A 104,240-nucleotide genomic window follows, 5' to 3' on the forward strand; every position below is an offset into this window, starting at 1 on the left:
GTTTTATTTCTCGTTTCAGTTCAGAACACTCGTTAAAAGTTCGTCCTGCTTGAATACCTACAACATAGACTTTATGCTGCTGAAAGCAGTTGACCCGGTATGGTTTTATGATTTATCTTTTTATAGTTCCGGATAGGCTGTTATCGTTGTTGTATGAGTTTTCCCCCTGACCTGGTCCCTTTCTTGCTTCCGACTTTTGTTCTATAGATGTTATCTGAAGTAGATATATCACAGATTAATTTGTAGGGTCATAGCTAGTAATCATACTGTCATAATAAAAGTAGTATTTCTTTTTGAAAGAATAATGGTGATCGTGCTCAAAGAACTCACTGTTGCTCCAACCCTCTCAATTTCAATATAATATCAACCAATCACAGGGTTAAACATCTACTTGAGCGTAGGTAAATTCATACTCTGGCGTTGTTTCAAAAACTAAAAAAAACCGCCATCTTACTTTTTCTTGTCGGTACAAAATTTGGTTGTTGAAAAAAAAATGTAGAACGAGCGAAAGCCGATTGAAAAAGTATTGCATTCGCTACGCGGACTGCCCATAGTGCCCATCCGGGATTGGATGGGGCACATTTTTGTGTAGCTCTCTGCAGCCAAAGCTTAGCTCTTTACAAACTGAGAAACAAGGTGAGCTGGATTCCTAGTTATTTGATGCACGTATCTGATATGAGAGTACGAGGGAAAATAGAAGTTACAATATTTCATTTTATTTTAACACTGACGAGACTTTTTTACGGAAATGATCTCCGTAAAAATTGCAGCATTGAATTGCATATCAACATAACCTTTATGAAAATATATAAGTAATGTCAAATAAAATAACTTTATCAACATTACGCTGCGCTGTTATATTGATAATGGGGTTAAATGTAATAGAAAAACAGCAAATTCAATATGAAAAAATAATTTATTAATTGATTAAGGTATAAAAAAATATTAGGTACTTTATACTCAAGTGACAACTTAGAAAAACTATAACATACCATTGTACATAATAATTATGCGTAATATAACTGACAAGGTACACAGGTTCACCATTATACTGTGGATATGTTGCATGATATAAGTTATACATTATACATACATGATATAGCACTCCTTGCCGTACCTCGATTTATTATCACATTTATTAGCCTTCAGAAAGCCTTTAGCAACCTTTTTATCTTCACATTTTCACTCATAGTAGAAAGAACAATAACTGAACATATAATTTTGACTTAAACATTACAAAGTAGAATAATCTTTCCCGAAAACAGAGGTTTTTCAGAAAGTGCTTATTTACTTTTACAATCAAAGTGTACTTCGTCCATTTGCGATGACAGTGTGACATCTCGAACTATGAACTCATCGAAAAGAGACGATTTATAGAAAAGTTATGCCTTGTATCGGAGTCAACTTTAGTGTCAACTACTCAAGTCATTTAGTCTCCAAATGAGATGCCAACGTATTTATTTTTTTAACACGAGGAAACTCTTGCCTTCATCTCACCTGATAGAAAGTGATGAGATGACAATGATGTCTTAAAAGTAGCTCAATCAGGTTCAACTTTTAATTTATTTTTATTTAATTTTGGCTTACGGTCCAGTTTTTCTTTTTTTTTTTATTTGCGATCAAGCATGGACTGACAACTAAAATAAATTGAAATTTTTGCAAAGCTAGTTATTGTTATTTCTACTACGCTACACTCTATCACAATCATAGCTTGCAATAAAATATTAATTTATATGATCACAGATCAGCCCTGGTTCACTGTTAACCGGAACTAGAGGATATTGTTACACAATATTATTGACTTTAGTAAATATTAATTTTTACAATATAAATAAATATATTTTTGTGAACTTATACACAATACTCATTCAACTTTCTTTGCGTGTTTTTTAACAATTAGCATACAATAAAATAATTAAATTGTGATGCCAAGACGTTATTATGTAAACTTATAAGTTTTATACATAATTTTATTATTTCTAAACAACTTTATACTACCAAAATGTTTTCAAAGAACCTGTTTGACGAGCTTGTATATGTATTTTACAAGTAAATATTATGTATATCTCAGAAAATAATTGTGCTAGACATTGACAAGAAAATAATATAAAAACCAAGTAGTGCCTTGATACAGAGTTATTTCATAAATCTATATTTGTAACAAAGCAGTGCATTTATTACTAGAAAATACTGTTTTACTTGGAGACAAAATGGGAGCAACGAACAACAATCTACATTCACATCGAGTGCTAGAAAGATTTTCTTACAAAATGAGACAATACATATTTTTTTCATCTACTGAAAAATGTGTAAAAAATACATACAACTGTATTTCTTTTATGAACATTATATTATTATTATTACCGTAGAAAAAGACCACCAATAAAATAAAATTGACTCATCTCAGATGAGTAGGTATAAAACGTCAAAATAATTTCCCGCCAAAAAGTCAGAATAGCCAAACATCAGAGTCCGAATAGAAAAGTATCTTGTACTTCTATTTAAAACTATGCAAGCCCTAACAAGCCCAAACTCCGTAGCAACCACCTTATGGGAGATCGAACTATCTAGCATACACTACTTAGCTACCCATAAAATCTCCATAATAAATATTATAAATGATTTGACCGCGCTAGTATTGCACCAAAAATTTCCATAGACATTTAAAAGATAATCTTTTTGTCAACCTTCGATATTTAAACTTTCAAACCGTCAACATTAGTTTGAATTTAACTTGTTTCGACCTTCAAACAAGGCTATAAGATACAAAATATTATTATGCTAGCTGCTATTTTCCCTCTAACAAATTTTTTATCGTCTAAAATCCAGCAGCATCAAAATTTGCTGCCAGCATACCTTGAATTTGTTCAAAAAAGGTTTTAGCTGAACCAAAACATCTTATAAACTGCCTAAAGATTACCAAACTACCTGTAACTGATACCGTATCTGGCAGCAACTTGCGGCGTGTGTGTCGTAGCGATAGCCAATAGTAGAGGTACATCATTGACGTCAATGCTCAGAGACTTAGTTAGCGTGGCTATATCGCAGAAGTCTGTCGTCATGAGCATATCGGCTAACGTCTTCGAAAGCACGCAGAACTCGCGTAGTTTGCCCTCCAAGAATGATATGCACTGGAAACAAAACAAACACATTGTTATTCATGAAGATTTTGGCAAGGATTGGGCACTGAGTCATTAGTGGAACTCACGTGAGCGTGTAACAATGTAATGTTAAAATAAACTTTATAGTTACTTTTTAATTTGATTGCGATATAAATAAGTCTAAATCCTGGTTCAGACACAGTGATAATCGCGCAGTTCCCGTACATTTGTATCAAACCATAGCCTCGCCAATGAGAAACATCCAGAAACCGCGCAGTTATCGCGCGTGTCTGAACTAGGCTTAATTTTTCTTTTGAAACAAGTGCGAGACAGAAGTTGACCTTAGGTAAATCAAAGTTAAATGAACTTCTGGGTAGATCTTATAGGTAATTATTATAAGATTTATTTTTCTTTGCAGATCCGATCTCCTAAGTCAAGTGCACTTTAAATAGTGCTAGAGCAATAACAGGGACACGTACATACAAATTACGAGCACAACATTGTATCTATATATATAAAAGAAAGTCGTGTTAGTTACACCACTTATAACTCAAGAACGGCTGAACCGATTTAGCTGAAAATTGTCAGGGAGGTAGTTTAGAGCCAGGAGAAGGACATAGGATACTTTTTATCCCGTTCGAAATTAAAAAATAAGTCTGCTTATTTATTGCCATTAAGGCGGAACAAAGTTCGCCGGGTCAGCTAGTGTGTTTATAAATAGTCGTCCGTGATATTAATATAATTGAATCGCACCATTTCCTCCCCTCGGCCGACGGATCTGACCTTGCGCGCCTGATAGCGACGGGTCATGTGCTGAATGCAAATTGTCGACTTCAATCGATGTTCTACTTTTGGTGTAAAGTAGAAAGACACAGCCTTAGCAGTTAGGCAGTCTTAGCGCGACATTTATTAATGAGTTACATTATGTACTTACGGCTTGACGTTATTTTTTCAATTTTAAAAATTTTCAAGCCCGCCCGTTCGGACGACGCTGCGAGCCGCCAGTCTGATTGTGACCACGGCTGCAGCATAGCAGCCGAAACGTCAATGAGTACATAATGTAACTCATAAATAAATGTCGCGTTAAGACCCGTGTCTATCTATTTTAGTCGAAATGGAACGCGAAAGTTTAAAATCTTATACTTTTGGTGTTTTTTGCAGACATATTTTTTAAAATTACTACTATACGTTTGACATTCAAAGACAATCATGCTGTTCCAATATTTTGCTATGAGACCGACAATTTTAGAGGGAGGGAATTTATTATTGTGTTACTCTTGGTCAAAGCAGTACAGTGCTTTGGTTCAATTTTAAATTATGCTAGGTAGTCAGCAGGGTACTGTCTGAATGCTTATACACCGCATGCTCTCCACCAAGGCACTATTTGAATGCCTTCCGAAACTCGGAATCGTTTTTATCAAAGGTCAATCACATAAAAGGACATCAGATTTGTATTGAATGGATAATGATGTCAGTTCTACCACTTCTACAAAAAATCGTAAGTGATAAGGGGCTTCAAGTTCAAAGCTTGTATAATATTCCAGAAAATGCAATGGCAATGACCTATTGACATTCTTGGTGACATTGAACGGGCGCAAAGCGAATAAACAACATGGCGCCCGCAATGTTTATGCGCTCGCCCGCTTGACAGGAGATTAAGATACGGTGATTGTTGTATTTTGCTTAAATATCCTGTTTTGTACTGGTTTCTATACTCATATTGTTTTATTTGTAAACAAGTGTATGTAAATGAGTCAACAAAAATGGAAGGTTATCTAAATCCATGTAGAAACTTCAAGTTTTTAAAAGCCAAAAAGGAATATTTACGGCTCAAATAGTTTTGATAATATGCCCTAACATTCAGGCAGCAAACTAAGGTTCTTTTACTTTTTACTTTTGTTGGCATACCCATCATGCTCACTAATAGTCAATCCAGTTGGGCATAAAATATGGAGCACTAGCTTTTACCCGCGGCTTCACCCGCGTGAAATTTAGTTTGTCACAGATCGTCATAAATTATGGCCTATATGTTATTCTGGGTTATATAATAAAATTTTACAATAATAATAGGTAATTTGTTACATAATAAAAAATAAAAAAAAAGAATAATACTGTTAAGTTTCATCAAAATCCGTTCAGTAGTTTTTGCGTGAAAGAGTAACAAACATCCAGACATCCAAACATCATCCATACAAACTTTCGTATTTATAATATTAAGTAGGATAAGCCCTCCTTGACTCTCCAGGTTACCCTCGTGGAATTGCGGCTGACACAATTACCCGTAAGGGGCACCAATCTAACCTACTCTCATAGTAATGGGCTCCAACCTACCCTCATGGGACAGTAGCGATACGTACCTGATGAGCGGGCACGCGCGCGCGGCGCATAGCAGGCAGCGCATCCAACATGGCCGCCACCAGCGATGACATGCCGCCCGCGCCTGCTTCGCGACCCACCACACGCACGCACCTGATACAAAATAGACCTTATTGTTATAGTCATAAGGTTATAAAGACTGACACCTCGTAAGAGTGGGCTAAGTATTCACACACACGTAAAAAATAGATCTTAAAGTTATGGGCATAGAGTTGTCTGGGCCAAAAATGCTACACCACCATGCTTGGGATCCAAAGTATAAGTACTACCTGCGGCCTGCGGGCCACAGTGATGCCCAAATAGAAATAAAATTATAGGTATTCAAGACTGACACCTTATGCCCTCGGGTCACAGTATTTGCGAGCGCAAGTCAGTTAAAGAACGAATATTATTTCATAGCTTAAATACGTAATCATTTGGCGTTCCTTGCCATACAACAGGATCTCTCGGTTTCGGATCTTCTTGAGATAATCAGTTCATCCTACGTTAGCACTTTTGTCAAAATTAGTAAAATTAAGTCTAGTATCAGACTGTTTAATATACAGACTGTAGTCAAGGCGTATATACAGTTCTTTAGGTCAGTTTCATGCCCGGTTTTCCTACTCTTAAATTTTCAGGTAAAAATACTAAAATGCCATACGTAAGCTGTAAATAAAATACTTACCAGTTGTTAGTGTCCCCTATGAGGGCCACGGCCTGTACCGGCGAGTCTAGCGCCTTATTGAGGTAGGCCGTGAGGTCCAAATCTCGCCGCAACTTTGATATTGTTTGTTTGCAAAACAGTACTTATCACAACTACGATAGATCCCACAGTGGGTTTACGTGCTATCGTTTGTACTTACCAGTTATTAGTGTCTCCTATGATGGCCACGGCCTGTACCGGCGAGTCCAGCGCCTTATTGAGGTAGGCCGTGAGGTCCAAATCTCGCCGCAACTCGCCCTCCCACACGTCAGACTTTGATATTGTTCCTGGAAATATTAAATTGAACTTTAAAGACGTTTTACTTAATAGATTCGTTCATGCTTCTAAGAAAATTAGGTAGGTGACATTTCTCTTATCATTCCAAGGCACCATTTTTATAACGCTTCATGTAACCTTGAAAACTCAATTATGTTTGAATTAACTGTAAAATTAGGTATTTCAATTGCTTACAAATGAATATACATAGTTAATCAACTGTGTAGATGACTAAGAGACATCACGGATTCTACATACCTAAAATCTAATCGAATCGGAATAGCTTTTTAACAGCCACAAAAAGTACTTCTACGACAGATAAGATCTATCCCTTCATAGTAAGTATACAAAGCATGCATCAAACCAAAATCAATTAATGCTCACCTTGTAATATTAAATCAGGTACATAATGGTCGGTGACTCCCCCCAGTAAGGAGGCGTCGAACCCTGCCGGCGTTTGTTCCGGCTCTGCTCGCAAACACAGCGGCGGTACCGGGAATTCCACCACTTTCTTCACACCCATTCTTTTCTTCTCATCATCATCTTTATACGGCTCAACCACCTCATTCGCATTCGACACACCAGCATTCGTCACGTTAACAACCACAGTATTCTCCTGACGTTTCCTCACGAACGTTTTTGGAACCGTATCCACATTGGGAACTATAGTTTCTTTCGCGTACTGAGGCTCCGCTCTTTGAGGCATATCATTCATATACTCCATCTCAGAAGCGTTAGTAGGAGTCTGCAGCATAGATTCCAACAGCTGACACTTGTAGCAAGCCTCACACCTCTCTTCCTGGATCGGAGGAACGATCGTCGGATCGAACTGGTAGTTGTCCAACTTCAAATTCCCCGGTTTACCGATATAGTGCCTATCTAGTATCTCTAAGTTTTTGCTCTTCATATAATTAGTGACTATCTGAGGGTACTTATCGAATTCGAACTTAAAACCGGAATGTTTTATGGGTTTGGAATGTTGAAGTGTCTGGCCGCAGCATTTCGAGGGGCTCTCGGAGCTGCGATCACAGTTCTCTATGGCGCACGCCTCGGGGGCGTCGGCCGGGTCGGTGGGAGGCTTGCTCGACTTCTTGACGCTCTTCCCGCCGTTGGATTTGTTCTTCAGGCCGACCAGCTTCTCGTCGTCTCCCAGAACGAATACGACTTTCTGCTCGGGCTCCGACTCGTCTGACACAGACGAATAAAGACTAGAGTCCGAGGACGACTTGAGAGACAGCATCACCGTGGGGTTCCTTCTCAGCTGGCTCGTCATCGGCTTGTCGCACCGAGCGGCGTCCTCCTCTTCGGCACTTTTCGTCGCCAATTCCGAACCGGTAGAGAGCTTTTGACTAAGGTTCGCGAGCGTCGCCGACCGCTTGATGCTGACGTCGCTGGCGGCTAACGTACTCACACTACTATCACTATTTTGAGTATTCACTTGTGGCACTTTCAAACTGTCTTTGGAGTCGAACTGTTCGAGTCCCAACTTGTTCACGCGGGTGGCGCTTTTCTTGAGGCCCGTTTCTTTGACGTCGACGACTTTTGTTTCGGTGATGAGACATTCTTGGAACTGGAAGTTGTTTCGTTTGACGTCGCCGCATCTTAAGAAGTATGTTAGAACGAGGAGGAGCCTGTTGATGAACTGTGTGTTGGTGTTTCCGCTGATGACTGTTCTGGCGGCGCGTGGAGGGAAGCCGATGCTTCCGCAGAGGTCGCCCAGCTGGGCCCAAAGCGCGTTGTAGGGCCTCTGGGCCACGAAGACCACTTCCGACCGCTTCTGTGGGTCGACCGTGTCGTACGGGCTGACGGTGGTCACCCATCCCAGGTGGTACGTGAGCACATGCGTCAGAAGAGTGCTCATGAAACTGTAAAAAGTTTTTAATTTTACATTACGTTAAACCAGACACCTCACGTGAAGTTTTGTTATTTTATCAAGCCTAATATTAGCGGCTGACGTTTCTAATTTGGTATCTGATAAACGGTGATAAAATCCCCAGACAACAGTTGTTTGACTGTTCCTTGTGTCTATTATAAATTGTCTAAAAATCCATCAATGTCCGCGGCCAGTTTGAGAATCTTAATTAATAGTACTTTTAAACATTTGTTCTTTGAAATAACAAATTAAATTCAGATTTGCTTCGCCCACGAGTTCAGTTATACAACACAACTAGTGGCAATTTGTAAACGTCAGTTCATTCAAATATAGAAAAATCACGTGAAGCAAACGTAAACAACGCGGAATAAAAATAGCTCCAATAAATATACAGATTACTGACGCGGCACCACGCGATCGGTACCGTTACACGACAAAGCTGTCGTCAACTATTTAAAACGGTTCTCATTATAACAAAAGGCAATATAATATTCCTGTAAACAGTATTTTATTAATGAGTTTCAATCAAGGGATCTAAAAGAGATACTCATTTACTATGGACAACTGTACCGACCTTAATATTTTCACGTCCCGATAAAAATGCCTTTATTTGATTATGTTATCTTTATTAATTAAACAAACATAATTTTTACTCTAAAAGTGACATTTGAAAGTTCGGAACGTTGTTTATACCGTCGTGCCTTCGTTCGATTGTACCAATATTATAATACTTTTAATTAAACCTAAATCGACACAAATAAACCAAATACAATCTCATAATCTAACCGGTAAAGTGCTTCCTATCTGACAAGGAGGTATCACTTCATCGATATAAGCATTTGAAATCACGAGCACCCTTCATGCGAAATAAATTTTAATGAGCAGTACAAAGTCACGGCTATAAATATTTAACCTGCACGCGGGAGACAGCGAATCCATTCACACTTACTTAAAAATCGCCGTTCACGAAACGAGCCAAAACGTAACAATGTTTTTCCAAATCTGACGTAAACACATCTCAACTGCTTAATGAGGCGCTTTCAGTGGTCGTTCTTTTAGTGTCTTTGTTAATTGACAAAATGTTATTTAACTTAACCCTTTGAAATAAAGGGACTTCTTTTATAATCACTTAAAATTAACTTTTTAAAAAAATAAAACCGACTTCAAATGCGTGAACACAAAAAAAAACTAAAAATTAAAAATATTGCGTATAAAAAAGTTCAACCCCAATTTTCCACCCTTGGGGGTGAAATATTTTCTTCAAATTCGCATGAAACCACCCTTTTGATAATACCTATTCAACAAAAAAATAATCGTTCAAATTGATTTATAATCGGCGGAGATATTGCGTATAAAAAAGTTCATCCCCAATTTTCCACCCTTGGGGGTTGTTTTTTCTATTATTAAATTTAAATGGGACCACCCTTGAGGTATTACCTATACGCCAAAAAAAGATTTGTTCAAATCGGTTCATAATTGGCGGAGTTATCGCGTAACAAACATAGAAAAAAAAAACATACGGGTCGAATTGATAACCTTCCTTCTTTTTTGAAGTCGGTTGAAAATTATAGGCCCAAATAAAAGATAACAACCGCGCGATATGGCGTCAAAGCTTTTTCGAATTTTTTTTAGCTATACGAAACATTAAAATTAATGTATGGCCATTAGCTAGTAAAGCAACGAATACTAAACACAGCATACTAATTATAATAATAGGTAAAAATAAACTAATCTTTCGATTAACATAAGGCGGCGATTAAAATAAACGGAAGCTCGTTTTAAAGTTTTCGACGGTACCAAAAATACATTCGAATTTATCAACCTAATTAAACATTCAGAGTATCGTTTTCATCAAATCAATGTATTGTCACACATTTTTCTCAAAGGTTCTCTACTCTAATAAATTACATAATCTAAATCATACAAAATTATAATTATCTTATCTTTTATTGAAATTAGGTAAACCATTACTACGGTTATCAATCGTATTCCAAAATTTATCGGCCGAATTACAAACAACACGCTAACAAACTCACCCTTAAAATCACATGACTTAAGCCGGTTATCTAACTGTCCATAAAACACTTCATAAATAGACGCAATCGGCCGGTGTTTTTCAAGCAATTCCGAACTTTATTACTATACATTTAACGATGACTAACACTTTAATGGCACACACATAAAACACACACCATTGTAAAACATTTTATCACTCATCACGTGCTCCTGGTTCGGACCAATTCACACATTCTATTGTATTTATTAAATTAACACATATAGATTGCCTAATTAGCAAAATGTTGATTGCTTTTCAAATAACTGAAGAGCGAAAACAATATTTATCAATTCATTAACTACGTTCATTTTATTTTAATGTGGTAAATTAGTGCCAAGATCACATGAGTATTTTTATTTCGTATCATTTTTAAAGGAAATTGTTATCATGAAAGACTAACGTATGTACTTTATTATAATACCTTTGGCCTTCCTGTCCTATAAGGGACAATCTTATGCCACGAAATTAATTCAAATGACGAATAAATTTTTGTAAACCTATACTCTTGATTGCGTACTAATTTACATAGAAAGCATAGAAAAAGCCCATCACTGCCGTGGCACTTGTTGGGTTTTTATGGACGGTCAAGCTATAGATCCTGGCTACAGAGGAGTTGCAGCGGTGGGAACGAGAGGTTGGAATAATCCCGTATTTGCTAATGATAATTAGAAAAAGCGAGTTGTCGGACAAAAACGTAATGATAAGTTGGGAACAAATATCTAAATGCGAAGAAAAACCGAGTATAGTTCGCGTGAGCTTTACTTGTCTCTGTACGTGCAAAGGCACATAACGATACTGTAATGACTATCAAAACTTTTGAAAAACGAACAGTAGCGAGCCACCACACATGTAAAGCTCACTCGCCTTCGTGAATTGCAACAACTATAATAGATTAAAAAATACTCACAAGTTAGTACTCTTGGTGTCCCCCACAGATAACACAGAGCACAGATCCGCTACCAGGTTTTCGGCGGCGGCGCTGGCGGCGCGGCGGTCGCCCGTGACTAGACTCAGCCACATCGGCTGCAGGCGAGGCCCGTACATTAGGTCTGACATCCTGGACAACAAACGGCGTCTTTTAATATACAGGGTGTTTGGCGCATCGTGTGCCAAAATGATTTGGCAGATAGAATGGGTCATTTCCTATATTTTCAGCCCCCATAACACGTTCCATGCCAGGCGGCTACTTTTATATTAATTTTTTTAGTAATTTCACCAAAATACCCAAATCGCATCATTTAATTTCGATTAAAAAAAAACTACTAGGCGTAGCCTCAAAGTAAATATTTTGTTTTGACGTGCATTGATGTAGGGTTGCATCAAATCTAAATTTACTGGCAAATATCATCTAGTTTTTTTTAAATTCAGCTTTGAAGTTTTCCGAAAAGTTAAAAATGGACTGAACATTTAAGTTTACATGGCTATAAAAAAATAAATAAAAGAGATAGCGATCTTCGGATTTTATCAAAACTTCTCTAATCTATCCCCATTCAAACGGTATACTAATCCTATTTAAATAATAACAATAACTTCACAAATTCCTTAAATTAGTGCATTGACTCTACTCGGACTGATTTGCGAAATGTGTGTTTATAGCCCCTTTTTGTGTGAATAGCACGTTATTAAACACCTAACAGGTAAAAATTATTTATCTTATGCAATGTAAAAACCTTTTCCTTATCGTTTTTCAATGTGGATTTCTTGAATTTAAAGACGAAAATAATTATTTTGATCGTTTATTAATTATTACAAATTTAGTTCAAAATGACCGCCTCGGCAACGTATACACTCACGACATCTTCTTCTAATTTTGACTATTGTCGTATGCAGCCACATTTCTCTTTTTATTACTACAAAGACGTTTTCTACTCGTGGATTAGAAGAGATGGCCCTATACAGTGGCCTGCACATTACCCAGACCTAATTCCGTTAGATTTTTACATCTGGGGACGAGCTAAAGAACTGGTGTACGTAACGGATTCAAACAATAGAAGAACTACAACAATGAATAAAAAACGCCTTTGTAGTAATAAAAAGAGAAATGTGGCTGCATACGACAACAGTCGAAATTAGAAGAAGATGTCGTGAGTGTTTACGTTGCCGAGGCGGTCATTTTGAACTAAATTTGTAATAATTAATAAACGATCAAAATAATTATTTTCGTCTTTAAATTCAAGATATCCACATTGAAAAACGATAGGGAAAAGGTTTTTACATTGCATAAGATAAATAATTTTTACCTGTTAGGTGTTTAATAACGTGCTATTACACAAAAAGGGACTATAAACACAAATTTCGCAAATCAGTCCGAGTAGAGTCAATGCACTAATTTAAGGAATTTGTGAAGTTATTGTTATTATTTAAATAAGATTAGTATACCGTTTGAATGGGGATAGACTAGAGAAGTTTTGATAAAATCCGAAGATCGCTATCTCTTTTATTTATTTTTTTATAGCCATGTAAACTTAAATGTTCAGTCCATTTTTAACTTTTCGGAAAACTTCAAAGCTGAATTAAAAAAAAACTAGATGATATTTGCCCGTAAATTTAGATTTGATGCAACCCTACATCAATGCACGTCAAAACAAAATATTTACTTTGAGGCTACGCCTAGTAGTTTTTTTTTAAATCGAAATTAAATGATGCGATTTGGGTATTTTGGTGAAATTACTAAAAAAATTAATATAAAAGTAGCCGCCTGGCATGGAACGTGTTATGGGGGCTGAAAATATAGGAAATGACCCATTCTATCCGCCAAATCATTTTGGCACACGATGCGCCAAACACCCTGTATTTTTTTGTCATTACAACTTTTTTTCTGTGGCAAACCGCGAAAGATAAGAAAAAAAATTTTGGACTAAAACTACGATAGGCTGCATGGTTTATAACCCCAGCCTATAGCTTTAAAGCTTCAACCACACCAACGCGTGCAGATCGCCATCGCCGCATCAAAGACCAATGACAGGTCGCGCGACCCATGACAGTTCACGCGACCTGTCAATCCTGTCATTGGCCTATGATCGCGTCGGCGATAGCGATCTGCACGCGTTGGTGTGGTTGAAGCATAAAAGGAACACACTGATGATAGGGTAAACTGCCAGTCATTGGACAGTTAAGAAAGTTATTGGACAGTTATTTACTGAATTAAAAATAGCATTTCTATTTCAACAACTGAGAGATTCCGACTGATGGAGATAAAAGGGCGTATTTTTGAAGGAATATTCATTGTATTTGAAGGAATATTCATTTTAAGAAAATTCAAGGGTTGTTTTGCCCAATGACTGGCAGCGTCCAATGACTGGCAGCGTCCAATGACTGTCGGTTTACCGTATATCTATGGAGCCAAAACTTTTTATTGATCTGATATTTTTGGTCATTGATTTGACAAATCGCTTATTATATGGGAAACTAGCCTAGTCTTCTTATAGCGATCCATGTATCTATCACTCTTCCCCAAATCGGGATTCATCATTCATCATGTCAGCCACAAAAAGAGGCGAAAAAATTAAAATATTCACCCTTCAGAAGATTGACGTCATGTGATTCATAAACGGGAAATATCGTCTTTCTTTAAAAAGCTTCTCAAATACTGGGACAAACTAGAAAACAACTTCAAAGCGATTGTTTGCAGTTTTGAAAGAAAATTTCTTTCATCATATCTGTTAACATTCCGGAATTTCAATCGCACTATGAATTGGCGGACGTTCAAGTACGTAGGATTTATGATCTTCAAACATGAATGAAGACTTTCAGTATGTCACGTACGACTCGCGTAATAGGAAATGACATTATTTAGTTAGAAATAATTTAGCCCTTTATAACTGAAAACAATGCGAGGGCTTAGGGTTTATTGCGGTGCAAGATCTTGTGCACATAAACGTAGGGTGTCAATTGTTGCTTGCGTCATCGAGTGCATGGTTCATCACATGAGAAACGTTATCATTATCAGATGGTAAGTCAAATATGTCCACAAGAAGTGAAACTCGGGATGAATGACAGTAGTACCGATAGCAGAGTACAGATGCGATTCTTCTCCACCAAGTGCCGTCTACTGTTAGATAAAGGTCTTGGCCACGGATTTCCCCAACGATACTGCGCTGTCCGCATCATCGCAAATCGTACAGTCGATTGGTCGAATATAAATATTTGGCTTTTTTCGATGCGTAGTTCACGTGAAAGTAAATTTGGATGCTATCCGCTTTACAATAAAGTTCATATTACTTGCTTACCATCTAGCAGCATCACACGTAGCTCTATACAGGGTGGATATGAAACCACCACCCGCTCCCGCCGTCAGAGTTGCCAACCTCAGCCTGCAAACCAAGGCTTGCAACTGGGGCGAGTGTTCGACGCACCTCCGGACTAGCTCCCTGTAATACAAACCTTATTACAAAGACATACAGGCCACGATACCCGAGCAAATGTGTGAAAGTGTGTAAATAGAAATCATCGACATAGAAACAAAAAACTGTTGTCTTTTATGTTTAATTTGAGCGTGAAGTGTTACATTAAATGTTCAATGCCACTCTATTCGTCTTCTGTGTTTTGGTAGTTTCATTCAAGATGTTGTTTTGTTTAAGTTAATTACCAAAATATTTACTACAATATTTTCGAAAGTGATTTTCATAATATTCTGTATTTTTATAACATCCTTATTGGTAGAAATATCTGCTAGAATGATGAAATTTAATAATCACAGATTGGGTGCTAATCATGATTAGATACATTTGACCTTGGAATGTAATAATAATGTTATTACCAAACATGGAGCGAGCAAATGTTATAATAATATCATCAATCAATTTTGTTTGCCCACTAAATATTTTTGAGTAGCTTGACGCCAGAATAAGCACTAAAGATAGAAAAACGTACTACCACGCCCAAATTTACAGGATTACAAGAAATTCAAAATGGTATGTATTAACATTTTAATTTTACTTAAAGAACATAATGGTCGTAGTGAAATTTTTTGAAACATTAATTTCACATTCGTTCGCATGATTTATCAAACTATGTGACAAATTCAAATAAAATATTATGGTAACAGTTTTCTGAAACTGTCATACAATCTATTAATAACACATTATTACACAAAACTATGGGCAAACAAACACTAATGTATTATCTCATATCTATCAATGACTTGAATGTTTGTATGGCATTATGAAGTACATACATGATAAAATCTATACGTGAGATCTAATTGTTCCAGTATGACGTAAATAATCGTTTATTCAATACAAAGTTTACGAAAGAACAAACTATAATAGGTACAGGTATTTGATTTCAGATAAGATCTATTTGTATGTAAAAACATGAACGCGGCAAAGATTAACTTGTAAGCTTAGCATTGGGTAAAGCCATCAGGATTTTTTGCCTAATTCCCGACCAGTTACTAATGATACTTCCAGAGACCTAGACAATGTTTGAAACTTATTTTAAAGTAAGATTACTGACTTACATCTCACCAGCATCGCTGACAGTGAACAGCAGCGCTAGACCCAACTTGTTCTTCCTCTGAGGATTGGAAGCGGCACTGAGAAGACTATCGGTAGTGCCACTGGTCGAACTGCCGCTGTATACCTGCATTGGAAAACATTCTCGTCAAGAATCCTTCTCCTAGCATGCTAGTATAGCTAATGTAACATTTTTAACGCAGTAACACAACGGTACGAGCTAAGCCCCATAATATTACCATTATGTAAAAGCTAAAAGCATCGCCTTTCTAATTACATATAGGGTCATCAACTGAAACACTACGGTACTTAGAAGTAGGTCATTTCTTCACCGTAATGAGGTTTTTGCCATTCACAACATTGTAACAGCGATTAATTTAGATTTACACGCTTGTTTATTGTTAACATTGGCATTCATTCTTTTGTAAATATTCATGAGAAACAAATATAAAGAATTAATGAATTCAAAACACTAATATCAAAACTCATAATCGTTACCCTAATTAGTAAAGTAGTATTTACGATTTTAGGTCAAATTATTTTTCGGACCTAAAATGTAGCGCAGCGATTAATACTTATGTAACATACAGCTTTGTGGTAAAACAATCCTAATTATCTTATACGTAATAATTACATTAGCATACACAATCGGTTCTTGAAACAATTAGTTGGTGCAACAATTATCATCTTCCATAGGACGGCTTCACACTACTGCGATGTTAAAAACGTTCGTAGAATCCGAAAAATTTGACGAAAGACGATCGCCGACGTTCACTCTCATGTCGACTGAACCTTGAGTGATGACTATTTCCAGTACCTTAATTGCACTTGCAAGTCATTGCATTATTAGTTCAAATACAAATTGTGTGACCGCAAGCCAATGCCAAGCGTTTTAAAGGACGAGCATTCTTTAAGTCACTCTTTTATTTAGACTAGGAATATACTATTTGTAAATTGCCGCTCAAAATAATATCTCACAGTACAAAAACAAAAATTTGTTCTAGGGTTGTCTTATTTTACTTTGTTAATCAATTGTTTTTTCCAGAATTTCAACTGTTTAAATATATTGTGTACATTGGAATGGAGGTCGATTGTCCGACTTCTGGTTTCGTGGCGACCAGACATTTTCCCAAAAAAAAAAGAATTATTGTCAAAATAATCACGAATACTTGCACGGTCTTTTAATAGATAGAAATAGATGTAGCTTCTGTCAAAACTGATAACTGTATCATTTTTATTCACATAAACATGTGCCCGGGGTGTGCAAAAACAAACGTGCTCGCTCCTCCGTCGATCGCCGAACATAATCAGTGTGTAATCACCGTAATCAGGCTGTCAGTGGCCTGATAATGTCTCACATGACTTGATAGCCGATGCGGTCACTCATGTGATGTGCTGGTGATGCTCGTCACGCGCCTTAACCCCCTTACGAGATAACAGAGTGTAAATAAAACGCTTTCCGAACTTTAAGTGGTTTTAATAATATGACCAGGGGCCATATTCAAATCGAATCATTTAACTTAAAGGTATGCAAAATGTATGTAAATTGAAAGCGGATACGACTTTGATCTTTGTTAACCTCGACCTGATTAGGATTATTTGATTTGACTTTTAAATAATTCAGCTCAAACAATAAAATAATAAAATGAATAAATAACACTCCCTAGCGTACCCTAATCGAGAAAAAACAATAAGCACTAATGCTTAATATTACTAATAATAAAGGTAGGGAAGTCGAGAAGGAAATGCAATCGAGTAATTTATGTGCCCCTTTTAGAACAGCCTTTAAAAGTTGAGAGATTTGTATCGAAATCGTTTCGCTGTCACGGTTTAGTTGCGAAGGTGTGCTAGTATCTATGAGTATTTTTTTGCAAATCGGCACAGTACACTGACCTGCGAATCGCTGCTGTTGGCATTGCTGACAGCCGTGGGTATGCTGAGCAGGTTGGAACTCTGGTGGCCGAGCTCGAAGCGGGTGGCCATGTTCTGGAAGGTTCTGCGCTGCCAGCTGCCGTTGCTTGACGTACTCAGTTTACGGCCGGGCGGTGCTAGAGAGAACAATGGGTCAGATACCACATCCACTAAGTGTATGAGCTGCAAAAGGGATTATGCATTGCATCTGATCCGAATTCAATATAACCTACACACGTAATACTAATGCTGCTTCGGATCGACAATTTTGAAATCAGGTTATACCTTTATACCCAGGCGGTGCTAGAGGGAACAATGGGTCAGACACCACTTCCCTGAGTGTATGAGCTGCAAAAACGATTATGCACTATCTGATCCGAATCTTTGATAACCTACACAAGTAATACTGAGCTGCTACTTCATGTTGTAACATTTTTGGTTTTCATTTACATTATCATTCAGGTTGCCGGTGTCTTAAATCCTAGTGATCCACTGACATGAAACATCTAGAATTTTACTCCACGGGGCTTCCATATTTTATATTTTTGGGTCTATCTAGCGAGATGCCGACACGAGCGAATGCGACAGACCGAAAATACGGAAGCCTAAAGAACTTATCGAACTTTGAAAAACTAGCTCTATATTCAAGAGACCGGACAATAGCAACTTACACAATCTACTTATCGATTTTGGTATTGATATCAGAAAAGAGTATCATTAAATACTTACAATGGAAAGAGTAGATATCGTCCTGCGAATTCTTCCCGTCCCAAATATCGAACATGGAGAAATAGTCGCAGGTCGATCCCACGCTGCTGTATGGTGACAGATCCCCGCAGAACCCTGAGCAAATAAATCCATAGCTATAATACATGCAGCACATCAACCTATCCCAAAATTACAGATTTCCCCAATCGATTTGGAACCCTATTACTTAGGGCATAAAGTTTAAAATATGTTTTAAAATTTACATGTTGTACTAAATCGATCTGCTGACAAAAATCCAAATAAACACATGACTGCCGTTTTACTTTTATTTCAAACTCATTGTAATAAATTATTTTCGAATATCCATTCCATTTGTTGCAAAACCGCACCTATTACAAACAACATAAGATATCATTTAGTTTAGCTTGATGTGGTATCGTCTGCACCTAAACAGAAGGTTTAGAGCACAAGACTTTTAGTTGCAAAAGAATTAAGGCAACTTATCTTACTTAACAAAATAAACAAGGTTAAATCACGTGAATACCCATATTTGTAATGTTAAACTTTTTGGTAAAACCAATTGATAATTTTTGTAGACAGTATGACATGTTATATGTTTTAGAAAATTTCTGAGACGTCAATAATCAAATAAATTACTAAACATTAAAATTAGTTTGGAAATCGAACAACCAATTACTAAAGAATTTTGAAGTTGAAGACAGAATAATTATGAAGGTCACTTACCCGAATCTCCTCTATCCATGGAAAAGCTCAATGAAACCCCCTCCTCCCTCAAAGATGGAACGTTTAACGGTTTGGAGCCGTTCCTCATGTTTGCAGCGCTTGCTTCGCTGGTCTTCCGGTCTACCCGACTCACTTTGCGGGAGGTCGGCACGTAGAATACTTTGGTGCACATCAACCTGTGGTACATAAGATCAAATGTATCTATTCCCATATTTCCCATTCGTGGAAATTAGAGAATAAATAAGAAAAAACTGGACTTTGCTTGTGCTTAGGAGCTCTATTTTATTTATATTCTTGCTTCTCACTCTTCATATACGTATAAATATTTTGCACTCATAATTTCGTTAATCCGGCTCGAAGGACCATTTTGTTTGGAGAGGCTACTGATTTCGTTGGTGACAATTGAGGAAAAAAATTACATAAGAAACAAATGGTCTCGTTTCATTAATGTTGTAACTAGTCTAAAAGTAGTATTTTCAGTAAAAACATCAGTAGAAAATCAGACAGGCCAAAAAGGCGAAAAATAATTAAATAAATTCCAGTTGTCACCTTTTAGGTTCTTCCATGATGTGTATCTTCAGTGAGACCCTTTTACAGTTGACCGCCACCGCGCCGAATATCATCTCACCGAGAATATTAGCATCCGTCGCCGGGCCCTTGTACTGGACAAAGAAAAACAATCCATTAATATCAATTATATCCATTTATAGTGGGTACTATACTATCGAAAATAGGCATGGCTTTAGAAGATTAGAATAGCCTAGCCTGCGAGGATTTCGGTTTGTCACAGAAAGTATCACGCAAATATAAATTTTCATTCCATACCATAAGAATTTACAATACAAATTTCATCCCCCATTTCTCTCTTCTAGTCTTGGTCATAAAGGTCATATAAACATTTTTACCATTTCAAAAAATACTATCTTTACAAAGCTAATATTGTTTTGTTAAACTCGAGTCTTTCGTCTGCCGAGCGTGACCAGAATGGACGATCACAGAAAGGAGGAAAGTCATTTTCACAAGAAAATATTTCGTCATTCATTCATTCATTATGCAGTACGCACTAAATGTCAAAAAGTTCATTACTTTTCATCGTGCTAATAACAGTTAATGGTTTCTAAATTTAGCCAGATCATTGCCCCGTTACCTTCAGAAGTACTGAAAATATTCATTCATGTGTCATAATATGCTATGTAATATACTCTCTGACTAAGAAACACTAATATCGAGACGGTTACTGAATATCGTGAACTGGTAAAATATATCACCAAAATTCAAAATACTGGGCTTCAAAGGCATATAAATATTTATTTTAGACTAGAATATCACGCTATTCCATTTCTGTCGTCATAAACGTCACACATCATAATAAATTATTCTGTGACATGTCACACACGTTCGTTAGTGACAGAATAACCAACAGTTAGAAGTTACAACCATGAACTGGCTGATGGTGAGATGGAATTTAAACCTTACAGCATAGAACCAAGAACAAAATGTAAAAATTTCGAATAGAAATCTTCGACTATACCTACACAACACATACAGTGCCTAGCAGCTTTCTCTTACAGATTGTATCCCATTCGGCGAGAATATGGTGTGCAGATTTATTAATTGAATATTAATTTATTTGTAAGTTTTACGAATCATTATTAGGAATAGATACTACCACAGAATAATAATAAGTACTACGTACAGAAGTTTTACTTCGCGAAGGTATTTAAAAAAATGTATGCTCAATGTCATTAACAATATGGTGTAATTTAGACTGTCTCAAGAGTCAAGCACCATTTTGTTAACAAACGTCAGTGATCGGCACTGCGCCGAAGCTATAGGGCTGACTTGACTTCGGTAAAATGATGTGACGTGCGTGAGGTGCCAAACTGCGGAAAATGGCGGAGGAAATACATGATATGATTTAGCATGAATAATATTAACTACATAATTACCTCTCAGTGTCTTGAGGCAACTTAAAAAAGTACATTCTGTGTTTTTACTATTATTTAGGCAGTTAAATACTGCACAGTATTTAGTACACCATTTTCTTTATTTTCTTCCATCATACACAAGAATACGCCTGCGTAAGTCAATGTTCGCTCGTATGTGAGGCCTAGTCGAATAGTATCCTGTAGGTGGGCCATCGTGCGTGTTTTGTTTTCGATGTAAACTCGCGGAGATGAACAGGCCTGATACTACCCACAGATGTGTGTTATTGTAACAATCAGAATCTTAATTTTGAAATTCCCTAAAACTAGATTTACTGAATTTCAATATTTAGACAATTATTAACAAACTTCTTGAGTACAGTAGTACACAATTAATAAGGCTCACCGATGTACCTGCGCAGAAGACGAATTTAAGTAGCGCGGGAAATGCTATTGACCAATCGGGATACTCCACGCACGGCGCGTCTTCTTCCTGTGCCGGTATTGGTCCGTCGCCGCGTCATGTTTGCGCGCGCTGTGACACATGTTAGTCAGCCGCCATAGTCTAGAGTGCGTAGACGCGTTGCAGACAAAAGTACACTTAGTGGCAAAAAAAGTGTTTTATTTTTGTGAGCCTCCAATCTCCGTACATCTACACATTCACAATTCATTCATAGATTCAGCATTCACTCTTCTCACATTCGGAAATTCAAATATTTATTTGCCATTTAGTAGAGTACAGTATATAAAAGATTTTATGATAAATAAAATAAAGTGCATTATCGTAATTCGCTACAATTATATGTAGCATGCAAATATCAACATTTTTAAATTATGGATTAAATACATCCCACAAAAATAATCCTACTAATATTATAAATGCGAAAGTTTGGATGTCTGGATGTTTGTTACTCTTTCACGCAAAAACTACTGAACGGATTTTGATGAAACTTTACAGTATTATTGTTTATAACCCAGAATAACATAATATAGGCTATAATTTATGACGATCTATGACAAACTAAATCTCACGCGGGTGAAACCGCGGGCAAAAGCTAGTAAATAAATAAATACATATTAGACGCGTACATTGCTCCGATCGATCCCAAAGTATGTAGCAAAAGCACTTGTGTTATGGAAATCGGGAACAACGACGGGTACCACAAGTGTATTTATAATTTGTTTTTTAAGAAGTCTATTTATTTATTTAAATACTCTATTAAACTTTTTTTGGCAAAAAAATATTTTATTCCCAGTAATTCCGTTACAATTGGCCTGCAGTGTAATTATGAAATGGGCGGGGCTTGCGCAAGTGCGACGGGGAACATAATCGGAAAATTTTTGTCCTTGTCTGCGTGGCCGAAGATTCACGACGCGCCTTATTAAATGTGTACTACTGTATCATTCTAAAATACATAATACAAGAGAGAGAATATTGTTATACCTAATACATAAAATAGTTGATAAAAATGCAATTAAAAAGTGGAATTAAGAGCAAAATGACGATTTGTAAGAACTATTTATTAGTCTAAACAAATAAAGAAATTTTGACTTTGACTTTGAATAAATAAATGCAAAATGACGCGATGCATTCGCGTCGATTTATCTTATCTCAATTTATTTATTTAATGCTCAAAAGTCAACGTTTAAGTTCAAAGAAAGATATTAGCGAGTAACAGCGAATAACTTATGTTTATCTATTGAATTGACCTAGGTCAACAAAAAAGTGGATCAACATGTTAAAATGTTTTGTTTTTTGTTGGTGACTCTTTTTCTTTCTTTAGTTTCAAAGTTTAATAATGAATACTTGTCTGGTATAGTTTGATAAATTTAATATTTTAATGAAAAAAGGATGAAAGATAAACTACGGACTTTTCGAAGACCTTGGCCGGAGATGGCATAACGATACTACAGGTAATGACTATGACGTTCGTGCCTAGTGTAATAAATTTATCAAACCAGAGTAGGGTAGGCAAACATCACATAATCTACGGGAAATCCCCGAGCTCACTCAGTTGTTATCAAACGAATATCAATTACTTCCACCTGGAAACACTAGATATAGATGCGACTTATTGGATGTTATTCCGGGCAGGGACTGAGTAAACGTTAATCGTTGTGTTAAAATTTTAGACAACTTTTTCAGTAATAATTTAGAGATACCTAAGAAATTGTTGCATTTTTAATAAATTTTCACTATTAAGGGATTTAGAAATTCAAAATCACTTAAGTGTAGTTATGTTTTTTAAAAGTGTTTGTGTATGTTGCCAAATACCGTAGTTAAGTAGTGAGAATAAAATCAATAAGTAAATTAAAAAAATATTAAGAACTGGGATTAAGTTATTATTGGTTACAAAAGCTAACATGACATTGCACGTATTCTATTGTGATGATAACTTTCCAATACTTATTTACCGCTCCGCTCACGTGACTTCCGTTTGTGTTGCAAGTGTCATTCATTATTTATTTTACCCATTTGTTTAATAGTGTTGTTAATTAACCAGATAAAATGGGTTGATGATTTTGGTGTTGCGCTTTTTCCAGTAGAATTAATTCAAACAAATCGGCGAAACTACATACATAGTTTCATGATATGAAGAATTTAATAACAAACCAGCACCGGTAAATTGCCTATTTAATGACCCTACAAATATTTCACCCACACAAATATTTGTGATCCAAGTCAATTGAATATTAATGATAGATACTGGTTACATAGCACTGTGCTTGAAGGAAAATACATTAGATAAACAAGCGGATATGTACCTACAAATTTTATTTTTAGATAATACTAAAAATCGATGTTCCATTTACAGCACCTGTTAAGTAAAGCACTATATTTGGAACTTCTATCAACATGGTGTGTACTTTTAAACATATAGGATGCTAATGTCGTCCAAAAGAGAAGTTACGGATCCTTGTCACGTATTACAATTCCAAATCTGGCAACACAAATTAAACAATGCGAAAGACGTATAATGGATAATAATGAACTCAGCAAACATGGTCCAAATGCGGCCCATAAATTATCACATCTAACAGACGATAATATAAATATTGTTCCATGCACAGTTTTAGAATCGTTAACAGGGCATGTGATGACAATTAATTAACAGCGGGCTAAAGTTTCAGTCCCACGGCGTGGTTCATTCGTCCCACTTACAGCTTTAATCAAAAAGGCTAACGCTCAAATGGTCTAAAATTAGACTTTGCAAGTGTCTGTAAAGAGAACCGAGTCTTGTGACTGAGCAATGTGTCAATTGCGGTGGTATTTTTAAACTCGTATCACAATGTATAGTTTATGAATGGCAGACGTAATCTCCGTAATAAATACATCTATAAGTACCATTAGGTAGGAGTGGGACTAGTCAATAAGCCACGATTTGTAAGCAAACAAGTCGTTAGCGGTAACGGTATTCAATAAAGAATCAATAAAGGCATGAATCTGCTCTTCAGTAACAGCCTAAGAGGCGGGAACTTGATCTAGAACTAGACCGATCCTTAAAATAGCATAATCCAAGAGTATCGAAGAATCAGGATCTCATTAAGACCTTCCGAGGGAAGTTAGACTGCGCAACGAAGTTGATAGAAAATCGGAGAAGTTCGAGGCATAGACTGTTCTCCGGGGCAAAGCAATGACAGATGAAAAAAACAAAGGTAGCAAAAGATAAACCTGGTCAATGAAATATAAGTAGATAGAGACCAATCAGTTGCCTCGTCTCATTCTGTTTGCCATTTAGTGATAGGTACGTTTTCCAAAATATCCAGAACTGTTTCCATGACAATATGTTATGATAAATAGCAGAAAGTCTCATTTTCTTATCACAAAAGCAATAAAGCGATATCGGAACATTTTTCTTCTTTATTACTCGAAGCCTTGCAATTACGGTATACGGTTAGTGATAAATTAAATTGAGAAAGATGTCATTATTAATAGACTATGATTTGATCACCTATTATGATCTTGCAGTGGTGGTTTATAATTACCACTGAAAAAGCATTTATACCTGTTAATCTACTATTAAAATGACACGGACAAAGAAATCATTAATTGTTATGCGCAATCAAAAAATATAGAAATAACGATCGTAAAACTCAGGTAAAAAACCCACAGAATATTTGTAGAGCCTTAGATTAATAAAACCTAGATGGATAGTCTTCATACAAACGCTTCGTCAAGAGTGAGGCAAAAATCTTATGTCATTAGTGTCAATTTTGTTGGGGAGTGTAGACAGTGAAGGCGATTTTCCCGAAAGTAGGGAAATTTTTAATACGTTTTTAATTATTTTATAATTAACATAAACAAAACGCATCATGTACTTACTTATTTATTGAATTCAAACTACCTACCTAATAACAATAAGATAAATCGACTTAAAAGTCTCGATTTCATAAAAAAGGAAGTGTATTTGTACGGCGAACAATTGGGAAATAAATTTTCTTGTTACTGGTATCATTCCCGTATTTAATTTTAGAAAGCCAAATTCAAGCAAAATACGCGTCCTATTGTAGTACTTACTTATGAAATGTAACACTGGTCACTTTCTTTCGTTTTTCTGATGTATTTTAAACACCCTTTCACAGCACAAACCGTTTTAATTAATTAAAATTCGTCGGACGTGTTTACCAATTTTTCACTTTGACAGTTCATGTGACGTTTACGGGTGAGCCGTGCCGGCTCCCTAAAAACTGCCTCACCTTTCGTGCACTGACTATCTATCTAGGTTTTATTAATCTAAGTGTAGAGCGTAGAGGAGACCGAAATCTTGTGGAAATCTGAGGTGCAGGTAAAATGAGTTTTTAGTTTCTAAGGTTTTGACCAAAACCAGTAAAGGTAAAACAGTGACTTTTAGAAATGTCAAGGACAATAGATGGATGTTTTTTACGAGCTGGCGCGGCACGGGCAGAGAAAAGGCATGGCGAAGGTTGAGGCAAAAGCTTCAAATTTCACCAACAGTGACAATTGATGGAAAAAATGCCCCTTTGGCATGTTCAGAATATCTAAGACTAGCTTTCCGCCCGCGGCTTCGCCCGCGTGGAATTTTGTCTGTCACAGAAAAACAATATCGCGCGCGTATTTGCTCACCGTTTAGACCTACCCTGGACTACGACAAACATTTTAAAACCAAAATCAGCTCAATCGGCCCAGCTGGGTTCTATAAGGTGTTATTTTTTATACTGATCATACTTTACCAACGCATCTAATAAAATCATACAAATACAACCCAAGTGTTTTTAAAAAAAAATTCAGGCTAGTTTTCGAGTAAAACGACAAAGAATGTTTCGAAAAAAATAAAAAATAAATCATCCTTTGAGCGCGGTGAGTATTCGTTTACGCACTATCGTAGTAGCCGGCCGAGGGCAACGACCGCTGCCACGTGCCGCGCCGCGTGAGTCGGCCATATTGATATCGCTGCCAGTCGCTCCGCGCCCACAGCCCGCGCCGAGCAGCCGATCGGCATGCGGGAGCGCAACAACATAAATAATCGTCCCAGTCCGTCCAATGCGCCCAAACGTATTGCAGTGTATGTGCGAGTTATTACAATGCCGCGCTTGATCAATAACAAAACGCAGGTGAAATTATGTTTCGGGCACACTAACTGGCCGACGAGAAACATTGACGAGTCGAAAACCTTCACACCTTGCTTGTTTGGAGCCGCGCAGCGCTTCAGGGAGCGCAGCCGTATCCTGACTTGACGAGATCCCGTGCGCTTCGAGGACGAAATTCTGGATTTCAATTTCAATCACCGGCACAGTGCTGGCGGTACCCAGATGCGAGCGCCGCAGACGGCGGCTTTTGCGTAAAAATACGGAATGCCTTATCAAGGAGTTGTTGCCAGAGGGCCACGACCGCGACCGAGTTCTATCGATGGTTATTGCGGAAGTCTACCTAGGTACATACCTACAGTGTGATTTGGACAGATGAGTGCTTGTTTACGCGAAAGGGACTTTTTCCGTAAAAAAGTTAGTGCGCGAATTGTGAATACAACATCCGACGTGGTGTCTAGTGAACAGCAAGCAAGTGTGCAGCCCGAAAGCATTACCTCAATTCGATCGTGGCTAGATTAGACAGTGCAAGACAGTGTTTACGTGAACATTCAACAAAGGCTTGACGTTCAAAATGTATTGTGATTAGTGTAATAATAACCTAGGAACTTTAAATAACAACATTATAAATAGGTAAATGTGTGAATAAGTAAAATCAATGAATCTTAAGTGTGATGGCAAATCATAATTTAGGAATTAAAACCAGGAAAATTGATTAGTGAGTTTTATTTACAACACCTATTCATATTCAATATTAGGGTGCATTTCCACTGAAGCGAAGCGAAGTAGTAATAGGCCCTTATTTTCCTGTGTACCCTTGGCTGTTCCCTTGATGGTACAGTGGAAAATAAATTTTAACCGCTGTACCCTTGGCCGTAAAACCCAACCAACTTAAATTGTACACGTGACCAAGAGGACTAGCTTTTCTTGAATTTGGCCAAAAGACAAAAACAAATGAACATCGATAAAAACAAATGAAGTAACATGGATGTAGATAAAAGTAAAACCTAATTATAATTAATTAAGTACATAGAATAAAGACAATATTACGCCATTTTTAACCGACTTCAAAAAAGGGTACACATTTTTTTTTCTATTTATGTTCACCGATTACTTCGTCAATTGTGGACCGATTTTAAAAATTCTTTTTTTTGTTCGATAGCGTACATTTCTGAGGTGGTCCCATTGTCACCCAGTCAGGATCTGATGATGGGATCCTAGGGAAATCGAGGGCAACCCTCAAATTTTATAGGCACGAATATCGTTTTTCATATTTATTCTAAAGATATTCAAGTATATGCATCTGGTAGTCATCATCTAATGTTGATGAGGTGATGATGGAAGGTAAAACTCCTTAACGCTTAGGAGTTGGAGAATAATTCTTTAAATATTTTAGGTACGTATGTACATACAGTTGTATTACTGCAGGTTTTTTAGGTGAACTGATGATGAAAGGTCAAACTTCGTAAGTTAGGAGTTAGATGATACTTTTTAGTTACCCATAATTATTTAAAGTAGGTAGCCTGTATTTGTAGGGAAGATTATTTACACTTAAAATGGAAAACTATAGTCTCAATCTCATTAAACATAGGTACTGTCCATCTTCAGTGAGAAAAACAAGGACTAATCAACTAAAAAGCATGAAATAAATTAATTTTAACAAAAAAAATAAAACCTGCACTAAAAAGTAGAAAATAATTACATTATTTATTTATTAGGACATTTTTTTGTAAATTTTATCATGGAAGCTAATTGCATTGACGATGATATATACCTTGTTTTATTGAGAGGAATGGCGGTATTGTTTTATTACATGACGGTTGACAGTACTACAATTTTGACATTTCAGAAGTGGTACAGGAAAATGGCGTAATATTGTCTCTATTCTTTGTACTTAATTAATTATAATTAGGTTTTACTTTTATCTACATCCATGTTACTTCATTTGTTTTTATCGATGTTCATTTGTTTTTGTCTTTTGGCAAAATTCAAGAAAAGATAGTCCTCTTGGTCACGTGTACAACTTAAGTTGGTTGGGTTTTACGGCCAAGGGTACAGCGGTTAAAATTTATTTTCCACTGTACCATCAAGGGAACAGCCAAGGGTACACAGGAAAATAAGGGGTAATAGGTATGTACCTATCAATTTTTTATTACGTCTCTAAATAAATTGCGTAGGCATTACGAAACCGTAGATATTGAATTCCAATTTCTATCCTTTTTTAAATTTCTAGTTTAACGCGGATGATTCGCCTCGGTTCGTTGGAAAAGTCCCCCGCTATTACACTAATGAAAATACACTTATTTACCTACTTATGTGGCTAGATTTTGTTTCTCCCAGCGCGTAGTACCTATTAACATGACGTAACATCGTACATACTCACGAGTGATAATTTTTGGTAACGTAGGTTTAGTGTAATCTAACCTTTATGTGTGTGAACGTTGAATGAACGCGCGCGGCCATTGTTCGTACTCGTATGAATGAAATGAATAAAGAAAGAGAGAGAGGCAGTGAGTGAAGACAGGATGGTTGTAAAAATAATATCTTTTATTTGTTAGGAAAAGTCAAAAATAAAACTAGCCTGAATTTTTTTTTAAAACACTTGGGTTGTATTTGTATGATTTTATTAGATGCGTTGGTAAAGTATGATCAGTATAAAAAATAACACCTTATATATTGGCTCACATAAAATTCTAAATCCTATTCTTTGTCTTACTACCGATTTGTGTTCATAATAATCTCTCTTCATAATTTTATTTTTCATACTTTTTTTATTCATACATTTTTATTACTACCATCGGAGCTCATAACAGTTAGTAATCATAATTTTTTTATCAATACTGTTACTACCAAGAACCATTTAAAATACATAATTTTTATTTTCAGATCTTTTTTTCTTCATAACATTCATTGATCATATTATTGTTTAAATTAATAATGTTGTTACTAAGAACATACTTCAACTCATAATGTTGTTGTTCAGAATAATTTACTTTATAACAGACATACTCGTATCTTTAAAAAAATCATATATAATTTAATAGAGTAGATAAGCATGCAGAGCATGCAGCATGAAAGCAAGCATGCAGCATGCATTGGTATCTCCTCGTCTCCGGCGCTGCGGGATGTGCAGCCCTTCCGCCCTTGCGTAACGAGGCTCAGGCACCCACGCTTGCTTCCGCAGCTTCGGCTTTTTGGATCGCCATCGGCGCCTTACAGCGGGCGAGGGCTGCCCTCCCTCCGCGCCTCCGGCTTTTAAATTACACTCTAGGGGTAGGGCAGACAAGACTACGTGGAGTCGGTTTTGCAGCGATTCGTTTGTCACGTTAGTTTTGTGGCACAAAATATTGCCTGTTTTGGACGATTTCAAATTAATTTAATGTTAAAATACGATTTAATACGAATATAGACATAATGATTTTCAATAATATGGATAAATGTATACACTTATGAGTAATAAATTTATGAAAACAAATATTAGGATACATCACATTTATGAATATTATAGTTATTTATTCGAATGATTATGAGTTTCGATCATTAGTATAGAAAAATATATGAAAACAAATATTAGTAAAAAAACTAAGTGTATGATTAGTGATATTATGAATATCAATGATTATGTTTTTAAATATGTAGGTTTTAAATTTTTTATGAAGAATGATCATTATGGTATCAAATTGTATGAGAAATATTTTCGGACCTCCAATGATAGGAATTGAAAAGTTATGTAAGAAAATGCGCTACCGCCCAGCCGTTCTCGAGTTTTAATCAGACTAACGAACATCAATTCATTTTTATTTATATAGATAGATTTAAAGGCAGTTGTGATATTTTTAAGAAAAATTGACGGAATAGTAATAAAATAACCCTCCTTCTGGCGCAGTCGGGTAAAACAAAAGACTAATTACGCAACCCATGTATACCCATACGCAATCTATCTGCCCATAAAGTATGTCTAGAAAAGGAGGAGTGGAATAAGTCTACTGTATTCGTAAAGTTAAGTTAGAGTACACCCTAGGCTAGCTCGCAAATAAGTTATATTCAACCTTATTACATATACAGGCGTACCGGAAAAAGACAGAAATACAAATGAGGATCGCCCAGATCAGTAAACCGTGACGCTTAAAGGAAACTTATCTCAAAAGTGTCAGTTACGAAACATTTGACTTAAATAGCGCTTACTCAAGCTTCGCAAATAGTATAAAAGCATTGAATTCAGCTTTGAAAAGACACGTAGCCCGAGGGAATAGCGGTTCTCGGAGATTGGAGACCTCGCACCGGCAATCAGAACGGGAGACAACCGCACTCTGTAAAGCTTCAGCCAATTCGCCATCGCCGACGCGATCTGCACTCGTTGGTTTGGCTGAAGCCATGATGAAGCATATACCTCGGATTTTATTCAGTACTTTAGGCCCATTCCAGGGAGCTTATACACCAAGTTTCCATCAAGATTTTCTTTAAAAAAAAATTAAGTCCTTTCTCTCAATGCAGTATTAAGTTTAAAAACAACATCTTTCTTTCCTTATACGAATTTATAGAGTTATTAATGTCTACTAGACTTGCTATAACAAATACTATCCAAAAATCACTTACCAAGTAAGTCCATCCATCTGACACCTCCACAATGCATGGGAACTCCTCAACCTGTCTGTTGTTGACCTTGTCATTTTTGTTGGCAGCTACCTTTTCTATAGTAGATGAGTCAAACAGAAGCTTCCTTCCTCTCCAGTCGCACTCTTTGAACAGAAGCAATCTCACTTGCTCTGAATTGATCTGGCAAGACCTGAGACAAAATAATACCTTATTGTTTTACAATTTTGGAATTTGTAATATATTTGTTTTATACACCATGATAACTCAAATAGTCAAAAGTTCCTGTAATGAAGATTACTAGCAAAAAAATATAATTAATATGGCTAAAAATAGGTGCTGGAAGATATTTTACACATTTTTTTTTTGATTTGAACATTAAAATCTCATCAGTTTTATTCTCAGGCAAACATGTTCTATTTGTTGTATTCTATATCTGCCCATTGAGGTTTTAACAAAAATATTTTAAGTTTGTAAATTAACTTTTAGAGAAACATTAAAAGCAAGCAGCTTAGTTAGGGTCATATTTTAATTAATAGACCTTTGATGTGTGTATTTTCTTAACTGATTCCAATAAGAATTGATTGAAATTGATTTTAAGCAAACTTGATTACTTTACTTATACTTGGCTACTAGTACTACTTTATCACACATAAAGTAGTACTAGTAGCCAAGTATAACAAGTGAATAAACAATAAAAATAATAAGTTTAATAAGTATAAATAAGTAGGATTACATTACATAAATATTATAGCACTCACAATATCAGTACATTGACTGTTCACTACATTCACACAACAGTAAAACAATGGTTGTGCAACCTATAGTATGTACAATGGGACAATCTGTGTTATTTGATATAGTAACAAATGAGCAAATTAATCTGCAACATAGGCTGGCAACATTCAGTAGTTGAATTTTATATAAACTTTCTCCTTTAATTTGTCACCATTCATGCTAATTTATCATGATTTAATTCATGCCTACATGATTATTTGTCATCTTTCAATAAAAAAAATTTGATTGAATATGGTTAGATAAATGTTATTGTTTTAGAGTAATGAGTGTAATATTCTTTACTGAAAATTGCAAGGGACTGATCTGTAGCAAGACAAATGCATGTGCCAACAAATAAATTGATTGTATTACCCTTCTTATTAGATCCCAATTGGCAAATTCTTTGTCATGACTCTTGCTAATAAGATCTCTGATTTACAAATTACCAGCGGACAAAGACAAGTTTACACCGCTTCAAACTAACAAGCACAAAGTTTAATAGGCTGATCAAGTGGAAGCATACATTTGTACAAGGTAGACTTAGCTAGATCACCACCTCAACAAATCATGATCAAAATCTCTACATGTGAGTTCAACATTACCTAAATTTCATCTTATTTCATAGTCGCTATTTTTCACACAGCCGTTTATCAATAGCAAAATGTTTACAGGAGAAATCTGTGTCACATGCACTCACTACCCAAACACGAAATCACGGCAATGTTTTCACTAAATGCACATCGGTGGCCGGATGACAATCGACGATCGTCCCTAGTGGAATGTGCGGGTGTACTAATACAACTAAGTTTGAATGTAAATAGTAAGTAAACAGTGAACGCGCCCCGCCCCTCTCAAACGACACGACCGGGCGGCCGCCTACGCCCGCGGCCCGCGCCCCGCAGTCATATGCTCGCCGCTCCGCCAGCATCCCGTGCGTCACCAGTTCCGACGCAAAGGGTCATGGAGCACCCCGGACACCAACACTGACCGATCATCGTGCGTCAACCTCTCTTCCGCACGCCGCACCACTCAAAAATAGACTTACATGAATGAAAGGCATTCTATGACGTACCTGGCCCGATTTCGTGATCCGCGATGATCATTGTCCAGTTTTCTCTTTATTGAAAAGAATTTGTCGAACAATGCCATTGCGTCACCAGTAACATATCACGAAGAACTTCGTCTTCGATTCACCAGGCATCTTTGATTTGTTAGTTTTTTGTGAAAATCAAAAGTTTGATCATCTTTTCCCCAATTTTTCAAACACTTTTTGTAAATAATTTGACAGATCACGTGCGAAAAGTCATATGATTGACCATAGACAAAAAAAAGTAATTTTTTTAATGTCAAGGTCAATGAAAGTGACAGCGTGAGTTTTTTTTTGTTATTAATCTTCTTCTTCTTAATTTTGAAACAATGCAAAATTATGAGACTTCGAGCGTAAGTTAATTCCTTAATTTTAATAGCAAAATGAGGTAAAATAATGTTGGGACTTGGAATGCATTATGTTGGGTTCCAACACTAAAACTCATTCATTCCTTCATTCGTTCGATCTTGTGACGTATGTATTTTGAGCGCCTTTCGCGCCCAGTAGCGTTTCGTACTCCGGCCATTACACTTGTGATTGTGTGTATTAAACTGTGCAGACCTGGCAATAAACTTAATTAGTGAAACCACGGCCTTTCAATAATCAACACCTACAACAACTTCGCTGCCCTACATGGTCCTTCGAGCTTCGAACTGCCTGGTCTGCACCATTGTGTATAAAGTGGGACAGGAGCCGCATCATCGCGCAACAAAACTCCTGCGTTGTGCCTACATACACGTGAAAACTGCATTCACATAGTGCCGATAGTGCGCATCAAGAAATCGCACTCATCATAATACAACGGGAGCCGCATCATCGCGCAACAGAACTCCTGCAATTGTACCTACATACAGTGGAAACTGCATTCATATAGTGCGCATCAAGAAATCGCACTCATAATACAACGGGAGCCGCATCATCGCGCAACAGAACTCCTGCAATTCACACATAATACAACAACGGGAGCCGCATCATCGCGCAATATAACTCCTGCATCACCTACTTTTGTGGAATTTGCATTTATCTGCATAGTGCGCATTAAGAAACACGCACTCAATACTGCAAGAAAAATCGTTCATCGTATGCAAAACCAGCAAATTGCAAGATATCAAGCAAGTCAGTTTTGCAACAATCATCAAACGTCATCAAACGCCATCAAACGCAACCCGGCATTCCCGGCAAGACGGCGGGTTGGGGGGCGCCGGAACACGAGGCCAGCAACAAATTACTTCACGAAGTGGGCGTGACATCCATCTTCGCGCTGCCTGAAGTTCGCGCGCGCATCGAGGATTGGCCAACGCACAACATCGTTCGTTCTCTCGTCGGTCATCGTTCACTTGTTCGCTGCTGCTTCGGCTGTTTCCGCTGCCATCTGTCAACGCTGTTTACCGCCGACGCCATTTGCTTAGTGTGCAGTGCTATTGTTTTTAAGTCGAAAGACAACTCGTGCAGTGATACTCGTAGTGTGTAATTTTAAGCCACATAGTGATTTATAGCATTTGTATTTTCTTGCATTTGACAAGTTTTGACAATGGAGCTGAACGAGCTAATAGCCGCGCGAGGCTACGTAAAAGGTACGATTACACGATTAACTTCACTTGTTTCGACACCGCAGTCAGTTAAAAACTTGTCTAAAGAAAACTTAATGGCTAAGAGGCAAAAATTGATCGACTCCTTTAGTCAATACGAAAAGCTAAATATAAAGATTTTAACCATCCAACCAGAGGACAAGGAAAATGTCGAACTTTTTGAGGAAAACTATTACAACATCATTTCAGTAATTGACCAAGAACTTAACAGCCGTGATAATAGGAATCACTCAGCTCCAATGTCCAAATTGCATTTACCACCAATTGATGTACCAATATTTAGTGGTAAGTTCTCGGATTATGTACCATTTAAAAACTTATTCCACTCATTAATAGATCAAAACGATTCCATTGACAATGTTCAAAAACTGTATTACCTTCGATCATATTTAAAAAATGAGCCATTAGATCTTGTAAAAAACTTACCCTTGACTAGTGAAAGTTACAGTCAAGCAATTAAAATTATTGAAGACAGATACAACAACAAACACAAACTCGTTAATGAGCATATTTGTTTATTGTTGGATCTTAAGCCAATCACAAAATCCACGGCAGTTAATTTAAGAGAATTTGTGTCCAATGTAAAACAACAAATATCTGCTTTAAGTAATTTGGAGCCAAACGTATCATTTTGGGATGCTATAATATTATGTATTTTGTACCGCAAATTAGATGCATACACGTCACGTGCATTTCAAATGGAAAGAGATGCCACGAAGGAGCCAACTATCAACACCTTCCTTGAATACTTGGATAAGAGAGCGCTGGCGCTTGAGAATGCTGATCCGGGCTTCCACGGGCAGCAACGCCAGCCGCAAAAGGAGCAAGGCAATGCCGTTGGTAGAATGGTAGCCTACACAGCTGTGCAGGAGCCTACATGCTTATACTGTAAGTTGAAACACAAACTTTATTTATGTAACAGTTTTAAATTACTGCATGCAAATGACAGAATTAAATTTGCCAAGGATAAAGGCCTGTGTAATATTTGTTTGGGGGCTCACACCGGAAAATGCAAATATCATTTTCGGTGTGCAGAATGTAAAGAGGCCCACAACACATTGCTGCATTGCAGCGCACATAAGAGTAATAACTCAGATAAAACTCATACGGCATCATCATCTACTGCTTCCCTAGCAGCAAGCAATAATAATAATAATGATGTACTTTTACCCACAGCTAAAGTCAAACTTATTGCTCGAGATGGTACTGAAGTTTACTTAAGAGCCCTACTAGACAGTGGGTCCCAGCTGTCCTTTATCTCACAAAAGGCAGTAAGGCTGCTTGATCTGGACCTCACCGATAGCAATGTCAAAGTAGTGGGCATAACTTCAACACAGACAAAGTTAAAGCATTGCTTACCTTTAGAGATTTACTCAATAACTTGTCCATATAAAATTTCAGCCACTTGTCACGTTGTTGATCAAATCACATGCAATTTACCTCAACACAAATTTAGTGCATCTGACATATTGATACCTAAAAATATTAAATTGGCTGATGATCAATTTAATATACCAGCTGAGATTGATGTATTAATGGGAGCGGACGTATTTTTCCAGGTGCTGCTGCCTACAGAGCTGCCGGTGCTGCCTGAGCGCCAGCAGTCTGCATCAGAGGCCGGCACTCCGCAACCACATCTTATCAACACTTATTTTGGATACATAATTGGAGGTACCCTACCACATATTTCATCTAAGGTCTGCAACAAGGTAACGTTAAAGTGTACTACTTGTGAGTCTGACATTAATGAAACCTTAAGTAAATTTTGGAAGACAGAAAGCGTTCCTCAGATCTATGATGAAAGGTCATCAGAGCAAGAGCTCTGCGAGTATATTTTTAAAAGTACTGTTCAGATAAAAGAAAATTGTTTTGAAGTCTCTTTACCTTTAAAATTACCTCTTGATGAAATCAATGATGCACTAGGTGATTCCTTTAATTTTGCTTTAAAAAGGTTTTTAAACTTAGAGAAAAGGCTGCATAATGATCCATATCTTTTTATTGAGTACCAAAAATTTATTCATGATTATATTAACTTGCAACATGGCCAATATGTAGATATTGAACTGTATGAATTGAATAAAAATGCAGTTTATTTCTTGCCTCATCATGCAGTTTTAAAGCCTGACAGTAAAACTACTAAATTGCGTACAGTTTTTGACGGTTCAATGAAGACTAACAAAAAGGTGTCTTTAAATGATTTGCTTTTGAATGGGCCGACTGTACAAAGAGATTTGTTTGAAATTTTATTACTGTTTCGTTTTGGCGATTTTAACTTTACTTCCGACATAAAACAAATGTTTCGAAATGTGCGTATTATACCGGAGCATGCTAGTTTGCAAAACATACTATGGAGGGATAGCCCTGATGAACCTATTAAGTGTATAAGATTAGACACGGTTACTTATGGGTTAAAGAGTTCAAACTATTTAGCAACTCGCTGTCTAAAAGAATTAGCAATGCAACATAAGCATACCTATCCTCTGGCTTCATTTATTATAGAGAACTGCACATATGTTGATGATATCCTGTATGCAAATAATAATTTAGATATTATCCTAGAGGCAAAATCACAACTTCGCAAGCTCCTAAGCTTAGGTAGTTTTCACACACATAAATGGTCATCCAATGATAATAGGGTACTGACTGACATTCCCTCAGCTGAACGCCACTTTGATGATATAGAGCTTCAGCAAGACAACTGCCTGTTAAAGACGTTAGGTTTGAAATTAATAGTTAAAGATGACAAGTTCGAAATGTCTTGTCCAGAGCCATATAATAATAATAATTGCACAAAAAGAGACATTCTTTCATATATTGGGAAAATGTATGATCCCATGGGATTTGTTAGTCCTATAATTGTGCAAGCAAAGGCTATCATGCAAAGGTTATGGGCTTCTAAAACCGCCTGGGATTCCACGCCTGATGATGACATTAGGCATGCGTGGCATGAGTTTTCCGCTGCATTAGCTATGATGGAGCCAATTTATATTCCTAGAAATATACATGTTAATAATACAGATAAAATTGAATTGATAGGATTCTCAGATGCATCCAGTTCTACGGCATATGGATGCTGCGTGTACATGCGAGTTACAGATATTAATGGTAATGTAAAAATGCAATTGCTATGTTCAAAATCGCGCATCAATCCGCTTCAGGACAAAAACAAGACTGTGCCGCGCTTAGAGCTTAACGCAGCCCTGCTACTCTCTATTCTTATGTCAAAGGTCTATTGCACGCTAAAATTAATACATAATATAAACAATGTTTACTGTTTTACTGATTCAAAAATTGTACTCGCATGGTTGCACGCAGAACCCATGTTACTTAATGCATACGTCGCGAACAGGGTTAAAGCGATTACCAAAAATCTATCTGTTTGTCGCTGGCTTTATGTAAACACTGAAAACAATCCTGCGGACTATGTAAGTAGGGGCGTTTCACCCAGTGAGCTTCACGATTGTCGCATGTGGTGGGATGGGCCTGAAATTTTGCTCGATAATAAATGCAATTTTGACTCTGAAATAGATTTACCTGCAGACTTACCTGAGACCAAGTCCGGGTCAGCATTCTCTACCAGTCAACTCTCCACATACACGGGTGACATTTTTGACCATTTACGTAATTATTCTGGCATACACAAGATGGTACGTACGTTGGCTTATGTATTGCGGTTTGTAAACAACATAAAAGGTGACAAAATATCTTACAATTATTTGTCATCTTCTGAATTGAATAATGCTTTATTGTTGATAATTAAGAATGAACAAGAGTTATATTTTAAGGACGAAATTGCATGTTTAAGAAATAATAAACCTGTTAAGGGTCCCTTGCAAAGTCTATGCCCATTTTTAGATTGTAAAGGCATTTTGCGTGTTGGCGGCAGACTACACCATTCTAATATTCCATATGCACATAAGCATCAGGTTATTTTGCCCAAAAAATGTCATATTACTGATTGTATTATAAAGTCTGAGCATGAAAGACTGTTACATGCGGGACCGAAGCTATTATTGTGTAATTTAAATCAAAAATTTTGGATTACAAACGGTTTAATGTATGTTAAGAAATTAACTAAGGATTGTGTATTATGTTTCAGACACAAGGCTAGTGCCTCCAAGCAGTTGATGGGTTCCTTGCCAGCCGATAGAGTGACCGCTATGAGTCGCCCCTTTGAAAAGGTTGGAGTGGATTTTGCTGGGCCTATAAATGTAAAACTTTCGCGCGTGAGACGCTCCCTGGTGGGTAAAGGCTATATCTGCGTATTTGTATGCTTTGCTACAAAAGCGGTTCATCTTGAACTCGCATCAGATCTTACCACAGAAACCTATCTAGCGTGCCTCAAACGACTTATCTCTAGAAGAGGGTTGCCCAGGGAAATCTACTCTGACAATGCTAGCACCTTTAAAGGCGCACGGAACCAATTAGCTGAGCTCTATTCACTGCAGGCATCTGGTAGTCACCAAAATAAAGTATGTCAATTTGCTGCCAATCAAGGCATAAACTTTCATTTTGTTCCGGCCTACTCGCCTACATTTGCGGGACTTGCAGAGGCTGCAGTGAAGAGCACTAAATACCACTTAAAAAGAGTGTTACAATCACAATTGTTAACTTATGAACAGATAAATACAATCTTAATTGAAATTGAATGTATATTGAATTCAAGACCACTTATTCCATTGTCGTCAGATGTAAATGATTTTAGTTACTTGACACCGGGACATTTTTTAATAGGAAATTCATTAACAATGTACCCTGAAAATGATGTAACAAATATTCCTTCTAACAGACTTAAATTTTGGCAGCTATGTAATCAAATTAAACAATCATTTTGGAAAATGTGGTACAAGCAATATCTTAATAGTTTGCAAAATAGGCCTAAATGGCTAGATGTCTTACCCAATGTAAAGGTAGGCACAATTGTAATTTTGAAAGAGGATAATGTACCTGTAATGTCTTGGCCCATGGCTAGAGTAACTAAGGTTTTTCCTGGTCATGATGGCCGCGTAAGAGCGGTAGAAGTAATAAGGTCTAATAGAAAGAGCCATGTGCGCTCTATTCGTAAAATCTGTATCCTACCTATAGATGATAATAATTAATTATAAGTTAATGTTAAGTACTAACTAGGTAACATAGTGACAAATAGGTTGCCTTGTAGCTTTGTATTCCTTTTTTTTTGTGTTTATCCTTTGGACATCGTTGTTCATTGAGTAGTAACTAAGCTTTGTATAAGTAAAAATGTATTCACCTTTCATATTAAAATTAATATCTTATGTAAGTCCATACATAGTGTCACAAGTTCCTTTTTTAATGTATTAAAGATCGCTGTTATTGGTAATTGTAACTTGCTTATAAATAAGAGTTCTCTCCTTTTGTAGAGGTGGAGCATGTTGGGTTCCAACACTAAAACTCATTCATTCCTTCATTCGTTCGATCTTGTGACGTATGTATTTTGAGCGCCTTTCGCGCCCAGTAGCGTTTCGTACTCCGGCCATTACACTTGTGATTGTGTGTATTAAACTGTGCAGACCTGGCAATAAACTTAATTAGTGAAACCACGGCCTTTCAATAACAACACCTACAACAACTTCGCTGCCCTACACATTATCTGTACCATAGCATAGACTATAGAGTCACGTTTCGTTTCACGCATATTGATGTTAACATGTTGTAACAAAACAAACACAAACGCGTGTAATGAGCCGCATGTGTCAATCATCAATCAAAGCAAAATAAAAATAAAAAGTGAGTGATTGATTTTTCAGGTTGTTTTTTTATTCTCCATTGTCAGACGTGAATTAATTCAAGTTAAGAGAGCAAATAGTCAGTGTTTACCAGCCCGCCTAATAGAAAACTTCATCTAGTCACTAATTTCTGTAAAAAGAATACAATGACCGCTTGTAGTGAAATCTTTGGAAAATTAGAAGAGTTCAAAACATCTGTTTCTGAATCACTACATGAAATTTCTGAACTCAATGCGACCTGCAAAGTTATGCTTGAAAAATACCTGAGGGACACGGCTTCTTTGGATCACCTTGCAGCTGTTAGAACACAGGCTGTAATAGACTACATGTATGAGCAAGTGAACATTGGAAACTGGAAGGAGGTAAAGCCTTATCTCAGGAAAACGATAACCATCGCGTCGTATATAAAGTTGCTGGCTATCACGAAATCTTCTGAGAACGCGACCGAAAGCTTAGTCAAGGATCTGTTCAAGATCATTGACTTTGGCATACTGTTTGGATGCCCTGTAGATGGAAACCCTGATTTATTGCAAACATGCGCAACACTACTGAGTTCATTTAATTTGATCACACATGATCTGAGTGAAACTTCTAGTCAGAATCAAGGGACTGTTGAGGTTGATATCACAAAGTATAATGCACAACCAATTGAGGTGATAGATTGTCCTAGCATGGAGAACTTTTACAGAAACTACATACTAGCAGAGAAGCCAGTTATATTAAGAAACTGTATCAACCACTGGCCAGCGTTGAGTAAATGGCGAGATCAAAACTACTTCATAAAACTGGCTGGGCCCAGGACTGTTTCAATCGAAATTGGGCGTGATTATACAGAGAAAGATTGGACCCAAAAGCTGATGACAATTGAGGAATTCATTAAGGACTTTGTCTACCAATCAAATGGCCCCACAGGCTATCTGGCCCAATATCAGTTATTTGAGCAAATTCCAGAACTAAAGAAAGACATTGCAGAGCCTGAATACTGTAGCTTCGCTGACACTAACGAGGCAGTTGATATGATGGCGTGGTACGGACCCAAGGGCACAATTTCTCCACTGCACTATGACCATAAACGTAACTTGTTCACTCAAGTTGTTGGCGAAAAACAAGTATTCTTATTCTCTCCTCAAGACACAGAGAACTTGTATCCTCATGAACATGAGTTGCTACACAACACAGCACGAATAGACCCTCGGTTCCCTGATTATGAAAAGTATCCTAAATACAAAGACGCTAAGGTATACTGTTGCGTGCTGCGTGCAGGACAGATGCTGTACATTCCTCCAAAATGGTGGCATTATGTGGAGTCACTATCAATAAGTTTCTCCGTAAGTTTCTGGTGGAAGTGAAACTGCAAGAAGTTTCCGTCAACTTGGTGACTTAGGATAAGCAGAAAAAAGAGGTGTGTACATATTTTTGTTATTCTGAATAGATATTCTTACCAAACCATTTATTCTTATTGGACTATACTAATTACACTCATCTTTATGCCTCCAATTATCTTGGATTTTGTTAATAACTGATCTAATTAATTAATTCATTATCTAAGACCTAAGTCATACAATGAACTACCTAAATCTTAAAATAGTAAGACACGGGTCCTAACGCGACGTTTATTAATGACTTACATGATGTATCCACGGCATGATTATGTCTTACTATTTTAGTTGAAATGGAACGCGAAAGTTTAAAATCCTACCTAAATCTTAGTTTCTAATTAGGGACAAATCAAAGTGACTATAGTCTTTTACAAATGTAGAAGAGGTAGTTTTATTCTTATATTATTTGTTACGTAAGAAAATCAATAACAAAAATAATTATTTGTATTCATTGTTCAATGCACGACCAATAAGCATTCTTCTGACTTCTGATGTGCCTGCACCAATTTCATACAGCTTGGCATCCCTGAGCAGTCTGCCGGTAGGATAGTCATTGATGTAGCCATTGCCACCTGAAAAACAATGATTAAGGGATTAATAAATTTAATAAGCAATAAACATTTAAGATTGCACCCATATACCCTTTCATAACACAGTTCTTTCAAAGTTTTGTAGTAGAAGGCTATTGTTTTCTATAGGTATAATCAAAAATTTTATAGAGGCCCCGTAGCCTGATCCTTGTCAGTTGTCGTGACCTTGGAGCCAATACGGAATGCATGCGCATATAAATAAGAATGACGCGCATTTGGGATAACGAATTCATGCAGTTTGATACAAAACCCTTATCAACATAATTTTTATAAAGCATCTCTGCGCAATAAACTGGATAATTCACGCGCAGTTCTTGTTATTGACGTGTTTTTAATGCTAAAACTGTATCAATAGAACTAAGTGTTCTTTTCTTTATCATAGAGAAAAGTAGTAAACTGAGATAGACAGTCACCAGCAGATCAGCTTAAAACTACCTACTTAAGAAATTCAGTTCAGGGAATATTGACCTTTCCCATAATATTCGTACGTTATTACTTGTAGGTACATCTCTTTATGATCGTATTTTAACTGACGATAAAAGCAGGTCTTTTTACATAATCTGTCTATAATCATGGTGCATATTAGATCTACAGTTCGATCGCAAATTAGAACCAGGAAGGGTAATTAATCTTTACTTCTATACTAATCTATACTATCTATACTAATATTATATGCGAAAGTGACTCTGTCTGTCTTGCTTTCACGCCTAAACCACTGAGTTGAGTCCCGGGAATGGACATAGGATAGTTTTTATCCCGGTTTTTGAGACAGGGACGCGCGCGATAAAGTTTTTCTGTGACAGACAAAATTCCACGCGGGTGAAGCCGCGGGCTGAAAGCTAGTCTGCTATAAAAATACCTAGTATCTGCACAGCATCTAGCGCCACTTGCGTCGCCTTCTCCGCGCAGTACAGGATGACTCCTGCGCAATCCTTGCTGTTGACGTGCCCCTCGTCGCATGCCCTCGCCACGTTGTACAGGTAGCTCCGGCACGCACTTAACGTCGTGTACATGTCCGCCATTTTACCCTGAAATTGTACATAGTGACGGTTTAAGATTGATAACTTAGTGCCAAACTTCGGGGCGTGGCATAGAGCTCGTAGGATGGATGACCGTTGCGTCAGTAAGTGCTCGAATCACAACTACGGACCGGAACACAGTGTAGGCAAGGCTTTTACTCGGTAGACCGACGATCTGAAGAGGGTCGCGTGATGCGCCTAAAGGTAAAGGTGGGCTTTTTTTTTGAGACAGTGCATAGGCATGCGTAAAATTTCTTGTGTCTACGTCTACTTGTTAGAACGCAACCTTTAGAAGGCTTTAGGTTCAAAAGATTACGTAACTTGAGATCACTCCCCTAATCCTAACTGATTAAAATGCTAAGGCAGTCCACGGTAACTTCTGTCTTTAACAAACTTCACGATATCCATCTAGATTTACAAGTTTATTGCTCCAATAAAAAACTTTAAAGGGATTGACTAAACGAATGCGAAAAACTATCACGTTGAAATGCAGCTATGAAATAGTCACAAACCTGTAGCAGCTGGAATTCCCCGATATTTTTTCCGAATTGTTTCCTAGTGTGAGCGTACTGGAATGCAGCGTCTATAGCCGCTTGCATTATCCCTACTGGTCCTCCAGCCAGCACCAACCGTTCCAGGTCTAAGCCCGACATGAGGACGTAGACTCCTTTGTTCACTTCGCCAAGAACGTTCTCTGCAGGTACCTGTAATATAAATTGATTTTCTTATAGGCATTTAAAATGTTATTTTTGTATGTCTTTCATTTAACCTAATCTATCAGGTCAAACATGCAAAGACCCCGCGCTGTAGTTGCAATCACGGAACAATACCTCATTATTTCAGCCATAGGACGTCCACTGCTAGGTTTCCCAATGTGGAGCTCATTGCGGCCTGCATCCAGCGCCTTCCTGCGCCTGCTACCTTTACAAGGTCGTCGGTCCACCTTGTGGGTGTACGTCCTATAGTATAAGATCCCGCTATACAACGACCTTCACCGAGATGCTTATTTGATGAAACATATTTTATATTCAATTTAACATGTCAATAATTATATTGCTTAAGGGTTGCCTAATAAATTTCAGTCCAGGATATGATTAATTAATCATTAAAAATAGATTTTTTTTAAATATTGCATCGGTTTGACTATTGAACAAACTCCATACCAATCGAAAGTATGAAGCCCATAGAATAATTATGCAAACGTTAGGTTGCCTATTCTTTTCCAGTCATAACTCTCGGGTTGCCAGGTATAAACAGGTAAATTGATAGAACATTTTGCACCGGTCTGATTATTTAATCAAATTTAAATGAAAATAAAGATGATGATGAAGTATGGCAACACTGGAAAATGTTGTTTTTCCAAACGATACTCCTCAGCAAACTACGTAATCGCTCTGTACAACTCGACTTTCCCAAATGTTGCCAACTGCCCAAAAAATGCATTTGAAAAATCAGAAATCTGAAACTTTTTACAAAATGACCGCTCACTCGGTCGCCATCTTGATTTTCTGAATTTTCGGATTTTTCCCATAATTTGGGTCGTATAACCGACCAAACCCCATTTTTGGATTTTTTCTACCATATCTCCTTCTGTCCGTCCTTAACTTTAAAGACACCCATGTCGAAAAAAAATACTTTTCCCCGTAGCTGCCAGTGTTGCCAGGTGATCGAGATGAAAATGGTCAAATATCATTTGCACGACCCTTTTGCAGGAGGCGTCATCCAAATTTTTGACCGGAAGTCGTTATTTCCACTTTCGACATTTTTGGACCAAATCTCCCAAAGCATGGAAACACTTTAGAAATTTCTTCACCCAAGCGATACCTCTTGACAAGACACACAAACGCCTCATACAACTCGTCTTTCCCAAATGTTGCCAACTACTCGAAAAATGTCACCTTTCAGTTTTAATTTCACTTTACAAAATTCGACAACCGTCATTCAGGACTGATTTTTCGCAGGCAACCCTATACCACCGTGTTCATAATGAAATAATCTTTATTTTCATTTAAATTTGATTAAATAATCAGACCGGTGCAAAATGCTCTATCAATTTACCTGTTTATACCTGGCAACCCGAGAGTTATGACTGGAAAATAATAGGCAACCTAACGTTTGCATATTCTATGGGCTTCATACTTTCGACTGGTATGGAGTTTGTTTAATAGTCAAACCGATGAAATATTTAAAAAGAAATCTTTTTTTAATGATTATTTAATCATATCCTGGACTGAAATTTATTAGGCAACCCTTAAGCAATATAATTATTGACATGTTAAATTAAATATAAAATATGTTTCATCAAATAAGCATCTCGGTGAAGGTCGTTGTATAGTGGGATCTTAGACTACTACGCTGCGCTTTCTAGTACGTAGCCTCCATTCCAGAACCTTGCTGCCCCATCGGCCGTTAGTTCTACGTACTATGTGCCACTTCAGCTTGCTATGGGGCTACGTCAACGACTTTAGTTCGTTTACGGATCTCCTCATTTCTGATTCGATCTCGTAAACAAACACCGAGCATAGCTTCATATAGCACGCTGTGCAACTCTGAACTTATTTATAGGGCCTCGTTTCTGATTTCTGAGCCGTATATCACTCACTGGTAAACAATACCTACTCATGTGTTAGTAATCCTTACTTTACAGTCTTCAAAAACAAGCTCGCATGTGTTAGATCCCCGCATTCCCAATTTGTCCAGTTTTTGCGCTGTAGTGAAGCCAGGGAATCCTTTTTCTATCAGAAACGCTGTTATTCCGTGTTGTGGCTTACTTGCTAGGTCCGTTTTTGCATAAACCTGAAATAAATCAACAGCACGATGTTAGTAGACTTTTCTAAAGCATCATCATAATAATGTAACATCTGTCTGAGGATGTTATTTTTTAGTAATTTTTGAGTAGAAGTTTTATCAAAACTGCTGTGGTTTTTTGGTTTGAATGGTGATGATGATTCCTGTAAGTCTATAGAACCAACCGGGAAAAAGTTCATGTGGTTCGATCGGTAAGACAAAGGCAGTAGGACCATGTATGTGGCCAAAGGGATTTTTTCTTACTAGGATAACGAACTATGATCACCACTCACTAGGATAGATCAGCTATTCTAGAAAGATTACATTATTTTACTTACCACCAAAACATCAGCATCGGGTCCGTTCGTAATCCAGAACTTGTTGCCATTTAGCACGTAGTAGTCCCCCTTCTTTTCGGCCCTGGTCTTCATGGAGACGACGTCGGATCCCGCTCCTGGTTCAGACATGGCTAGGGCTCCCATATGTTCTCCTGAGCATAACTAAAACGAAAAGAAAGGTCTTAAAATCCTTCGAGCATTATACAGCCAAGGCGCGTGAGACTAGAGCTCTAATTTTGGGATCGATTTACTTCTGAATTTTAGCCTAACTTACCTTGGGTAAATATTTGCTTTTCTGTTCATGTGTCCCATTCCTATTAATTTGGTTAATGCACAAATTTGAATGTGCTCCGTACGACAAAGCGACACCGCCACTAGCTCTGAAAATTATTTTACAACATGTTCAAAATAGTGATTTACCAACATCGTTTTTCAGTCTTAGGGCTGAGTTTCACCACCTTAACTTAACCGTAACAAAGTCAAAAGTTTTTGAAACTTCATACAATAACACCGGTTAAAGTTATACTATTTACCGTTTAAGTTAATGTGGTGCAACTCAATCTTAGTACACGATAATCTCATATTTCAACTCTTGCTTGCGAAATGCGAATCTTTGTGTCTATGAAATAAAAACTATTACTTATATAGTTAAAATATTGCCATGATTGTGTTAAACTTTGTAAAGAAAGCCTTCCCTCTTTTCAATGGAATTTCAAAAGTTTTACCTGGAGAGTTCCTCCATGATAACGCAGTGATCAGAATATTTGCCCCCAGTGCCGCCATAGTCGGGACTTGCTGTAATACCTACATGTAAACAGAAACCATTAAATGCGTGTGCTTAGGTACATACAGTGGGTCACAGTTCCAGCTGCCCATTTCCCTTTTTCTCTCTCTCTCATTAAATGGTGATTCTTTGCGATAGAACGAGACGACATGACCCGTAATGGGTTGCTAGAAGTTAGAACTGTGGTCCATTATTAAGGGTGTAGCGTGTAGCGATGAATTCATCGTTACGGAAAAACCAAGCCGAACTGCCAACCAAGGCTAAAATGGCGAATTTCGTGTCAGTGACAGGAAATGTTATGATTTATTGTATTCTAAAAATGAAAAACTTGAGGCCATGGACTTTATTTTCTTGTTTTTGAAATTGTTTGTAATTAGAAATAACTACAAGTTTGTCAAAAATACTTCATTCTTCATTCTACCTATCTAAACAAGTGCTGAGAACTTGCATACAGCATTTAGATACGTGTCATATTCGCTTCACTTAATCGGCACAATTTCCTTTTAAAAGGAGATACCTATTGTCCCTAATTTCCTAGCTGTCTTCTCGAAGACAATTGCCATAAGAATTTCATTTATATTTTCTGCAGTTTCCATGGTCTTTAACTTACCTAATAAGCCCAACTGTCCTAGTTTCTTCCAGAAGTCCCGTAGTTCTGCAAAATTGTTCTGTTTGTCGATCTCGGATGCTTTTGGCGCCAATTCTTTCTGGGCGAAATCAAACACTACTTGTCGCAGCTGTAATATGAATCAAGTCGTAAGCACATCGTAAGTCTACCACACAGACACCATTTATTTGTCACAATTGGTTCAGCTTTTTCTCTTTTTTTAAACTCTTATCACAAGACTCCAGAAGAGTCACACTGTTCTAAAGTCTGGCTACATTCTCCCCGGAATTACAAATTACAGTCCAAGGATTGATATTATTTTATAACAAGCTGAAATCTACGAGTAACAATATAATGCAAAATACATGTAGGCCTACTTACACGAGTACAAGAAATTAAAATGTTTTTTGAAATTACATAAATAAGCAGCGCCAGTTGAGAAGTCTGTACCCGAACTCAAACATTTAAAACTTGACCTTTCAACTATGTAATTTCTTTTCGTTTTTAACAAATTTTGAAGTCAATAGATATGTAAATGCTATTTTTACAGATGTTTTGCAGCACTAAAATACTTCCTAATTGATTTTAATTACACAACTTATTAATCGTGTTTACTTAGCTTCATTTGTGAAACTTGGGCGCCTCAAGATAATGTTGTAAGGAATGTTACATCAGTTTTTATCGAAGTCAACAAACAATAACTAGTCATTATCTCTTTAAAAATGAATTATTAACCTGTTGCTGCTCGGAGGACAGTCCAAATACATGCTCGTCTATAGGATAGTGCGACATACATCGCAGACCGGTTCCCTTCGTACACTTAAGCAACTGCTTGGCCACTAAGCATACCGACATCTTGGATACGAGCAGTCACGGAGCGATACAACTCGTCACTGACTCGATTAACACTATCAATGCATACTAATATAGCCATTTTCGTATTTTGTAGGCAATAGAGTCTACTATGGCGTGACGCACGCACTGTGTAGGCACACGACCTTACGATACTGATAAGAAATGTAGTCGCTATCATTATCATTCAGTCAGATTTACGTTGTTATGTGAATTACGTACGATAATTAATGATTAAACTGATTATTTTTTTAATCAGATTCGTGGTGGGCGGGTGTGGAATTTCAAGAAAATTATTAAATGAAAGTGTAAAAACTTTAACAAATCTATTGGTAACTTTTTTCATAGACCTAAATCTTCATTATGTAAGAAAACCAATGCTTAAATATAACCCCAGATTGTATCAAAGACTTTAAAATGGGGGACAACAGGGAATCATTGCCAACGCTGGCCTAACGGGTTGGGGAGGCCTGATGATCGTATATTTGTCCCTTAGGATAGGACTACGACATCCACTGACCCTTTTTTTCTCTGACCAATCGAAACCACATCTCCAAAGCAAGGCTAAAGTCAAATGGGTTGTTTCTAAATGAATTAATGTTTGTACTGAAAAATAAGTTTCTTCCATAAAATCTGAAACTTTATTGTGACGTATTTGCTTAATTTCAAAGCCTCATGTAAGTAGTTAGTAGATATTATGAGACTCGATAAATCTATTGTAAATCCCTTGTAAGTTGTTATACAACATCCGTCTTTTCTTTTAAATAAACAACTTGAAACAATCGAACTGCCTAAGGCGGGAAGCGAACCCACGACCTTTCGCTTTTTATCACAGAGTTGAAAGTATAAAAAGTTAAAAGTATAAAAGTTGAAAAAAAGAACACTGGTGCAGATGCATATCTTCCAACTGAGCTACTTAGACACTGGATGAACCCGTTCAAGTGTAATAAAATAGTTCAAATATAGTGTTATTATTGTGGCCGCGTTTTCCTTAGACAGTTCGATTTTTTTCAAGTTGTTTATTTAAAATAGAGTTTTAGAAGCGACTCCAATCGCCAAGAAATTTTAATCCGTCCTTTTGTTGCTTGGAAGAAGTCGAGCCATCCACATATATTAACATACTAGCTTTCCGCCCGCGGCTTCGCCCGCGTGGAATTTTGTCTGTCACAGAAAAACTTTATCGCGCGCGTCCCTGTTTCAAAAACCGGGATAAAAACTATCCTATGTTCTTTCCCGGGACTCAAACTATCTCTATGCTAAATTTCATCAAAATCGGTTGCGAGGTTTAAGCGGGAAAGCGTAACAGACAGACAGACAGAGTTACTTTCGCATTTATAATATTAGTTGGGATTAAATGAAACCACTCACTTATTGATTGTACATTATATTTATACATTCAAGTATAATACTTTGACTATTACATAGTTTTATAAGCACCTTCACTGATGTTACAACAATTTATATTAGACTTCTTAAAATTAACAATACATTTACAAGTACATAACTCTAACATAAAACATTATAAACTTATGTACCTCAGCTAACATAATATAAAATCATTACATAAATGTAGCGCATGTCCCAAACATCTATTTTGTCGTCTATTTTATATAATTTGAATTCTCCAAAACGGAATGTAAATATAATCTCTAATCTCAAGAAACAATAATTCTTAAGGAATGTGTAAATCAAGTAATAAAATAAACAATTTGTTAAAAATAAATATTGCACCAGATACAACAATAGGTCATAAATAAGTACCAAAATAAAATTTTCGTTGATTTCATAATTTACAATAAAATAATATGAATATTTACCTAAAAATAAAATCAATTTATAAGTCAAAGTTGGGTCAATCTTAAGGTAATTTAAGAATGTTCTATCTTTACAACTATTTTAATAAGCGAACATGACATAATTTCAGAGAGGATTAATGTACTAACTCAATAGGGAAAAAGTGTATAATAGAATAATTTTAAAGTGTAGTTCCCAAAAGTTAATGACTAGGAAATTTTGTAGAATCAAATGGCGCCTATTAAAATAGTTTCAGCTAAGACGGAATAATTATGGCTATAAATTAGTTGGTTTCCATCTTGGATTTTAGAGATTGGTAATATTCTGACAGGACTTTCCACGCGGTGGGCGCCATGAAGCCTTTTGGAGGCTCTTTGCCTGCTCTGGCAAGACCTGTGGAAAAAACATATTATCAATTGACAATTACCTAACTGTTACAGAGTTACTATTGTATGACAGCTCATGTTAAACGATGTGGCATCTTGAGTAGTGGCGAAAGGTGCTATTTTGCAACAAAATGCAGTCTGTTGTGCTGTTAAGAATATATGTATAAGAGGGGTGTCAGAAAGTAATGAGAATGGGATATTTCTAGCCATCACACAAATCTAAAAAAAAGTGCAGGTAGCTTAATTCTTCAATACAAACTGGTACAAAATTCATTTAAGTTCACCATTGCGTTTAAGAATTACATTCATCTGAACGCGATCAGTCGAGTGATTTTCTTGACTCTCCAAAAAATACTCTCGTACATAATAATATGGTATGTATTAACATAAAACAGATTGAGATACCAGCAATACCAGCATAGTACAAAAAAAAGTCAAGGCAGTAATAATTTACGTAATAAAAAAAATAACAGCTAATAATGGTTCTCTTTGTTTCAGGTGAAAAGTAGTGGTTTTACCTCGCATCCTAGTTCCAGATATGAAATCAAAGTCCTCCTTCCTCGTCGGGTCGAAGAAAGCCATCTTGCCGATTGAGGTGTCGTACGCCGCGACACGGAATGGAATTATCTGCGAAAAGAAATTCAGTATTCAAGCACCATTCAACTATATGGCTCAAAAACTTAGGCCCATATTATGAAACGATTTCAAAGTTCGATTCAGTTAAGCATAGAGTCAGACTCAAGTCTGCAATTGGCGTCTTTGAGTGTCATTTCATTTCAATAATTCATAACACTTGAGCAAGCTCAGGCGATTGAGCGGCCCGGCAAAATGAACCGCCCATAAAAACATAAAAGCAGCTGATGTTAAATTGTGAATTGTCACTGTGATGACTTGACATGGTGCATGTCACTGTGACATTGTGGAAGGTCGAAAATGTTGTAGTTCATCTATATTGTGTTCTTTTGACACTGTAAAATTGTAGGTGAAAAATGTTATTTTAAATACACGTCGATTTAAAAATACTTTGTTTTTCTACGAAAAAAAGAACTATACCTAATAAATGTTCCTATGTAGACAACTTGTGTTGAAGATATTTGCAAAAATCGATGTTACTTTGATGTCTGAAGTAACTAAAAACAAGGAAATTACGAAAAAAAAAGAAAACAATATATTCTGGCTCAATCACTAATCTAGTATTATTTCTGGGATTTCGTTTAAGAAGCTATTGTAAAATAGAAATAATAGGCATTCAGCCATTAACATAATCATTGTAACATCTTACACAACAATATTTTCAGGCGCACTTGCCTGTTGTTAATTTTGACATTGTTCTTTGTAAAAAAAAAACTAATAGTAAATATGACGTTATTCTTCACTATAGTCTTTTTCACCTAAGATGATCCGTATGACACTTCAAGGTTATCCATATATACTACATTATGCAGAATATTTTTGAAAAAATATTTGTATTTTATTAGCAATGTAATAAAAAAAACTAACTACATGTCTTTAAGTAAATAGTAAAATCTGAGTCTATTGATTATATTTTAATTAAATACGATGTAAAAATATTTTTTATTTAATGTACGCAATGTGTGAAACGGAATAGATTTAGTGCTGGGGTATTTGTTGTATAACAAAATCGATTATTTCCACGGTTCATTAATCGATTGCAGTGAATACTTAGTTATTAAAAACATCACAAAAATCAACTATATTTTTCGATTGTTGACTTTAATAAACGCATTGAAAATAAAGTAACTAGGTAATAGATTTTAATTTAAAGAAATAGAACCAGTACTTTTTAGGAATCGTTTTTTTTGAACACGAAGTCCATGGAGTTTGAATATTATCAATAAAAAATTGTTACAAAAATATTTGTAATTAAAAAAAACATGTTTTTTGTTAAATGACACCTATACAAAATATTTCTCTAAAAGTAGGTAGGTTTTACTAACTCTTAGAAAAAATCGATAGATAAATCGCTATGGTTTAGTTATGTGACATCTCTATAACTTTCAAACTCGAAACGGCATCCGTTGTCTTGTCGGCCGTTTGGTGTAGTGGTTCGAAATGGACTACTATTCCGGAGGTAGCGGGTTCGATTCCCGCACAGTACAAACATTTGTGTGCATGAACATATTTGTTTGTATTGGACTGGGTGTTTTCTATGTATGATAAGTATGTATTTACAAAAAAAAAGTATTTAAGTATGTTTATATCCGTTGTCTAGTACCCATAATACAAGCTTTGCTTAGTTTGGGACTAGAAGCGCAGTGTAAAATGTCTAAGGATATTTATTTATTTATTCATACGAATCATCTTACGTGAAAAAGACTATAAATAGATGGTAATTTATGAGAAAAAATACAATTTGTATCCTCCTACACAATAAGAATTTGTGTAAGCTAAGATACAAAGCACAGAGTAACATACTGTACTCTACATCGAGGAAAAAAAAGCCTAAAATTAAATACGATGTGCATAAGGTTCAGGTTCAAAGTAATAAACGTATCTACATACCAGTGTTGGCACTAATCAATTAATTTTTTAATCAATTAATTAATTTGATTAATTTTAATCATGATTAAATTAATCCTGATTAAAATAATCATGATTAAAAAAGTAATCATAATCATGATTAATTTGTTAATCATTAATCAATAATCATTAATTTGATTAACTTGATTAACTTCTTAAATGTTCTATCGAAAACAATGTTAAAACATTGAATTCTAATATTAGATGTTTGGTTTTAGGCTACAATTCTATGACAGGTCATACCTAGATAAATATAAGGTAACCTAGACTGCCCCCCGCCCCCTTCCCTCGCTGAAACTTCCGGTGCAGTCTTCCGACCTCCCGTAGGAGGATATCAGTCCACTTCCCCTACCGTTCCAGCACTTACTTGCAAGCCCACACTCCCACCACCTGCCCCCCACCCCTAGCCTCCCCTGAAACTTCTGGTACGAAGTCTCCTGCACCTCCCCAACACGCAAAACCTCCTAGCTTAGCAACCCCACCCTTCTATTGAATTGCCCACGCGTGGGCCTCCCCCCGAAACTTCTGTTACGAACTCTCCTGCACCTCCCCAACACGCAAAACCTCCTAGCTTAGCAACCCCACCCTTCTATTGAATTGCCCACGCGTGGCCCTCCCCCCGAAACTTCTGGTACGAACTCTCCTGCACCTCCCCAACACGCAAAACCTCCTAGCTTAGCAACCCCACCCTTCTATTGAATTGCCCACGCGTGGGCCTCCCCCCGAAACTTCTGTTACGAACTCTCCTGCACCTCCCCAACACGCAAAACCTCCTAGCTTAGCAACCCCACCCTTCTATTGAATTGCCCACGCGTGGGCCTCCCCCCGAAACTTCTGTTACGAACTCTCCTGCACCTCCCCAACACGCAAAACCTCCTAGTTTAGCAACCCCACCTTTCTATTGAATTGCCCACGCGTGGGCTTCTCCCCGAAACTTCTGGTACGAAGTCTCTGCACCTCCCCAACACGCAAAACTTCCTAGCTTAGCAACCCCACCCTTCTATTGAATTGCCCACGCGTGGCCCTCCCCCCGAAACTTCTGGTACGAACTCTCCTGCACCTCCCCAACACGCAAAACCTCCTAGCTTAGCAACCCCACCCTTCTATTGAATTGCCCACGCGTGGGCCTCCCCCCGAAACTTCTGTTACGAACTCTCCTGCACCTCCCCAACACGCAAAAACTCCTAGCTTAGCAACCCCACCCTTCTATTGAATTGCCCACGCGTGGGCCTCCCCCCGAAACTTCTGTTACGAACTCTCCCTGCACCTCCCTAACACACAAAACGTCCTAGTTTAGCAACCCCACCTTTCCGTTGAATTGCCCACGCTTGCGCCTACCTTGGGAGGGGGGGGGACTTCTCCCCTATCGTCAGCCAGCCCGCTTAACTTCTATCCTGACCTAATTTTGCTGGAGGATACCGGAAGAATAGAAGGAATTGTGAGAAACAAAACTAGTGCGATAAGTGTTTTGAGTAGTGAAAATTGACGCAGTTTTTTGGGAAAACGACAGTACAACTCCAGATCCCCCCTTTGCTAGATATTTTATAAGTCGCGGGAACCTTTTCATACACTCCCAACCCTTTTCTTATGAAAATAGTAGATAGTTAATCAAATAATCAAATTAACGATTAATGATTATGATTAATTAATCTTAATCAAAATTTTTGATTAATGATTAACTAATCATAATCAAAAAAATTTGATTATGATTTTAATCATTAATTTTTAATCATTAATCAGATTAACTTTTTGCCAACACTGCTACATACTCCTTTTAGGTGAACAGCTTGACAGCCCCACAACAATCGAACCATAAATAGCTATATTACCAATACTAGATAAGGTAATTATTATATTCCTCTATTTTTGTATGTTTAAGTAGGAAAAGACATTTACATGACTCCGCAATTTTGTTTTTATAAACCAAATATTACTGTAAGTAGGATAAGTACTTATGTAATCTGAAATATAAAATGTGTATCGATGTATATTTGTCAATTCAATAAATTATGATTTTGAATCAGGTTTTTTATTATTTTATGTCAGCGTTGCATTCACGCTATAGGTGGTTGAAGCTAACATACACTCACTCTGTAATATTTGATTGAATACACAACACAATCGACACATGAGACATTCAAGTTCAAATATCCAATACACTAGCTACCATGCTCTTGTGAAATGTCTGCAAGCGAGACACAAAGCACTTGTCAATCCGACTATGCAAGATGGCAGTGCAGACAACGTATACAGATACAAATCTTTGCTTACGTTAATAGTCTCTACTCTCTTTGCGCGACCTATAAACTTACTGAACTCATTGTAGACGGTTCGACTAACTGCCTCGGTCATTTGCACACCGGAAAAGCAGATATAGACCTTCAAAGCATTAATAAAAACTTCTCTGACCTCAAGCTCTTTCAACCCGGACGCCATTTTGAGCAAATGGCACCGTGACGCGGGTCGTAGAGAGCGACGGGATGCGGCAGGCCGGCGGGAAACGCCCCACTACGTAATAGTTACAATCCCTTCCCACAGGTCTATTTCTAGACCCCTTAGCGCCCCTGTCTTTTGCGTATTGGGACGGCAGACTAATGCCCGTTTTCACCATCAATCCCTATTTATAAATGACTCCTATGGTAACACATAGTATTAATTTTGTTGTCATAGGGGTCACTTAAAAATTAGTAATTGATGGTGAAAACGGGCATAATTTTCCTGCGGTAAAAAGGTCACTGACCACAAGCTCGTTCAGGCCGGGCGCCATTTTGAGCAAATGGAACCGTCACGCGGGTCGTAGAGATCTCCGGCCGCGACGGGAAGCGGCAGGCCGGCGGGAAACGCCCCACTACGTAATAGCTACAATCCCTTCTCACAGGTCTATTTCTAGACCCCTTTCCACGCCATTATTTTGCGTATTGGGACGGCAGACTAATGCCCGTTTTCACCATCAATCCCTATTTTTAAATGACTCCTATGGTAACACATAATAGGCATTTTGTTTGCATAGGGGTCACTTAAAAATAAGTAATTGATGGTGAAAACGGGCATAATTTTCCTGCGGTGAGAAGGTCACTGACCACAAGCTCGTTCAGGCCGGGCGCCATCTTGAGCACCATGGCCCCGTGGCGCGGGTCGTAGAGGTCCCCGGGCGCGGCGGGATGCGGCAGGCCGGTGGGAAACGCCCCACTACGTAATACCTACAATCCCTTATTCCCACAAGTCTATTTCTAGACCCCTTACTGCCCCAGTATTTTGCGTATTAGGACGGCAGACTAATGCCCGTTTTCACCATCAATCCCTATTTTTAAATGACTCCTATGGTAACACATAATAGGCATTTTGTTTGCATAGGGGTCACTTAAAAATTAGTAATTGATGGTGAAAACGGGCATAATTTTCCTGCGGTGAAAAGCTCACTGACCTCAAGCTCGTTCAGGCCGGGCGCCATCTTGAGCACCATGGCCCCGTGGCGCGGGTCGTAGAGGTCCCCGGGCGCGCCGGGGTGCGGCAGGCCGGCGGGATACGCCCCACTACGTAATAGCTAAAGCTCGATCCGTGAGCACGTAGAATTTTGTCCAATGACCCCTAGCTACCCATACTTATCGCTCGCGCGTAATTATATTGCTGTCGCGACTGCGACTGGCACCCGCAGTGAGTGTGCGAGCGCGATAGCAACATAATTATGCGCGAGCGATAAGGACGAGTAGCTTGGGGTCATTGGACAAAATTCTACGTGCTCACGGACCAGACTTTACAATCCCTTCCCACAGGTCTATTTCTAGACCCCTTACCACGCCAGTCTTTTACGTATTGGGACGACAGACTAATTTTCCTGCGGTGAAAAGGTTACTGACCTCAAGCTCGTTCAGGCCGGGCGCCATCTTGAGCACCATGGCCCCGTGGCGCGGGTCGTAGAGGTCCCCGGGCGCGCCGGGGTGCGGCAGGCCGGCGGGAACGCCTCTATGTAGTAACAATCCCGAAAAACCACTACTAGCCCGCTTGCCGTCCCAGTGTTTAGCGCAGCGCGAATGGCACTGACATCTGACACTCAAAAGAAGTAATTTAACCCAGGTACCATCCATCTTGAGTGCCATAGTCCCGTGGCGCGAGTTTAAGCTTTAGTGTTTTGCGTAGCAAGAATGATGTTGACATTAAATGCACCAAGAGTCCGTTGCGTGCGTTTCAAGCAGCGAAAAGGCAGACGTTTGCCTTCAACAAAGCATTTTCCTGTAATGAAACACAGCCTATACTCACCTCATTTGTTCGTTCAACCCGGGCGCCACTCGAGCACTCCCTGTAGCGCGGGTTTTGAGCAACGGAAAAACAGACGTTGACATTCACAGCTGTGATAAAAGTTAAAGCACTGACCTCAAGCTCGTTCAGGCCGGGCGCCATCTTGAGCACCATGGCCCCGTGGCGCGGGTCGTAGAGATCTTCGGCGGCGACGGGATGCGCTACTTAATAGCTACAATCCCTTCCTCCCTTCCCACAGGTCTATTTCTAGATCCCTTACTGCCCCAGTCTTTTGCGTATTGGGACGGCAGACTAATGCCCGTTTTCACCATCAATCTCTAAGTTTTAAGTGACCCCTATGGTAACACATAGTATGAATTTTGTAAGGGTCACTTAAAGATTACGGATTGATGGTGAAAACGGGCATAATTTTCCTGCGGTGAAAAGCGCACTGACCTCAAGCTCGTTCAGGCCGGGCGCCATCTTGAGCACCATGGCCCCGTGGCGCGGGTCGTAGAGGTCCCCGGGCGCGCCGGGGTGCGGCAGGCCGGCGGGGTCGCGGCCCACTATGTAGTGGTTGGCGCCCGCGTTCATGCGGCATTTGGCGTGCCATTGCACCTGGGGACAAGGGGTTAAAAAGATATGAAATAACATCCAATAAAAATATCTAAATCCGTATTACAGACAAAACAGTACAGCCGCTTGTACCAATAACTCGCACCGAAACGAGTAACACTGTTATATTACACGAAGGTGAGTGAGAGAGTAGTGAGTGGGAAGTAAAAAAATGTCCTAATGAGTAACGGTGACTTGATGGGATTTTTTTTCGACCAGACTATAGCCATAACAACAATGTCAAGAGCATGCGTTCCAGCATGCAGCAGTTAAAGGTAAAATAGTCAGTTCCTCTGTGGTTGGGGGTTCCGGGTGAAGCTCGCTTCCACCTTCGGCCTGATCATCACTTTCCATCAAATGAGATACATCAGTCTCTTAAGGCTTCCACAGACCAAACGAGGGTCAGAAGCAGTGCGGGTCAGTTGCAGCGCGGCTGAGGCACACTGAAAGCAGCGCAGTTTCAAAGCAGTTGCAACGCGGGCGGTTGTCAAAAATTTAAATATTCGAGAACCGCTTTCAACGCGCTGCTACCGCCCTGCGTCCGGTGTGTCATGCTAATATGGCCGCCATAGTAATACAACAGCGCGGGCCCGCGTTCGCGCCGCTTCTGTCCCGCTCCCGCGCCGCCTGCTTTGTCGTTCGGCAGTTGCAGTGCGGCGCGGTTGGAGCGCGGGCCCGCGTTCATATTTGGTGTGACACACTTCAAAGAGTTTCTTGTATTACAACTTGCGCGGGCCCGCATTCAAACTGCGCTGCTACTGCCCCGCGTTTGGTCTGCCTTTAAAGCCTTTAAAGTAAACGGATATTACCTCAGTGGGCCCGGCATACATCATAGGCGAGGGGAAGATGGCGAGCATAGTGGCGCGCGGGTCCAAAACGTTCTCCGCGAGCACGGCCTTGTGCTGGCTGATGCGGACTTCTAGCGGCACGTCGTCGTCCTTGGTCCAGCCGCCTGGGAACAAATGATTTTGTTAGGATTATGCCGGTTTTTTTCAATCCCTAATTTTTAAGTAACCCCTATGAAAATAAAATTCCTATTATGTGTTACTATAGGCGTCACTTAAAAATTAGGGATTGATGGTGAAAACGGGCACTACTGTTACATTTTTGAGGTGGGGAAAGTGAGGAAACATTTATCGACAGCGCATACTGGGCGAGAAATCGCGGCGACAGACGCGGCCACAAAACGCGCGCGAGTGTCATATCATATATTAGCTGACGTCACGACTTCGCAACATGTCGCGACGACAAGCTATATGAAAGAAAAGAAAAAGACAACAATAAAATAGGACTTATCGAATACCGACGGTTTTAATAGTTGACATAATTTTACTTGGCACTGGCTATTTGGCTAAAATAGCACGGTATGCACAGCACGAAGCCATAATCTACCAATAAAAAATAGTATATAATAAAAAAAGTTTGACATTTACATTGCGCCCTGGATGTTGCCATCTGCATAAAACTTTTCGTGTGGAACCACATTGCCATCTTAAAACTTTCTACTTGTTTTGCCTATTCATGAAAATAGTCGTAAAACAGGTCTTTACCAAAACCATACTCACCAAGAGGGTGCAACAGCAATACGGGTTTCTTGAATCCTCGTTCGACCAGTTGGCGGTGTGTGTCTTGCATCAGCAAAGCGTGACCGTTGTGGATGGGATTCCTTAGCTGGAATAAAAAAATAAACCTTATAACCAGTTCATTTCGTTTTCACTGCAAGAGGTTAGGTTTGATCAGCGGTCAAGTTTAGATCCTGGCTTCACAGGAGGTGCAGTGGCGAGTGAGAAATAGTCCCGTATCTTCAAGACAAAGACTAGGGTTAATGAGGAGAGGAAATGTCAAGCACAAAGTTAGGGGTGGCGGATAGGAAAGAAAGAGAAAGATAAAATGTAATTTTATTTAAAACAAAATACGAGTACCTAGTATCGTTACGCGCCGTGGTAAGGTTACTATAAAAACACGCAAGCGCGTTAAATTTTCTCTTAATCAACAAAATTGCGGAACTTTCGCAATGTGAGATGGCAGGGGAATCAGCTCATCAACCGTAAAGTAAAAGGTCTCCGACTTTTGTAAATTCAGACGCTACTCACTTGGAAGGCGAACACAGCGTCAGCGCCCAGTTCCTTGAACTTCTGCCGCAGTTCGTTCGGCGTGAGCCGGTACGAATCCAGCCCGTCGTTCCAGCATATACATTCAGACTTCCTGAGTGTTGCCTACTAGACAGTCGCGTAGATCTTCTACACGGCAAATGCAGCAGTGGGGACAGTCCCTTAACTACAGGACCACGGAGAAATGCTCTGGAAATTCAAAGCTACTCACTTGGAAGGCGGACACAGCGCAGCTCGTTGGGCATGAGCTGGTACGAGTCCAGCCCGTCGTTCCAGCGGATGCGTTCGAAGACTTCTAACTAGCCAGTCGCTTGAGTCCTCCATCATCTGACTGGCCTACCTCCATCTCATCATCATCATCATTTCAGCCACAGGATATCCACTGTTGAACATGGCTTCCCCCAAAGATTTCCAAATGGCCGGTTAGTAGGAGCCTGCATTCAGTGCCTACCTGCTACCTTTATGACGTCATCTGTCCACCTTGAGGCAAACGTCCTACGCTGCGCTTGCCGGTATATGGCCTTCACTCCAGAACCTTGCTGTCTCCATCTGTCCCCTCATAGCTACTCACTTGGAAGGCGAACACGGCGTCAGCCCCAAGTTCCTTGAACTTCTGCCGCAGTTCGTTCGGCGTGAGCCGGTACGCGTCCAGCCCGTCGTTCCAGCGGACGCGCTCGAACACTTCCAAGTTGCCGCCTACCAGCCAGTCGCCGGATTCTTCGATCATCTGGAAATAATAGACATTGTTTTGAGGTATAGACGGTAATTTTTAATTTACTTGTGGCTGAATGACGGGTTTTGTTGTTGTCTAGAAGAATAAAACTCGGTGCACGAGTGCTACTGCTTTTATCAACTTAACAAAGTGACCAATATAGCCCGCAAAATTGCTGATGGCCGCTGAGGCAGAAAAGTTCTCGAGTGACGATTACGACGTAGTGTGGGCAGGCCCCCCACTAGGTAGACCGATGATCTGGTGAAGGTCGCGGGAAGTACCTGGATGCGGGCAGCGCAGAACGGTTATGGTAATCTTTGAACTGTGGACGTCATTTGTCTGAAACGAACGATCCTTGATATAAGGGTGTCCAGTGTGGTAAATCCCGAACTGTCTCGAGCATCGTTCCAACTTCCTGTGCGGGTAGAACTCTGACGCCCTCAACACAGCTACGGATTTCTAACATCTAGCCCAGCGGTTCCCAAACTTATTAAGTCTACTGCCCACTTTGAGAATAAATAATTTTTTAGCGCCCCCCATTTTTGTAGTCAAGAGTCGAGCTCAGTCGGTGTCTAAGAGTCCTCCTAGTAGATGGACGACTCCCAGGCCTCTACACAACGTCCCGATTTTTTTTTTTTTTGGTTCTCTTGCCGCCCCCCTTTAAGCCTGCAGCGCCCACAAGGGGGCGTTATCGCCCACTTTGGGAAAGACTGATCTAGCCATTGCAATATAACCCTTACGTACCTTGATATAAGGGTGCCCAGTGTGGTAAATCCCGAACTGTCTGGAGCATCGTTCCACCTTCCTATGCGGGTAGAACTCTGGTGCCCTCAACACGGCTACGACCTTCCCTCCGTGCACGAGAGAGACAGCTGACGCGCCTGTTAAGCGCTCCTTGACCTCTGAGGTCACTGGGAGGACCACTGGCACTGATTGGTTGACGAGGGAACCGTCTGGGAGGGTCAGGCAGTTAGAGTGGAGAGCCTGAAACAAATTAGGTAATTTTATTTGCGATGGGCAAAAACAAACCATATTTGCCATTTATTTGCGATAGGCAAAAAAACAACAAATCATGATTTTGCCAACTTTGGTTTGGCTGGACACTATTCAACACAACACAATGAAGTGAATAAACACATAACAATTATGCTTTTAAATTGTGTTTTTTTTTCAGTTTTGTTTCTTTGCTATATTATTTCATCAGTAGACAATCAATCGGTCAATTAACTTCGGAAAACAAAAATGTCAATTATAGGCTAAGAACCCATAGCGCGATTTTCACCCGCGTTTGCGGGCCCGCAGCTTCTGTAGAATGCAGATACTTATATGTAAAAACTAATGCACAACTCGCGACGCGGTTTTCGCCCGCAGCGGGCGCGGTTGTATGCGGGTCCTACTACGGTACCGGCGGGCGACTAGTAGAATCGCGCGGGCCGCGGTAACCGCAGCCTGAGAGATTTTCGCCCGCGGGTGAAAATCGCGTAATGAGTTCTTTAAGAATCGCGTAATGAGAATAACCGCGCAAATAACCGCTCCCGTGAGTTTTGAAATAAAACCGCAATTACACAACCGCCGCGGGCGCGGGTGAAAATCGCGCCGTGAGTTCTTAGCAATAAGCACTTCATAGTAAAAGCGTCTTGATAATTCTGTTCATAAAAAAGCTTTCCATCCAGCATTTTACTGATGGCAATTGGTGACCGATTTATTGTTGAATTTCGTCTTCATCTTCTTAGGAGTTAGGCGTACGTGCAAATGTAAGCACATAATAATTATTTATCTTATCCACAGTACAATACTATAACACTATCCATTGTTACCCAAATACCCAGATACTCAGATATCAACGCGGTAATCTCCGTTTAAAAGTTTGAAAACACTCGACTAATCTTATCCGATTATCTTATTTTTAAGACTGATGATAACTCACTTGCAAATACTCGTGCTCTCTCATGAAACCTTTGAGCGGGTACGCCCATCCCTCTGATAACACCTGGAAAAGCAAATAAATAGGTACAATAAATACATAATAAGTACAATAAAATAATTCCTAGATAAAGCTATCAGATCATGTTCTCACGATGATATAACAAAACCAACTGTTTTGTAGATACCGACAATCTGTCAGGAAAAACAATTGAATAATTTACTATGCAATAAAATAATGCATTGACCTTAAACTGTCATGGTTATCAGATATAATGTGATAGTATTGACAGATAAAAAACAATTTGAATGAAAAACCCACTTTATTTTGACATTGGCATTCTTTTAGATGAAGGCTAAGGGAGTAAGGGCTCGCGCTCACGTCTGACTTTACTCTTTCGTCACTGATACCAAGTCCATGGAGATGTATGGAGGTGCGTGCACGTAGCGACGTGACAGTGATAGAAACTGTTTTGACACCTGCATTATAGATGTATGGAGGTGACAAAAAAAGTCACAGCGACAAAAGTCACCCATGCGCGCGAGCCCTAATAACAATAACGGCACTTCAGACAGACATAATTCAAAATCCATAAGCACGTGTAAGATAATCTTATCTAATATTAACTTTTCATATAAAATTCAATATTCATCCTTGAGTTGAAGATGAGCGTTCAAGCCGTAATTCTCTATTCATAAACCGGGGCTGTGTACTTTACTTTGTATCCACAACAAAAACCGTAAAATTTTTAAAAAATTTGGCCAGATTTTATTCAGTTTACCTGAATAGGTTTTTCAACCAATCAGAAAACATATGCATGCACGCAACATAATAATAACGTCACGTATTTTAATAGTTTGATCAGTTAAGTAATATCAATGAAAAACCCAATGCAATGCGTATCAATTTTCTCCCGCAATACAATAAATCATGATCGTTTTATATTGCTCTTTCACATCAGCCGATTGATAAAGTATTTTGATACTGATAATAAGCTAATTAAACTCACTCAAAGTCTCAATACATCCATATTAAACATACGACTTGATCGAGCTAACTGCGTACCTCGCTGAATAGAGACTCCTTCCCACTTAACCGCACACCTCCCCGCGATCGCCCTGTCCGTACCAAAGCGTCGATGTGACGTCACGGCCGCAAGGTGCGCAGTTATCTCGAAGGGTTGTAAATACATATCATACCTGCACCCATTGTAGATCCAAGGTGGTGATCTCGATTTGCGGTAGCCTGGTGGCCTCTTCGATCGCACTGGTCAGCCTGTTCCCATATATGAACAGTTCTTCCACTGTCACTGTGCTGTTCTCAAACCGAGGAATAATGCTCTGAGGAAGAAAATTATATTCATGTCAGTCATATTGAATAATTCACAGGACAGTTATCATAAATATAGTTCGTTTCATCCACGAAGACGCGTCCCACCAATGTTTGGTTGAGGGAAGCGTGGGGTTCGGGAAGTTTGATCCGAGCAATCCGAGCCTCATTATTGTAGTGTGCGTGTGCACTCATGAATAATTTAGCGTGTACCGATAACACTCAAACATTAGCGGAAGAATGGTGGGGCGCGTCTTCGTGGATGACACGAACTATAAATGACTAAGGTACGGGACATTTGTCCATCCCATCTGTGTAATCCCTGTGTAGCAATCTACAGGATCTACAGCTTGACCGCCAATAAAAATTCAACCAGTGAATGTCAAGTCTGTCCCAGAAGATATTAAACTGTCATCTGAAGAGAACGCGAGAAGAGTGCGAATAAAATATTCGTATTCACTGCAGTACAAAATAGTAAGGAACAAATGGCAGACAGTTACTATTAAATAACATCTTAATATTGACTTTTGTCATACAATGCGAAACCGATCGTTATAACACAGCTGTGTTAACACCAAATATAAGCAGTAAATACTTGTCTTTAATTAATTAATTATAAAATTAAATTAACCTACATACTTTGACTTTGAGTTGCAAACACTATTACTTGAGATTTTTTGTTGGAAATGACAATACATACAATAGTGTTATTATAACTCAAAATAGGACTATTTTCTGAATCAACGAAAAATGTATTATTCAAATAATAAAAGCGAATAATATATGCGATTCGCGATATGAATCGATTACGAAGATTTGTGTATAGTTCGTTTCATCCACGAAGACGCGCCCCACGAATTTTTGGTCGAGGGAAGCGCGGGGTGCGGGGAGTTTGCCGAGCAATCCGAGCGTCATATTTGTAGTGTGGGTCCAAACTGTAGTTAGTACCAAAGGCTCATAGATGATTTAGCGTGTACCGATAACACTCAAACATTAGCGGAAGAATGGTGGGACGCGTCTTCGTTGATGAAACTATCTATACCAATGTCAGTCGCATGTCAAACGTGACGTAATTTACCTGTGACTCGAGTAATTTGATGACCTCCATGGTGGACTCCTCGATGGAGCGGCCCACCGTCTGGATGATGAGCTCGGGCGCTTCGGGCCTTTCATACTCTTGTGTGATGCCCGTGAAACCCTATAACAAACAATAAAACATTTTTTATGCATGACAAGGCAGGTATTTGACCGAAATCGCACCTGGTGTTAAGTAAGATGCAGTCTAGGATGGCCTTTAGAGTTCTGGTACACTTGCCTCCATACGCGCTAGTGTCTTTTCGCGGAAATGGCCGTGGGCACAAAGGCTTTTCGTGCATGTGTCTTCGTGCATGAGTCTTCACCCAAGTGTCTTTCGCTCAAGTGTCCTGATACGAGCCTTTAGCAGTCGGCCAGTATGATGTGGGCATGGCCTTGTTTTCAGCCTAAAGCTCCAGCTTATGTCATAATTCCATATCTAAGTATATTGATTTTTCGATAGATGGGACATTAATTTTGGCAGATAAACGTACAAATTGACAGCCTGAAGTGTTTGTGCGTGTGTAAATATCAAAGTATAAAACGTATGTAACTGAGTACCATAAAAAATAACACAATTTTATAAGGAATATGCTTGAGTGTTACAACCTACACAGTAAAAGAAAAATGTGTCCGGGGAAAAAAATCATTTTGCTAGGAAAAAATACATTTTTATTAAAATACTGCGTAGTTAATAAATAAATCAGTGCCTTTTCCTAACAAAATACCATAACTAAACCATGACAAAGAATAAAAATCGCATAATGGGTTTTATGTGATCGTACATTTTTCTAATTAAAGCAATACCTTTGTCGTTTTACCTCATTGAATCTGCGTAAGCGCATATCTTAAGTAGATGTTTTAAAATAAATGGATTTTCTTATTACGCAACCTCATTAGTAATTAACACAATTTAACTAATTTATCACAAAGTTAATTGACTCCTAACATTAAGAAGTATTTAAGAACATTAAGCCTAATTTAGAATATTTATTTGTTAATTGAAAATCATTCGTTTAAATAAACGAATGGAGTGTCGGCTGAAGTTAATTCAAAGAATTTATTTATTGTACTTCTGCGAAACCTATGCGGAAGAGAAAGGAGAATTTGAATAATACAAACAATGCCGCAGACGAAAACTAATCTGATATAATTTCTTGATAGCGATAGCTGTGGAAATCAGCTGTCGCCATCTGCAGTTTGCTTTAAACGTTCATATTATCCAAAAAGTCTTGGATAAGTAAAGATAAATATGCTAAGATAATGTTACATAACATACACGGTTCGATCTCGAGCAAAAATTCAGGAATTACAATATTTAGATCAACCACAGTTAAAGTCAGCGTCAAGTAACACCCAAAGTGGCCAAAAACAACCTTATTCCAATGTAACAAAGACGTGTTGCGATCTTATTGGCTACTTTGGGTGTCGCGAACTATTTGACGCTGCTGTACCTGAATAAGGCAGTACAGGACTAATAGTCGACTAAATCTTTCGGAGAAGCCTTTGTCAAGCAAAGGACATTTCTCAGCTGAGACAATGAGGAGGTATTCTAGTACCGATGACAGCACATCATACTACCCATTTTTTTGCGAATTCGCTTCTATTACAACTCCATAAAACCCCACAGTTTTGACCCTGACGTGCTATCTACCATTTAATACGGGCCACGGGACTATACCTACCTCTTATTCCCACCACTGCAACTCCTGTGTAGCCAGGATCTACAGCTTTACAGCCAATAAAAACCCAACCAGTGAAGGTCAAGTTGGTCCTGAGGGTAATACGGGGCCAGTGTAATAGAAGGCACTTACTTTAATCTGTCCTTCCCTCGCTTTCTTGTAGAGACCCTTGGTGTCCCTCTGTTCGCAGACCTCTAGTGGTGTGTCGATGAACACTTCGAAGAATGGCAGGTCCGAGTCTGTGTGGATTCGGCGGGCCACCTCGCGGTCCTGTAACAAAAACCAACGTCAAAGTACACGTTGACCAAATATTGTATGTTGTCCTGCAAAAAAACAACATATAAAGTACAGAATTCAAGACCGGTTAATGAGGAAATCCTCGGGGGAGGCCTTTGTCCAGCAATGGACGAACGTACAGGACCCAAAAGTGGTTCTGACAATGAATGGATTGTAGCTAATAATTTATTTTATGTAGCTTTGCACAGTATGGATTGTTGACAGTAAATTAATGTTACAATGTTTTGAGAAGTTATCTTATACAATGTGATGTGGCTTAACATGACAAGTCCATTTAAAACTACACTTGCTGGTAAAGGTAACAAAAAATGGAACTAAAACGTCTTGTGGTAACTTAAAGAGTAAAGGTCATAGCTAACTTATCAACTCGGAAAGGGATTAACACCGTATAGGCTATATTTCACCGGGACACCATGGCGGCGCAACCAGTCGCCGCTACCAACAAAATGTATGCAGCTTTGCGCAACCAAACGGACACCAGGTGAGTAACTCTCTATAGAGCTGTATACATTTTGTTGGTAGCCGGCGACTGGTTGCGCCGCCATGGTGTCCCGGTGAAATATAGCCCTATCGCCTTTCGCGAGCTGTCATAACTTTTCGCGCGCTGTCAACCGCGAGGCGAGGCGTTTACGTTACGGTGCGAATAAGTGTGCGTTGCAGTATGGAGTTTCATACAAATAATATCAACTGACTTCCTTGATTTGATACGGTTACGATCCCTTTCCGAGTTGATAAACCAGTGCTATGTCTGTATTTTGAAAGCATTCGGGATGACTGTATTTTAAAATGAAAAAGCTGAAGATTCAAGAGTGGATTAACTATGCTTCATTTTAATTTCTCTTATGGTATTTCCCAAATAGAAACCATTTCTACACTCTAAAGTTTGAGTATTATTTGTAGAGTGTAATCATTAGCCCATTTTTACTTTAAACATCTTAAAATAGTTGAATTCTATAATATCCTGAAGCCAATTACGTCAGGATGTGTGTATTTGCATTTTCTTGATAAACGGAGTAATTATTGTCTAGATACGCAGGTACTTAGGATTAAATACGGAAGACATATCATTCAAGAACATACCATCGTTTAAATAAATTACTATCCTGACATACTAGTTCCAGATAGAGTTGCTATTTTAAAAATGAGCAGTAGAGAAGATAGCAAAGTCTTCGTGTAACGATGAGACAGCATAAGAAACATAATGTGCAGTTGATATAGCATCAGATTACATGTTTTTGCAAATAGCACCCATTATAACATCTTACTATCGTACTAATATGCGAAAGTTTGTATGGATGTCTGGATATCAACATGTTTGTTACTCTTTCACGCAAAAACTACTGAACGTATTTTGATGTAACTTTACGGTATTATTGTTTATAAATCAGAATAACTTAAGGCTATAATTAATGACGATCTGTGACAAACTAAATTTCACGTGAGTGAAGGCGGGCAAAAGCTAGTACACACTATGCCGTGTTTATATTGATGTGCTGTTTGTGTACAAAATACAAATATGAATTTCAATAAATCTACCATTAAATTTTCTAAAGGATTTAAGTCTTTTCAGCACAATATTTACAATATTTATTCAACGAAATAGTTTCTATATTTAAAGCCTATTGCTATGTGCCATCCATCACCACAGTTTCATTCATTAGGTATAATAAACGGCGTTTTAATTTTCGTAACTAATTAATCGATTTGATACGAGTATGTAACTATGCACACACAAAGCACTAACAATTATTTTAATGAACTGAATGTTTGTTTTCTGATTATGACTTAGAGCAATTTGGACAAACGAAAAACCAAACAGTTTTAATTTTAGTGAGTCAACTTTATTTGAGTTATTAAGTGAAACTGGAGTGAAGATATATGGACGTTGGTTCTCTTTCACGAAAAAAATACTAAACGGATTTTGATCGTACATATTATTGTCTATATACAGGGTGACTGGAACTGAACCCGCCATAGCTAATAGGCGTATAGAGGAGGTCATTTGCTAATTATTGAACCTTACTTTCTATGGCTAAAGTTTTATAGTTTAGGAGATATGTCAATTTTTATACTTTTTTCAGATTTTTCCGAAATTTGACCTAAAAAGTGCTTCAATTTTTTTTTTCTCGCGTGATTTCAACAGTTTTTTTTTTATTTGATATTAATATCGAATATGTCTTTATTCAAATAAAATAAATTTCAGATCCAGATAATGATTGAATAGCTAGTTACGAGCCGCCAAAGTTCAACAAAAGTACAAACCACGATAAAAAATTCTACTTCAAATTCGATTGAAACAAAAATTAATGGTGATAATGGATTGCCAATAATCTTAAAAATATCTCCAGCTTCTCTTCTTTCCAATGATATATCACACGTTGTAATTGGATATTGAAATTTATCAAAAATTCAAAGTTTATGGAAGAAAATGGAGTAATAATACAAAAATTATCCATACAAAGTTGATTTTGAATTTTTTTAATTTTTTTTTCTTTATAATGTGATTATTATTTTTAAATTCATTTTAAAAAAACACGAAAATAGTTATGAAAAGGAGTATAGCAGAAAATATGAGTTGTTTGAAGAAACTTTGTATGGATAATTTTCGTAAATTACTCCATTGTCTTCCATAAACTTTGAATTTTTAATAAATTTCAATATCTAATTACTACGTGTGATATGTCATTAAAAAGAAGAGAAGGTAGAGATATTTTTAAGATCATTGGCAATCCATTATCACCATTAGTTTTTTCTTAAATCGAAATCGAATTTGAATTTTTTATCGTGGTTTGTACTTTTGTTGAACTTTGGCGGCTCGTAACTAGTTATTGAATCATTATCTAGATCTGAAATTTACTTTATTTGACTAAAGGTTTATTCGATATTAGTATCAAATAAAAAAATCGGTTAAAATCATGCGAGAAAAAAAATTTAAGCAGTTTTTAGGTCAAATTTCGGGAAAATTTGAAACAAGTATAAAAATTGTCTTATCTCCTAAACTATAAAACTTTAGTCATAGAAAGTAAGGTTCAATAATTAGCAAATGACCTCCTCTATACGCGTATTAGTTATGGCGGGTTCAGTTCCAGTCACCCTGTATATGTTACGGTCAAAGTGACCATCAAAAACAATACTTGTCAAAAAACCCAAGTCTCGCAACTCAGTTGTTCTACGGTAAAAAGTTGTGAGATCCATGTAATACCAAGTCCAGGCCAGGAAATCTTTAACGTTTTACATAAATTATTGACTTGGCCATCGCACTAAATAATTTAATTTACACGTGTTTTCATGCGATGGCCAAGTCAATATATTTATGTAAAACGTTAAAGATTTCCTGGCCTGGACTTGGTATTACATGGATCTCACAACTTTTTACCGTAGAACAACTGAGTTGCGAGACTTGGGTTTTTTGACAAGTATTGTTTTTGATGGGATCTCATTTCTTTTTGTATTTTGTAGACAGCAGTTATGTATCTAGAAAACTGGACCGAAATTGAAAAATTTTACTCGACTTGGCGGTTGCACTACCGTGCCCCCAAATATCATTTCTTTTTGTATTTTGTAGACAGCAGTTATGTATCTAGAAAACTGGACCGAAATTGAAAAATTTTACTCGACTTGGCGGTTGCACTACCGTGCCCCCAAATATTTTAGTTTTTCCTTGATTCATACACCAAACACTACTTATATTCCAAATTTGAAGCTTCTAGGTCTGCTAGAAGTGCCTTAGAGTTTTGATGATCGGTGAGTCAGTGAGTCAGTGAGTCAGTCAGTGAGTGACAAAATTAAGTAACTTTGACCCGTTATAATTCTTAAACTACTGGTTCAAATTGAATGAAATTTTAAATATACCGTGTCTTTACAATGCCTGCATAGCTAATGAAAATTCAGCCTTCTAGTTTTATCCACAACGAAGTTACAGGCGGTCGAAAATGGCCTGAATTGCTTCGAGAAAAGGATGGTACGGCCGTGCCGCTTTTTTGCTCGACTTGGTGGGGGCACTGCCGTGCCCCCAGATAAATGTGAAAATTATGAATAATCGCCGGTTATTATGAATAATTACCGCATGATTTGGTAAATGTGATTAATATGAGGTCATTTATGTGTGTATAAGACTAAATAGGCGGCTTAGGCCGCCGCACCTTAACCTATTTTTCACTTTAAATCAAAACATTATGTTATGGGCATCATGGAAAAGTAATATTATGCAAGAAACATTCCAAACTCATTATGCCAAATTATATTAATATATGATATCAAAACGTTCAAAAGTTTGGTTGTACACGAGCACGTACACAAGATGTTGTTCTCTTTTGTGAAATTTGTTACCTACTAAGGTTGAATTATTAAATAATCACTGTTAAATGTGATTAATTTATCACTTTTACCGCGACTGTCGGTAATTATTCATAATAACCGGTTATTATTAATAATTTTCAATTTATCACATTAACCATAACATATATATCAAAACCCAAAATATCACATATTGGCTTTAATCCTACCAAAGTAACCAAACATTGTTAAAGTGAAAGGTGAAGGGACGATCAATATCAGACATCGATCTAACTCACTTTACTCACACACAAGTTCGTTCACTAGTCAAAAAATTTACAATAAAATTAAAGGAAAACTATTCCATCATTAATTTAACATTAAAACCGAATTAATTCTATCACTGCTGCGACCTTTAAGGGTGATGACCGATCAAATTTATCGGTCGTTGTCTTCGCTCGATTGACCTAGTGGTAGGTACAATAGATTGTATTTGTTCATTTCATAGTCTGTCTTAATTTCAATGTAGGTCCTCGATAAACTGGTCAGACCATTTTACGTGACAGTAAACTAAGATAAACATAATTATTGTAAAACATACTTAATTAACTATCTATTTCCGCAATTTATTATACCGCTCTTGTCAACACAAGGAAAAACTTCCGAACTTTCCTGATTTGACACAAAGTATATTAGTTAACAGCTCCATATTATAAAAGCGATTGACTGACTGAATGACTCACTCACTCATCACGAAATCTCAGAAACTGCAAATGCTAGTCTCAAATTTTGCATGGTTCCTTTTGGAACAAGCACCTAACTCTATATTGTATGTTTTATTTTGTATTCTGCCTATATTGTGTATTGTGCCAAATAAACAATATTCTATTCTATTCTATTCTAACTCACTAAGACGGGATTTTGCAAAAATTCAACCCCTAAGGGAGTAAAACGGGATCAATTAACGCGTAAAGTCACGGGCGGCCGCTAGTTATGTAATATTAACACTGTTGTGTACTTAAATCTCATTTTCAGAACTGGTAAGTCTGTCTCCCATTTTGGAGTATGGAGACGTCATTACCATAGCCTACTTCGAGCGTTTTATATAGTGTCCGACCGAATATGGATTTTCAACCGAAAACGGAAACGAAAACGAAGCTTCGGCTGCAGTCTCATTTTCGGCCGAAAACGAAAACGAAAACGAAAATGACCTTCAACTCTCAAATTTCAATCTGAAATTATGTAAAAACTTTGAAAACCGTTAATGTTTTGACCAAAAACGTAATGACGTTTGACAGTTGATTTTGATAAGGATTGATTAAAGAAAACCGGCATTAAAACACAAAAAAAATAATTATGAATTCTTAGTAGAATATTATTTCCGGTGTATAATGAAATATTGGGAAGTGAAGAAGAAATAAAGGGTGTCCAGTGGGAATTTTTCAACTTCAAAAATAAATACAAATAAATTAATGATTTTTTATTATTTATTACTAATGCAAACTGGAGTTTAACAATGCGGATTTAATTTTTTATAGGCAATGTCTTTTAAATGATGCCCGTTTTACTATAGGCACTCTCACAGCCGGACCCTTGCATTCGCAACTATGCGAGAGCAAATCGCGCTAATAATTTTCCTGCAACTTCACGGCGGATATTTTCTTACAGAACCTGAATTATTTAAGGATTCTTTGCTGTAAACATTTGACTTGAGATATCCCCACAAGAAAAAGTCGCATGGTGTGAGATCTGGTGACCGAAGCAGCTAGGGTATGTCCCTGTACTTGCTGATCATTTATTTGAAAAAAAAAAATAGTCCTCAGTGTCTCCATCGAGGTACTCTCCGTGTGTGGTGAGACACCTTCTTGCTGAAATAGAGTTACGTAGTTGACCGGGATGCAGTTGTGGTATCAGACATTCATCGATCATTTGACAATACATTTCAAATACTTATTGTTCAACTGCGAACGCTCTGTAGGCTCCCGACCAGTGACTCATGGCGTATTTCAAATCCGCATAAGACTCTATTTTGAAACAATTAAACTTAATGAAAACTCTTTGGTTTTATTTGTATTCAATTTTGAACTTGGAAAATTATCTCTAGACACCCTTTATAACGTAACCTCACTTCACAACTTCAAAAGAGTGTGACAATACCGCGTCCGTTCAAGTCTGATTGGAACAATGAGTGCACCAGATTCACTCCCGAAGATATCGGAACGATAAACGTCACCATCTTATTCACGTATTTCTGATATTCGGTTTGGCCGAAGCTTCGGCTGGTTTTTGGCCGAAAACGAAAATATGGCCGAATGTCTATTTTTTGGCCGAAAATGGCCGAAAACGAAAACGAATATTCGGTCGGTCACTAGTTTTATATTCTTCTTTTTTGGGGGAGTAAAGCCGGATTCTATTCTCCTTTTTTGGGGGTTTAAACCGGCTAGCGTTCTCCTTAACTAACAAATTACTAAGCCTTTTCTGATTTCCAAGAAGAAGTGGGAATTGAAGCTACATAATCTGAGTAGGTCTTCTAGTATTTAATCATCTGGGTACACATTCACAAATATCTATGCCGGAAAATTAATTACTACAAATGTATTGGTATTTAACCCTGACCGTGACTTGAGTGAATGCAATGCAAGTTAAAAACCAGTTGGGCAAGAATTCGACTGTCCGTATTGAAAATGTACCTAAAGTGAAATAAGCATACAATATAGAAATAAACAAATTACCACTCCTTTGCGTCGTGCAGTCAAATAATAAAATATGTAGAGCAAGATACACAAGTATCCAGTAAGTACTTAACTTATACTGGTTTGAGGAAATCAATTTTATAGTAACGGTGAACTAGACAGTTAAATCTTTAGTTAAAAATAACCATTTATTTAATGCATTTGCTGGGAACCATTATAAATGTGTAGTTTTAAATTGCTTAGCTTCAAATACTCTGTAGATAGAGGCCTATGTCATTTTGGCATAATTGGGTGGGTGACTTGACTGCAAATTATTATGCTTTTATGAATAATAATTTATAAACAAATAATGCTAAATGAAATGATTTAATTTATGAACATCAAATAAGTTATTATCATTCCAAGCTTGTTGGGATGTCTGATGCAACAAATTGCATAGTGACATAAACACATCAAACAGGATCGTATATCTATGGCAATGAGGAATTAATACAACAAGACCAAGATACTGGGTCTTATAAAAACAAAACACATCTTTAGTGCTAACAAACAGCGGTAACAAACCAAAAAAAATCTATGAGCGAATAGCAGTTCCTTTGCGTTTGCAGCATTTCAGAAAAAAAAATTAGAGCTGTCAAAAATTGCCGGGAAAAACGAAATGACAGGTCGCCAACTTTTACCGCCAAAGTCCTGGCAATAAACAAAATAAGAAGAAAAAGAAGAAATCAAAAACCTGTTTATTACGAAAGTGGGCATTATGCTACTAATCATAAAAGTTAAATTCCCTTACCTCTGCGAAAGGCGAGACGAAGCTGCAGAGGCAGACGACTCCACTGTCTGCGAACAGCTTGGCCACCTCAGCCACTCGCCTGATATTCTCCTCGCGATCCTCCTTGCTGAAGCCAAGGTTCTTGTTCAAACCGGTTCGGATGTTGTCACCGTCGAGACCGTATGCTGGGATGCCTGGGATAAAACATGTAATAAATATATTTGGACATTTTTAACAGGGCCATCTATTCCTAAACCAGACACAAGCTAGGGTTCGTTATTTTCATCATCATCATCATCATCAGGTCATTTTTTCTCCACGACTGGACCATGACCTTCTCCAATTAACTAGATGTAAATGGAGGATTTAGCCTACACTCTCCACGCTGTGTTAGCATATTTCTTCCTTAGTCGGGGTGGTCCTATATAGAAAACACCCAGACCAATACAAACAGATAATATTCATTGTTCTTTTCAATTGGCAACGGTGGCCTCTTATTGTAACCAATGGCAATAAAAGCTAAAACGAATCTTAACTAAGACTTCCTTTTTGTGTTAATTTGACAAACACTACACGTGGAACTCTAAAACAATTTTACGGTGACGTCATGTATTTATTTGCATTAGTTTTATTTACAGCTTTTTGACCAAACATCGCTTACAATATGCCCTGTGGATTTACTCCGAAATAACGGAACTAGGACAACTGATCTCTTTCATGTCGTAAAAAAAGTTTAAATATCCTTAACGTCCATAAAAAATGTCCTTCACACACATGCTGCACTAATTAGCCATTAGCGAGCGATAACCGCGGCTTATTTAACACCAATTTTGTGTTCGGTCGACGGCACGTTAAGCTACGCCTACTGGCACCTTATGAAGTTGGTAATAGATGTCATTTTGCAACGATACCTACTGTTTATTCAAATGTGCTGGCGCATCAATGAGAATGCATGATCATCATAATGTTGCTGAAAGCAATCTCGTATTTTTAAAACAACTCTCAAAAATCGATAAAGCAAAGATTCAATCCGAATCGTCTTTTTAAATATTTCCAAATCATACCTACCACAAATATTTTAACGAATTTTATTTTTTTTTATTTCGATTAGCTACAGGCTCAATGGAAAGAGCTCTGAATGAAGTGTTATCATATTGGTAAAGAAGTTTGTAAGAAAAACGTTGACGGACGATTTTGTACTACTTATAAGGAATTTACGTAAATCGATATCTAAGATAATTTTCGTTACTACTCAGGTTGCTAAGCTATGATAAATAACCAGCAATACACTTCGCTAGCTTAAGAGGCAATAAAAAATAATAATAAAAACTCTTTAATGCTTAAAATGTTCGTGAGAATGATAAAAATACAGACTACTGCTATCGATTTACTGTAGACTGTGTCAAGATTAGCTTAAACTCTTCTCAAATAAAGGACGTTATTAATAGCTGTTTTAGAAACCTTTTCGTAATAAATTTTGACATTGGAGCGAGTACGAAGTCTAGTCTCAATTTTGTTAACTCATTTACATACATGATTACTTTAAAAATCTTATTATAGCATAAAATACTTATAAAATGTATTCAACATGCATACATTTAAAGGTACAATCACCTTCTGACACAGTGCTTCATATTTTTTATGCCAAAACTTTATTTACAAACTTTACTTTATTGTTGCCTAACTTTTTTGCTAAGCAAAAAAATATTGACCTTGTCAGAATTTATGATTTTAATGTTTGAAATTTTTTGTAACTTGTACCTAAGTAAATAAATAGATAAACGCAAAAAAATATTAACAAAGTCTAACAATCCATTCCCAAAGTTAAAAAAAAAACAAAAGGTTGTTTTTGATAGGCAGTAGATGATTTTCATCAATGAAACAGTTACAACGGTTGGCACTGGCAAACTGCCTTTAGGCAGCACGGTAATGATTGATTACATTGTAAATATTATGTTACTACACCAAGGCGTCTAGTATTACATAGTTCTATTCAGGTCATGTTGGCACGTGGTTGAATATTAACATAACAATTAGAATTTTCGTGATCCATAATTAAATCTCATGAGAATCCAATTAATTTAACATGCTCTAAAGGGCCGTGACTTCTTATAACACGCATCGTTTTCGTACAATGGGAAAATTTTGACGATAAAACGGTTTAGCATTTCCATCAAAACATGGAATAATCTTGTCATCAAATGATAAGATTGATGCAATTGACATATCCATGTTACAGCGGCTGCCATGCCATAGCAATAAAATTCTTCTACTGTGGTCTTACTAGGCACAGTTTGTTTCAACTTATTTTGTTTTCGTAAAATTGAGTTAAAGGGTCGTCATTGTAACCGTTAGATGACCATGGATGCAAGATAGAACCAAATAGATAGTTCTCAATTTTGGTTTGTAACTAAGGTAGGCTTCTAACGCAATGGCAATGGCAAAGCTCATGTCATGGTGCGAGTCATGGTCGCTCTACCTACACATAAAATGCTTTCGCGCCTACATTTAAGCGTCACGGTAACCTATAGATCATAGATGCAAGGACAATCCTACCTTTGGAAACCAGGTAGGCTTCTAACGCAAAGGCAATGCTGGTCTTGCCAGCACCGCTGAGGCCGGTGAACCATACAGTGCTACCTCAGCTCAGCTTCAGCCCACCTCGGCTCAGCTGCTGTGAGCTGTCCTACTGATACTGGTCACCCTTGACTTAGCAGTAGCTTTCGCTCCACCAGAAATCTTCTTTGTATTCACTATAAGTACCATGATTTTCTTAAAGGTTACTAAACCTTTGTTTGTCACCTGTCATCCGCTTTGCAATGGAGGGAAGTCGAACCTTAAATTCGAACTCCTATGTTTTTCTGATTAATTTTGTTACGGGTCCAATGACAGTTAAATTTCCCCCGAGACAAACTGGACCTTCACTTATTGGCGGTCAAGCTGTAGACCCTGGCTGCACAGGAGTTACAGCGGTGGGAATAGTCCCGTATACCAAATTATGAAAATTCTTACCTTTGGAAACCAGGTAGGCTTCTAACGCAAAGGCAATGCTGGTCTTGCCAGCACCGCTGAGGCCGGTGAACCATACAGTGCTGCCTCGGAATGCCCTGCTGCCAAGAGCCCTGCTCCTCGTCGCTCTTGACACTTGGTGCTTCTGTTCCACCACATTCGTCGCCACTTGCGCGCACTGCAACAAAAATGGTGATGTTAAAATAAAATATACCTAACATTAATAATAATATTGCGGTAAAGTATAAATAACTAAGTTTCTAGAGCATTGTAGAGCGGTAATAAAACAAGAAAAAAACATATTTATAGAGAATAAAATAATATTCTGTATTTTAACATAAGTAAGAGATTATGCAGATTTATCACACCAAGCCAGATATGAAAAAAACAAAAAGACAAGTAATTCATTCATGGTTTTTTTAATTAATTCAGACCTTTCGCTTCCTTATTCGATTTACATATTTCCTATTGTCAATTTGTTGAATACTTAATACCTAATTAATGATTGTTAAATTACTTAAAATATACTCGTATAAAGCCATAGTATTAGAAAAAACTTGTATTGTATTTATATTACTTGCTTTAGGAAGAAACCTAAAGGTACCATGTTAACCTTTTCCATTGAGTGTTTACAACGCAATCGTGTATAATTTTTTACGTTACGTTTGTGTTGTGGTCACGAAACTATAAAACACCCATCATAACGAGTACAGTCAGTCATTCATAACATTAAGAATTTTCCCGATACTTTGTATTTTACATGTTTACATTAAGGTTCAAATTCAATTGAGAAATGTTCAGGTAGGTTGATATGCTGACTATTGTAATAGTTTTATTAACAAGATAAGCAGATAGCACAAACTTTATGCCTTAAATGGTTGGACCTAAACTGTAACACTGCAAGTTATTGAAGAAATTAAATTTTATTATGGCAACCGTACAACAGCACTTCTGCGCGTGAGTCACGAAATTCGATCGAACATTCTAACAATAAAGTTTATTTTTGTAACATAATTGCAGTGGGTCAAACAAATTGAACATATTAATTTATGCACAAAACAATCGCAAAAACAAAATCAAATCTATAAAAACAATTTAAATTGACCTTGAGAGTGCAGATATAACAGTTACATAAAGCATTTTCCATTATGTTGTCCGAACTTCCTGATTGAACAACAAATAAAAAGAAAAAACATTTGCTTAATATAGCAGATCATAAAGCTCGAAAAACTTCCTCTTCCCTGGTTTTTATTTTATTGTGCCACCAAATAAAATAATTGCAATTGATTTGTGCAGCCAAATTGGCATATTTTGCATTAATTAAAAATTTTATAGAGACAGATAAACTATTGCAAAAAAATCCTATAAGGTTTCCAAAAACATATACGTACTTATCCTGATTATTATTATTTTTTATTAAACTGTATGTTATTGAAGATCCCTTCATTTTTTTTTCGGATTCTGGACCATCAATATTGTTTTAACTATCAAAATCAATCAATCTAGCCAAATGATAACACAAATATTGTAGAGAAATGTGTCAAAACGTAAATTATTTTTAGAAAAATCATAATAGGTAGGTACAAAGGATTTAATCACTGAGACGGCTAAGTTAAAGTGGCTGATTAGAAAAAGCGGGAGATTGTGTTTTGTTTGTGGCACTTCCAGCAAAATAACTGTCATTAATGCTGTTACGATAGGCTTTTGTTCATCTAACTCTTTTACTCTTGGTCCTTATCTGTTAGCCAAATCTAGCAAGAACGAAACCGCAATAAATGGATTTGCATGGCAGTTATCAATATTAGCTGGCTGGCAATAGATGACGCCTGATACGTATCACGTCATACGTTCTCAATATTGTGGACAGAAAAAACCTAACAAACATGTGAATGTTAACAAAATAACTCATCCGAATCGTATAGCATAGGAAATGTAGAGAAAGCAAGCGTCTTACGTAAACATGCTGGCTGCATAACGCGCGAGTGAGATAATACTATAACTGCTTACTGCACATTACTGCATTTGACTTAACTTACTTAATAACGAACACGGCCTAAGTGGTCGCATGATCATGTTGTTTGTTTGTTTTTTTTTTGTTCTGCGCCTGATTGGTACAAACCAGCTAGTAATTGAAAGTTAGTCCTTTACGTCGTTTATCCTTTAGATATCTAAACTTTTTGTATGGTCTCAAACTATGCAAAGCTTGAACAATGCGCAAAAAAACAACAGGTAAACGTTCTTTTTGAGACATTAATACGCCCAGATTAGATTAAATTAAAGGTATATTGAGCGGGGATTGGATTGAACCCGCGACCTCTGTCGAGGATCAGGAAACCTAGTAATTTTAGCTGAGTTCCTCGGTGCGTCAAATCGGTCGAATCAAGAAAATACATCATGGTAACTCATAATACCTACGAAAGTGCGAAAAAGAGAAAAACAATGTATTTTTAGATTATTTTAAACTGTATTTTTGAAATTAAGAAAGATTATTTTAATAAAATTTGCGTTATGGATGGTCACTTAACTTTTAAGTTTAAGCTCACGCTTACAAAAGCGCGTAAAAAGTGCAACCGCGCGTAAAACACTGAAAAAAACTCTAGGTTTTATTACTCTGACTCTACCTATGATCATTTTACAAATTACAATACCTTTTTAAATTTAATATTCAGGTTAATTGTGTCCAAATATCAAAATACACAATCATGTGAACCATGCGAGTGCTTTCGAACGGAAAGAAAGCTATCATTGAATTAAACAAACAGGTGAAAGTGTCAATTAAGCTCACTTCACACGACAAAATTATAAAACGTAATTGCAAAAACGTTTAATTGTTTAAATCTGTTCTCTGAAACCACATAAATAACGTCAATGTCGGAATGACGCTCTGTGATGGCTCATGCACTAGGTTTTTATGTAATTTCAATAATAAGAAAACAAAATCTCCGTGTTTTCTTTATGAAATTGACTATTTTTAACACCAACCAAAACAGAGTATTCTTAACAGCAACCCGAAAATAAAACAATTTTTAGCTTGCAAGGATCTCATCTTATCAGATCATTATTCTGATAATTCTCATTAAAAATATCCACGACAAAAAAAAACAATCTATAAAAATAGACAGCCAAACAACCCAAAAAAGTATGAGTAAAAAAAACTCACACCTAAGTTTTCCTGCTTAAAACCTACATATTGCATTAACATTGATCTTTATTTTCTAACATAGTTTTTAAATCAAATAACACTAGTAAAATGTAGAGGCCTTTCAGGTTACTTTTATCTCCTTTAAAAAATAATTTTAATCCGATTCCGAAAATATTAAATGGAATTTCCAGATTTGATTTTTTTTTTAAATTAGATTTTTAATACAAAAACTGAAAAAGGAAACACTAGATTTTCACAAAAAAATGATATTAAACTCGTTCCACTAAAGGGAAAGGAGCTGCCGACAGAGACTAGATGTAAATATTATTGTTTGTTGTTTTTACAATTGATTTTTTTGCTTCTAACAAAATTAAAATAAGTATGAAATAGACAAAAGTATTTAATTGATAGACATTTACACATTTTATAGATTTGTTTAATTAACAACAATAATAATTGCAAAGTTGATATACACCAACTTTCATTTATCTGTTACAACTGAATACTGACATAACGCGCGCAAAAAAGGTGAAATAATAAAATAATACTGACCGCTCTAACGTTCCCGTTTCCATGCCCATTCCCCCACTGGGCTATTTTGTATTTCTCAAAAGTCTCCGAGACCTTTTTGTTTCTTGTTTCGAGACTCATGTTGATACTAGTTAAACTTTCGCTCGGAGCAGGAATGCGCGCGGCAACGAAATCGAAAACACGGCAGCGCGGGCGCAGAACCAACGCACACTGGCGCACTTCACCACCGCTGCCTATTATAAATTGCCAGTAAATAATTGTAAAGGCATTATTTCAATTGGACATAATACCTAACCTTGTACACCAACTGATATGGAAGCCGATCTCAAAAATCAAATAAATGAACACCTAAATTGTTGTTTGACAAGTTGGGATTTTTATTTTTTAAATTACTTTCAATTAAAATGCCAAGGAATGGTGTTTTTTATTAAACAAATGATTAACTTTTGTGAAGCTTTATACAAAATAAAAATATCTTTGGACAATCTCACACAGCGCCATCTAGCCCCAAAGTAAGCAATTAACATGCTTGTGTTATGGGTGCTAGCTTAACGGATATACTACTTATATACTTTTTTTATAAATACATACATATTATACATAGTAACACCCAGACCCGTCACAGAAATTAAAATTCATCATTTCAATTTCTGCCCGGCCGGGAATCGAACCCGGGACCTCTCGGCATAGTAGTCCGTTCTGAACCACTACACCAAACGGCCGGCCAAATGTAAATGTAATTCTTGATTTAAACTACTTTTTGTGCCTTTTATTAATTTTCAAGCAGGTTTTAGTGCAATCTGGATCTGGTAGAGTTAGTAAATAAATAAATAATGCTGACAGGAAAAAGAAACAATAAAATAGACAAAAAAATAGTTTACAAAGATTGACAAAAGAATATTAAACATGAATAATAATAAGTTTATGTGACAATAAAAAACAAAAAAATTGTTTACAAAGATTGACAAAAGAATATTAAACATGAATATTATAAGTTTATGTGACAATAAATAACTTAATATGTTAATACCATACCATAGAAGAAAGTATTTTTGTAATAATCTTTTTTGAAAATTGTAATTTGTCATGTGTTTAAAATAAACAAAATACGCAAAGGAATGTATTTTTTTAAGTTTCCTAGAAGATTCTTATTAATTAGCATGTGAAAATGCAAACAATTAATTTATTAATTTGTATGTACTTGAAAGTCGTTAGTTAAAACCAAGTCATCAACTCAAAATTCATTTACTAATCACACACAACTGAATAGATAAGAAAAGGACCTAGAATAAAATCTCCCAACGATACACTCATTTATAATCATGACTCATAAGTGCATAGATTGTTATTGTCCCTAATGGCCTAATATAAATAATATTAAATAGCACAAGTTATAGCCTGACCAGGAACATAAAAACCCTCGCCATGTTGCGGAAAACTAATGGTACTAATTTCTTTTAATGGCAACAGTAACTGAAAACTTCATTGTCATGTCACCTTGCATGTCAGTCTATTGCTGTCAAAGTGTAAACAAACTTTATTTTAAATGTGCGCAATTGATTTTGTGAATTAAATTGCTAAAATCTTTTTATAGTCGTGAAAGAAAAGTGGTTTACAATGTGTTAAAGTATTTGTCGAAGAGAAATACTAAGGGTTCGGACAATATTTTCATTGAATAATGTTTCCGACAAAGGTTGTCAAATTGACTGACATGTTTATCGCATAGTACAGTCCACTATGAAAATTAGCTGTGGTTTGTTTCAACTACCTATTTTAAATTTTTTTGTCACTTTCTAAGTGTTGAATTTTATGGAATTGGGAAAGAAGTACCGAGTTTGAAGCGTTCATGAGCAAACATTGCAGTTGAATATTCAAGTTCTGAATTTGATTATTGATGAATAATAAAATAAATCCTACTAGCTCGATTGATGGTTTCATTTAATTTATGTAAACCAGGTTACCTATAATAATATTTTTTCGTTAATTTATGAAAATATCAAATTAGCCCGTAATCCTGAATCCTGATACATAAAGTTAGCCTATTAATTTAACACAGGTACGACTGTACTCAGTGTTGCACTATCAAATGCAATTGACGCGCCTCTATGCCAGGGTTTTTATGTTCCTGGTCAGGCTATACAGGTGAAAAGATTTTGATGTCCATTGACCATTATGTTCTTTAGATCAAGGAATTTCATGAGAACATTCAAGAAAAAGGAGTCTTTGACTTATGCCCGTTTTCACCATCAATCCCTAATTTTAAGTGACCCCTATGGTAACAATTAACAGGAATTTTGCTGCCATAGGGATCCCTTAAAAATTAGGGATTGATGGTGAAAACGGGCATTAATCTCATAATAGTATAGGGGTGTTTAAAATTTTTGGACCTTAAAAGAAGACAATGAGATTTAAATATTATTCTGATAGGAGTAGTAAGTATTATTTATTTATCTATAGATACTTATAATAAATCTGTAGAGAGGTCAATTCATGAAATATATTTTCAAAATAACTATCAGGGAGTGATCGATACTGATGCCAAAAATGCAATTAGTAAAATGTTTGTCTGTCTGTCTGTCTGTATGTTCCTTATAGAAACAAAAACTACTCGACTGATTTTAACGAAACTTGGTACAATTATTCTTCATACTCCTGGGCAGGTTATAGTATACTTAGGAGCAGAGTAGTGAAGGGAAATTTTGGGAAAACGGGATCAGTTACTCCATTTTTTAAGCTTTCGTCGCGTGTGCAGCATTAATGGTTAAAGTTACATAGAAATCATTTATGACGGAAATATATTCTACATAAAATTGTCTAAAAAATATCCCGCAACAGCATTTATGTGTATCTAAATATATGTATAAAAGGAGAAACTGACTGACTGACTGACTGACTGACATATCAACGCACAGCCTAAACGGCTAAACGTAGGCACTTGAAATTTGGAAGGGACGTAGCTTAGGTACCGTAGAGGTGCACTAAGAAAGGAATTCCCGAAATTCCCACGGGAACGGGAATTAGCGGGAAATTCCTTTTGTATGAAAAATCTAAACCGCACGGTTGAAATTTGGCATGCAGGTATCTTAGTAAACTTAAAGCTTAGTTACAACAGGATATTGCAAAATTCCCACGGGAACGGGAGATAGCGGGAAAAACAATTTGTATGAAAAAATCTAAACCGCGTAAGATAGATGAAGGGGGTAAAACGGGACCCACGCGTACGAAGTCGCGGGCGGCCGTTAGTCTATACTAATATTATAAAGCTGAATAGTTTGTTTGTTTGTAACGCGCTAATCTCAGAAACTACTGATCCGATTTGAAAAATTATTTCAGTGTTAGAAAGCCCATTTATCGAGGAAGGCTATAGGCTATAAGGCGGTCATCACACTGCGCCGCGCTCCGCCGCGGAGCGCGGGGCGTCAGATTTTATCATTGTATGCAAGTACCTCAGTTTGTATAGAAAACACGCGCGGCACAGTCACTTCACACTGACAACGCGTCCGCGCGCGCGGAGTGCGGCGCAGTGTGATAACCGCCTAAGGTAAGTACATATGAGTGTGTTAAGAATTTCAATTTTAAGTGCATAATATTGTAAACATTTTACCTACTTTTTACATTCATAACTGGCAATAAATGAAGGTCTATTAAATTATTTTAGTGTCCTTTGATCACCTAAAACAAATCACACCTAGGTGATCAAAGCACACTAAAATAATAATTTAACTGGAGTCCACTTTGATCACTTGTTTTTTTTTTCTGAGACTAATCATGAATATTTTAGGAAAGGTATTTAGATTATGTATCTGTTCAGGAAATGTACGAAATCCGTCATTGTATACAATTCCTAGGAATTGTATTTAATTCCTAAAATCACCCGGAAATGTTTGATGTAAATCATATTAGACCTCAGATCATAGAAGGGAATAGATGTGAAACGGGGGCGTGGCGCGTGTCTCCGCGATATGCCCAGAAACGAACATCGCCCGCGACGCCAGGTTAGTCGCGATTCAGTCGTACTGAGGAAATGTTCTCCGATATTGTTGGATAATGCGTCGTAACGTGCAATAATATAAGTGAAACGAAGAACTACAGGAACAATGAAGTCATTTACCACATGTAAGTATTGCAAATCCATTGGTATTTTGCTTATAAATAAAAAAAACTAAACATTTTTACGAACGAATTCAGTGCCGTGACATTTACTGCGATATCGAAATTAGTGGTGATAAAAATTCCAACACGTTGTACATTGACGATTTAGTTAGCAACCACTTTATGTCATGCGTAACTACTGCGCAATGTATTTTATTCCTTCCGATATCCACTGACGCGTGAAAATACACAGTACGGCCGCATGTGCCGGTCGTAACATAGTGCAGGGCTCGTGTTCTAATACGGTTTCCTATTATCGATAAATAGAAGTAAATTATTATTTTCTATTTTCTAATTTTGAATGAAAAAATCATGAGTTGCTTGCGATTTTTAAGTTTTTACAAAAACAATAACAATAGTAGAAGGGATTAGTAACTGTCAACTATGTAATTACTATAAGAGCTAGTTGAAAGCCTAATATAGGCATTATTTTTGATAAACATAGGCGGTACGAATTTCGCCATAATTAAAAAGTTAATGCGCGATAGTAGTTAATAATAATTACAGTGATCCTGTTATTATTATTAAAGTAAATAATAATATATTACCAATATTGTAAATACTGGTAAAAATCGCAAGTACCTACTTAACCCATGACTTTTCATACAAACTTTGTCAGTCTATAACTTCTATACTCCATCGATAACGACATTGAGCTTTGGTTGGGGTAAATTAATTTAAGGTAACTTCATTTAGTCCCAATAATTGATTCTGAGTTTTTCGTCCATACAAAATGGAACTGACTCCTTTATGCAAAAATCGTTAAAGAACATAATAATAACGTATAATAATAAAAAGGTTTTCATACAAGCATTTTTTAAACCAATTCGAGCCTTGCCCCTAGGATTTAAAGTATCGATATCTTATCGACTCCATTTTATCTTTCTTCTCTCTAATTGCTTTTTTCAAAGTGTGCGTCACGTCACGCGGCCATTGATTGGCCATAAGGCACGCCTTCTGGCCAATCACAGCACTTTTAAGCCGGTTGCACATGTTGTCGTAGACTCTCAGTCGCTTTGTTTTTACACAGTTGAATGTGTGCGTGGGAGCTGTGGTGGGGGAAATGTGGGGACACTGGTTCTCGTTGTAGTTACGCGCGACTTCATATCTATTCTCTTTCTATGATCTGAGTATTAGACACATTTCCTAGGAAATTTATAAATACATTTCTTAAACAGCAATCGGAAATATGTGATATATTTCATATTTCAATGAATATGCGAGGACATAAAACTCTTTTTTCATAAATTAACAAAAAGTGTGAAGATATTATAATTTATAAACCGTAGGATTGTTAATTGAAAGTCTCAATGAGAGCCTTAACAAAATCTCTGATCCTTGAATTAGTAAGAAGCAAAGATATTATATGCTGTATGATTGTTACGTAATTGTCTCAATGAGACCCTTAATAAAGACTGATTCTTAATTTCAAAATGATGTGTTTTATTTATTTTATTTACACATAGCATTCATTTTATACATTTCATAATAAGATATTGGTATTCTATAAAATTCCTAGGAAATGTATACATTTCCTTGGATATGTGCGTATTAAATAATCTCTGAATCAATATTTTATACATTTCCTAAATAGCTTCGGAATTGTATACATTTCCTAGGAGTTTTATACAATTCCTAGATTTCATACATTTCCTGTAACATATCTACAAATTGAGGAAGGGTTGAAGAGGGAAGGAGAAGGGAGGCAGGGAACCTCACACCCCTGCCCCCTGCCATAACGGCTTAGTTTAGACAGTTAACAAAGTAAAATATATAACAGTTAAAATATAGGATGTGTTCTTATTTTGTTATCAAGTTTGCCATCTATTTAACCCATTATAGACTAGCGGTCCCATATGGTACCACTTTTTTGTGTGTTTTAATTTGGCTCTATACATTAACACGTGAAAAGATGCAGTGCTCTGATTGATGCAAGTCGTAGCCAATAGATATGGTCTATGCTTCTAGGAATAAAAATTGACAGTTATTCTTTTCAGTTGTGTGTAATTGATGATTGAAGTGAGCGCATCAATTTTCTCAAAAAAATTTACGCGCCATAAAAGTAAGTGATCATATTTTTTTTGTGTGATAGTGAAATACTGATTTTGTTACAATCTTGCATTCTCCATAAGTGCTTTTATTGTGAAATGGTGTAAAATTACGTCGAAAGGTAATAATAATTGGAAATACTGTATGTCAAAATGACTGGTACCGTACGGTACCGCTAGCCGCTTACCGTGTCTTTTTAATTATTTTATGATTTTTAGTTTTTACTGTATTTATTGGGAAGTATGTGATTTATTCAATGGTATATAAGGTATACAGGAAGATAAAGTAAAATAGTTTCCTATACTTTACAAAACCATGGGTTTTTATTTATTTTAGATGTAACTTTCACAAACATTGGCAGTTTTGGAGGACGATGAAGGTCCCAAGATGAAGCAGAAATTTATAGAACGAACTCAAGATAATTGCAACTCTCGAACAATATCAGAGTATAGAAAATGTAACGTGGGGCTATGTGCAGTGTGCAATGCCAAGCTCCATTCCAAATTTTTGAATATTCAAAGATAAAAATGAATATTGCTTACCCAATATACAGCTTTTTTACATTTAATATCACTCATGTTATTTGCTTGTATATTAATACATATTATAATAATAATAAAATATATAATTTACCCAATTTTTATAAAGTCCATGATAAAGTTATGTTTTAACCAACTGACACGGTAAGAGGCTAGCGGTACCATATGGTACCAGCATTTTTTTTCTAGATTACAGGTCGGATAATTTTTTTAATGCTTGTATAGCATTATGTAGACCATAATGAGGATCAGTACTGTTGTAGAAAATTCAATAAAACTAGTATCTACGTTAATCTTTAAGACATAAGAAAGATATATACAGGGTGTAAAAAAACCTATCACGAAGACTGAAACTACGCATTCAGTACACCCAACCAAGTAATATTACAAAATATTATTGGTGGGAAATATTTTTTATTTTTATGATTAAAAAATATACAATATTCCGCAGCCCGCAATGTACAGCGCGCCACGCAACGCAATGACCGTGCCTATGTGTGTGTGAGTGTATTGGAGCGTACGCGCTTTCCCGCCACTACCTACCGCGACCGCAGAAGTATTTTATACACAAAATTACCAGATTATTTACTTCCTACATTTAAAAAACACATTCCTTTAGCATTTGTTTAGGTTTAGAACTAAGTACTTACCGACTAATCCCCTTCGACGTCGTCTGGAATCGGCCGCTCCAACCGGACAAGTTGTGGCTCGAACTGACGGCCTTCCACGTGCAAGCAAACGCGTGCCCGGTAAAGCGTGTTTTGATGTACGCGCTCCAGTATTCCTTCACGTACAGACCGGTATTTAAGTTCCTCAAATACGACACAATACACGCCTAGACGAGGCGGACGGAGCTAGGCACAATCGGCTGATTGTCCAACAGACGTACAACCAGAACAAAAATACGTGCATCAGTACGGTGGTGCGCTGTAGGATGTTCAGCCCGATACCTACAGCCCGCAGGGCTTCAGATGCGTTTCCACATGCCCTCCCATAACAGTAAACCATGTTTACGTACTCACGAGCACTGTACGTATGGTTAGGCATCTTTCTAACACTCATTCACTATTACCACACTCACTATTACACGTTCACACACTAACTATCCGCACGAGAAAACAATCAAAAGTCGCAAGCGCATTCGACGACCGAAGAAACCGAACTGCATACCGAACTGGCCGCCGCGCGAGCATTGCGAGCAACGCGAGGCGCGAGCGGCCTAGCAACAAAGGCGCTGCCCCGCGCGGCGAGACTGACCAATCACAGTCAAGCAATACGTCTATCAAATGACGTCATGAATCGGTAGCGCTTTGTTATTATTCTTAATTTTCAACTACAAAACGTAATTTTTAACATAACAAAACTTTAATTTCGTTAGTTTAGTACATGCAAGTCTATCAACGAATGACAATGTAAAAGCGACGGGAAAAATACTTTGTTTAATCTTTGTTAACTAAAGATCCGTCCTAGCATACTTAATAATACCTAATTAATGCTCTTAGCAAGCTTCCAAAATACTCAAATTTGAATGAATTGTAGATACGCAATCGTTATTAATAAAACAATAAGAATATCAATACATTTTGATAGTTATTTCGTGTAATAAAGTTACGTTCATTTAAAATAATCCCAAACAAGACGATGAATTATTTTTTGTAAATTATGAAGAATGTAAGTAATTGGTATGAAAGAAGTGCTAAAAGATATAAAATTTTGTTTAGTTTCTAAAATCAATCGAGTTTATAAACAAAATCTTATCTTTTATCTCCTATCGAAAGTGAAGGAACAAGAGTTTGTCGGTGATTTATTTCTAGGCGTTCAGATTGCAGTATTAAGTAAGTTAAGTTTTATTTTATTAATTACTATCGTAAAGACGTTAAAGTTATTAAGGTAGAGAGCTAGAAATGTAAGCAATAATGAACCTGTGTGTAAAGAGCATTTGTCATCTGTTTACAGTACTTTTTAATGATACAAGTTTATCACACCTACTTACTACCTGTGATTAACGATTAAAATTACGTTTATTTAGAATCGCGTGCATGACGATTATTTATTTCAAGTAAATTATTAAGAAAGGAAGTAATGAGTATGGAAGGAGTGAAAAAAGATACTTTTTTATTTAGTTGCTGAAATCATTTAAGTTTACAAAACACACAATCATAACTCCTAACTCGAAAGTGAATGCCTCAATCAACGATAGACACAACATTGCTAGGGTGTTTATTCAAGGCGTTCAGAGTGGTGTGGTGTAAGCAATAATTTGAGTTTTACTTTATTAATTTCATTGCTATCGTAAAGACTTCAGTTATTGAAGTAGAGAGTTATGAATGTAAAGAATGACGAGCCTGATTCAAAAGACCATTCATTATTCATCTGTTTACGGTACTTTTTAATGACACTACTTACGCTTATCACACTTGCGTAGGTACTAGGACCTGTGATACTACATTGTGATATAATGATGGTTATGCGTAAAAGTATGGTTTAGTCAAAAATGTTTAATAACCAAGGTTCTGTAAGATTTTTTATTTTGCGGAAAGAAACAAATTCGTGTAAAGGGTTTTTATTAATTAAGTAAAGGGTAATTTATTAATTTTTAGAACAAAAACTAAAGTGGTAAGGTGATAAGGTTTATGTGACTAATTTAAGTACTCATTTCATTTTTACAAATTGGGTAAATTTGGATTAAGCTCAGTCCAGGTCCAGTCGTAGTCGTTGAACTCACAGTAGAGTTGAATGACTCACGGGCGAGCGCGGGTTGCGGGGCGTGGGGGCAGCGCCTGAGCGTGTGTGCGCGCGCTACTGTACATTTCTTATTGTAAAGACAAAAGCCTAATTGTGACGAAAATACTCAAAATTTTAATAAGGTTTCTTAGAAAAAAAGTTTCTAAATAACGAATTGAAATTGATATTGTAAAAATCTTGAAAAAAATATTCTGACTTTGACCTTCAATATCTCCTAAACCACAAGTTTCCCAGGTATGGTCCCAAAGAAAAAAATGATCCTCATGATGTGGAGAATAAGTAGCCTTCGGCTTCGGGATAGGTTTTTTTACACCCGTTATCTTTTTGAATTATCCAAATCGGACCATTACTTACGAAGATATTAAGTAATAAACATAGACCGTTTTTGCCGCTAAAAGTCAACGTACGCAGGGCCGCGTGACGTCATTATATCCGAATCGAGCGCAGCCGGCGTACTATTGGGATGGAAAATATTTTTTTCCAGGTAAACTATCAGTTTTAGAAAAAAACTTTTAATAACATTTATTCATCAAAATAAAGTAACCTATCGACCAACAATTTTTAAAAATAAAAATTGTGAAAAATAAGTATCGCTATGTCCAAAAACCACATTTTCATAGGATTCGATGCAATGCGGAGACGCGGTTGGGGTGAGTGTAACTTAATGATTGTTTGTATTGAACATAATACAAACAATCATTAAGTTATTGACTGGGGAAGGGGCTAGCCTTACCCAGCTTCTGGCCTGGGGGAGGGGGGGGGGGGTCAAATCATAACCAGTTTCTATGGGCTGGGGGGAGGGGCTAGCCTTACCCAGCTTCTGGCTTGGGGGGAGGGGGGGTCAAGTCATACCCAGTTTCTGGCCTGGGGGGGGGGGGGGGGGTATGTAATACCCAGCTTCTGGCCGAGGGGGAGTCATACCCAGCTTATGCTTATGAGCTGGGGGGAGGGGCTAGCCTTACCCAGCTTCTGGCCTGGGGGGAGGGAGGGGTCAAGTCATACCCAGTTTCTGGCATTTCTGGCATGGGGGGGTGTCATACCCAGCTTCTGGCCGAAGGGGAGTCATATCCAGCTTATGCTTATGGCCTGGGGGAGGGGCAAGCCTTACCCAGATTCTGGCCTGGGGGGGGGGGGGAGGGGTCAAGTCATACCCAGTTTCGGGCCGGGGGGGGGGGGGGGGGGGGGTAAATCATACCCAACTTCTGGCCGAGGGGGAAGTCATGCCCAGCTTATGACCTGGGGAGAGGAGGGGGACGGGGGAGTCATACCCAGCTTCTGGGCTAAGATTAAATAGATTTCCAGGAGGGAGCAGCTGTCCTTTCCTGCAGCAGCTGGTCCGCCCATGGGAACGGCGAATAGGTAGGTAGGTACGTAGGTTTAACTCAGAAAAACTAAATAACAGGTAGGTATTGCGTGTACATCGAAATGATCTTCATAGCAATGTCTTGTAGCCTAGGCAGAGTGTATCTGCCTCAGCTATACCTACCTTATTGTTAGAAGTAAATAAATTAATACTTATACATTTTTATATTTTACTTGGAAGAAGACAACACTTATGAACACTTTATTTGAATAAATCGCCAAATATACCACCGCGGAGACCCCAATTGCGTCTCTGCGTTCCATTGAATCGTATGAGCGTGTGGATTTTTTGCGTTTTTTTTCACAATTTCTGTTTTTAAAAATTACCTATCGATAGCCTACTTTATTCTGATGAATAAATGTCATTACAAGTTTTTCTCTAAAACTGATAGTTTGTCTAGAAAAAAATATTTTCTATCCACGCAATACGCCGGCAGCGTTCGGATCGGATATAATGACGTCATCGTCCCCGCACCGGGCGGTCAGTGAACTTTTTTAGTAATTTGGCCATAACTTCGTCAATTTTTGTCGTAGAACAAAAATTTTTGGACTGTGTATTAAGGATTTCTTAGCCCTATAAATCTGCATTCACAGCTAAAAATCGAAATGATCCTCATTATGAACAGATTTCAAAAAAACAAAAATCTGATACTTTAATAAAACTCAGTCTATAATGGGTTAAAGTGAACTCACAATGTCATTATCATTTTCTTCCATGTACCGATTACCAGCCCGTCAGCCCGATAAAACAGTCGGCCGACGAAGTCTGTAGTCTGCAAGGAGTCCTTGCCAAGGACTTAAAAACATTTCACTAATAAAATTTAGTGACTACGGTCATTTATATTTATCAATGAAACTATCCAATTTATAACCTTTACGGGACTTAAAAACATAAGACTAATTAAAACAAGCTGTGTGAACAAATAATTATGATTAAATGAGCAAATAGCAATAAAACTTACGGTTTTCAGCTTCTTTTTAGGTCCTGAAGGTCCGTCCATTTCTAACTGTGCGATAGTTTATTTTATTATATGTAAATTAATGTTGTTTTCTTTTGAGTTTTTTTAACACGAGTACATTTATAAAAATCTAGTATTTCTTCGTAAAAATAAATTGAGAGAAGAAGAGGAAAACGCCAACCAAAATATTCACAGACGTTGACGTTTGTGACACTTTGACAAATTTTGACATTACTGACTGAGACTGTCACCCCACCCATGAAATAGAGTTTCTAAACCAGCAAATAGCACCATCTTTAGAATATCCTAATAAAAATGAATAACACAAATTTTATTATTTTAGTCTAACTAATAACACATTATAGTCCAATCAATAAAGCATTATAGATGGAAAACCGTGGAACACAATTTTTGACTTCGGGACTTTATTTAGGCTAGTTAGGAGGTGAACATAGCAAAAGTCCCCGCCCTTAGCCCTTAAGCCGGCAGAGAGAGGGGGGTTTAAAGGTACCACTTTTCGGTTTTTCGCTTAATCCTCGGAAACTATGGGTATTTCGCCAAAAATGGTCAATTTTGCCTAATTTCCTTGGTACGAAATATATTTTTGTTTTTAACTATTTTTAGTTTCCCATTGTATTAAGTAACAAAAACTAAGCTAATATATCTAAAAGGGGTGTCATAATTCGTTTTAGAAACAAAGTTATAAGGTCATGAATTTTTGGTAGCCAAGGAAATTATTATAAATATAAAGGCACTGGGTCTCTATCAGAAGGAACTCTAGGGGTGGAATCTCCATAGGCGTGGGTTAACGGGCAAGGAGATAATATCTTGGATGGTTGACAATCACTTTTCCTACAATTTAACGTTCCACCAAACTCAACAGTCAACACGCTTTCAAAGATAATAACCTCGCAGCCGCCTGCTCACACTTGACATGACACAACTGATTGACAGTTATCTTTTTCTGCGCATTAGTCGGGTGTTACGTTTAGGAATCACAAACCTTCCGCTCTACAGATTTATACAGATAACATAATATTAAGATTGGTACTATTAATCATCAATAATAATTGCAGCATCTGTGTCCGGCGCCGACACGGCCAGCCTGACTATCGCACGGCCTCGTGCGCTTAGTCCAGGGTTTGTCCATCTGTAAACATTCAATTTCTCATTATCACAGCTCGTCCATTCCTGACTACAGAGCGTGCGAATATCAGATCGTAGAATCACAATAAATACAGCTGATCAGGGCGTGATGACCCTCGATCAGGAAACCAAACCATTACAGCTGGCCCGGGCGCGAAGCCCGACCAGGAAACCAAAACATTACAGCTGGCCCGGGCGTGAGGCCCCTTCGACCAGGAAACCGGGGTTTAGGTAACATGGCCCGACGCGCAAGGCTTACGCCAAGGCTCCTTCAACCATTTACCTCAAACCGCACCACTACTACTGCTGATCCAGGCATGCAGCCATGCGACCAGGAAACCAGGGTTTAGGTAACATGGCCCGACGCGCAAGGCTTAAGCCAAGGCTCCTTCAACCATTTACCTCAAACCGCACCACTACTACTGCTGATCCAGGCATGCAGCCATGCGACCAGGAAACCAACATTACATCAGCGTGGCCCGGGCGTAAACAGCCCCTTCAACCACGGCAACAGGGTGGCCCGGGCGCCCTTGGCCCGGCCCCCTCAACTCACTCACTCACAAAGGCCCTTCCAGTTTACGTCAATCACAATAATTTCCGTCAACCTGCACCAACTCTCAATGTCTGAGCCAGCATCCTCCATGTAAAACTTGATGAGTTGCGTAGCGTAGGTGTGCATGCTGAAAGATTTATCTCCTTTGAATAGTGCCCTTCGAATCCCACTTCTGATAAAGGCACTGGGTCTCTATCAGAAGGAACTCTAGGGGTGGAATCTCCATAGGCGTGGGTTAACGGGCAAGGAGATAATATCTTGGATGGTTGACAATCACTTTTCCTACAATTTAACGTTCCACCAAACTCAACAGTCAACACGCTTTCAAAGATAATAACCTCGCAGCCGCCTGCTCACACTTGACATGACACAACTGATTGACAGTTATCTTTTTCTGCGCATTAGTCGGGTGTTACGTTTAGGAATCACAAACCTTCCGCTCTACAGATTTATACAGATAACATAATATTAAGATTGGTACTATTAATCATCAATAATAATTGCAGCATCTGTGTCCGGCGCCGACAAATATTTTTTTCGCTAAGTTTTCTTCTGTGGTTTGCTTTTTTTTTGTTCGACCCATTTTTGTGTACCTTCGCAAGCAAACATACCAATGATTATTGTATCATTACGACCTTTTTACACAACCAAGGAAGATAAATTCAGTAGATTGAGTTAAGAGTTAAAAACAAGTTGTTCTATATCTATTCTGATACCCATTTCTTAAAATGTAAATTTTAAACTTATTCCAATAAAGAAATACTCAAAATTTGACTTTACGCCGAATTAAAAATGGTCTTTTATAATTTCCTAGGCCTTTTTATGCCACGGAAAACAAGGAAATTAGGGCCAAAGAAATTAGATTTATGCCTAAAAGACATCACAGACAAAAACCTATTTACCCTATGCATTTACTATTTAAATCATGGGTTTACCCCTACAGACACTACATCTGTGTAAATAAACAATAAAATTAATCCATTGTTTGGCTGCAAAAAACCGTCCAAAGAAATTGACTTTTTAGTAAACAAAAACCCAAGGAGGGACCGACTTATGCGATTTGTCGCGAAACTGTTCAAGGAAGTACTGTCCTGCCTCGATGGCCTCTTGGGACGAAATGGCCGAGTGTAACGGTGCAGTGACTCTTTTATGCTCTTTGGTGCAGTGCATTACATTCTAAGTTCTTTCGTTTCGTTACTACAACGGTCGAAAAGAAGACCCAGGGAAATTATACTTTTGACTCGGACAAGAACTTAACTTCACTTTATTTCCTTCCTTTAAGAGCCATTTCACAAAAATATTCCGCGCGAATTTAGGTAAAAGCTGTCAACGCAACGTCAAAAGAGTAAAAAGAACGCTGAAATGGACAAAAAAATCTTGAGCCGTGACCGTATTAAGACTTGATTTAAGTTATTAATTTTAAGGTAGAATGAGGTATTCAAACTTGATAAATTAATTTAAATTTTTAATAAGTCTTTTATATTTCGATTCATAATGAAACACGAATAGGTATAATATGTAAAATATATATTAAGTACAAAATAAAGACAGTCACATAATGAAAAAAAAATCTGCCCCTTTACAGCTCCATCATCGGGCCCTGGATACGAAATATTCGTCAAGGCGAATCACACAAGCCCAAACTCCATAGGGTTCTATTGTTTTGTTACGGAGGTGGCCATTGCATCTCCTCCAGATCCATTATCAGACAGAGCTAAGAAATAAATAAATAAATATTATTATAAGTAAACAAATAACTAAAATAAAATTCATCTTACTATCTTACTTCTTACTAGTCTTACTAATATTATAAATACGAAAGTTTGTGTGGATGTCTGGATGTTTGTTACACTTTCACGCAAAAACTACTGAACAGATTTTGATGAAACTTTACAGTACAGTACAGCAGTACTAGGCAGTCTGTGTTCAACTATCATTCGGGTCGGAAGTTCCTATCGCAAGACCTTTGGTTCACTCAGTTCCGATACGACTCTAGTGCTGTGTGTAATTATTTTCGTGAATACACTGAATTTATTAATTTCTACGAGTGGATTTCATTTTGCCTGAGACCTACGCCATGAACCCTGAACCAGAAGACCCTGTCGCCAGCGACAGCGACGCTCATCCATCCCTGGCGTCGACCAGAATAACAATGTTAGGCTATAATTTATGACGATCTGTGACAAACTAAATTTCAAGCGGGTGAAGCCGCGGGAAATACTACATATTTCATACTAGCTTTTTGCCCGCGACTTCTTCTGCGATGAAGTGGAAAATGGTTCTAATAGAATTAAAATATTCTAAGAAAATTAATTTTGTTAAAATAAATGATTATATTTTTTGATATAAAATCTACAAATTATTATGTTTAAATATTTGAATACTTACAAAATTATGAGATCTTTCTAAAACAAAATTAAAACACTACACCTGCCGCAGATTTCTTTGTAAACAATGTTTTTTTGTTTTTCCTTCAGGTGCTAAAATCACCAGGCTATTGTGTGCGCATACTTTGGAGTATGCCACATACAACTGGTCGTCGGAAAAGCATAGATTTCCATTAAGTCTACTCCCGCTACCATATGGAACTCCGCTAAAACTCGTGAGGGCGCCAACACTTGCTTTTTATCGAAAATTAGTATGAGCAGCTGCGCACGCGGTTGCCCGTTGCAGGCTCTATGCAACCACACTATTTTAAACCGTGGTCTCTAAGCATGAGATGGGAAACTGCACTCTCTTGAATTCTCTTGAATTTGATGGTGTTAGGGGAATCCTAGGAATGAATACAGACTTTCCAATGGGATCTCCTCATCAATATTGCGAAATTGCGAGTTACAATGCAATGTTACGTTTTCACTTGTTATTTTATTGTAATCTGACCTTGATTTTTCAAACACGTGTCAAAAAAAATTAAATCAAAAGTACTAAGGAATATTTCATTGATATCAACTTAGAAACAAGCACAGATCACAGAAACTAAAGGGAAATGTGACAAGGGACAAATTGAAACATATTGCTTGTGAAAGCAATGATGACAGTAGCGACGTCATTATGTAAACAGTTTATATTGCTTGCATAGTACTAAAGATTATTCGAACGTTGAATACTGATACCGCAGTGGATAATGAGCACATAATTTGATTTCTTTGTGTGTGTGAATTTCTAATACGACACTGAGTTTCGAACTCAGCGCATTACTTAGTATCTCTCTATATTTCTATGGAACCAAATTATCTCCAAAATAACATTCCACACCTTTTTAACATAGTCAGGTAATAATTTTAATAAAATACGAAGCACGTCATCTATCAATAGGATATATGTATATTTTAGAAGTTAATAAATTATGCATAAAATATAAACACTAGAAGTTTAGTTAAATCGTAGAATTTCTGAAAAACAAGTACTAAAATCGTCCTGAAAAAAAAAAGTATTAATATGTTATCTAATTTATTTATTAAACGTCGAATTTTATCAAAGATTTTGTACTATAATATAGTTTTTGAAAATATTTTATAGCCTACATAGAAAAAAAATTAGGATTCTAAATCGTGAAAGAATTTTTTTTCGGAGCTATTGCCTCCAAACAAACAAACAAACAAACAAACAATCAAATCTTTCCTCTTTTATTACTATAGATTTAACAACAAAGCTTCCCTCTCGAAACAAAACGCTTCTTTTTTTTCTTCACGAAACAAAACTCAAAGCGGATAAATAAATAAACAAATCTTTGAACAATTTCACAGCGCCATCTAGTCCAAAAGTAGGCAACCAATATGCTTGTGTTAAGGGTGCTAGCATAATGGATATACTTTTTTATAATTTATTTATTAAATTAAATACATGGTACCTACATATTATACATAGTTACACCCAGATCCGTCAAAGAAATTAAAATTCATCATTTCAATTTCTGCTCGGCCGGCCGACTCGAAACAGCCTCTCGGCATAGTATTAAATGTATTTGGTCGCCGTACAAATCACCGCTTTACGACACGAACGCACGTAAACGTCACGGCGGGAAAAATGACACAGGTCCTGCCTTGACGGGCGCTCGCGCCATACTAATCGATGTCGGCTTGGGCATTGTAATTTATACTGATATTCACATCAATATTTTGACAAAGTGGTTACTAATATTTAAACAATAACTGTAGAAATCAATTCTACAATGAATATTCTTTATTTTGGGATACTTTTATTGCAGTTATTGCTGTGTTTTTAAACCAAAAACCACGATCAAAATGTGACGTTAATCTTCAAATTTGCCAAATTATTTTTAGATTTTACTCAATAATGGTAATGAAATTCAAGAATCTATTTCATTAATGGACTACAAGAATATATGTCCGATGATTACTATATATTTTTAAGCTTATTATATGAGCATAAATAATAGATACAGGACTTTGAAAATGAGTCTGCGGCAATTTTTCCGTAAAATGGTTGTGGGAGATGGGGCACTGTGAATTAAGCAAAAGAATTTTAGTAAATCCGTTTCATTAATGGTCAACACCAAGGATTGACCTATCTTTCGCAGTTATTAAATAATCTCTGGGTGTTGCTTAAGATAGTAATTCATGCTTCCAAAATCTTAGAATTTCGCACGAAAATGTAAAATGGCTCTTAAGTATTTGACATTTAAAGTTTTTATTTTCCGATAGCCAAACGTTTCTCAAATATAAAGAGAGTGCTATTAGAATGAAACTACGCTTCAATTTGTTATAATGTGCCTTCATTTTGGCAAACAACAGTAATGGACATAACAAGGAAATTAGAAAAACGACTTTTGATTAAGTTTTTCTACGGTATTATTTGTAGTTTCTGCTATTGTAATACCAAAAACAAATAAAACTTTTGATTAACTTTCCCATAAAAATAGTTTTATACATATAAATATTAAAAAAAATGTGTTCGCCTGCCTGGACACAGAAAATTTACTGTTTCGGCGAAATACCCCTATGCGTCCTAGTGACATGACTACTATGAACCAAAAAAAGCTTATTCAATTTGCTACAAGTGAGATAGTTGAGTTTTTCTATATCTTGTATAGTTTTCACGGCATCTGCTCTAGAAGGTCTGTAATATTGGAAATTTGATTTTTGTCTTACATGTTCCCATCAGGATAAAATCGACTTAATCAACATTGAGCTAATATTCTAGACATGCGGGAGCATGTTAAGCCCAGTTCCTGGGAGGGGACTGCACCGTGCGTATATTTAGACGATCCACTTGGAGCCACTTTTGACTCCCTCATCACTCAAAAACTACTGTGCATTAACACTTCAAATTTGGCTCATGTGTTGAGACTTGCAAGATAAACATCAGCTTAAAATTTCATAAATATACCTCAAACGGTTCTTTAGATATTGAAGTCCAAAAATCTACATGGCTGACCTATAGACCAAATTCTAACCACTTCCAGATGACCTTGAAGGTTCAAATTTGGCATCCAGATAGGTAGTTGTGTAAATACAAAGGAACAAATACAAAATCCAGTAAATTTTAACATTTCACAGGTAATAGATAGATTTTAGTGTCCTAAATGTCGATTTTTGAACGTCAATACCTAAATAACCGTTTGTGGTATATTTATGAAAGGATGATGGGCACAAATGTATGGAAAGTGGTACCCGCTCCAATAGCCATAACCAATATATATTTTAAAAGGCCTTTAGATGTAGGAAAATGTCTGCTATGGGGCCAGTTCTAATTCACGTTTTGAAAGCAGTAATTCCACTTAAGTATTATAATGAAAGTATAACACAATCATCCATGTATACGAGTATGTATTATGACTACAATCTATTCATATAACTAAAAGAAGCATTGAAAAGGAAAGGATTATACCTACGATGAACTACCCAAGCTATTAGCCCTTTACTCGCTTTCATCATCATCATCATGATCATTTTAGCCATAGGACGTCCAGTTGAACATAGGCCTCCCCCAATGATTTCCACAATGGCTGGTTGGTGGCGGCCTGCATCCAGCGCCTTCCCGCTACCTTTATGAGGTCGTCGGTCCATCTTGTGGATGGACTTATTGGGTCTTGTGGGTTTATTCACTTTAGCAACCTATAATAAAACCCTTAAGAAGTAATAAAACTTTAACCCCTTTATTAATAAAAGTTACACCCTAGTTGAACTCTGGCTTAAATTGTCATTTGGTATGGAAATGTCATTTTAATCCAACCCCCTTATTAATAAAAAGTTACACCTAGGAAGAACTAGGTGTAACTTTTTATTAATAAGGTTACACAAAAAGTATCTTTATCTTCGAACGCAACCAGATCTGAGGCTGGTGGCCATAGTAAATGTTGTTCGTCTTGGAAAGACCTTTCAAATGACACTACAAACATAACTATTGGAGCCGGGTACCATTCTGCAAAAAAGTATGTATATCTTCGTACACAACCAGATCTGAGGCTGGTGGCCATAGTAAAAGTTGTTCATCTTGGTAAGACCTTTCAAACGATACTAGACACATATCTATTGGAGCCGGGTACCATTTTGCCCATTGTCCTTTGAAGCTGGTGTTTATCTTGCAAGTCTCAACACATGAGCTAAATTTGAAGTGTTAATGCACAGTAGTTTTTGAGTAATGAGGACTTAAAAGTGGCTCCAAGTGGTTCGTCTAAATATACGCACGGTGCAGTCCCCTACCTGGAACTGGGCTTAATATGCTCCCGCATGTCTAGAATATTAGCTCAATGTTGATTTAGTCGATTTTCTCATGATGGGAACATGTAAGACAAAGATAAAATTCCCAATATAACAGACCTTCTAGAGCAGATGCCGCGAAAATTATACAAGATATAGAAAAACTTGACTATCTCACCTGTAGCAAATTGAATAAGCTTTTTTTGGTTCATAGCAGTCATGAGACTAGGACGCATAGTTTCCGAGGATTAAGCGAAAAACCGAAAAGTGGTACCTTTAAACACCCCTCTCCCCGCCGGCTCAAGGGCTAAAGGCGGGGACTTTTGCTATGTTCACCTCCTAACTAGTCTAAATAAAGTCCCGAGGTCAGAAATTGTGTTCCACGGATTTCTCTCTACACGTCGTTAAAGCATTTATTGACTGGACTATTAAGAGAAAAAAAGAGTTTTGTTTTGAATTATTTACATTCAAAATAGCATCGATATACGTACTACGCATAATATTTCGCGATTGTGGCAATAAATAACTCTCGCTATGTTGAAATTAACAGTACTGCATCTGTACACGTTACTTTAGTGCGATTTAGACATTCTCTCTAGATCTAGCGCTGTTTTAATAGTTTGGTTAGTTGACAGAAATTCATTATTTCCAAAATGAATCAAGAAGTTATTTTTAGATCATGATTCTGCTAATAATATTCTATGTTACATATTTTATATAAAACAAAATGTTAACCTTCAGCCTTCAGCTTGTCCAGCTGCCTGTGCATGGTTCTTATCAGTTTCACCTTCAGCTTGTCCAGCTTCTTGTGCATGATTATATTGTCAACTCACCTTCAGCTTGTCCAGCTTCTAGTGCATGGTTATTGTGAAACTCACCTCAGTTTGTCCAGCTGCTTGTGCATGATTCTGGTCTTCTCACCTTCAGCTTGTCCAGCTTCTTGTGCATGATTATATTGTCAACTCACCTTCAGCTTGTCCAGCTTCTAGTGCATGGTTATTGTCAAACTCATCTCAGCTTGTCCAGCTGCTTGTGCATGATTCTGGTCTTCTCACCTTCAGCTTGTCCAGCTTCTAGTGCATGGTTATTGTCAAACTCAACTCAGCTTGTCCAGCTGCTTGTGCATGATTCTGGTCTTCTCACCTTCAGCTTGTCCAGCTTCTAGTGCATAGTTATTGTCAAACTCAACTCAGCTTGTCCAACTGCTTGTGCATGATTCTGGTCTTCTCACCTTCAGCTTGTCCAGCTTCTAGTGCATGGTTATTGTCAAACTCAACTCAGCTTGTCCAGCTGCTTGTGCATGATTCTGGTCTTCTCACCTTCAGCTTGTCCAGCTTCTAGTGCATGGTTATTGTCAAACTCAACTCAGCTTGTCCAGCTGCTTGTGCATGATACTGGTCTTCTCACCTTCAGCTTGTCCAGCTTCTAGTGCATGGTTATTGTCAAACTCAACTCAGCTTATCCAGCTGCTTGTGCATGATTCTGGTCTTCTCACCTTCAGCTTGTCCAGCTTCCAGTGCATGGTTATTGTCAAACTCAACTCAGCTTATCCAGCTGCTTGTGCATGGTTCTGGTCTTCTCACCTTCAGCTTGTCCAGCTTCTAGTGCATGGTTATTGTCAAACTCAACTCAGCTTGTCCAGCTGCTTGTGCATGATTCTGGTCTTCTCACCTTCAGCTTGTTCAGCTTCTAGTGCATGGTTATTGTCAAACTCAACTCAGCTTGTCCAGCTACTTGTGCATGATTCTGGTCTTCTCACCTTCAGCTTGTCCAGCTTCTAGTGCATGGTAATTGTCAAACTCAACTCAGCTTGTCCAGCTGCTTGTGCATGATTCTGGTCTTCTCACCTTCAGCTTGTCCAGCTTCTAGTGCATGGTAATTGTCAAACTCAACTCAGCTTGTCCAGCTTCTAGTGCATGGTAATTGTCAAACTCAACTCAGCTTATCCAGCTGCTTGTGCATGGTTCTTGTCAACTCACCTTCAGCTTGTCCAGCTTCTAGTGCATGGTTATTGTCAAACTCACCTCAGCTTGTCCAGCTGCTTGTGCATGATTCTGGTCTTCTCACCTTCAGCTTGTCCAGCTTCTAGTGCATGGTTATTGTCAAACTCACCTCAGCTTGTCCAGCTGCTTGTGCATGACTCTTGTCTTCT

The 104,240-nt window shown here is 37.5% G+C and overlaps 5 protein-coding genes across 6 annotated transcripts; 2 read left to right on the plus strand and 3 right to left on the minus strand.

The window, feature by feature from the left end:
- Positions 1–897: 897 nt before the first annotated feature.
- On the minus strand, positions 898–33,350 carry LOC135071193 (folliculin-interacting protein 2). Of its 2 annotated transcripts, none has more exons than XM_063964963.1 (13): positions 33,098–33,350; positions 31,252–31,441; positions 19,733–19,845; positions 19,184–19,359; positions 18,461–18,574; positions 17,714–17,868; positions 15,826–15,947; positions 14,594–14,734; positions 11,272–11,421; positions 6,820–8,300; positions 6,320–6,446; positions 5,459–5,570; positions 898–3,131 (listed from the first exon to the last, which is right to left on the minus strand). In XM_063964963.1, exons 1-13 carry the CDS (start codon positions 33,172–33,174, stop codon positions 2,925–2,927), a joined length of 3,165 nt encoding a protein of 1,054 aa, XP_063821033.1. In that variant the 5' UTR covers positions 33,175–33,350; the 3' UTR covers positions 898–2,924. The 2 variants fall into 2 exon arrangements, with proteins under 2 accessions (XP_063821033.1, XP_063821034.1); XM_063964964.1 differs by lacking the exon at positions 33,098–33,350 and adding an exon at positions 32,628–32,878.
- A 922-nt stretch (positions 33,351–34,272) lies between these two features.
- LOC135071203 (uncharacterized) lies at positions 34,273–36,805 on the plus strand. The gene is made up of 2 exons (XM_063964979.1): positions 34,273–35,589; positions 36,261–36,805. The coding sequence occupies exons 1-2, from the start codon at positions 34,644–34,646 to the stop codon at positions 36,293–36,295; spliced, it is 981 nt and encodes a 326-aa protein (XP_063821049.1). The 5' UTR covers positions 34,273–34,643; the 3' UTR covers positions 36,296–36,805.
- Positions 36,806–40,358: 3,553 nt separating this feature from the next.
- LOC135071200 (bifunctional peptidase and arginyl-hydroxylase JMJD5) lies at positions 40,359–51,568 on the plus strand. Its single transcript, XM_063964974.1, has 2 exons — positions 40,359–41,847; positions 51,480–51,568. Exon 1 carries the CDS (start codon positions 40,592–40,594, stop codon positions 41,792–41,794), a length of 1,203 nt encoding a protein of 400 aa, XP_063821044.1. The 5' UTR covers positions 40,359–40,591; the 3' UTR covers positions 41,795–41,847; positions 51,480–51,568.
- On the minus strand, positions 42,188–48,853 carry LOC135071199 (isovaleryl-CoA dehydrogenase, mitochondrial). Its single transcript, XM_063964973.1, has 9 exons — positions 48,685–48,853; positions 47,953–48,079; positions 47,284–47,362; positions 46,833–46,938; positions 46,559–46,720; positions 46,074–46,229; positions 43,946–44,137; positions 43,274–43,442; positions 42,188–42,396 (listed from the first exon to the last, which is right to left on the minus strand). The coding sequence occupies exons 1-9, from the start codon at positions 48,802–48,804 to the stop codon at positions 42,263–42,265; spliced, it is 1,245 nt and encodes a 414-aa protein (XP_063821043.1). The 5' UTR covers positions 48,805–48,853; the 3' UTR covers positions 42,188–42,262.
- On the minus strand, positions 50,170–82,149 carry LOC135071208 (bifunctional 3'-phosphoadenosine 5'-phosphosulfate synthase). The gene is made up of 14 exons (XM_063964984.1): positions 81,943–82,149; positions 78,252–78,426; positions 75,261–75,433; positions 67,338–67,475; positions 65,528–65,647; positions 64,320–64,460; positions 63,124–63,186; positions 61,941–62,180; positions 61,056–61,211; positions 59,939–60,044; positions 59,183–59,325; positions 58,215–58,376; positions 51,500–51,608; positions 50,170–50,988 (listed from the first exon to the last, which is right to left on the minus strand). The coding sequence occupies exons 1-14, from the start codon at positions 82,039–82,041 to the stop codon at positions 50,879–50,881; spliced, it is 1,935 nt and encodes a 644-aa protein (XP_063821054.1). The 5' UTR covers positions 82,042–82,149; the 3' UTR covers positions 50,170–50,878.
- Positions 82,150–104,240: the final 22,091 nt, after the last annotated feature.

This window comes from Ostrinia nubilalis, chromosome 4 (assembly GCF_963855985.1).
Source record: "Ostrinia nubilalis chromosome 4, ilOstNubi1.1, whole genome shotgun sequence".
In the NCBI taxonomy this organism is placed as follows: Eukaryota; Metazoa; Arthropoda; class Insecta; order Lepidoptera; family Crambidae; genus Ostrinia; species Ostrinia nubilalis.

What these genes read in the sequence shown, in the direction of transcription:
- LOC135071193 (XM_063964963.1), bottom strand. Translation starts at nt 33,174, where the DNA reads ATGGCATTGTTCGACAAATTCTTTTCAATAAAGAGAAAACTGGACAAT. An exon ending in GGATCACGAAATCGGGCCAG is followed by an intron (nt 31,442 to 33,097) that starts GTACGTCATAGA and finishes ATTTTGTCTCAG; the next exon opens with GTCTTGCCAGATCAATTCAG. An exon ending in ACCTGATTTAATATTACAAG is followed by an intron (nt 6,447 to 6,819) that starts GTGAGCATTAAT and finishes TAATATTTCCAG; the next exon opens with GAACAATATCAAAGTCTGAC.
- LOC135071203 (XM_063964979.1), top strand. Translation starts at nt 34,644, where the DNA reads ATGGAGCTGAACGAGCTAATAGCCGCGCGAGGCTACGTAAAAGGTACG. An exon ending in GGAGCCTACATGCTTATACT is followed by an intron (nt 35,590 to 36,260) that starts GTAAGTTGAAAC and finishes GTATTTTTCCAG; the next exon opens with GTGCTGCTGCCTACAGAGCT.
- LOC135071200 (XM_063964974.1), top strand. Translation starts at nt 40,592, where the DNA reads ATGACCGCTTGTAGTGAAATCTTTGGAAAATTAGAAGAGTTCAAAACA.
- LOC135071199 (XM_063964973.1), bottom strand. Translation starts at nt 48,804, where the DNA reads ATGTCGGTATGCTTAGTGGCCAAGCAGTTGCTTAAGTGTACGAAGGGA. An exon ending in ATCATGGAGGAACTCTCCAG is followed by an intron (nt 46,939 to 47,283) that starts GTAAAACTTTTG and finishes AATAATTTTCAG; the next exon opens with AGCTAGTGGCGGTGTCGCTT. An exon ending in CCGATGCTGATGTTTTGGTG is followed by an intron (nt 46,230 to 46,558) that starts GTAAGTAAAATA and finishes GATTTATTTCAG; the next exon opens with GTTTATGCAAAAACGGACCT.
- LOC135071208 (XM_063964984.1), bottom strand. Translation starts at nt 82,041, where the DNA reads ATGAGTCTCGAAACAAGAAACAAAAAGGTCTCGGAGACTTTTGAGAAA. An exon ending in GAGAGCACGAGTATTTGCAA is followed by an intron (nt 62,181 to 63,123) that starts GTGAGTTATCAT and finishes AATTTGTTTCAG; the next exon opens with GCTCTCCACTCTAACTGCCT. An exon ending in CCGGCCTGAACGAGCTTGAG is followed by an intron (nt 51,609 to 58,214) that starts GTCAGTGCGCTT and finishes TTCTTTTCGCAG; the next exon opens with ATAATTCCATTCCGTGTCGC.